Source organism: Panthera onca, chromosome C2, assembly GCF_046562875.1.
Source record: "Panthera onca isolate mPanOnc1 chromosome C2, mPanOnc1 haplotype 2, whole genome shotgun sequence".
NCBI lineage: Eukaryota > Metazoa > Chordata > Mammalia > Carnivora > Felidae > Panthera > Panthera onca.
Window position 1 is genome coordinate 137,673,806 of NC_138347.1, and position 144,179 is coordinate 137,817,984.

The 144,179-nt window shown below is 36.9% G+C and overlaps 1 long non-coding RNA gene across 5 annotated transcripts; it reads left to right on the top strand.

Annotated features, from left to right (window-relative positions):
- Positions 1–41,998: 41,998 nt before the first annotated feature.
- LOC132683037 (uncharacterized) lies at positions 41,999–104,732 on the top strand. 5 transcript variants are annotated; one of them, XR_009612015.3, is made up of 8 exons: positions 41,999–42,126; positions 51,317–51,381; positions 53,127–53,335; positions 55,480–55,584; positions 59,348–59,475; positions 61,751–61,852; positions 89,002–89,246; positions 89,501–89,629. It is a non-coding gene; the product is annotated as an uncharacterized LOC132683037 (long non-coding RNA). The 5 variants fall into 5 exon arrangements; XR_013557786.2 differs by lacking the exon at positions 53,127–53,335 and having other exon boundaries at positions 88,998–89,246; XR_013557785.2 differs by lacking the exon at positions 53,127–53,335.
- The last annotated feature ends 39,447 nt before the right edge of the window (positions 104,733–144,179 follow it).

A 144,179-nucleotide genomic window follows, 5' to 3' on the forward strand; every position in this document is an offset into this window, starting at 1 on the left:
CAATTTATGGTTATTAACTTTGAATTCAAAGAAGTACTCCGTAAAGGACAATTCTAAATCCAACAATATGAACATGTCCTTTTAAAAGTTTTCCTTATAGGGGCACCTGGGTGGCTCAGTCGGTTAAGCGGCCAACTTCGGCTCCGGTCATGATCTCGTGGTCAGTGAGTTCGAGCCCCGCGTCAGGCTCTGTGCTGACAGCTCAGAGCCTGGAGCCTGTTTCCGATTCTGTGTCTCCCTCTCTCTCTCTGACCCTCCCCCGTTCATGCTCTGTCTCTCTCTGTCTCAAAAATAAATAAACGTTAAAAAAAAAATTTTAAAGTTTTCCTTGTAGTTTTGCAACTAATTTCCCTAACACAGTCCATTCTGCATATTGATGTTAGAAATATGTGTAAAATCAACAGTATTGATTTATATTTTAAAAATTCTTCATTTCAAAATAAATTCCAGTACTTCTCTAGTCAGTTCACAAATAGATTCTTCCTTTCTTTGAAGCTTTAATTTAGTTTGTTCATGTGTAGTGAAAAAAAAATCCTACTTCATATTGCCATATTTGTTTGTCTTTGATTCTTGAATATTTAACAAGGACTTCTCTTGTTTCCAGAAAATTCTTAATTTGAGTTACAGTACAGTAAATCTTTTTAAAAGTCTTCCATGCCTTAACCAATGAATACTGGCAACAAACTAAAGATTATGAAATATATTGTCTTGTGTTTTTTTCCAAAGTTACAAAAGTTGGCTATGATTTATGTATTTATGAAACTTTTCAGAGTCTACTTCAAAAGCCAAAGCATAAATATTTGTAACATGTGTCATACAGTGGGATGAAACAAAGAATTATTCTCTTATTTTAAAATCTTAATAAATTCATATTTTTGACCTAATATAGAACGCTGTCCGTAGTGATAAAAAAAGTTTTCCCATACCTAGCTGAAATCCTTCTTTGAAAGATGTATTCAAAAATATATATGCCATGCGGTTGATAGTTTAGATTATAATTGACAACATTGCCTCATAAATTTGAAAGTTTATTGAGACAAAACATGCCCAAAGATTTAATTGTATATAACGTGTTTTGTTTTGGATGACTCATCTCATGCAAAAAAAAAAAAAAAAAAAAAAAACGTATTGCCAATTTATCAAATTTTGAATCTTTGATATTCTTGGAAAGGTATACTATGGGCATTTGTTCAGTCCTCATGACTCACTAACTAAATTTTCATGACTGCAATAATAATTTACTTTACCATCTCTTAATCTAAAAATGGCATTTTTTGTGTGACTGCAAGAATCCAAGTTGTTTTATAGCTTACCAATGTTATAATCTTAGATCCTGTTAAAAATAATGTATAATTTTTGCCATTTAACTTTATTTTAAAGCAACCAATTTCTTCAGTTCTTTTTAGCTACTGAGATAAAATTTCTTAGTACATTTATTATGCCCACTTAACATTGTTCTCTTTAGTGTCCCTAAGATTGTTTTTGTAAATCAAGCAACTTTTTCATTTTGCTCTGCTGCAGCTAATTTTGATTGCTATATGTATTATTTTAATTAAAAGTAATTTAATTGTTATAATTAAAAAAATAATAAGTATATCAATTTATTATTATAGATACCACTGCAACCCTTGCTGTCTGCATAAAATATTCAAATAAATAAACGTATTTTGTTATAATTGGTGCATTAAAATATTCAAATTGAATCAATTCATAGACACCAATTGAATTGATGATAAGCTTATGTGTATTACTGGAACTGATGAATGTTTCCAACATACACATTATAACATGAAATAATATCCTACATGATCCAGGAGTCAAAGTGAAATGTAGCTCTACCAAAATAATAAACTTGTGTAACACAAAAATATTTTACCCTACTTAAGTTTTTAAATATAAATAAATTAAAATTGAAAGTTACATTCCTTAGACTCACTACCCACATTCAAATGTTCAATGGTCACATGTGGCTAGCAGCTATTGTACTAATTAGGACAGTTATAGGTGCTACAGTGACATCTCTTAATGTTTAACTCAGTAATTTCTTACATTTCTTAATTGCGGTAACCTTTAAAAGAACACATTTCTCTAGTCGTATGCTTTGTCATAAATTGTGTCTTTTATGTATTCTTCCTACCTAGCACATTTCCTAGTCCTTGGTAAATATTGTATGAATAAATAAGCAAAACTGTACTTTCTTTTTACTGTTTTCTATTCCTTCCTGTGATAGACTTTTCCAATATATTTAGAACCACCTGTAAATCTGGTCAAATCTAGACTAGGTCAACCATTTGGCCTTTCTGCAACCATCAGTTTTGATTTCTGTTCTCTTCAGTCATCTAAGTCATTATTACTCATTTGAATGCTTTCCAGCCACCAAAATATTGTTGCTATCATTCTTCTATATTCTACCAGTTAATGCTTTTGTAATGTCATTTCAGGAGGGTATAGATATAAACGCTTGCATCCAATTACGACATTTCTCTTTTCTTTATTAACTCAATGTAGTCTACACTTTGGCTTTTCTTTATTATAGATATTCTCTCTGAAGTTGCCAATGACCTAAACATTAGCAAATCTCACTGACTATTTTCATTTCTACAATATTTCTTGAGTTCTATCTCTTCATATTCAGGAGACAACTATCTTCTAGTTCTTTTATTTTCATATTTCTCAATTCTTCTTCACACTCTCCCCTTCAGTTTGTCTCTTAAGAGGCCTCTATTTTCTTATCTAGTCTTTTTCTACTTTTCTATAGACCTTAATTTTTCACTCAACTTAAGACCATCCAAACCTAAACTCATTATTCTCTCATAGACTGAAACATCTTTCTTCTTTATGTAAACTCTATACAAGCAGGAAATATGTTTTCCTTGTGCATAATTTTATTTCCAATCCTAGCAGGTGCGAGGCATGTAGTAAGCATATAATAAATGTTGTAGAATAACTTAATGAATGAAAACTCATTTTAAATTTTGTTTTCTTACATCAGTAACTAGATATCTTCAATTTCCTCCTTTTGGATTTCCTTTTTCTGCCACCAATTAAATGTTCTCCAGGTTTATCCTGGGCCTTTTATGCATTTCGCTCCAAACTTTCTTTCTATATTTTCTCTTAGCCATGACTGTAGCTACTATGTTTATACTGGTGACTACTTATGTTTTGATTTTTAATTCCAAATTTTACATAAAGCTCCAGACTCCCATTTTCAATTGCCTGCTTTGTACCATCAGAGTCTCAATCTGGCCCCTAAAACTGAACACTTACCATATCCAACAATTTCTTCTCCACCGTCCATCACAATCTGCTCTCCATCTTTTGCCGCCTATGCTGGATTATGGAATCACTATCCACCAAGTTGCCCATGACACACTGTCCCTCCATCTCCCCATATCAGTGAATCAGTTGCCAAATCCTGCATTGTTGAATTCATGTAATTTCAAATCCAGTTCTTCTGTAGGTCAAATGCTATCATCCGATCAATAATTCCTTTTTTTTCCTCTTTCCTCGTTGCAACACTGGCCTACCTGATCTTCCTGTCACCATTCTTTCCCATTTTAGTTCATCTTCAGTATTCCCTTATTGTCCAGATGATTATCTTTCTAAAAGTCAAACTCAGTTATATATCTCTCTTGAACAAAACTTGATTTATCTTTGTCTCCTATTATCTACACATAGAAAGACCTCACAAGCTATTTTTCTAGACTTAGCTCACAACTCCTTCCTCTCCTCCACCCTTAGCTTCTATGGTGAGCAGTGGCAGGCTCCCTATTAATAAACCCAATGGAATTATTTTATCTATTTCTGAGACTGCTACCTCTTTAATGCCTTTTGTATATTTTTAGAGAAATATATGTATTTCCCTCTGCCTGAAATGACTTACTGCCTCATCTTTGCCTGAGGAATCATTCAGTACTCCTTGCAAATGGATATTCACAGCATATCTGTAGGTTCTAATATAGAAATCTATCATTATTTGAAAAACAATCCTTTGTTATTTGAGAAAGTTATTCTCTTGGAAAGCTTCTGCCTTCCAGAGGGGAGATGTATGAAAGGAAGGGGACAGTGCTAAACCATACATAATCAAACAAATCAATCCTGCTAATTAGTAGCATGGCAGGTGTAGAGTCTGGCCTGGCTCACACCTAGCTTAGAAGCAATTCACCTTCTATTTCTGCTGTGATGCTTTCTTGCAGGCAGTCAGCCACATCCTGTGTTTCCTTCGTATTTGGTGCACAGTTCCATTAAAGCATATATTAGATAGTTTTCTAGTCATTTGTTGACATGTCTACTGACATGTGAATTTCTTGTGGACAAGTCCAATTCATCTTTATATCCCTGGATATATAATTTACTCTAAACTCACTTATTTTGAATAAATTTGGAAGAATAAAAGAGAGAGAATGTTGAAGACGTATGAATCAAAAACCTGTTCTTGATAGCTCTCCAGTTTCTTGGATTATGTATTTCTAGAGGGTAGACTGTACCTGCCAAGGCGAGGATTTATAATAGTTTCTTTCAAAGAAAGTCTGCAATATCCGAGTTTCTTATGTTTGAAGGTTGAGATGTCGGTTTATCTGGATCAGAACTTCATGTTTAGGCGCCTTTAAATAACTTCATGTATGGAGATAAACTTTTGATGGACCCTTTTGTGGCATGAGCAAGGCCACAACTCTGTGATCCTGGTATGTAAAATTGCTAAATGGGAAAGAGAAGGGGGACTTTGCCCAAGAAGCTTAGGGTCTACTTGGAAGCAAATGAACAATACCTTCCCCTTCTCTCATTTAATATGAAAGTCTTTTTATTTAAAACTCTTGCCTTGGCAGGTATGTGAAAATGATATTTTAATCATCAGGTCACTTATTAAAAGGTATGATATTGGCCCAAGTGCCAATCTCTACCCTTTAAAAACATGAAATCTGAGAACTTGAGAGCTATTAAGAATACATTTTTTAATTTCAGTGTTGGGGAGATTTACTTCAGTGAAGTATAGAGCTCCAACCACAATTGGTGGCAGACACATTTAATAAGATTCCTGGAATAACATCTTAAGGAAGCAAGAAATCTAAACTTGAGTAGCCTGTGTTACTAAGGACAAATGTAGCTTTAACTGTTGCTACTTCGGGTACTTGCTTTAAATCTAAATATTTGGCAAGAAATTTGCTTTGAGGAGTATTAACTGTATATGTGAGTACAAACTATAACAGCTAGAATTGGGGGTCCACAAGTGCCACCACGTTAGAAGCTGTGGCAGGCATATGGACCTGGAATTATCCTGTGGACAAATTTCTGAAGGATGGTGTAGGATTCTGCTCCAAGTATAACAGCAATAGTACTTAAGCCAGTCTCCAGATCTTCTCTTGCTGTCAGGAGAAAATTGACTTACCTTTGGACTAGGTAAGCTTACCCTGGGATTCCTGGATAATTAAGGGGCAGGGAAAATAAGCCTTGATGGGAACTGGTGAGCTTCCTGCTAATAAGTCACGGGGAGTTTGAATGATTAATTAAAGAATAAAGATGGCATATTTGCTCTCTGCAGTTGTGGTGAGGCTCATACTAGTTAAATAGAGTGCTTTGTAGAACTACTTTTGATACTTTGTGGAGGTCCAGTGGCGTGACATCTTTTAGTAAAATCATGCAGTTATAAGTGTTCAATAAATGAAAAATATTATACACATGAAAGAAGTTTTATAATAGATTATTAGTATGAATTTACAATTTATATAAGAATATTTGTGGGGCGCCTGGGTGGCTCCGTTGGTTAAGTGTCCGACTTTGGCTCAAGTCATGATCTCGTGGTTTGTGAGTTGGAGCCCTGCTTCAGGCTCTGTGCTGACAGCTCAGTGCCTGGAGCCTGCTTCTGATTCTGGGTCTCCCCATCTCTAGGCCCCTTCCCTGCTCATGCTGTCTCTCTCTGTCTCTCAATAATAAATAAATGTTAAAAGAAAATTTTTAAAAAAGTATTTGTGAAAATATTATAGTAGCAATTACTCTGAGTGAAATTATCTTAAATAACATGAATGAAGTAACCTTACCAACAGTATTTCTCTGATCTTGTACAAGGGAACTGTCCTAGGTATACTTCCATTGTAAACCATCCATCCAAGGCTTTGAGGCAGATATGCTTAAGTCTGAAATGCAAATGACACATATTTAGAGACAAAGCATATTCTAACTAGGCGGAAAAAGGCAAGACTTTTGTTGTCTTTCATGACCCATTTAATCCTGCTGCTCTACATTCATTATGAATGTCTCCGAATGGTGCCAAAATAGACAGGTGAAATGTAGAAGATTAAATCATGTTCAATAAACCACTTGTTTGCCCACACTGTGCCAACAATAAACATTCCATTTACATTTTTTTCTTCACCTAGTTGGCTTTTTTCCACTCTCATCCTTATTATTTTCTTCCTTCTTTTCTTTGAATTTAGTTTGCTCTTCTTTTTCTAGTTTCTTAAGGTAGCTAGTTCTTTATTTAAAATCTTGTGTCTTAGGGTGCCTGGGTGGCTCAGTTGATTGTGTCTGACTTTGGTTCAGGTCATGATCTCACAGTTTATGAGTTTGACTCCTGTGTTGGGCTCTTTGCTGACAACTCAGAGCCTGGAACCTGCTTCAGAATCTGTCTCTCTCTCTCTCTTTCTTTCTCTGCCCCTCTTGTTCTCTCTCTCTCAAGAATAAGGAAATAAACATTTAAAATTTAAAAATAAATAAAATAAATAAGATCTCATTTCTTTTCTAATATAGGTATTTAAAGTTAGAGATTTCCCTCTAAGCACTGCTTTCACTGCATTCCATAATTTCAATAACATACAAAAACCTGCTCCTGTATTGTTTCATTTTCCTCCCTCAGTTATACTATTGTCACAAATTATATTTTTATAAATTATGTATACATCAACTTAGATTGATAAATATTGCATTATGCAGTTGGCTTTTAAATCAGATAGTAAAAAAAAGGAGTTACAAACCAAAAGAAAAAAGATTTATATTGTCTTTTATATTTACCTATGTAGGTATCTTTACTAATACTGTATCTCTTTGCGTAGATTCAGGGTTAGCCAGAATGATTTTATTATACTTTCTTGTAAGGCAAGGCTGCTAGCAACAAAGGATATTAGTTTTTTATTAGTCTGCAAATTAAAAAATTTCCTTTATTTTTGAAAAAGAGTTTTGCCAGAAATAAGATTATCAGTTGACAGTTCCTTTCAGAACTTTGAATATGTCACCCTAGAGTGTTAGTGCCTTCATGATTTTTTTATAAAGGTGTTTTTATGTTTATTTATATTTGAGAGAGACAGTGTGAGCAGGGGAAGGGGAGGGGAGAGGGAGCCACCCATGTGCCCCTTGACTTCATGATTTTTTTATGTAAAATCAGCTGTTATTTTACTGAGGAGCCCTTGTATGTGATGAGTCACTTCTTTCTTGTTGCTTTCAAGATTCTCTCTTTGACTTTAATAATTTGACTATAATGTGTTTCAGAGTGGATTTCTGAGTTTATCGTACTTAGAGTTCCTAAACTCCTTAGATGTGTAAATTCATATCTTTAATCAAATTTGGGAAATATGTAGCCATTATTATTTCTTCTAATTTTTGACCTTATGCATATGTTTCTTTGCTTTATGGTGTTGATTATGGTGTTGAACAGGTTTCTAAGGCTAGGTTGATTCTTGTTCTCTCCTCCCCCTCTCCCTCCTTCTCTGTCATCGTCACCAACATCCCCTCCTCCTCCTCCTCCTTCTCCTTCTCCTCTTAATTGACCTGTCTTCAGGTTCACCAGTTCTTTTTTCTGCCTGCTCAAATTGATGTTGATATTGAAATGCTCAAGTGAATTTTCATTTCCACTCCTTATTTCTGAATAATACTTTTCAGCCCCATAATCTCTAGTTGGCTGTTTTTGTGCTCTATATATCCTTATTAATATTCTCACATTGTCTTCGTTTTTGGTGTGATTTCCATTAGCTCTTTGGACATATTTAAAATAGCTAATCTAAACACTTTGTCTAGGTCCAATGTCTGTTTTCTCAGGGATTATTTACATTGATTTCCCCCTCTCTGGGAAAGGGTCATACATTTTTTATTTCTCTGTATATTGCTTAATTTTTTGTTGAAAATTGGACATTTCAAATAACATACTATGGCAACTCTGGGAAACAGATCCTCCCTCTTTCTCAGGGGTGCCACTGTTGTTGTTTGTTGTAGTTGTTCTTCTTGTTTAGTGACTTTTCTAAACAAATTCTGTAAAATCTATATCTTCATCATATATGGCTACTAAAGTCTTCACTTAGTCTGCTTAGTAGTCCCCACCAGAGAGACATGTTTATCACTGAGTTTGGGTGAGGGTAAATAAAGACAAACATTTTGAGTGGGTTCTTCCAAGTATCCATCAAACAAAGAAAATAGGGAAACTCATTGGGAATGAGATTCAATCTTTTTTCCTATAGAGCTGATAACCCAAGTTATTATTTTGAAATCTACCCCTGATCTGGGGAATGAATGAGGGGCTAGAGCAAGTTACAATATCACAAAGCTTGCTCTTCTTACTGATAGCAATTTTTCCTGATTAAATGCTCCCAGGTTGCTGTCAGCATTTGGTTAATTTCTGTATTTTTCAAAAGTTGGTTCTGACCAATTTTCCCCAGGTTTATTTTTGTTTATTTTCTAAAGACAGACTTTTAAAAGTTTCTAATCCATAATTTTCACTAAAGTCACCATTAATGATTTTTTTTTAAATTACAGTGATGTTAGAACACAATGTCCAATGTAATTATATTTTTAATGAACATTTATGTGATTGGCAAGGTGATAGGGGATTCAATATTTTCTTGGATGTAATCTTTTTAATACCTGAAACTGATTGGTACTCGTTCCTATTTTGCAGCTAATGAGAGTGAACGAGTGAGTGAGAAAATAGTAATTTGCCTAGGAGCCAAAGCTAGCAGACCTACTTAAGATCTATTGCTTATGTTAAGCGTAATGTTAGGTTATATTTCAAAAATTCAACTTTGGGATGACTGACGTTCTCACAATAGTTTCAGTAGCTGCCTATTAGGGTTGTTGAGAACATTTTTGCTCCATGTGAATAGTAGGTTCAGATGATCTTGAGTAGTTACTATGGAAAACATTTTATTATACTATCATATTAGATCTCACAACTTTCACATACTTGTATTCTTTTTTTTTCCACATTGGAAAGGTGATATTTCAAAATTTTAAATAACTTGCCTAAAATCAGTGCTATAGATAAAATTTAACCCAGAACTTTTTGGCTAAAAATTAGTGTTCTCTCTTTTTCAAATCATTGAACTTTGTGATCTATTCGGGAGCTAAAAAAAAAAATCAGATTTTTCTGTCACACCCATTACTTTTCTGAAAATAACTGAGGAAAATGAATGTATGGAAATTTTAATCATACATTAATATTAACTAACATTCATTGAGCAATAGCATGCTACATTCTTTCCATGCATTATCTCTAATGCTCATATCAATCAATCCAGTAATGTGGGTATCCTGATTCCTTTTTTACATGAAAATGGAAGGTCCGACAATGTAAGATATACCTAAAGTCACACAGGAAGTAAATGATTACGCTGAAAATCAATTGCAGACTCATCTGATCCCAGAGCTCAAGTTTTTTTTCATTGTGCACAGCTGTTTAGTACTTTGTAGACAAAATACTTGGGAGATATTGTGGGAGATAAATGGGAATCAATGGCACACAATGGCAAGGTACTGCACTCACACTAAGACTTAATTGAATGGTCATCCAATTTTTTTGAGAATAATTGCTCTCTCTTTTGGAAGCTCAACATAGAGAATTTCAAACTTAACACAAATGGAAATTTATATCCCACTAAGAATACCTCTCAGACACCAGAAAGTACTTGGATATGATCCAAAATGTACAATCAATTCATCTCTTTTAGAACCTAAAGAAAAGCAGAATGGAACAAAACAAATCACAGTTTCACCAATGCAATGCCAGGCCTCAGAAATGCCTATGGGTCTCAATAATGTGTTCTGTGTCTTCTTCCTAATATTCTGCTAGGTTCTTGGGATACAAAGGGCAAACCCAATTCCCAATTTCAAAGAGTTTATTTATCTATATACATATTTATCTGTTTATAAAATATCACATCATTTCTATAAAATAGAGTCACATTTCTGGATGTGGAGAAAAGGACAGGTTTGTAGTCTTCCTTTGCTTTTCTAAAATGATTCTCAGCCCGTGACTTTAAACCTCACTTAGATCTAGGCAACAGAATGGAGGGATGAGGAACTGTTCCATGAGTTCATAAGAATTCAATGCGTTATCAAAATGGTAGCTATAATTTGATAAGTAATCAGTGTTTATAAGACATTATTCTAGTTTTGCCTGTATTACCACCTATTATGAAGATACCAGCATTACTCTTGTTTCTAAAACTAGAAAATTAGAGCTAGAATGAATTAAACAGTGTATATAAGACTATACAGCAGATGGACATTGGGGATGGGACTTAAACTCACAAATTTTTTGTCATGTCAGTTTATATAATGCAGCGTTACAAATAAGACTCTGCAACATGGCATTATATAAACTGACATAACAAAACCAAAGGGGAGAAATATGTATGATTCAGTTAAATGATGGAGTGTTAAATATCAGCAACATGTTAACCCTAATAAAATTAAAGACATACTTAAAATAAATACAAAATAGGACATATTTGGAAAGTATTTTAAATGTATACTATGGAAAATAATTGAGATCTTTTACCTAAAAGTTGTTTGCAATCTATAATAAAATGATAGACACCTTACAAATTAAGTTGACTAAAATGAGAAGCAAGTTTTAAGAGGCCAGTTAGCTCAAGACCGTAGTTTTAGATCCTCTGATGGCTAAAAAAAAAAAAAAAACACCACTCAAAATATCATGAAATGCCAGTTTAGCTTACACAATTAGCAAAGGTTAATTTTTTAAGTGATTTGCAGTTTTGAAGAGTACATGGAAAAAATGAGACGTTCCCACATATGCAATAGTTTCATTCAGGTTTTGCAAAGAATGACACAGGAAACAAAAATATAAGGCAACATAAATGCAACTGTCTATGTTAGATGAACATATAAAAGATGCCAACATGACTAAGGACAAAATTAAAACATTATAAAAGTAGACCTATGTTTGAAACAAAGAATCTGAAGTAAGCCTTAAAGGTATATAGATTTAAAAAAATAGCAGACAACAAAAGATAAAACCCACTGTTCTTTCCCCAAAGAGCTGTGGAATATATTCTCTAAGACCTTAGATATGTTTTTAATGACTGCATGTTTTCCCTTCAAAATTTCATGTATATAAATTTTTTTCATGGTATATGGCAATGTGTTTTATAAATTTTGAAATACCAGGCCTAACTTACATGTAAGTGACTTGGCTCCTAAGACTTGCTCTATATTAGAGTGAGTGTGAAGGGACATAGGATACATTTGAGGCTAAAACATGTATGTTGGTACGTTTTAAAAATTTTTTAAGTGTATTTATTTTGAGAGAAAGAGCACATGTGCAGGTGGGGAAAGGCAGTGAGAGCAGGAGAGAGAGAATCCCAAGCAGGCTCCACACTGACAGCACAGAGCTCAATGTGTATGTAGCTCAAGCCCAGGAACCGTAAGATCATGACCTGTGCCAAAATCTAGAGTAGCACACTTAACCGACTGCCCCACCCAGGCATCCCAAATGTTGTTTTATAATAGAAGTAGTAATTGCATTATTAATATAAGATTAAAGTCTAATGGAATCCTGAGTATGATTTAGAATGAAAAGAAACTTCTTAAATGTCCATTAAGTGATTTATATATAATACCTATAGGCTCAAAGATTATTTAGAAAGAGCTATAATATTTTCTCTGTTTAGTTATTAAATCCCCTGATTTGCAGGTATTTTCTTTCTTATAAGTAGAGCCCTTATCAACTTTCCTAAAGTGTTTTAAAGCATGTTTTCACATTTGACTGTCATAATTATATAAGGAAAGCAAATATAATTCCTTCTGTTTTAAACACTAGGAAACTGAGGCACAGTGATTTCAACTGCTATATATAAGGGTCACAGAATGTTGGTGACAGAATATCAAACGTGTGTGTGTGTGTGTGTGTGTGTGTGTGTGTGTGTGTGTGTGGTTTGATAATGTTTAGTTTGCTTTTCTTCAAGGGTCATTGAAGCATATGTTGGGGAAGGTATTCTTTATTCATTTGTAAACTCATTTACAGATAACATGCTTAACAATGTACTGAACCAACTCAACCCCTTATTTTCTTTCACAATTTCTTGACACAGTTGCTTCTTTGCGTAAATGATTGTCATTACGTATCTTTCCCCAACACTAAATTTGCAGGAGCAAATGCAGCACACTGTATATCTCTTAGCACAGCATTGTTCAATAGGAATGTAATGTGAGCCTCCTACATCATTTAAATTTTCTATAGCCACATTTTAAAAAATGAAAAAAGGTTAAATTAATTTTATTATATTTTATTTAACCCAACATATCCAAAATACAACTTGAACTTATAATTAATATAAAAATTATTATTGAGATATTTTTCATTCTTTTGTGTACTGTCTTTAATATTTCATGTGTATTTTAGACTTCTAGCACATCTCAATTTGAACTATTCACATGTCAGGTGCTCATAGCTAAATGATTAGACAGCACAGCCTGAGAGCAATTAGAACCCCTGATTGTCTATTTTGACTTTTAGTTAAATAAAATTTGAAATATTTCCAGACTTTAAATGGACTCTGGGGAATATATCTGCTTTCAAAGTTACCATCAAACTTCTGCTAGTTAAACTTTGTTCTCATAATCTGTGCATAATTAATTAATTGAAATGGGAGCATCTTTTAATTGACTCTGTCCCTTCTTAGTTCCTCACTTTATTATGACCTTTTTCTTACTCTTTTCAGTAAGATCTTTCCCATCTCCTCATGGACCAGCCTTAGGATAGGAGCAGTAAATCACTTATGTTGAGACCAAGGAAAGTTCCTTCTTCCTAAAGAATCCCATTTCCCTTACTGATGCCTGATTTCCACAGAAGTCAGTCAGTTCTTTTTATGTACTATTTTATTAGTCAACCTGCCTTTATAGTAGACATACCCTAAAATTTCAGTTGCTAAACCCAAAATGTATTTAGCTAAATACAGGCTCCTTTTCAGCAATGGCCCTGGGGGAGCAGTGGAGGTATTTCTATTCCACAAAGTCATTGAGATGCCAAGCAGTCGGAGGCTCTACCTTTTTGAACATAATTTCTAAGATAGTTCTTTCAAGCATCAACATTCAACTGACAAAGAGCAAGGATAGAGAAGGTACGTGCGTTCCCTAAACTCCCTCAATCTGTAAGCAACATACATCATTGTTAATTATGTTCCACTGGCAATAGTCACACACTCACACTTAAATGCAAAAGAGGATGGGAAATGTATTGCCTCGGCCGCCCTGTGCCTTCTAGTACCAACTCTCCTAGATGGAAATAGGGCATAAATCTCTGGTCGACACCAAGCCTTGTATGCCACAAAGGCTAATTTCTTTTAACCGTAAATTCTCTTAGGGAGGATCCAAAACTGAGATATCAGCAGTGATATACTAGAGATGTAAGGACCTGGATTCAAATTCTGGTTCTGGCCCTTGAAGCAATTAGTCAACTTCCTTGAATCAGTTTTTCCTATTTCTGTCAATATGGCTGGGAATTGTGGCAGAGATGAAAACTGTATTTCCAATATCATTATATCCTTTTATTTATAAAATGAACTCCAGTTTTATGGGAGTGGGAGATTCATCCAGCTAAAAGCTACAATTATCAGTTAGCATTGAACATATGATTTATTTTTGGCTGATGTCAAAATTGGTGATTCATTTTTTGTTTTAGATATCAGTTGTTATTCATGCTTCCACACGAAAGTATAAAAAAATGCAGAGATTCAGGTCCTTCCTTAAAAGCAGTATATCATAGGTAGCAGATAAATGTATACAAAATTTCTGAGGAATTAATTAAGTTGTGTACAAGACAGGATAGTACTATAGTATCAAACAATCCCAGATTTCAATGGCTTAACTCAACAAAACATTCTGTATGATTCACACAAATTCTGCTCCTAATCTAGTTGGTTCTCTATGGCAACAGTTCTCCATTTGATGAATCAGTAGCAGGGGCTGAAGGTGTACTTTTTTCTCCTAAAATTCAGAGTTTCTCAGGCAAGCAGCACAGACACATGCAATAAGGTGTCCTGTGTCTAAAAGTATATAGACCTTAAAATCTTAACTGACAAGACAGTGAAAGAATGTTTACATGTGTGAATGTGTCTCTGGTTTCCTCCGGGTTAATTTACTGTTTTCTAATTTCTTAATATGGGATGAGGTCTAAAAAATTTCCTTTGAAAAACTTCAAATGATTATAAATAACTTTCATTTGAAAATATATAGAGTGCAACTTTTCATCCATTTTGCCATCAACTCTCCTTTAGTTAACTAAATACGGTTCTCTTGTAAAGGCCTCTCTTCACAAGCTGTCTCCAAATCACTATTTTCTAAAAGCCAACAATGAAAGGGTGACATTTTACCAAGGTAGACTAATGGAAGTCAAATCCCATTGTAAAAGCAGAACTGAAATTATGCTTCATGCACATCTGGCAACATGTTCATTTGTACATAAGAAAGGCATGAATAAGATTAAGTCTCAAATAAATTATCCACTGATTATGACAATTAACTAGCTGTCGTAGGTATTCAATTATCTAATTATGGGCCAAAATTGTGTGCCAGGTGTTCCCTATGTCCAAATTTCCAGTATGTTACATTTTTTAAAACAAATCTGCTTCATTTGGAGGAACGTTCTAACTTAAAATACTTGGACTCAATCAAACTATTTTCTTTTCTTTGATATATAAAGACCCTAATTTACAAATGAAGCCATCTGAATAATGCATGAAGAATGTGTGTGGATTCAAACTCATTTGTCCACATCACAGCAACTGTTTGTACTGGCCCAACTGCTTACTATGCATGCAGATGTTAAATTGTGCACCCTCGATCATCTGTTTATAATGCAAAATGACAGGTTGACTTGATTTTATCTAGCAGAAATAATTCAGGCATCCACACTGGCAAATTTGACCCAGAAGGTTTTATGAAATGTTCTGCAGTGAAACCTGTGGGTGAATTAAAATGCGTCTCCTCATTTCTGTGTATGAGAGTGTGTGTGTGTGTGTGTGTGTGTGTGTGTGTGTGTTCGTTCATTGCACGGGGTTTTTTAAGAACCAGAGATTTTCCTTCTTAAGCTTCAAAAAGAAACAATTTTCTCCATGAATCAAAAAAGTGTAAATAACACTGTTTTCCCTTTTGGTTTTACCTCCCACCATAAAATAGCTGTGAGCAATATGCTCAAGACTACAGGTACCTGCTTTAACAAATTCAAAGAAATAAGTTCTTGGAAACTGCATTTTTATTTATACAGAAATTCATGTAGGATTTTTACAAGGACTTGTTGATCTCTGCCCTTTTTGTGGTAGTGAATGTAACTCCCGCTGAAACCAGGAATAAATCTTGTTCTATAAAACAACTGATTTTAAAGGCCTTTGATTGCATTGTCCAGTGTATCAAAAACATCCATGCACTGACACCCATTAATGTAACGAAAAGTATCTAAATATAAATGCAAAGAGCATAGGGAAAGAAAGCATTAGAAATAAACTGTTTTATAAATACACGGTTCTGATGTTTGTAGAGTTATAGTTAACCTCAATTCTTTTTCCCACTGTCCCTTTCTGCTGCAAATTCTAAATAAATTACTTGGACATTTCCAAAACCTAGCTGGTCTTCCTTTCACCAGTGCTATGTTTTCAGCCTTCAACCCTTTAGTTCTTTTTTGTAAAATCTGAATACAGCTTCAAGAGAGCATCTTTAAAGTCCTGATGTTACCATCTTATTATGCTGTTTCCCTGTGGAGCTTGTGTGGGTTTGGGGTTAGAAGTAATCTCTGTAAGGCTCAGGCGAAGCACCAAATCCACATCATTTGCTTAGCAGTTGGGGATTCTCTCTTACAGAGCTATGAACTGTTTTAATAGCCTTACCTTTGCCATATTCCATTCTTTTTCCTCTCCATCTCCAACATCACACTACCACTCATTTGAACACAATTCTCCCAAATAACATATATTGCTCTACTTGAGGGCCCTTGTTCAAAAAACAAGAAGATCTATGTTACTCTACAATGTCTGCAATATCCGCTTACTGAAACACTGAGATATATTTATACATCTACCAATTCCACAAACGGCCATTCTTGCCTCCCTAAGCTGGGGTATTTTTTTTTTTTTTTTACCAGAGCCACATCAAGAGCACTTATTTAGTTTGTATTGCCTCATTTATGTATCTGTGTTCCATCTGACTATCAGAGGTATGTAGACCTAACTGCACTATTACATTATAATCCTTTACATCCCATAACGGAAACGGTATATTTTCCTGTGTGCTGCCTTCATAACTCTCAGGATGTTGAACACACGACAGGTAGATGTTTATCAGAACTGAATTTAGATCACTTCTTCAACAAGCATATATTAGCTACTTAGTATATGCCTGGTGTGAGGCAAAGAGTTTAGAATGAAAATAGGAATGAAGCACAGAAATACAAAATAAGTAATTCAGGGAGTTATATATAAAAGGTGATGAGATAAGAAATAGCAGTCCTCATCCTTCCACAGAAACACTTATTTAATAATCACACGCAGATTATAATCCTAGAGAACTCCAAAACTCTACTCAAGAAGTTTCAGCACCCCCAGAAAGTCACAGGGCCAAGAACAGTTGCATTGAAATGGGTTAGAACAGTTTTACTTTATCCACATATCTCCTTCCCCCAAACCACCCCTTCCATGAAGGGAAGAGAGGGTAAAAGCATCATCCCATGTCCTCAGCCCTTCAGGGTACTGCCTGGGAGACCTACTCCTACTTCACCTCATCCAGAGTGCTGAGGGATCCAGCAGAGGTGAAAGTCTTGGAGCAGCTAAAGCAATAGGAGTGGCTGGTGACACTCAACATATAGGAAGGATCTCAGCCGCCAGCTTGGATGCAGGATTGAGAGATGGCATATAATCCTGAGATTATATACCTAATATCCCTTACACCTAACATCCCAGAATCCCTAGGGAAAATGGGAGAGCACCTCTCCGTACCTAACACAGCTCACGGGGATGGGAAAAGGTGACAATACTGAGTTTTCTTCTTCAGGAGGGAAGGAGCTTGCACCCAGTGTCCCAGCATTTTGGTGCGCTTTTCTAGGGGAAGGGTCAGGTGAATCAGCACCTGCCGTGGCTCTGTGGGATTGAGAAAATCCTGGGACTCCACCCCAGGAGGAGAATGTGCACATGCACACAAAAGGTCTGAAGCACTCTCAGAATCTTAAGCGGGACTGATTGGCGAAGGTCTTGCCTTGCCAATTACACTCCATAAAGACTGGAAGAGGTGGCCACTTCTTCAAATGGACAGGCACTAATGCAAAGCTATAAGGGACACAACAAATTAGGGAAGTGTGACGCTATCAAAGGAACAAAAAGTAACCAACCCTAAAGAAATCTATGAATTGCCTGACATCGAATTCAAAATAATTGTTTTTTTAAATTATTTTTAACATTTATTTATTTTTGAGACAGAGAGAGACAGAGCATGAACGGGGGAGGGGCAGAGAGAGAGGGAGACACAGAATCGGAAGCAGGCTCCAGGCTCTGAGCCATCAGCCCAGAGCCCACCAGGGGGCTTGAACTCACGGACCGCGAGATCATGACCTGAGCTGAAGTCGGACGCTTAACCGACTGAGCCACCCAGGCGCCCCTCAAAATAATTGTTTTAAAGAAGCTCAGTGAGCTACAGCAGAATGCAATAGAATATTAAATGAAATTAGGAAAATGATACATGTACAAAATGAGAATATCAGCATGGAGAACCCATAAAAAGATTCCAAGAGAAATTCTGGTGCTGAAGAATATAATAACTGAACTAATTGAATAGAGAGCTCTGATCAGAAGAAAGAAGCACAGAAGCCAGAGAAAAGTCATTTGAAATTATCTAGTCAGAGGAACAAAAAGAAAAATGAATAAAAAAAGAGTGTAGAAAGCTGAAGGGATTTATGAAGTATCATCAAGATAGTCAATACATACATGGTAGGAATCCCAGAAGGAGGAGGAAAAGGCGCAGACAGCTTATTTAGAGAGAGATAATGGCTCAACACTTCATGACTCTGTGCAGGAAAAACACATCTAGGCTTATGAAGTACAAAGGACTCCAAACAGGAAGGTTCAAGAATTTGCACTAAGACACATTATAATAAAAAAAGTTTTAAGTCAAAGACAAACTTTTAAAAGCAGCAAGAGAAGTGACTCATCATGTCCAAAGGAGCCCCCATAAGACCCTCAGTGGGTTCCTCAGTAGAGATCTTGCAGGCCAGAAGGGAGTAAGATGATTCATTCAACAAACTATCAGAGTTGCCAATCAAAAAGTTAATAATTGGGAAAAAAAAGTTAATAATTGGAAAAACTGTCTTTTGAAATGAAGAAGTGGTAAAGATGTTTCCAGACAAGCAAAACGGGGGGAGGTTTGTTAGCATCAGAACTGTTTTGCAACCAGTATTCAAGCTCTTCAAGTTAAATGAAAGAATCCTAAGCAACATAAAATATGTGAAAGTAGAAAACTCATTTTATGAAGGTGAATATAAGACAAGTAGAGAATACTGTGTCACTGTAATGGTAGTGTGTAAAGCATTCTTAATTTTAGTACAAATGCTAGAAGAAAAGAGTATTAACTGCAAATTTGTTACGGATACCTAACCTAAATCTGTAAATTTTGACATCAATAATATAAGGTATGTGGGAGAAGAAGTAAAAGTGTAGATGTGATTGAATTAAGATATCATCAGCTTAAAGTCAGCTGTTACAAGGTGTTTTATGTTAGTCTTCTGGTAACCACACACCCACACAGAGACACAAAAGAAAAAGACAAAGGAATAAAAATATACACTAAAAAACAGTGAAACACGAAGGAGGACAAGAGAGTAACAGAGGAACAAAAGAGTTGCAAGAGAGACAGAATGCGTTTAATAAAATGGAAATAGTGAGTCCTTCTCTATCAACAATCACTTGAAACTAAATGGAACAAAAGAAAAAAAAGGCTGAACTATACATGGTCTAAGAACAACTCAGTTTAGATTTAAGGGCACACATAGGCTGAAAGTAAAGAGATGGAAGAAAATGTTTCATAAAAATAGCAAGTAGAAGAGAGTAGAAATGGCTGTATTTACACCAGACAAAATAGACTTTAGGTCGAAAACAGTCACAGGAGAGAAAGAAGGATGATATACAATGATAAAAGAATAAACTTTATATCATTATAAATATATAACAATTATAAATACCTGTGCATCCAGAATCAGAGCACCTAAATATATGTCAGGTATTAACAGAATTGAAGAAAGAATGGACAGTAATACAATAATAAGGCACTTGACTACTGTACTTTTCAACAATGCATAGAATATCCGGACAGAACGTTAATAAAGGAAAAGTGAACTTCAATAAATTTATAAACCACATGAACCTAACAGAATATTCCACCCAACAGCAGCAGAACACACATTCTTCTCAAGGTACACATGGAACATTCTGCATGATAGATCACGTTAGGCCATGAAACAACTCTTAACAAATTTAAGAGACATGAAATCCTATTAAGTATCTTTAATGACCACAGTGATATGAAACTAGATATTAATAATAGGAAAAACTGGAAAATTTGTGGAAATTAAAAACCACGTTCCTGAACAACAAATGGGGCAAAAAAAATCATGAAATATTTTGACACAAATGAAAATGAAAACACAGCCTACAAAAATTTATGGGATACAGTAAAAGCAGTGCCAAGAGGAAAGTTTGTAGCAATAAAGGCCTACATTAAAAAGGATCTCAAATAAACAACCTAACTTCACATTTCAAAGAAGTAGGAAAAGAACGAACTAAGCCCAAAGTTAGCAAAAAGAAGGAAATAAACAACATTAGAGTAGAAGAAAATGAATTGGGGACTCTAAAAACAAAAGACCAAAGAAACAAAGAGTTGGGGTTTTTGAAAAATTTTTAAATGGAAAAACTGCTGACCTAAGAAAATGAGAGAAAACTCAAATGTAATTAGAAATGAAAGAGGAGAGGGGCACATGGGTGGCTTAGTCAGTTGATTAGGCATCTGACTTTGACTTTGGCTCAGGTCATTATCTTACTGTTCCTGTACTCGAGCCCTGCGTCAGGCTCTGGGCTGACAGCTCAGAGCCTGGAATCTGCTTCAGATTCTGTGTCTCGCTCGCTCCCTGCCCCTCCCCTACTCACACTCTTGTCTCTCTCAAAAATTAATATAACAATTTTCTAAGAAATGAAAGAGGAGATAATACAACTGATGCCACAGAAATAAAAAGGATCATGCAAGACTACCATAAACATGTATATGCCAACAAATAAGATAATCTAGAAAAAGAGAAATTATACTCTAACAAAACTGAGCTAAGAACAAAGAGAAAAACTGAAACAAATAGATTGAATCAATAATCAGAAATCTGCCAACAAAGAAAGGCCCAAGACCAGATGGCTTCCCTGGGAAATTCTACCAAACATTTAAAAAGAATTAATGCCAATCTTTTTCAAATTCACCAAAAAAAAATTAGGAGGGAGCACTTCCAAACTCATTCTATAATGCCCGCATCACTATGACATCAAAGCCACACAAAGACAATAAAAGAAGATTATAGGCCAATATATCCGATGCAAAAATTCTCAACAAAATACTAGCAAGCTAAATTCAACAGTACATTAAAAGGATTATAGACCATGATCAAGTGGGATTTATCCCTGGGATGCAAGGATGGTTGAACGTTTGCGAAATCAGTTAATGTGGTATTCTAGATAAACAAAATGAGTGATAAAAATTACAGTCATCTCAATAGATACAGTAAAAGTATTTTACAAAATTCAACACTCTGCTATGATAAAAACGCTCAACAAAATATATATAGAAAAAATGTACCTCAACATAATAAAGGCAAAGTGATAGCTAACATTGTATTCAGTGGTAAAAAACTAAAAAAAAATTCTGTAAGAATAGGAACAATACAAGGATGTCAACTTCCACCACTTCTATTCAATATAGTACTGGAAGTTCTAGCCTGTGCATTTAGGCACTAAGGATAAATAAAAGACATCCCAGTCAGAAGGAAAAAGTAAAATTTTCTCTGTTTGCAGTGAAATGATCTTAAATACAGAAAATCTTAAAAACTACCAAAAAAAAAAAAACCTGTTAGAGCTAATACATTCTTTTAAAATTGCAGGATGCAAAATCAACATACAAACATCAGTTGTGTCTCTATATACTAAAAGTGAACAATATGAAAAATAAGAAAATCCCATTTATTATAGGATCATTTTTTGAACATTTGGAAATGAAGTTATTCAAGAGGTGAAAACCTTGAGCAGAGGAAACTATAATACACTGATGAAAGAAATTAAAGACATAAATAAATAGAAAGTCCTTCCATTCATATTCATGGATTGGTAGACTTAATATTTGTTAAAATGTCTATACTACTCAAAGTAATCTACAGATTCAATGCTATTCCCATCAAAAAACCAATGGCATTTTTTACATAAATAGGAAAACAACAATCGTAATATATATGTGGTATAACAAAAGACCCAAAATAGCCAAAGTAATCTTGAGAATGAGGAACAGAGCTAGAACCATCACACTTCTTGATTTTAAAATATATTGCAAAGTTACAGTAAAACAGCATGGTACTGGCATAAAGGTAGACATATAGACCACTAGAACAGAATAAAGTGCTAAGAAATAAATGCACACATATCTGGTCAACTGATCTTTAACAAGGGCACCAGGAATACACAATAGTTAAAGGATAGTCGCTTCAACAAATGGTACTGGGAAAATTGGATATCCACATGCAAAAGAATAAAATTGGACCCCTATCTTACACCATGCAAAAAACTCAAAATGGAGTAAACACTTAAACATAAGACCTAAAATTGTAAAACTAAATGTAAACATGGGAAATCTTCATTGACCCTGGCAATAATTTCATGGATATGACACCAAAAGCTTAGGCAACAAAAGCAAAAATAGACAAGTCAGACTATATCAAACTAAAATGCCTCTGTATAGTAAAAGAAGCAATCAACAGAGTGAAAGGGTAACCTATGGAACTGAAGAAAGTATTTGTGAAGAATATATCTGGAAAGGGGTTAAATTCTAAAATATATAAGGAACTCCTACAACTCCGTAGCAATCAGTCAATCAGTTAATAATCCAATTAAAAATGAGCAAAGGACCCAAATAGACATTTTTCCAAAGAGGACAGAAAAATGACTGAATGGTACATGTTAAGTGATGAATCACTAAATTATACTCCTGAAACCATTATTACCCAATATGTCAATTAACTTGGATTTAAATAAAAATTTTAAAAATGAATGTTCAGTGTCACTTATGCCAGTGGATAGGAGCAGGGAGAAATGGGAAGTTGTTTTTCAGTGGGTATAAAGTTACAGTTATACAAGATGAGTAAGTTTTAGAGATCTGCTTTAAAACATAGTGCTTATAGGAGTGCCTGGGTGGCTCAGTGGTTGAGCGTCAGACTTCGGCTCGGGTCTGTGGGTTTGAGCTCTGCATTGGGCTCGGAGCCTGGAGCCTGCTTCCAATTCTGTGCCTGCCTCTCTCTCTGCCCCTCCCCGTCATGCTCTGTCTCTGTCTCTCTCTCCTGTCAAAAATAAATAAACATTTAAAAAAAATTTTACACATAGTGCTTATAATTAATAATACTGTATTGTGTGCCTAAAATTTCTTAAAAGGGTAGATCTCATGTTAAGTGTTTGTTCTTACCACCACACCGACACAAAAGCAGAGGGACACAAGGAAATTTTTAGATGTGATGAATATGTTTATTATCTTGATTGTGGTGATGGTATCAAGGTGTCTGTATATGTCCAAACACATCAGAAATTGTATACATTAAATATGTGCAATTTTAACGTACCCGTTACACTTCAATAAAGCCATAAAAAGTAAATACCACACACCTGAGTCAAATTCTTTCCCCCAGTAATGTAATTCACAAGGAAGTAATTAATTCTCTTGGTGGTTGAGGTGTCCAAGGTTATTCTGTTTAATCTAAACCTTTATATATTTATTTTTTAATGTTTACTTATTTTGAAAGAGAGAGCATGAGCAGGGGAGGCGCAGAGGAGGAGACCCAGAATCTGAAGCAGGCTCTAGGATCTGAGCTGTCAGCACACAGCCAACCAACTGAGCCACCCAGGTGCCTCTGTTTAATCTAAATCTTAAAACCTAGGACCACCTGGGTGGCCCAGTCAGGTAAGCACATGACTTTGGCTCAGATCATGATCTCAACAGTACGTGTGTTCAAGCCCTGTATTGGGGTCTCAGCTGTCAGCACAGAGCCTGCTTTGGATCCTCGGTCCCCCTCTCTCTGCCCCTCCCTCACTTGCATTCTCTTTCCTAAAAAGAAATAAACATTTTAAAAAATCTAAAAGCCTGGATTTAAAGAAGTTGTGAAGAGGGAATTTAATAAAAGGAATATTGTGAAAAATGATGTAGATACTGGAAGATGTGGTGTAATGTCAGAAAAGGCCAGTAATAATACTAGAAAGAAAGGCCAGCTTTTGAGTGGTCTCAAATGCCAGGGATAACTCTGTTGCCCAACCAACAGCAATACCCCATGATTTTTTGTTTTTGCCATGCTTGCAAGCCCACTTTCAACTACTGAAGCTGAAAGTATCAAGATTCCCCTTTCCCAACCTTCCTTGGATCTACAACAGGGCATGTGATTCTAAGCTGGACAATGGGTCCTGAGAAGAAATATTCTATATGGCTTATGGGAAAGTTGTTTCCCCTAACACAAAAGGAAAAATTGGAAGAAACCCTTATTTCTAACTTTGGTTATTATTGTGTAATATTATACCAGGAGCAATGTATCCTACACCTATGACTTTTCCTTTTCATATCCTTAAAACTGAGTAAAGGAGAGTGTTGGAAACATGTGGATCTTTGATAATATTCTTGTTTTCCTAATTCAACCAACCTTAAATTCTCCACCATGGACCTTGTTATGTGATAAGATACTATGTTGCTTGAACTGCTACTAATTAGGATTCTGTTATTTGGAGGTAAGTTTTCCTAATCAATACAATCCTGTATATATTATTAGGCCATAGAATGGGGAAAAGCAGAAAAGTAACAGAATGATATTTATATTTACAAATACCACTTTCACTATGGTGAAAAAGATACATAGCAAAGGAGAAGAATGCAGATAAGATTAGTTAGAAGGTTGGTTTTATATTAGTTTTTATATTAAGATGGGTAAATAGTGATGGGAAAATAAAGTAAGCAGCAGAAGATATTTAGAGCACCCTTTCCTTAAGTGTATTCCATGGAATGTTAGCTTTAAATGGTTTTATTAGATAGTAAATAGAAAAGTTTGAGGCATCAAATCATAACCTGGGAAAACTCTCTAGGTTAAGTCAAACTCTTACTCGCTAAAATGCACTGTAAACTCTTAACTGGGGATTGAATAACAGATTTTTCTCTATGTAAAAGAATTTTCGCTGAACTAGTGTTTCATAGAACACATTGTAGGAAGTTCTAGACTTGGGTTACATTTATTTGATAGAATGCCCTTTGATAGAGGGTTAAACATGAGATAAAATGTTTCTTTTTTTAAAATATTTTTTAATGTTTATTTTTGAGAGAGAGTGAGAGAGCACAAGTGGGGGAGGGGCAGAGAGAGAGGGAGACACAGAATCTGAAGCGGGCTCCAGGCTCTGAGCTGTCAGTACAGAGTCCGATCTGGGGCTCAAACTCACAAACCGCGAGATCATAACCTGAGCCAAAGTCAGATGCTTAACCGACTGAGCCACCCAGGTGCCCCAAAATGTCTCAGTTTCTATCTTGAGTGGTATGATAGATAGTGGTACCATTAATTGTGACAGAAACTTTTATGGGGAAGTAATTCATTCTTGGACGTTCTGAATTTTGAGTTGCCTGTGGGATATCCAAACAGGAAAATTTTTGATAGTTATTCGAATATGCATCTGAAGTTCAACCATATTTTTTTCCAGGTACATAGGTAGTGATTAAAGTCTTATGAGTAGAAGAAATTGTCTATATTAAATTCTTTAGTATAGACTTTGATCGAACTTCCTTTCTGTCTAATTGAGGACATTTGAGGCTTGGAGAATATCCTTTGCAAATCTAATTGGACGGTAGTTTCTAGTGAAATGTCTAAGAGGGAGATGTAGGGCTGATGCAGGCTGCAAATTTATAACATTTATTCATCCTATACCCTCTTTGTCCATTGAAAAGGCAGTTTTGAAAAGTAAAGATTCACTCCTTAGAGTTAGAGGTAGATAATGAGTGTTTGCTTCCAGCAATACCTGTGATGTGTGAACTTTGGGCAATGTCAAAGAATCTCTCATGTTTCTCTCAGTCTTGAGTGCAAGGTTTCTGTTATTAACTGCAGCTCAGTGTGAAGCAGGAATCTGGAGACAAAAACTTGAGTGGTCATTGTGAGCTCTCTAAGCTACAGAACCCTATAAACCCAATTAAGTTTATATTTTTAAAGAGGCCAAAAGTTAAACTGTTGACACTTTCAGATGGGGCAGCATGAGCACAATTTTGTGGACTCTGGAGCGGAGTGACTCATAAAGACCACTCATCAAACACTCTCTCCTTCCTGAAGGCCGTTTGAGTGTTTATCCCTCGAGCATTCCATGTCAAAATGCGTATCTGAACTCTCATCTTTTTTCACCAGCCACTACGCTCTAGATGTGACAAAATATGGAGAAACTGCAGGCAAAATTGCCAAGTCTGCCATTATGTCAGTGCGCCTTGTTGATCCCAGCCATGGGTAACGTGATCACTGATGTTCTCACCTTTTCTTGCTATGTATTCAGGGAATGACCACTGCAGACATGTGAACCCTTGACACGGAAGCAAGACAAGTTGATGGTGATGAAACAGGGAAAATAGCAAAGTATATGTAGAAGATTGAAGAGCATACTTGCCCAGAGGAAACGTTCTATAATTTGCCTTCCCAAGATTTATTTGAGTTTATTTGCATTTGGGGCGGCTATAGTTAATATTGTCTGACATTATGTTACACACGGCAAGATTTAAAAAAAAAGAGCAGGGGCGCCTGGGTGGCTCAGTCGGTTGAGTGACCAACTTCAGCTCAGGTCATGATCTCAAGGTTTGTGAGTTCAAGCCCCGTGTCAGGCTCTGTGCTGACAGCTCAGAGCCTGGAGCCTGCTTCAGATTCTGTCTCCCTCTCTCTCTGCCCCGCCCCCACTCATGCTCTTTCTCTCTCTGTCTCAGAAATAATAAACATTAAAAAAAAAATTAAAAAGAAAACAACTCAGTACAAAGAGATTCTTACAGTACACCTCAGAATTTTGAAGTCAAACAAAGTTAAGGGGATTTAACATTTTACCATGACACCCCCAATAACTGGTGACTGGGCATGCAGTGCAGTAAAGATGACCATGCATTCTTTGTCACAGCCCCCACAGGGCATGTGAAATTGCCCTTCCCTTGTGTTTGTTTGTTTATGCTGTGTGACTACTTAAAACAATAGAATGTAGTAGAAATCATACTGTGTCAGTTGCAAAGTTAGGCTTTAAAATATCTGGCAGCTTCTATTTGCTCACTTTTGGAACAGTCACTGTTGGGATGCCCCTTCTCAAATCCAACTGCTGCTCAGAAGCCAAAGCCACATGGGGACGCCATGAGTGTGAGTTCTGTTCAACAGCCTCAGTTGAGTTCCCAGCCAGAGGACAGCATCATCTACCAGTCATGTGAGGAAGCCATTTTGGCTGTTCCCGCCTAAATAGAGTCCCCTGATTATGTAGTCCCAGCTGACATCACACAGAAGAGAACTACCCAGCTGACCTTGGTCAACCTCTAGAATCATGAGAAATAATAAAATTGTTGTTGTTAGCTACTAAGTTTGATTTGATTTGCTATGCGGTCAGTAATTGATGGTTGAAATAGATAACATGGGTTATTGTTGTGAACAAGTACATTCTTAACTTTTAGATGCCATTCAGTAACAAGAAATTCCTGTCAGCTGACACATGAGAAAATAGGGAATGGTTCAGTGTTCTACTTATGAAATAATAGAAGTTGATGAAATTCATGATTAGCTGCATTAGGGGATGGCGAGCATATGTAGGTCTGCTATTTGTAAAAAAAACAGGGAACAACTGTGTTCAGCCACAACAGTGTGGAGAAACCACTCATCAGAATGTAACATAACCATAGAATTATGCGATAAACAGCTTATAGTATTATGGCTAACTGAAGAAATATTGAGATATGTCACTGCATATGAAGTATAAATATAACCATGTAAAATAAAAAGGGCAAATTATGTCTAAGAAGAAAAGGCTGAGAACAGTGCTTCAAAGTACGCATTAACTTCCCTGGATGTAGCATTTGCATACTTAACTCTTGGGGTAAAAACAAAAGCAAGCAAAACCCTATGAAGCAACAAAGGAGGAAATAGTTGAATCTCTCCTGGTCAGAGAGGTGGCTTCATTGAGGAGTGTTCACTTGAGATGAGTTTTTCAAAATGAGGAGGAATTTGTAAGCTGGTGCATGAGAGGAAAAGTCTAAGCGAGGAAGTAACCTATGCAAAGTCACAGAAAGAGATAAAATATCAAAGAGTAATAACTCCTGGAAACTGTAATTGTTCTGGTGCATAATTTGTGGGGGTGGGGGTAGAGAGAAAAAAGGTTATAATATTATAGACCAATCTACTGAACTCAGTATTTCCATTTAGATTGATTTCTCCTTTTTCTTTGAATGCCCATGATTCTCTGTTTAGTTATGCTTTATATTATAGTTATTTGGTCACATATCTTGCATTCTATTTTATATCATAAAATCCTTGCACCAGAGACTTTGTTCAACAAATGTCAATGTGCTAACGTAGCTTTCCCAGGCCCCTTTTAGCTGTTTAAGACTTTTACAAAGACCTTGGGACTCTAACCTACCAAGAACAGAAAGTGAGCTGAGAATTCTGTAATCCCAAAATGGTCATACTCCACGAAACCCAATGGAGATTATAGCTGAGAAAGAAAATGGATGAGGAAGAAGGAAGAGCCAAGGGAAAATGGACAAATTAGAACTTCTCAGAGAGAAGAATCTGGGCCAATCGAGGGATTACCTTCCCAATGCCCAGAGGAGGGATTCCTTACAGTGTTTACTTAGCAGGGCTTGTTATGTTCCAGCAGCTACTGTGTCTGCCATTCTTCCCCCTCCAGAAAAGAAGAGTGTGTTTTGTGGTTATCTTATGTCAGCACGGGTGTGGAGGCTAAGATACCTGGCCTCATTACCCAGCAATTTCAAGAAGGTGGTGTGCTACACCCATTCTGATGGAGACCCTACTGCCTCACACACAGAGACTCTAGACTCTCAGGATGCGACGTCTGTGTGGGTTTTTTTTGCGTTTACTACTTATGGGAGAGTTTCAACGCATTCACTGTATTTGAAGAAGGAACAAAAGGATATACTAGTTGTAGAAATAAGACCTATGCTCAACCGAATATTTGTATGCTCTCTGCTCATTTCCCTGACACATTTGCAAAATAGGTTGGGGCTGTGTGGTTAGATATGGCCAGTAGACTGTGAGCAGAACCAACGTGTGTTACTTCTGTGATCACACAGTTAAGACCTAGGATAATGCTTCTATCCCTCTCTTCCACTGCCATGGCAGTTTGAAGTGCATTTAGTTTATATGATGTAGACAAAAAACAGAGGAAGATAGCCTGCATTAGACTGTATTAAATCACTGAAACCTGAAAGTTTGTTTATTGCGACGAGTGTTAATCTCCTTAACAAATGAATTCCTGGGAGGAAGTGCTTAGCAAAACCTTTCACGTTTCTTCTCCAATATTCCACACACCCTTGTGAGGGATATTTATATTTTTTTATATCTTCCAATCCTTTATTCAATCTCTGCTTCATCTCTACAATATGTATAACAGAAAAGTTTGCTAATTTGGCCTATCCTCTGTATGCTTTCTGAAGTGAAGTAACGTATCTCTGGCTATGGCCTGTTTTCCAAACATGAGTGGATTTATTGTTCTACCGTCCAGCCAGAAATTAGTTTTCCTTCTCTGTATTGCAATTCCCGTCTGCTGGGTTGTCAGCTACAATCTCATAACTTGAAATGTCTCTCCAACTTGTTGGAGCTACATCTCTAACTTAAATTTCCAGGGCTAATGTTTCCCATTGTTCATCTTTGTTTCTGCTAATTTAATATCAGAATACTTCCTTTCTTACTGTACGTTTCTTCACAAAGAAGGCAGCATTCCATTTTTAATGCAGAACTTAAGAGTTTAAGGGCTCATTCACATATGGTAATGTAGTTGATTCTCAAAATAACTCTGTAGAATCAGGCATGAATGGTATTATTCATACTTTATCCCCATATTCCAGATGAGGAAAATGAGACTCAGGAGACTTCCCCAAATCCCCTGGCTATGACTGCCCACCCAAGAATTCTTATTCCAAGTCTCATTTTTCCACTCCACCTTTATTACCTTTTACCAATTTTATCATTTGTTCCTGGTTGTATATTTTATGTATACATCAGTCACTAATATGAAATCTGACATGTTTTGAAATCTGTATTACTGTGCCTAAAATAATAGTAATACAACATGCTAGAATGCCGCAAGTTTTAAGGAAGAGAAAGTTGGAAATCCAAACAGGAAATAGCAAATCTAAAAATTAAGAAAAGAGAAAAACAGACATTTGAGTTGTTTCCAGTGGTTTTTTTTTTTGCTTGCTTTGTTTGTTTTTTGTTTTGAGTTTGTGTGCACACACATGTGTTTTGTTTTGGGTTTTTTTGTTTTTTTGTTTTTTTTTTGCGTGTGTGTGTGTGTGTGTGTGTGTGCTATTAAAGACAGTTCTCCCCTGAACATTCTTATTCAACTCTTGATGCTCATGAACAAGATTTTCTCCCAAGCTAAGTTATAAAACTAGGAGTAGAATTAGAAATGTTGGGAAAGTTTGAATGAAAAAGCCAGTTCACAAAAATCTGGTATACTTTTGTATACCTGGTGGAAGAGACCCTGGCCCAGCAATTCCAAGCAGACCTGAATGGGGAGATAGTAACACTGGCAACAGGTGGATACCACTGGTTGGAGCACCTCCACCACCTGTCCCCCCGACCCTGTGACCATTGCCTTTGTTATCTATACTGATCAGGCTGTGGGTGGTGGGTACCGTGTGTGCCCCAGGAGCCCCAGTCATTCCAGTGGAGGCTGCCACTGCTAGAGCCAGGGTAGTCCTTGGGATGAGCCTTTGTACCATGTCAGTGGGATTCCTGGATGCATCTTCATCCACACCGGCAGCTTCCTTGGTGGGCACTGCACCCAAGAGGTGCCACCTTGGCCCAGTGCCTGTGCCTCCCACAAATCCTGTGGGCCAATAAAGTTTCTTTCATCTCATAAATAAACATTTATTTATGTATTTATTTATTTATTTATTTATTTATTTATTTATTTATTATTTTGAGAAAGGGAGAGCAGGGGAGGGGCAGAGAGAGAGAGGAGAATCCTAAGCATGTTCCACGCTCAGTGCAGAGCTTGATGTGGGGCTCAATCTCAGGACCACAAGATTATGACCTGAACCACTATCAAGAGTTGGTTGCTTAACTGAGCCACCCGGGCGCCCCCCTAGACCCTGCCACTGAAAAACTTTTGTATATAATCACCATACATATGTATACATGTGTGTGTGTGTTTATATATACTGTAGATATATACTATATATAGCATATAGTGTCATATATATGATATAGAGAGAGTATGATACAATTTTCGTAAAGCTCCAAAACAACTTGCAATTTATTACTCAATAATAACCACTAAAATACTTTTTTTAAAGATTCATTTATTTTTGGGAGAGAGCAAGTGGGGGAAAGGCAGAGAGATGGGGACGGAGGATCTAAAGTGGGCTCTGTGCTGACAGGCTAATAGCAGTGAGCCCAATGTGGGGCTTGAACTCATGAACCATGAGATCATGACCTGAGCCATAGTTGGACACTCAACTGACTGAGCCACCCAGTCACCCCTAAAATACTTTTTTATTATAAAAATAGAACTATGCAATTTATTTCAATATGTAGACACAATTTTGCTTTTAGAGGTCATTGTGATATTGTTTCTGATATCACACTTATGATTTTTATAAAGTTATCATTTTCTTTTTGGCCATAGTTATTAACAGCTCACTTCTTGAGATACAAAAACTGATAATCATTATTTCTGCTGCCCTTTCAAATAGATATTATTTTAGTATCATGTGGGATTAAATACTAAATTTAAATATAGTTCTGGCATAGTACGTTTTTTAATTTTATTTTTTATTTTTAAAAATTTACATCCAAATTAGTTAGCCTATAGTGCAACGATGATTTCAGGAGTAGATTTCTTAGTGTCCCTTACCCATTTAGGCATAGTACTTTTTAGTTTAGTTTGTCATTTCAAGTCTTTTTCGCTTGCACTTTGGCTTTGTACTAAATGAACATTAAAAATTGAATTTTTTTCATAGTCTGACCATTCATTGATATAAAACTAAAGGTAATCATGAAAACACTGGAGATGTAACTACTCAATAATATGATAGTATCAAATAGGTAAAAAAAAAAAGGATAATTATTGTAGTAAGCCAATATAACTTGCTGAATACTATTTACAAAACTGTCCTGTCACCAAGTATAGAGGAAATTTTATAAATTGGGGGATGTCTGTTCCGCATCCAACCCTCCCTCTTATCTTAGGCATTAGGGATTGAATCCTGCCCAGCCTTATGAAGTGACTGGCAAAACCTCAAAGCACCATGGGTAATTAAAGATCTAAGAGAAGGATGGGGAAAAAGCAAACAATGTCGCCATGTTCTGGTGATATTGTTCAAGCATCTGGTTGCATTTTAGGTACTAAGTTACATGACCAGAGCTTAGCTCTAGAAAATTGCCAAATATCATAAGAAAAAAGGTTAAAAATCATTACCAGTTCACAATTGCAGCCTTAGAGGTGGGCCACTCACATCTTTTGAAAGAGAATCTGCTGCAGGGAGAACAGTTAGCTGAGTCCCAGCCCTTCAAGATCTGTCTCAGCTATCAATTCAAGACCATACACTTTCTGGGCAATCTCTATCCAATGACCAAACAAGATGGGGATCCAAGGGCTTACCACTTGTGGTCATTTTGACTCTCTTCTTATGGGCAATCTTTACACTGAAGTTTCTCGGTGGTGGGCTGGCTGAGACTTGTGCAGAACTGTCTGAAGGTCATCCTGCTCAATCCTCCTTCCTTCCCTTGCTTTTGCAAGGTGAGACCAGCATCATGCTGAGAAGTCTTTTCCTGACTATTTTTACCTTTTCTCTCTTTTTTCCCCTCACAGGAATTACCTCCAATAACTCTCTTGCATTTTTATTTTCCTTTTGACACCTGTTTCCCAGAGACCCAGAATTGTCATTTGGGAGTCATTATTGACCTTTGTGAGATATCAGACTTGTAATTTCTACCTTTTTTGGTGGAGAGGGCGAGAGAGCGTGCACGTATATGAGCTTCTTCATAACTCGTCTCAGAAGACCATCAGAAAGCCCAATAACCTTGGAATTGGTACAAAACACAATTAGTAAAACATAGGTTTCTTACTTACAAAAATCTACTTGCAGAAAGTTAGCTGGTGATCAAAAACTTTAATTTGATTAGGCAGAAGGAAAAGATCCTATGGCGATTTAGCTAAGGAAAAGAGGTGGGGAGGGGGGATTTGTAAAATTCCAATACATTGTGTGCTTTAACGAAACCTAAGCTGCCCACTTATTATTACTGTTATTAATTTAGATTGTTTTCTAAATTAATCTAATTTAGATTTTCTGGCTCAGGTAAAAAAATTCTCCGCTTTATGCTTTGGAAGTTAACCAAATTCTTATGGGTTGTTGACTTATTTAATAGAACCTCAGAAATTCACAGAGGCTAATTATTGATGAGAATATGCCTTGCCATAGGTTTCTTCAAATGTTAAGATCTGTGATACTATGAATCCATGATAAAATAGTACATGCAGTATTGAAGAAATAGATTACAACCTGCCTCTAGACTATGGGATACTTGAAGGCATGTCTTTATGTCCAACTTTTTGAGAGCACTTAAGACAAGTAGCCATTTGTGAAATGTTTCCTAAATTGGACTGAGATCCAATTTTCAGTTATTTGTTCCAGTGAATCCAGACACAACATAACTTTATTGCACCAAGTTTCACTGACGTTGATGGCCAGTATTCGCCACGAGAATTGGATGGAAGTATTTAGAGTTGGATTTCAGTGTATATCATTTGAAGGACCCTCCATTCTTTTTACTTTGTCAGGACCTTAAATGAGACTTTTGAGTTATATGTAACTAGCATGGGAGAAAGCAGTTATTGGTCTGGCTTGGCCTGCAGATGTTTGGGATTACACCTAATTGCTTTGCTGCTTCTATTTTCATCAGGCTGCTGACAGGATTTTTGTAAATGTGGGAAGAAAGCCTAACTTAAAGGGGTTAAGCTTCTAAACTGCTGTGATCTACAGTCAGTTAGAAGTGACAAATCTTAAGCAAAAGATAATCTCTTCCACTTACAGAAATGCCAGCCCAAATATCATCTGTAGAAAGACTTCAGCAACTTTAATATATTCATGTTAGAGAACAGAATTTAAAAATAGGCATTTGTGGATCTTTTAGGTCCCTGCTGCTTTATAGATTTTAACCATGCTGGTTAGCAAGTCTTTTCAGCTGTGCTCTGATGGTTTGCATAGAGACTCTGTCTTTTATGGAGATTTATGGAAAGCCTGTACCACAAAGGCAAAGCTAATACCCAGTCTCCCAACTTCATGTATCTTCCACATAATGGAAAGCTTATGAGGCAAGGGAACGTGAACCTATTAGAAAAGTTTTAAGCTGCAGGTAACAGAACACTCTATGAAAAGTGGCTTCAAAAAAGGAAACAAAATTATATACAAATTATAGAGATAGATCTTTTTTTGTTTGTTTTTTGTTGTTGTGTTTCTGTTTTTGTTTTTGTTTTGGAACAGCGTCTCAACTATATCAGGGATGTGAACATTTCTGTTCATCTGTAGTCCTTCTCTCATTGACACGAAATGGTAGTTGCAGTTCTAAGCAAGCAGAGCGTCACCAAATCACGTTCCAAACATGAAGGAGGAAAGCAGGTAGAAAAGGAGCTTTCCTTTTGTTAAGGAGTAAAATCCTTTTTAGATTCCCCTGCTGGTCTGTCTTTATGTCCAATTCGCTAAAATCAGATAATATGGCTATCTCTTAGTCCAAGGGCGGCTGGGAAAGTGAGGAGATGCCTGGATAAAACTGTTAAATTCCATGAGATTGGTTGCACTTTCCCTTTTGAAGACTTTCGGGAATTTGTTAGCAAGGAAAATAAAAAGTTATAGGATAGCCTTGCAGTAATTTTTGCAAACTCCAAGTCAATCCTAGGCATGTCCTAATTTGAAGGACCAACGAGTGAATTTCTCTACTTGTTTCCACATATCCCAGTGTTGCTACTTGTATGATATGAAAGGACCAACAAAAGTAAAATGAAAACTAGTAAAAGTTACAAATAGTAAAGACACTTAAAAATGTATCCATAAGATTATCACCAGAAAAAAATTGGAGTTCAGATTTTCATGTTGCTCTTAACATGTTCATGTTATTTTTACACAATTACTCTTAAGAAAGTTTGTGTTCTTTTACATTCTGCTGTTTTCATTTGTCATAAATATTTTCCTTTTTCTATATTACTTTAATAATTTTCATTTATAGCTTCATAGTTTTTCATCTATTATTGACTCCAGATATATGTAACAGTTTTCGTATGATTGATATTCAGTGTAGCACAAAGGGAAGCTACCTAGCAGATCAGGAATTATAGCATAATCCTACTTGGCCTGAAATTTCAGTTATATCACTTACAATATGAATGGCCTTTCAAGTTATTTAACTGCCCTGCACTACAGTTTTTATATCTGTAGAATAAATTTAATAGTAGTACTCTAAAGGTAATAATTATTAATTATTAAGTACATTTTATTAATTTAATTAGGTAAAGTTAATGAGATACTTACTGTAAATTGCTTAATATGGGTCTCACTGTGCAATCCAATATGGTAGTCACTAGCCACATAGGACTACATATATAGATATACCATCTATCTATCTCTCTCTCTATATATATATATATATTAAAGTTTATTTATTTTGAGAGAGAGCAGGGGAGTAAGCAGGTTCTGCACTGTCAGTGCAGAGCCCAATATGGGGCTTGATCTCATGAACTGTGAGGTCGTGACCTGAGCTGAAATCAAGATTCAGATGCTTAACCAACTGAGACACCCAGGTGCCCCCATGTATGATTACTTCAATTTGGGCTTAAATTAATTAAAATAAAATTTCAGTTCCTCTGTTGCACACTACATTTCAAGTGCTCAATAGCCACAAGTGATGAGTAGTTACCATATTTAACGGTGCAGGAAAAGGTATTTACATCATTATAGAAGATTTTATTGGACAGCACTGTCTAGAATATAGTAAGAGCTCAATAGGTAGTTGTGCATTTATCTTTTCCTTCTTCTGAATGTCCTTGGGGAAGTATTCCCCACTTCCTTATGGCTAAGCTCATAACAATTAAAATTATGACATTTTATTTATATTTAAGTAGAACTGAACACCTGTCAAAATGCTTTCACAAATATTTAGACCCTCTGCAAACCAAGTCTTTTTATACATTTAATTACTGAACCACTAGTTTAGAATAATCATGTCACATAATAAGAGCCAATAAATATAGTCACTGAGTGAAAGAAAGACTGACTGAATGATAGTATAACCCAATAAAGTATCTGAGCAAAGATCTGGTCCCTTTTATCGATGAAATGTTGAGTCACTTAGTGAGTTACCAATATATTACAAACCAGCACCCAGTTGTCCAGGCCTAGGTTTTATCTCATAATGTCACTAGCAAATATTTCAAATTTGAATTATAGATAAATCAGTATTATTTCTAAAGATCAATGTAGAAATTTCCATCTCTATTCTATGATAAGTGTATCTGAAATTAGTGCTTGAAGCAGTATGTGTATATATACCCCCATATGTATATATAAATACATATATACGTATATTTTATATATACATGTATTAAATATATAATATATATAAGCACTACATTTATATTTAATCCGAAGTCTCCAGTAATACTCAGTGTATTAATGATATTAATACTCTATTATGGTTAGGAGACTCAGGATGCCAAATTGTGCCCCAAACATATCCATGCCTGCTCTTGAAAATTCCAAGGGAAATTTGTAAACAAACAAAAAAACAATCACAAATAGGAATTAAAGGCAGATTTTATTTTGACTGGTCTTGTGCTCATAACTGCAATGCCCAGCATTCTGGAAAAGTGAGCTAGAATTAGTGATCTTCCCAAAGCCTGCAAGAGTATCTCCCGTCTCCTGTCTAAATTTTGCCATAAGCCAGCTTTCTGAGGCTGATTTATTACCAAGCCACGGTACAATGAGACACAGAAATGTTTCAAGATAGATAGGCTAGGCTGTCTTAACTGATCTTGCAGCATAAACAGAAGAGGCAAGATGGGGACTCCAGAGCGAGCCCTTACATCCCTGAGAGCAGGCCCTCGAATAGCTTCCTACTTTGGCATCTAGGGGATGAGACAAAAGTGAGAGAATACAGAAGAAAGGAGAACATTCAGGTCCTCATGCATGAGGCTTTCATGTACAGTTGTCTTTCCTACAGGTAAAACTATCTATTTAGAGTTCCAAGATGTAACTCCATAAAATGAGCTGCTTCTTGATTTGTGAAAAACTGAAGGTGGGAGGGGCAATAGAAGAGAGGATCTTCCTTGCTGCATCTGGGACCCTCAAGGAACCACCAGTCCCTTGATCTGCTACCTAGATTTTTATATTTAATTTTATTACAGGGTGTGTCTAATTTTGCTTAAAGAGTTTATATAGAAACATCTTTTTGAAGTGTTTTTCACTGATCAGAGGCAAAAACTTTTTAAATGTCAATTTGATATGAACTCTGCTACAGATGGAGTGTTTGTGTCTTGCCGAAAGTCCTATGTTGCGATGGAATCTCCAATGTGATGGTATTTGGAGTTGAAGTGATTGGGAGGTGACTAGTTCATGAAGGCACAGAACCCTTGTGAATGATGAGTGCCCTTATACAAGAAACCCAGAGAGTTCCCTCGCTCCTTCCACCACGTAAAGACACAGTCAGAAGAGGGCAGTTTACAGCCTGGAATGGGGCTCCCACTTGCATTTGACCATCTGGCACCCTGATTTCAGATTTAAGCCCCAAGAACTGGGAAAAATAAATTTCTGGTTTCTTTCTAAGCCATCCAGTCTTTGGTACTTTGGTCTAGCAGCCTGAACAAAGTAGAAATTAACAGAAACTACTGAGGCAGATACTTAAGTGCCATAAGTACTGATTGGCTGAAGCCTTGTGACATACAGAAGGCTCAGAAAAAGAAGAATCATGGCACATCATTCAGTAAAACTGTGTGGGTTATGAGTGATCTATGTATTTGTGTCAGATGTCATCCCAAGGGAAATCATTTTTTTTTTTTTTTTTGGTTCCTAAACTATTTCTGGATGCAACAAAACAAAGCAAACTGTTTCCTGAAGGAATCTTACAGAGTAAATATAATCATTTTATTCTATAGTTGGAAAATCTTATTTTCAATCTTATTTTTAATCTTATTTTCAACCCTTGCTCATTGCTGTATAGGCCAATTTAAACATAACCTGTGATCTAACTTTACTGCTGTATGTTAACATCTATATTTTTATATAAATAAAACGCAAATCAGGCAAAACAGGATCAATTTGTGATTTGGGTCACTTTCCTTTCAAAGTTGAAAAAATGGTGAGACTAGAGTTGATAAAAAATGATGAGAATTTACCAAAATTTTCTAAAAAACAAAGAATCTGTTGGGAACCATAATCACAAATAACCAGTGCAATAAATCCCAAATTCTCTATTGATATAATTTGGTACACCAGCCTGGATTAGGAAATATACCCAGACTTTTGATAAAAAATACAGAGTTTGACTCTCATTTTCTATATAGCTTATCATGGTGTAACTCTACACTTTTTACAATAGTGATATTGATGTATCATTATTTCAGTTTGTTAATTGATGATATCTCTCAAATGATGAGACCTATCACTTCTGTTTGTAAGTTACTATATTTAGTAATTCTGTTTGTAAGTTCTGTGAGTTATAGTCAAGGGTTATGAAAGCCACAAAAGGCAAGAAGATGTGGGTGTATACATTTGTATTTGTGTAACAGTATGATCCACGGTGGGAGTAGAACACTACTGTCGATTGGATATCTACTGTGTTCTAGGCACTGTTCATTCTTTTATTCTCTGGATGCTTCTCATTAATTACATTTGAAAGGTTAATCTATCCAAATACATCAATATTATGTCACACACACACACACACACACACACACACACACAAAACCACTCTGTTTTGGTCCACTTAGTGGTTTCAAAAGCAATTCACATTTCATCTTTTGACAATGCCTTTAGTTTTTGAAGTCAGTATAAGTAAGTATAAATGCTGCTTAACTAGAAACAAATCTTTTAAGTCCCAGAGGGAGACTGAAATTAGCGTATCCAGTAAACAGCCTTAGTAAAAACAAACAAACAAACAATTCTTTGTTTTAGGTTTCTAAATTAAAATGTGACTGTGTATACATGTATTATCACAGAATGTTAAAATTGGTACCTAGTAGGATTTCGAATGTAGTGTGCAGAGGTGTGCTAGTCTGCTGCCATAACAAAATATTACAGCCTGGGAGATTAAACAACAGAAATTTATTTTCTTACAGTTCTGGAAGTCTAGATAAAGGTACCAGCTGACTCTGTTTCTAGTGAGGGCTCTCTGTCTGGTTTGCAAAAGCTGCTTCTTGGCTCTGTCCTCATATGGCTTTGCCACTTTGTGCATGTGGAGAAAAAGATCTCTTGGGAATCTCTTCCTCTTCTTATAAGGACCAACACTACTAGATTAGGCCCCCACCCCTATGACCTCGTTTTACTTTGTTGAGCTCCTGAAGACGCTGTCTTTAAATACAATCACATGTTAGTGCTTTAAGAGCTGTAGAACTCTCAGCACATAACATCTCTTCCCAAACCTCTGCACTAAGACACTTGACCAAACTCTAGCATGGCTGCTAGTGACATAAGCCATGTCCCTAGCATAATCCCAGGGCCCCTCTTAAAAAAAGTCTGCCTGAGAAAACTCGGTGCTGCCTGGAGAATTCACTGTTTGTAGCAGCCAACACTGGAGGATAGGACCCAAACTTCTTAGAGCATTTACTAAACAGGGCTTACCAGTGTGAATAGGTATCTCTTACCACATGTGATTTCCTCAAAGACCTGAGAGCTACGCCTTTGAAATGAGTCATCTGGAAGGATAGGACCAATGTCTTCCAGTGTTTGTAAGGAGGATAGAATCCTGTCAGCTTGCAAACACAGCTGACGGAATCACATTCACACTGGCCAATGGTTTGTGATTTTTCACTTCTCTGACTCTACTAAGCCTCTGCTTTCCTTCCTGTTTCCTTCCTTTGAAGAACCCAATCACGAATCTGCGCAAATCAGAATGGAACTCTCAGTTCTTTCTTTCACCGTCAGTACCTACTGGGTAAAATCTGTTTTCACTGCTTTAACGATTGTTAATCATGTTTATCTTTGATGGCTTCAACATATGAATTTGGTGGGGAGGGGACACAGTTCAGTCCATTACAAGGGGGTAACATTAAAGTTACCAATAAGTGAGACCAGGTCTATCAAACGTGAATACAAGACACTTTGTGCTATAAGGAAAGAAAATTGTCAATTATTTCCTGCCCCCATATCCTTGCTTAGAGTGAATTTCTGCCAGTGTTTGCAACCCTTCAGCTCAACATTCCACTTACCTTCTTGAGGGATAACTTCCCTTCATTTAGTGTAGGCCAAATAGTCTAGGTAACTAGGTGTTACAGAAGCATCTAATTGCTTAGAAACCAAAAGAGCAAAACCCTTTTCTCACTATCCCAGGTCACCTGATCGTGGCCATGCCGCTTGGGTGCTGGAGGAAGCTGACTGTGAAGAGTATGATTGCCATGCAGGAGGTTGAGTAGGGAACATTCTTGGAAGGAAAGGAAAGCAAGCAGGTTTGGACAGAGGGAGAAATTGGGCTACAACATAGTCTCAGTGCAGAGGTCAGCTAATACCACAGCAAGTTCTGAGCAACAATGACCCTTTGGCGTTGTGCTGAGTTGGGACCAGGGGAAAGCCCCATGCCCATTGTTGTATCCAGACCACCCCAGTTAGGGAGAGTGCAGTTTTCTTTAATCAGCACCCTCCATGGGGGTGTTGGCTAGGGCTTTCAATCACAGTATTCTAAGCAACTGGGACGAGAAGTCCTTCATTTCTGAAGGGTCATGTCCGTGGCACATTACACATCCACCACCTTGCCAAGTAAAAGGTTTCTCTGTGGGAAATTAAATATTGAGCTAATAACACAAGAGAAGACAGAATGGTTAAAATTCATTCATCCTAGTGACAAATGGCTAGACCTAGCTCACAAACATTATTTTCAGCAAAAGAAGTCAGACACAACAGAGTACACATTTATAATTCCATCTTCCTGATATTCAAATGCAACTGGCAAAATTAATGTATGGGTGTTAGAAGTCAAAATGATGTTTACGTTGGATGTGTTTTTATTTTTTAATTTGGTAGAGATTTTATCATTAAGTTGTCAATTCTTGTTATTTATAATTACAAATAGCTTTAAGCACAACAACTATATGCATAATTTTATGTGGGTGCATTTAATGAACAAAATAAATGTAAAATTATAGTTTATATTTATATATAATCTTTAATATTTATATTTTTATAAAGTTAGCCAAAATTAGGGCTCTATAAGAATTTTTATTTAAGGAGAGTCCATCAGTTTTTCCAACTTTTAAAACGCTCTTTCATAGAATTCAGTTGGGTGGGAGCCAATGTTTGGGCAGACAGGTATAAGCAGCCAGGAAACTAGAAGCTAGATTACTTTGATTGAAGGCAAAATGTGGAATCAGACCCAAGACAAACACTGGCAAAGACAAAATTAAATACTAGACACTGGAACTTAAAGACACAGAGGTGTCACGTGAGATTTGGGGATGATTTTTCACAGGATAATAAAAAAATAACTACCATATACTGAGCACTTCCATGGTTCAGACATCCTGGCCCATGCATTTGAAAATGCATGTTAAAGTATTATATAAAATGTTCAGAATAAAGAATCTGATATTTTCATCTGAAGTTTTACTGAAGCAGGCACTGAGGCTCAAAGTGGTTAAAGTCACAGAAAAAAGTGTTCCAGCCAGGATTCAACCCAAGCCTGTTCCAAAGAAAGTTTTTCCTCTTTATATTATCTAATAATAAACTGAAACTATTTGAGATTCACACACACACACATGCATTATATGTATATGCGACAATAACAAAGGTTTTTAGCCACAACAGCTGGGACACAAGCCATAAGGAATAGACAGCCTCAAATCAGAGATAGTCTAAGAGAAGCCATTCAATTCTGAGGCATTCTGCTCAGGCATTGTACGTACTTTGGCTTCGTTTTTCCTCATTTCAATCAGCAGAGGAATTTACTTGGAAGCAAAAACCTTGGTTTCTTAACTCTTATTACCCACCTGAAGTCATCGTTTCTGTTTATTACATCATAATCATCTCTACTTGCCACCAATTATACATTCCCAAAGAGGAAATTAGGATTTCAAGAGAAGACAATGGAGTAGGAACAGATGTGCTACTAAAAGAGAGACATCCTATTATCCTGAAAATGTACTTCATAATGAAAAACAAGGGAAAAGAGATCAGAAGGTATTGTCATATTTCAAAATAGAGTCTGTTTTAGCAGCAGGATTACATTTAAATAGAAAGATCTGCTGAAGTTTCTATGTACCATTCATAGCACTTTAAGTTTGACACTTCATATACTAGAGAAGTGCAAAAATTTTTGAAAAAAATATCCCTCTGCTGCATTGTTGGTAAATCTTTTACTGTACGCTTTGCAACATTTTCCTCGATTCTGATTTTCTCTAGTCACAGCAAGTTGACCCTACTTTCAAGTGTGACACTTTCATGTGGCTCCCCTTCCACGATTCCCAAAACTTCTCTTAGATTACACCATCTGCTTTAGAGTGCTTCATAAAATATATGTCTTCTTGACCCTAGGGAAGCAGCTACGGACAGAATGGGAAACCATGTAATGATTCACAGTTTTTAAAAATGTATGTTTGGTCATACCAATTCATTCATAAAGCAGATCTTGTTCACTTAATACGTGTCAGACATTTGATAGGCTAAGGGTACAGAGGTTAAATATTTGTTACATAAGCTTAAAGCAGCTATAGCAGAGTGAAAGAGATCAGCTAATGGATAATCACAAAATTGTGATCAATGCTATGACAGAGGTATTCACTATATCCAATGAAAGTTCCTTGTAAATGCAGAGCCGCCAATGGAAGGAGACCAAAACTGAGCAAAAATAGTGTTTGCAAAGGTACAGCAGTTAAACCAAGCGTGGTACATTAGGGACAGGGACAGGGACAGGTACTAATACCTATGTGTTGAGAGGAGTGTTGGTATGGAGGAGACAGGTGATGATGGCAAGGTGGGCCAGGCAGAACCAAATGAACTCTTTAATTAGTATTCGTGTGTGCAGAATTTTGTCTTATCTGAGAATCATTTTGACAAAATTCCTAAACTAAACCTGCTGCTGATGATTCCAAAGCTCAGTGGGAGCCCAGTGAAGACCAATCTGTTTTCTTCTCCAAGAGCTGCCCTTTTATCATCCTGGGTTTGGAATACTTTTTGCTTGCTCTTTCTGTGGCAATAGAAACATTTTTTTTCCCTGTCATTTCCTTTCCATTTCTCTTTGTTCCTCTACTCCTTTCTCACAGGCCTAGTGAGTTTGTTTTTTTTTTTAATTAACTTTGATTAACTGGATGTCAACTGATTAGTAACATCATCATACCTACAAAAATCCCTGAACTGATACACCATCATATCAACATATTCTGCCCACGTTCGGGAAGAAGAATTACATGAGGCATGTACACAGGAAGCAGGAATTTCCAGGACCATCTTAGAATTCTGCCCACCCCATGGGCCATCCAACAGAACCCTATCACAGTTTTTTACATTGTAGATACTCAATATATAGTTGTTCATTGACTGAAGATTAAAAAATACCTTTGTAACAAAACTGTATAAATGATATCTAAAGATTTAATGATGGTGTCTCTCCTACCCTGACAAAAGCTTATTCGGTCCTTTAGTTCTCTGTGGGTCTGTCTCCCTTTAACCTTTATAAATTATAATGGCTAGGACTATTTAGCTTTTTCAACATTGTCTCCGGCTTCCGTCAAATGTGGAATTTTTAATAGTTTGAACAGTCTTGGGTCTTGGAGGTGATGCAGCACAAGCTTGCTTAGGTGTGTGATTTCTTTCATACTTCCTTCAGAACCTGCAGCTGACCTGTTAGGAATTTAGAATGTGACTGTTCTAACAAAATATTCTAAAAGATTCCAATTTCTTTAATCCTCATGGGGAAGAAATTAAGGACTTTAATGATTTCTAGTTGCAAACATTTCTTGTTTGAGTCTGGACACTAATAGACAAGTGTTTTCCTTTTTCTTCTTCTTCTTCTTCTTCTTCTTCTTCTTCTTCTTCTTCTTCTTCTTCTTCCTCCTCCTCCTCCTCCTCCTCCTCCTCCTCCTCCTCCTCTTCCTCTTCCTCCTCCCCTTCCTCCTCCCCTTCCTCCTCCCCTTCCTCCTCCCCTTCCTCCTCCCCTTCCTCCTCCTCTTCCTCTCGTTCTCATTCTCCTTCTTTTTGTAGAAACAGACATGTGGAAAAAGCAAGCTTATGTGAATTCTAAACAAAGTGTGTGCTGACTCTTCATGTTCAGTTTTCTTATTGGAAACATGCAACATACAAACCTGCAAAGCTTGTCTTTTTTACTTGCAACTGTGAAATAAACGGCATAAATTGTTTATTATCCACACTGCTTTATATAAGAAAAATATATTGATACTTCATAGTCTTGGAGAGTTTCAGATACTATGTGGGGATTTTTCCCTAATGGTCTCTCATAATAAACGTATATAATTAAAACAGAAACAGATTTAAAAAGCTTATATTTTATTAAAATCCATGCAAAGGGACATAGGAAAAGACTACAAAGTTTACTGTGCATCTGTTATGTATATCTGTAGAAATGTGAATATAAATGGAAAACCCTAGTTATTTTAACATTCGTTTCCCCTGATTTGGAATCCAGAGCAGTTCCATATGTCCACCTGGTTCAGAGAGGGATACTCATGTAAAAGGACAGAGACAAGGTGTAAATGCACAGTTCTAGCTAACTATTTGAATATCTCAAAATGAAATAAATGATGTTGACTGTTCCATGTCCAGTAATGTATATTTCTTGAAATTGACAAATCTAAGTTGCTTGGAATAAAAAATTCAAGGTTTGCTAACTTATTTTTAACTATTAAACATTAGAAAAAATTCTAACACTGAAAATACTAAAGAAATCCTCCATATACCTACCTCATAAAGAGTCATGAATGAAGAGATGCTAAAATTATTAAGAATAAAGAAACCAAACCTATTTAATTGCTTCTGTTGATGGAATTAACACATAATGGGGGGAAGGAATATGTTAAAAATTTTGAATTTGGTTCCTACAAAATTTATTAATACGGGATTGAAGACATTTTCACTTAAAAGAATTGACGCAAAATGGGCTAAAACTTTTTCTCATGGTTTCACTTGGGCAAACAGCTCAACACTAAGATTCCTTCATGAGACAAATGGGATTGTATTTAACAAGGGTGGCGTTCTATTGGCAATGATTGGCAATGACCTGGAAGGGAGAGTAAAGGAGATACCCACAGAATGATAATATATTGAAAACTGCTATATAGTAGAGATAAAAACAAACCAGAAGCACGACCAAGGACAAGGATATTGTATTCAGGTCAGAGAGGACATGTTATTAATGACAGTGGGAAATTAGTTAGAAGCAAGTATTCAAGTCTCTGAGAAGCAGTGCTCAAAAAATGATCACAAATACCACTCTTTCTCCTTTTGGTTGCCTAGTTTGACCTTGTCTCCCACAATTCCCTCTTTGCCTACAAGACTCTCACTTTGTTTTCCATTGATTTCTGCAGAGAACTATTAAACACTAAGTACACCCCAAATTAGGTTGTTCTTTTTAAATAAAAATACTGATACTTAAACATAGTATAACACTTCTTGCTAATATTATTTTCTTCCGATTAACTAGAGTTCTGGGATACTATATGATTCATCTACATTCACAAGCATGCACATACACACAATACACACACACACACACACACACACACACACACACACACAAACACAGAAACATACACATAATCCAAAACATGCTTTTACCCTGAAAATTGAAAAAGTCATGTATTTTTCTTTTCTTTTTTTCTTTTTTTTTTTCATGGCAGTATTTTTTTTCCATTCCTGTTAAAATTGTTGTAATTTTTCTGTCATGTAGGTAGACATCAGACACTATTTCTTGTACCAAACTCCAATAAGTTAGAAGAAACAGAGAAGGCAATATTTTGGTGATGTTCTTGGGCTTTTCCTGCTAACATAATACATCATGGGAGGGAGTCACAGAAGTCTGATATATAAAGAAATGCTTGTATTGCTGGATTTGCATAGTATAATATGATTTAACTATGAAGCTATAATATGATGAACTATTAAGCTACGTGTGGAAAGCATACAAAAAGAGGCAATAAACAAATCTTGAGAGGAAGGAACCTCTTTCTTAGCAACAAAGCAAGGAATTATACACTGGTGTTAAAAAATTTACTCTGAAAATAACAGAAATTGATCTGACCACAATGATAACTTGTCAAGGGAAGAAACTGCAAATTATTTCAATAGTTTTATCCCTAGTGGATTTTTAAACCAGAGTAGATAAGAGACAGCAAAGTATATTAATATGGGCAACAATAAGCTGGCAGAAAGATAGAGTGAGAGACCTCTTAGGTCATTTTCATTATTATTCATCAGTTTTTAAAAATGCATTTGATATCTTAAAAGGTCTTGGAGTTTATGAACACATTTTTCCCCAGTGTTATAAGCCAAAAAAAATAATAAAATGAAAAAGATTAAAAAAAAAACATGCTGTATCTTGAAAGCAATTTCAGCCATTTGCCCAGCAAGCTGAACATTTAGAAATGTCTTATGGTGCAAATTAATAGAGTATCCTAAGATTTATGTAGTAGTGAGAAATTACAGATTCCAAAAACATAGGTCTTAGACTTAACGCTTAAGGCCCTTAAAGACCTAATTTCCAAATTACATTCTGTGAGAGCATTTTAACCCCCACCGCTTCCTGTAGTCTACACATTTACCAAATAGCAACATCACCCCTATGCTCCCCCCTTGCTTATATACCACATGTTCGCTGGGCTCCATGCCTTTCTTGGCTCATGTAATTTTCAGCCTGTACGCATCTAGCCACACCCCACTCATATGCCAAACATTCTCCAGCACCCTATTGATTACTTTCCTAGGTAAATTCCCAAGACCTCTGTTCAAATCTCTTTTCTAGTGTGTTCAGTTTTGCGTTTTAATTATTTGCACACTTAATTTACTTCCATCATAATGGTGGTTCCCCAGACCTAAACCTTCAGCCCCTTGGAAGGAATGGAATTCTTAAAGGGGACCCATACATTTATACATGTTTGTATATTTTTTCAATCAATAGACTCGTGCAACTATAGCTGTTATTACATGAAGAAATGTAAAATATTGAGTCTAACAGGAGACAGCAAATTACAGCTTGTGGGCCAAATTCGGCCAAGTTCCTGTATTTATAATACAATTTTCTTAGAATAGAGCCACACCCGTTCGCTTACATGTTGTTTACATGTGTTTTCATGCAATAACATTGGAAATGAGTGGTTGCAATAGACAACAAATGGCTTTCAAAGCCTCACATATTTACTGTCTGATCATTTACAGGATAATTTTGCCTACCTCTGGTCCAGAATATAGTCATCTTGAGGACAGTGGTAGTATCATAGATATATTTGCATCATTCCCTGTAGACATCTTAGAGAAAGTGTTCAAATGTTGGAGATTTAAACCAGAAATTATTTCATTTTCTCAAAAACATGTTCTTCTTCCTTTTTTATTACCACTCCCGCTTACAGTTATCAACAAATACTTACTTGAGTTTACAAAATACTGGTCTTACTGACTCCTCTGTCTTCACTGTTCATATCTATTAATCATGTCGTATTCATTTTTATGTTAATTTGACCAAATCATCTGGGTAGCCTCTCCTCAATCTCAGTCCCCCTCCCTCTTCCAGTTGTAATGCTTGATTGAATGTGCATCCTTTCTGTACGTGATTTCATGTTATAACGTATATTTTTGCATATATATGCATCCTTAATATAGAGTACTGTTTTAAGAATTTACATATATGGTATCATATTGCACCTACATTTCAGAGAGCGAATCTTTTTTTCTCTTCACCAAACTGAAATCTTTTTCTGCTTCTGACCCTTCACTTCTGTCTCCCTCTTAAAAGGACCCTTGTGATTATGTTGGGCCCACCCAGATAATCCAGGATTAGCCCCCCACCTCAAGATCTTTAACTTAATCACATTGCAAAGTCCCTTTATTACACAAAATGACACGTTTCAGAGATTAGGAGGTGGATATCTTTGAGAGGACATTATTCAGCCTACCACAAGGATACAAATCATCAGTTATTAGATGCTATCAATTTCCTTTCCAAAGCCATTGTAGCAATTCAAATACCGCCTCCACCAGCTCATGGTGTTTCCATGTCTTTATGAACTACTGGCACTGGAAACTGTAAAATCTAAACCTACTGGTATTGCTTATACCTTTAAATTTTGTTGTAATTTCAAATATGCAGAAAAGTCACATGAACACTTAAAGGAACTTGTATACCATTTACTTGCCTTCACCTATTCTCTGTATTTGCTCCATTTGAGACTAAGCTAGACATGTATATCCCTTTATCTCTAAACATTTCAGTGTGAATTTCCTAAGAATAAGGATATTCTCTTATTTAGCCACAGTACAGTTATGGAAAGCAGGAAATTTAAAATTGATTTAGTACTTTCACATAATTCTCAATCACTATTTAAATTCCATCAGTTGCCCCAACAATATCCTTTATGCTATTTTCCCTTGTTTCAGGATCCAATTTAAGGTCATAAATTACATTTATTTGTCATTTTTTATTAGATTATTCTATCTGGAAAATTTCTTCAGTGTGATATTTTGACATAGCACAGGTCAGTTATTGTACAGAATGTGCTTTAGTTTAGGTTTGTCTAATATTTCTTCACAGTTTTATTCAAGTTATACACATTTGTGGCAGGAATATCCCAGAAATGTTATATTCTTCCTAGCATATCCTGGCAACATGGTGTTGATTTACCTCAAAACTAGTGATAACCTTGGCTGTCTGTTCAAATGGTTTCTTTCGTATTTCTCCACTGTGATGCTATTATTTTTTTCCCTTTGTAGTTAATAGTAATCTGTGGGGTAATACTTTGATACTATACATACCTTGTTCCTCCTCAAACTTTCATTCACTAATATTAGTATCCATGGATGACTGACTCTATCATCTATTCTGTACTTATTAGTTGATGTTTTTGTTTTTAAGAAAGAGATTTCCTTTCTCCTTCCACTTATTTATTTATATCTTTTTGAATTCATGTATTTTTATTTTCTTCAATGGATTATATAAACCATTAATATAATTTATTTTTATGTTCCAGTTGTCTCAGGTTTGACTACTTGGAGCCCTTTGAAATGGCTCAAGAGAATTTTTAACATATTTCCATCATCCACTGAGTGATCTCTTATTTTATGGCACAAAAATCTGTTTCAGGCTTACCTTGTGCCTATGTTTGTTTATTTTCTGTTTCCATATGTTATAGCTATGATGAAATAAGATTAGTGAGGTGCTTGATGTTTGGTCTAGGGGAAAGGAATATCAATACTAAAATGTGATTATGTAATGAGTTCTCTTTACAATGGAGCTAGAAGAGAATGACAGTAATGGTGAGAAGGAAACACTGCTAAGAAAATACTAATATCAAGAGGGTGTTGTGCCTTATCAGTGTTATTGTACTTAGAAAAGACTGTACTTCCTTTATTTCTGTTCTCAGCGATGTCACCTAGGCTCTCATGTAATTCTAAAAGCCGGAAGGGTTTTACATAGCAGTAATTGACAAAAACTTGTGATAATAGTTGATCAGAAGGTCTTTCAGCACCTTTTCCTTAACATATGTTACGTAAAATTTTGTGTTCCTAAACCAAAGCAAACTAAGATACGTTCTGTGGAATAGTACATATCATTCTATATGTGTGTAAAATAATGAATATAATTTTAATGAAATAATTTTACATTAAATCTCTTTGATACATATTTGGCCTTTATATGCTCATATCTATGTGTGTTTTACTTGTAGATTTCTGTGCCCTTAACTTGTGGTGTCATTGGGGCATCTGGGTGGCTCAGTTGGTTAAGCATCTGACTGTTGATCTCACCTCAGGTCATGATCTCATTAATTGTGAGACTGAGGCCCACATTGGGCTCTGTGCTGATAGCGCAGAGCCTGCTTGGGGTGTTCTCTGTCCCTCTCTCTCTCTGCCCTTCCCTTGCTCATGGTCTTTCTGTCTCTCTCTCTCAAAATAAATAAACTTTAACTAACTAAATAAATAAATAAATAAATAAATAAATAAATAGTGGTGTCATTATATTCCAGTTGATTGTATATCACTTCACTAATTTATAAAATACACATGCACACACATACACACATATTTATTTGTTGCTGTGCTACAGTCACTATGCTAGACAGTAAGTGACAGAGTAGTAGGAAAAAAAAATCCTGAGCAGCAATATTAGTTTCTTATGGCTGGTATAACAAATTGTCATAAACTTAGTGGCTTAGAGTAACACAAAAATATCATACATCTCTGGAAGTCAAAAGTCCAAGATAGGTCCTGCTGGGCTAAAATCAAGTGTCAGCTGTCTGTGTTACTGCTTGGGGCTCTAGGGGAGGACCTTCTTTCTTACTATTTCCAGCTTCTAAAAGCCACCTACATTCCTTGGTTTGTGGACTCATACTTTGATTTTCAAAGCCAGCAATGCTGAGTGGTCTTTATACTTCCATTAGCTCTGTTGTTCTATCTGAAATCCTGGATAATCAATAATTTCCCTATCTTAATGTCAGCCGATGAGCAAGCTTAATTCAATCAGCTACCTTAATTCCCCTTCACCATGTCATATAATATGAACTTGGACATCACTGAAGGAACATTATTCTGTCTACCACAGTAGCCAAGACTGGTTAAGATCTCTGCCCTGGTGGACATTGTATGTTAATGAGGGGAGAGATTAACAAATATAGAAACATGTCATACATTTTTAAGAATAGATAAATACTTGAATAGAGCAGGGTTAGTGGAAAGAGATTAATGGGGATTGAGAGTTATAAAAAGTAAACTATCTTATCTCCATTTTATAAACGATAAGCTAAGACCAAGAAGTGAGGCACTTTTCCCAGTGTTCATGTGGCATTCACATCCCAGTCCCCAAATCTCATTGCTCTTTCCATGATTAAGCTCTTTCTCCACATTTACCCACCTATCAGATTAGGATGGAGGGGAATCTACCCGTGTTACTCCCAATTCCGCCTGCAGTACCTGACATAGTGTCTGGGATATAACAAAACCTCACTACTTACATGTTATTGGTATTGATATTCTTCTTAGGCATTCTCATCGCCTGTTTTTCATTGCTTCACTGAACCAATAAGACAATTATTCTGCAGGGAATACTCAGAAGTTTCCTTTGAAAAAAATTTCTGTGAGAGATAAAGCACTACAAAGATCCATAACCTATAATATTCCCCTCATTTATCTATGGATTTTTTAATGCTTTCTACAGGTGGGTCAGAATCATGGATGAAATATCAGCAAGCAAAGGATGTGCCCTCAAAGAAAACAAACAAGGCAAGTTACTCAAAAGTTGTGACCAAAAAGGGGAGCCTGTGTGGCTCAGTTGGTTATGCATCCAACTTCGACTTGGGTCATGATCTTGGGGTGAGTGTGAGCCCCACGTCAGGCAATCAGCACAGAGCTTGCTTGGGATCTTCTGCCTCTCCCCTGCTTTCTCTCTCTCTCCCTCAAAAATAAATAAACATTAAATTTTTTAAAAAATTTAAAAAGTTGTGACCAAATGGCCGATAGAATCATTAGGTCATTTTTAATAGCAGGGCATTTCTTTGAAGGAGACGATAGTGCTCAAGAACCGGATTGCCTAATTGAGGGAGTCATAATTTTCTTCACTTTCTTAATATTGTTTCTAAGTCATACCACTGCTTTGAAGAAACATCCACTGATTCCTTGTTACCTAAAACAATCCAAAACCCCTGTCATCACATTAAAATCCCTTCACAATCTGGATCCAATCTGTCATTCCAGTTTCATTTTCTGCCACCCTGTATTCTATTGTAGACTACCATTTTGCGTCACAAGTGTTTCCAATTTTTAGGGAGTTCCTTGCATTCCATACTTCCCTAGAGTGTATGTTTCATAAAAGCAAGGACAATGACATGTATTTTTATAGTGTTGGTGCTTACACAGATTTAGGCATATAATAGGAATCAATAAATGAACTATAACTAATAAGCTAAATAAATAAATATTTATTTATAGTAAATAAAATAGTACATAAATGAATTAATATAATTTTGACTGTTCAGTAATTCTGTTCTTCTTAGATCTATAATTGCATTTATGTCTAGTAAAAATACGGAGCACTTCCTTTATTTTTAGTGCTGAATTAGCTCAGGCATTTCCTAGTTTTTAGATTCCAGGCATTAGCTTGACTGGGTCTCATGGTGGATGACTCTAAGGAAACTTTGGGGTTGTATGTGCCCATCTCCTGATCAGCCATTTGCTTTGGTACATTAGGACTTTAATAGAAACTGCCTAATGTGCAGGTAAAGTCAGCAAGAAATGAAATATAGGTCATTACTCAGTGGTGTCAATTGAGCAGAGCAGCAAAATGTAAATCACCGAGAAATGGGGATGGTTCGTGCCATTTTGCACTTTGGAGTATGTCTGAGGACTTCCTGTGGCTGAGAGGTCCCAGGGTCCACTTTAGAAAGCTAAGGAGCAAATCTCTTCCCTGTAAGGGTCAACCTAATACCAGCAACTCCATACTCTAAAAAAGGGAAATGTGAAGACATTGTATTTTTTTCCCCTATTCGCTGCAGTTGTCTAGCCCTATCCTTTATGTACATACATTACAGTATGTGACCTTAAGCTTGCCACTCACGTCTCCACATCTCAGCTATTTAATTTATACAATGAAAATGATATCTGTCCTCCCTACTTGGGCATGATTCTTTTAGAGCCTTAAATAAAATACACAAAAGGACTTGGGTAGCAGACCTTATCATTGCCTCACCCATAACTCTAGCATCTTTCAGTGTCTCTAGCCAATAACAAACTTCCCATATCTGAAACTCTGAAAACACTGGCTTCTTTTTTTTCCCCCTGAAACCATGGAAAACCTCACTATCTATGTGCTCATGTGTGTGCATACACAGAACAGGGAGACTACTGAGGAACTAACAGCTCCACGAGCAGCTCTCAACCGTTGGCTCTCTAGAATTAGTATATAAATACTCTAGTTGCCTTATACTTCAGATTGCCTAATTATGACGTCTGTGTTTTGTATCTGTTTCCAGAGTCCAAGTAGGATTTAGCTCAACTTGTATGCTACGTCAGCTGGCTTAATAGCACACCTTCCACTGGCTGCTTTCCATGCCTTTTATCATGTCTCCACCTGTGTTATCTGAACTGCTCAAGCAATACTACTGACAAATGAATCCTGGTCTCGGGATCGCTAATGAGGAGAACCCAAATGACAGCCTACCCATTGCAAAGAGCCACCTGAGTGGGGAATGATGATGTTATTATTTTGATAAATTAGAAACATAAAGCTGAAGAACTTTTAGTGTTTGGGGCTTTCCGGGGCGCAGAAGGAATGGATAAGTGAAGGGATCTGGGTGATAGCCTGAGGCAGGGTTAGAAATAGAGCAAGGCAGTGTCTGGCTGAGCCCAAGGATTAGCCTACGGGCAGACCATCAGACTTCAGTGCAGAAAAAACACTTTTGAAACCCAGTAATGGTCTCTAGGCTCATAAATATATTTCCAGCAAAGGAAGGCGTGGTAGCAAATTGCACCTCAGACACATTCCAATATGTGGGAACACCCAGAGCATAGAACTTTAGCCCTAAAAGGGATCTTACCAGCTCATACCAATTCACCTTTATAACCTGTTTTTCTGACACTTCCAACAGATTGATTTATAAAATGTCCCCGGAAAAAAATAAATAAATAATGATAGTACTAGATTATTACCCATACATTAAAATAAGAAGCCACGAGTTCATACTGATTAAAAAATTGAAAGAATGAATAAATGGTAGGTAATGTATGGTTCTGCTGAAAGCAGAATTCCGACTAATAAATTTAGAATATACAAAATACAATAGTCGCTTCAGTAAGGAATCATTTATGGATGCTAGGCAAAAGCGTGATGAGAAATAAAATATTTACATAATTCCAAAGCATCTCCCCACATGATACTAAATACAAAAAGAAAAATAATAATTTACCGTGTAGAAATCTGGCAGATATCACCTTAGCTTCACCAGTAATAAGACCTATGGGCATCATGAGTGTGAGATAAGCATGATGTCACAAGAAGGCACAGCAGAATTTTTGAGGCATTCTTAGCACAAATACATAGTCCTGAGAAAACATCAGACTAAAGCAAGAAGTACTTTACAAATTAACACTCCAGTACTCTGGAGAAATATCAAGGTTATGAAAGACAAAGGTCAATGAAAGAACCTTTCCAGATTAAAGGAAAATAGGAATCCATGACAACAAAATGAATCCTCATCTTACATTAGATCCTGGGTCAGTACAAGAACATTGGTGGGTCAGTTGGCAAAACCAGTCTGTAGATCTAAATATTAATATTATTATCAAGATTAATTTCCTGACTTTATTAATTCTAGTTATATTTTGAAGAATCTAGGTAAAGGGTATAAGGGATTCTTTGTACTAGTTTTACAATTTTTTTTAAATGTGTGTTTATTTTGAGAGAGAGAGAGCATGTGTGTATGCACGTGCAAGCTGGGGGAGGGGCAGAGAGAGAGAGAGAGAGAGAGAGAAGAGAGTGAATCCCAACCAGGCTCTGTCAGCACAGAGCCGGATTCAGGGCTTGAACTCACGAACTGTGAGATCATGACCTGAGCTGAAATCAGGAGTTGAATGCTTAACTGACTGAGCCACCCAGGTGCCCTCAATTCTCTTAAAGTCTAAAATTATTTCAAAATTACAAAAAAAAACCCCCAAAACTTCTAAAATACCACAGGCATATTCACTCAAGGTAATTCATACATTCATTAATCAGAAACATGTCAGCTCCAAATCTCAAAACTAAGGACCAAAGTTTAGAAATCATATATTATATAAATTAAACTTTGATATTAAATCAGAAACTGTTTCATAAAAATATTGTTGTCATTTGCTTTTTAAAAAATGCTTGTTTTATAGGAACACATTGGTGATGAGGACTCACAAAACCAATGTTTCTGTCTCTACCACTTGGGTATATATCATTGGATGTGTCTGTGTCCATTTCTTTCTCTGAAAAAAATAGAGATAATAATCATCTGCCCTCAGAGATCTTGCAAGCAATCATAACAAAGAAAATCAAAGCAATTATAATGAAAACACTCTAAAGCAGCCCTTGCTATCCTCTGTATACTCAGGTTCAATATTCCATTCTGAATTGAATATGTAAAAAAAAAAAGTATTTTCCTCTAAAACTGAATTATTTTGAAATATGATTACATTTTTCAACAGGTTTCTTTTTATTGAAATTGGATTTTTTTAAACCCCAAACCTTTTCAGTTCTCAAGAGGCTGCCTTTTAATTATATCATCCCCTGATCTGGAGTCTTTCTTATTATTTGTTTAAATGTTATTGTTTGGACTTGAATTGATCGCTTCTGTTCAATTTCAGGGTGAGCATTTGCTGCAACACAGGGTGAATTTTTACTTCTATTGCCTTGAGGACATTCATTGGAAACATCATGTTGCACTTGATGGAGACTCTCCTGATGAAAAGGTTCACAAAAAAGAACAAATTAATTTTTGGTAACAATCAGTGGTACCATCCAATGCATTTTCCCATTTCCTTTACTTTTCATTCTCTTTCTTATTGTGCTCTAGCTTCCTGATTCTCTTCATGGAGAAAATACACTGTAATTTATTTCAAAAGAACTCCTATGGCTGCCTCCTGGTCTTAATTAAAACAGGGACCATAGTTTATCTGGACTCCTAATCTAGCTATGAATGCTCAACAAAGAGTCTCAGAACCAGAGCTCAAACCACAGAAAAAAAATCAATCAAGAGGACTCTATCTGTCCTGTTGCTAAAGAGAAATGGGACCCTCTGACTCTGAGGAGACAATCCGCTATTCCAGTCAACTGCCTTTTCCTTTTTCTTTTTCTTCTCCAATTTTCTTTTCTTGGCTTTTAAATTATATATTTACATGTAATATATAATTTTAATTTTATATACACACACACTAATTTGAGATTTGTTTTCTTTGTTGTGTTGTGTCATTACGACACAAAAGGTGTATTATAAATCCACTTGGAGGGGCGCCTGGGTGGCGCAGTCGGTTAAGCGTCCGACTTCAGCCAGGTCACGATCTCGCGGTCCGTGAGTTCGAGCCCCGCGTCAGGCTCTGGGCTGATGGCTCGGAGCCTGGAGCCTGTTTCCGATTCTGTGTCTCCCTCTCTCTCTGCCCCTCCCCCGTTCATGCTCTGTCTCTCTCTGTCCCAAAAATAAATAAAAAACGTTGAAAAAAAATTAAAAAAAAAAAAAAAAAAGAATGTTATAAATCCACTTGGAATGGCTAAATTATTTGTGAGTTTATTGTACAACAACTTTTCACTGCTCTTAGTCTTATTTAGCACCTAGGGGACTTCCTTTAGAGTGCATGGAGATTGTAGAAATAAAATGCAGTGTTGTTATGACATTGTTCAGCATTGAATACATCAAGAACAGCCAAGCTGACCTGAAATGGCCAATTTGCCCGGCTCAGTTTGTCAGAGTGTTTTTGCAGGTTGCAAATTATCCGTTCAACTCAGAAAGAGTGTTTTCTCTCACAAATACGTGTTTGGTATCCCTATGCATTATTAACTATATGCCAAGTATTATTCTCCCTAAATTTTAGCTGCAAGACAATCAAATGACCTATGTTTTTGAAGAGTTTTCGATAAAAGGAAGCGACTATGAATTAAGAATATAAAGTCTAGCCTCTTTTTTTAATGAGTATAATTTATTGTCAGATTGGATTACATACAACATCCAGTGCTCATCCCAACAAGGGCCCTCCTCAATGCCCATTACCCATTTTCCCTCTCCCCCAGGCCCCATCCACCCTCAGTTTGTCCTCTGTATTTCATAGTCTCTTGTGGTTTTCCTCCCTCCATCTCTGTTTGTATCTATTTTTCCCCTTCCCTTCCCGCATGGTTTTCTGTTCAGTTTCTCAGGATCCACATATGAGTGGAAACATAGAATGTCTGTCCTTCTCTGACTGACTTCTTTCATTCAGCATAATACCTTCCAGTTCTCTACATGTTGCTTAAAATGGCAGGATTTCATTCTTCCTCTCTGCCAAATAGTATTCCATTGAATATATAAACCACATCTTTATCCATTCATCAGTTGATGGACATTTAGACTCTTTCCATAATTTGGCTATTGTTGAAAGCACTGCTATAAACATTGGGGTACATGTGCCCCTGTGCATCAGCACTCCTGTATCCCTTGGGTAAATTCCTAGTATTGCTATTGCTGGGTCACAGGGTAGGTCTATTTTTAATTTTTTGAGGAACCTCCACACTGTTTTCCAGAATGGCTGCAACAGTCTGCATTCCCACCAGCAGTGCAAGAGGGTTTCCGTTTCTCCACATCCTTGCCAGCATCTGTAGTTTCCTAATTTGTTCCTTTTAGCCACTCTGACTGGTGTGATAGCCTCTTACTATAACAAAGGGAGCACGTTATCATCTCCAGTGCACCCAAGCAGCTCTTAAATTATAATCCTCAAGAGAAACGATCACTATTCCACATACACTACCCAGTGTCTACATAAAAGAATGTCTATGACTAAATGACACAGTAGAAATAGCGCTGGTTGCCTGGAAATTCAGCTTATAATTAAAGACTTGTCTTTATTTTGTTTTCCCTGAAGAGCTAAAACCATCTTCAAAATACAGTAAGGGCCATTCTAAAATGCATATTGCGGGGCGCCTGGGTGGCGCAGTCGGTTAAGCGTCCGACTTCAGCCAGGTCACGATCTCGCGGTCCGTGAGTTCGAGCCCCGCATCAGGCTCTGGGCTGATGGCTCGGAGCCTGTTTCCGATTCTGTGTCTCCCTCTCTCTCTGCCCCTCCCCCGTTCATGCTCTGTCTCTCTCTGTCCCAAAAATAAAAAAAAATTTAAAAAAACGTTGAAAAAAAAATTTAAAGTAAATAAATAAAATGCATATTGCTGGGGAACGTTTATGTATCTGAATGAACACTGTCGTGAAAACACCCCAGGTGAGGTAGGAGAAATGGTGAAGAAGAATCACAAGAAAAGGAGGAGATGAACATGGAGATTCCAAAAATATGTCCACGTAAAGCTATCAGTGGCTTCTCAAGCTTCCCTCAGGCCAAAGTTCCTTCATTTCTCAAATGGAGAAATGGAATAGTTTCTCTTTGACTTATAAATATTCTGAGGATGCAGGTTATCTGTGTAATGGCTCCCATTAAGATTCTTTCAATATTTCTTTCTGCTTGATTTTCATATCAGTGTGCCAACAGTACTACAGAAAGCTTCACAAAATTAAAATATTGTTACAGCTAGATGTTACAGGTATTACATTATAATTCATGATAAAAGGTTATTCATTAGTTCAAGTTTCTGTTAGCATAATCTTTCTGCCTTCATGACTAAGAAGTAACAATGTTTTTTGCTTTTCTAATAGTGAGTTAATTGTTCGTTTTCCTAATAGTAGCCCTTAAAAAAATGTAAAGAGTAGAGTGACAATATTGCTGCCTCCCTAGTTAAATAGAATAAGGACAGGGGCGCCTGGGTGGCTCAGTCGGTTGAGCGTCCGACTTTGGCTCAGGTCATGATCTCGCCATTTGTGGGTTTGAGCCCCCTATCAGGCTCTGTGCTGACAGCTCGGAGCCTGGAGCCTGCTTTGAATTCTGTGTCTCCCTCTCTCTCTGCACCTGCCCCCCTCACACTCTGTCTCTGTCTCCTTCCAAAATAAATACACGTTAAAAAATTTTTTAGTAGAATAAGGACAGAATGGTGTGCCTGAAAGGGCTACAAAGTTAGGGAAACTGGCTTCCAGATCCATCTTCTGTGTGCATATATGTTATTAATAAAGCAATTTCTTCTTACTGAACTTGTTTCTTGGCTGTAAGGTGGCGAAAATAATAATTAAACCTATCTCTAAGGATGTTGTGAAACTCAAATAGGAGAGTATATGTGATCATACGTGTATACATTATTTAAGTGCACGTTTTATCACCATAATCATCTTCAAATTTTTAAGACTTTGCCTATGAGGATATATGACCAGTACCCACCCATCCACTCCAAAAATACCAAAGGCTCTGAGGTTTTCTATTATTCTTCAGATATTTGCTTGCAATCCATGATACCAGTATAGATCTTTAAATATCCACGTATTATATTAACATTAAAAGCCATTAAAAAGAAGGAAAATACTATAACGTAGAGATGTCATTGGATATTGAAAGTTTAGGAAACCAAAGGTAACACTTTAATGGAACCTGATGATTTCTGTCTCCTCCTTCTCCTCAGGCATCTTTATGGTAAAATAATCTGGCATATAAGTAAATCCCACCGGCTCACAACTTTGTAAGGTGCTGAAGAGGATGAAGCTCCTTATCCCTGGAAGACCAGTGTGTTTTTTTACGGAATGTCTAAAGGTGTGGACCTGGGGAAAATTTAAAAGGGCTGTGGGAGAAGATGGGACTGAGTGGGCCCTGGGGTCTAGAGAGAGAAAGTTATATAGGACACTCGTTTCAACAGCTAAGTCTGGAAGAGCTTCTGCATAATCTAAGGGAGCAAGTAATTTAGATTGAACTTCCACATAATCTCCACACTGTACTTTTCTGAGATTTCCCTAACCATCCAATGGAGGTTCTTCTGTAACTGGTCTGAGAAGGACAGAGGTCCAGGGAGGCCTGGAGAAGAGACAGACCTTACCTGTCTCTAATTTTCTCCAGAAAAGCAGTAACCACAAATGTGTCCACCCACACTCCTTGTGAGTTTCACTAGACAGAAGCACCACCAACCACGTGTGATCTGCCCCCCTCATATTTTAAACTTGATCTTGAACCGTTCTCCTCTTGACCTACTGCGTTCTAGACATACCAATCTCCTGTTCCTTCTTGAAAAAACGAGATCCTTCCCATCTCGGAACTTCTATGTTTTCTGTTTTCTCAGTCCCAAACACTCTCTTTCACTATTCTTTACATAGTCTGTTTCTCCTCATTCATGAATTCTAAACAGATACATAGGCAGACTAGAGTGAGATCAGTAGTAGCCCCATGATTAACACCACGTGGTATAAAATAAAGTTGGCATTAACACTGACAGGAAAGGATGGACCTGTAAATAAGTGGTAGTAGGATATTTAGCCATAGAATTTGGAGAAAAATATTAGTTTCTAAAAATAAGTTCAGATGAATTAATACCAATATCCGAAATACACGCATTAGAGAACGGAAAAATATATTTTTAAACTTAGAATCTTCTGAAACCAATACAAATCCTAAAATCCTTAATTACTCTATAAAAATTAAAATCCTTTTACAAAAAAAGCATATAAGTTAAAATGTCAGTGGCAGACCTGGAGAAAATATTTGTAATATAGAATTCAACAACCTTTCTTAATGTTCCCCTCAGCTTCTTCCTGATTCTAGGCCCTGACCTACTTGTTTTAGAGCATTTTCTTTAGAAAGCTTGTAAGTGCTTTCTGTGCCCCTTTGAGATATATGTAAATCTTTTTTTTCCAGTATTTTTTTATGGTGGTAAAATACACATAACATCAAATTTGCCATCTTTACTCTTTTAAGTGTACGATGAAGTGCTATTAAATATATTCATGATGTTGTGCAACCATCATCACCATCATATCCAACCCTTTTAATCTTGTGAAGATGAAACTCTGCACCCCAGACACTGACAACCACCATTCTACTTTCTTCTCTAGGATTTTGACTACGCTGAGTACCTCACATAAGTGGGAACGTCCAGAATTTGTCTTTTTGTGACTCACTTGTACTTAGCATAATGTCATCAGGTTTTATCCATGTTACAACATATGTCAGAGTGTCCTTACTTTTTAAAGCTGAATAAAATTCCATTGTATGTATGTACACATTTTGCTTATCCTTTCAACTCTTGATGGACATTTGGGCTGCTTCCACACTTTCGCCATTGTGAATAATGCTGCTGTGAACATGAGTGTGCAAATATCTCTTCGAGAACCTGATTTCACTTCTTTTGGGTATATACCCAGAAGTGGAATTTTGAACCAGATGTAATTCTATTTTTAACTTTTTGAGGCACCACCATAGTGCCTCTCCCTGAGAATACATGGTCACTTTCTAACTTTCCCCATAAATGCAACGGGTTTTGAATGTTCTAGTCTTTAATGGCTGGCTCCCCAAATGGGGGACAGGTAAAGATGATGAGGAAGAAGGGCACTGACCCTTTAAATCTCCCAGAAGTTCAGTTGGGGTGGGGCGGGGGTGGAGGAGCGGGTCATAATGATGGCTGAAATGCAACAATGGCCGCAGCTTTTTTTTTGTCTGTACCTTTGTAACTGGAAGCCGCAGCCCGCAATTAAAGGATAGATCCAACTATTTGGAGAATAGGGTGCATTTTGTACATTCTGGTTCCCACAAGCTGTGTGTATGGAGTGGGTGCATAGCTGTGTGCCATGAGTAGGGCTAGGGCTAGGTAGCTGCTGCAGTGATAAGAGATGGGATTAAGCAAAATAAACCTTGATTTACCAATCATATCTTCCCGTAGAAGTGTCAAGCAATCAGTAGGCTCTAAATTTCCGAAGCAGTTACACAGATAGATTGTGCCAGTGCAGTTATTGTCTAGCTGGTGAGATAGATGCCTGGTGCTTCCTACTCTGCCATCTTCCTATAATCTTCTCTGTAAAAATTTTAAAACATCTCTTGACAGCTTTATGACCCAAGAAAACCTTTCTCAAGGACCCAGGAGCTACTTCTTGGAAATCTTCAAGCGAGACAGAACCCCACGTGTATCTCCAGTTTCTTTGGGAAGGTATGAGTCTCCCTCCCGTCAGAGCTCTATGAGAAAGTTTACTTTCTCCTGGGTAAAGCTAGTTTGTAAACACAGATGACCTGCGTTCTCTGTCTCACCCCCATACTTAGAACTTCCCTGCCCTTCAATTCCACAGAGTTGAGTTCATTCGGAGTTCTGGCCTCTACCCTATTGAAATGGCCTTGAATAAAGTCTTCCTTGTGTGTTTATTTTTGTCTGGTGCAATTTTTGCTTTGACACCAGAAAATGTAAAGAGCTAGCACAGGTCAGGGGAAAAAGAAAAAAAGATAGCCAAGTTTTCAGTGGTGAAATAAATAATATATTCACATAAGAAAAATCTAAAATGGTCAATAAACATATGAAATAATTCTTTAACCAATTTTTATATATAAAAAACAAATATAACAATAATAAAATGTCAAATTTTAGCCAGTATGCAGGCTTGGCAAGGGCATAAACAGAGGGAAATTCTCATAAATTACTTGTAGGAGTAGATTCTTAGTGTATATGTGTGTGTTTTAGCATCCAACAGCATGATAAATGGTTCTCCACCCCTTCACTTTCAATCTTCAGGTATCCTCAGGTCTAAAATGAGTCTCTTGTAGATAGCATGTAGATAGATCTTGTTTTTTGTTTTTGTTTTTAATCTATTCTGATACCCTGTCTTTTGATTGGGCCATTTAGTTCATTTACATTCAGAGTGATTATTGAAAGATACAAACTTAGTTTCACTGTGTTATCTGTAGGTTTTGTGTTTGTGGCAATGTCTCTGGTCCTTTGTAGTCTTTGCTGCTTTCCACTCACAGAGAAGAAGGAAGCAGAGGATCTCCTGCAGGGCTGGTTTAGTGGTCATGAACTCCTTTAGCTTCAGTTTGTCTGGGAAAGACTTTATCTCTCCTTCTATTCTGAATGACACCCTTGTGGGGTAAAGGACTCTTGGCTGCATATTTTTCCTATTCAGCACATTGAATATTTCCTGCCAGTCTCTTCTGGCCTGTAAAGTTTCAGTGGACAGGTCTGCTACTACCCTTATGTGTCCACCCTTGTAAGTCAAGACCTGTTTGTCCCTAGCTGCTCTCAGAATTCTCTCTTGATCTTTGTATTTTGCCAGTTTCACTATGATATGTCATGGTGTTTACCTGTTTTTGTTGATTTTGAAAGGAGTTCTGTATGCCTCTTGGACTTGGATGTCTCTTTCCTTCCCCAGATTAGGAAAGCTCTCAGCTATAATTTGTTCAAATAAACCTTCTGGCTCATTCTCTCTTCTTTTTCTGGAATGCCTATGATATGGATATTATTTCATTTCATTGAATCACTTAGGTCTCTAATTCTCCCCTCGAGATCTAGTAATTTCCTTTCCCTCTTTTTTTCTTTTTCAGCTTCATCATTTTCCATAATTTTATCTTCTATTTCACCTATTCTCTCCTCTGCTTCTTCCATCCTTGCTGTCGCTGCACCTAGTTTATTTTACACCTATTTACAACATTTCTTAATTCATCATGACTATTTCTTAGGTCTTTGATCTCCACAGCAATAGAGTCTCTGCTGTCTTCTATACTTTTTCCAAATCCAGCTATTAGTCTTAAGATTGTTATTCTAAATTGTTCAGATATATTGTTTATATCTGTTTTGAGCAATTCTCTGGCTGTCATTTCTTCCTGGAATTTCTTTTGAAGAGAATTCTTGCATTTTGTCATTTTGGCCTGGTTTGTGTCTTTTATGTGTTTTAATAGCTTGCTATGTATCCTGCACCTGTGAGAACTACTATATTAAAAAGGGGTCATACACTGTCCAGGACCTGGCACTTCAGGAAGTGTTTTTGGAGTGTGTTGCATGCACTCTGTTTTTGCGTATTTGGCTGCTCTCTCCCACTGGTCAGTCCTCTGCAAAGCTCCTCCTTACTCGTAGTGGTGGATTGTTTGTACCTTCCACCAGGTGTGATTTGATTTGTTCATTGAAAAAACCACAGAAAAAAAGAAAGGGGGGAGGGAACATTATCCCATACAAAGAGAAAGATGAAAGGGGTGAAAAAAAAAGACCAGACAGAGAATCAAAGAAACTATAAGGCTTTAAGCCAGAGAGAGAGAGAGAGAGAGAGAGAGAGAGAGAGAGAGAGAGAGAAATAAAGAAGAAAGATACAGAAAAGGTGTTAAAAGAATAAAAATCCCTGATTAAACAAACAACCAGAACAGAGAAAGAAAAAAAATATATATGACATATATATATATAAATTTATATATAGATAAATAGATATAGCCTTATATGTAGATATCTATATAAACTTATATATTGATATATAGATATAGATATAGATATATTTTTATATATATGTATATATATATACAGTGTGTGTGTATATAGATATAGATATATAGATACAGATATAGAAATACAATAAGAATTGATCAAAAATCAAATCAGAAACTATGAGCCTGATTCCAAAGGTTGCGGGGGAAGAGGAGGGTAGAAAGAAACAGAAGGGAAAAGAGAACAGAAGGGAAGAAAATAAAAAGCAAAACCAAATAATATAAACATACAAAACCTCAGACAGTTGTCTGTTGGTGCCTGGGACCAGTGGCTGTGCTGGTCTGGAGGAGGCGAGGCCATCTGGCTTGCTCAGTGTAAATTACCAGGAACAGACGGGCAGGGTTTGGTGTAAGTGGGTCCCACCTCCACTGGGGGCCGCTGTTCTGTTCTCTGAAACCCCACTGTGTTGGTGTTGGGGAGAAAAATGGTGACACTCCAATTTCTCTTCCCCAGACTTGGTGTTTCAAACCAGCTGTTCAGGCAGTCCTCACAGAGTAGTGCAGGTGGTCAGCTTGCCCTGCTCCACTGTCTCCCTCACCACCTAGGCCCTTGGCTGGGATGCAGAATGCACCATATAAAGGATCCCACACCAGACAAACCCAGTTCTGGGGTAGCACCACTCCACCCAGTTGTCAAGGGGCCTTTGGCTGGCACCTGCAGGGTCTTTTGTCCTTGGGGGCAATATACCCTCTTCACACAGTACTCAAGGGAGGGGGTCTATTCTCTCCCTATGCACCTCCAAGATAACTACCCAGCCCTGGAGCTGGTGCACATACTTGGCCAGCTTTGGTCTGGACAAAGTCTCGCAACCCTGAAAACAATCCTTAGCTATTGAGGCTGTTTGCAAAGTAGCGACTGGCTCCCTCTGTATTTCTCATCCCCAGTCTGTGGTCCGGAGAGGTTTTTCTCTTGTCCAAATACATCTGAAGGTATCCTCATGTCTAAAATGAGTCTCTTGTACATCGCAAATAGATGGAAAACCCAATAGACTCCACCAAAAGTCTGCTAGAACTGATACATAAATTCAGCAAAGTCACAGGATACAAAATTAGTGTACAGAAATCAGTTGCATTCTTATATACTAATAATGAAGCAACAGAAAGACAAATAAACAAACTGATCCCATTGATAATTGCACCAAGAATCATAAAATACCTAGGAATAAACCTAACCAAAGATGTACAAATCTGTATGCTGAAAACTATAGAAAGCTTATGAAGGAAATTGAAGAAGATACAAAGAATTGGAAAAACATTCCGTGCCCATGGATTGGAAGAATAAATATTGTTGAAATGTCAATACTACCCAAAGCAATCTACACATTCCATACCATCCCAATCAAAATTGCACCAGCATTATTCTCAAAGCTAGAACAAGCAATCCTAAAATCTGTATGGAACCACGAAAGGCCCCGAATGTCCAAAGTAACTTTGAAGAAGAAGACCAAAGCAGGAGGCATCACAGTCCCAGACTTTAGCCTCTACTACAAAGCTGTAATTATCAAGACAGCATGGTTTTGGCACAAAAACAGACACATAGACCAATGGAATAGAATAGAGACTCCAGAATTGGACCCTCAAATGTATGGCCAACTAATCTTTGACAAAGCAGGAAAGAATATCCAATGGAAAAAAAGACGGTTTCTTTAACAAATGGTGCTGGGAGAACTGGACAGCAACATGCAGAAGAATGAAACTAAACCACTTTCTTACACCATTCACAAAGATAAACTCAAAATGGATAAAGGACCTGAATTTGAGACAGGAAACAATCAAAACGCTAGAGGAGAAAGTAGGAAAAAACCCCTCTGACCTCAGCGGCAGCAATTTCTTACTTGACACATCTCCAAAGGCAAGGGAATTAAAAGCAAAAAATGAACTATTGGGAACTAATGAAGATAAAAAGCTTCTGCACTGCAAATGAAACAATCAACAAAACTAAAAGGCAACCGATGGAGTGGGAAAAGATATTTGCAAATGGCATATTGGACAAAGGGCTAGTATAAAATCTATAAATCTATAAAGAACTCACCAAACTCCACACCCAAAAAACAAATAATCCAGTGAAGAAATGGGCAGAAGACATGAATAGACACTTCTCTAAAGAAGACATCCAGATGGCCAACAGGCACGTGAGAAGATGCTCAACGTCACTCCTCATCAGGGAAATACAAATCAAAACCACATTCAGATATCACCTCACGCCAGTCAGAGTGGCTAAAATGAACAACTCAGGGGACTATAGATGCTGGAGAGGATGTGGAGAAACCAGAACCCTCTTGCACTGTTGGTGAGAATGCAAACTGGTGCAGCCACTCTGGAAAACAGTGTGGAGGTTCCTCAAAAAATTAAAAATAGATCTACCTTATGACCCAGCAATAGCACTGCTAGGAATTTACCCAAGGGATACAGGAGTGCTGATTCATAGGGGCACTTGTACCCCAATGTTTATAGCAGCACTTTCAACAATAGCCAAATTATGGAAAGAGCCTAAATGTCCATCAACTGACGAATGGATAAAGAAGATGTGGATTATATATATAATGGAATACTACTTGGCAATGAGAAAGAATGAAATCTGGCCATTTGTAGCGACATGGATGGAACTGGAGAGTGTTATGCTAGGTGAAATAAGTCAGACAGAGAAAGACAGATACTATATGTTTTCACTTATATGTGGGTGCTGAGAAAGTCAACAGAAGACCAGAGGGGAGGATAAGGGGGAAAAAGTTACAGAGAGGGAAGCAGGCAAACCATAAGAGACTCTTAAATCCTGAGAATAAACTGAGGGTTGATGGGGGATGGGAGGGGGGAGGGGGGGTGATGGGCACTGAGGAGGCCACCTGTTGGGATGAGCACTGGGTGTTGTATGGAAACTAATTTGACAATAAGTTACATTTTAAAAAAAGCAACAAATACAGTACCACACTTCCACAGCTTCTCTTTCTCCTCCTTTTGTCTCTGTACCACAGGGCTTCCTCCCCGTTGCCACCCCTCCCCATGTCTATACCGCCCATTTTCTCTCCCAATTCGCATATATGCACCCAGCTGTCCCACCAAGCTGTCTCTTTCCACCTGCGGAGATTTTTCTGGCACTCTGCAGCCTGTATTCTTGGTATTCCAAGTGTTCTGACCTCAATATAGCTGTGTTTGAGGGACAAGGGAAATTCTAGTCCCCCTAATTCTCTTCCATCTTTACTTCTTTTGCTATATGCGTGTTTTTAAAGACTGGTTAGTATCCATTGAAATTTAAAATGGGCATGGCTTTTTGTCCCAGGAAATAGAATTTCTAGTTATTTATCATAAAGCATTTCTTGCTAATTAACTATTTAAAAGAATAATAAAAATAATTAAATTTTTAATGAGAGGTTACTTAGATTTTAATGATGAAAATTAAGTTTCAGAAGGAAAGTCTTTCCTAAATGGAGAAATGCCTAAACAGAAATGCAGTACACAAAATGTTAAACGTGGTAGATTTAAGGAATTAATTTTTATTATATTCTTTGTATATATTTTTATTTTTTCCTTAATTTCTCCTACAGTCAAAAACATTAATAAATCGAGCAAAAGTATACCATTAAAAATTGCTGATAGTATTGTCTTATATCAAAATGTAAACCCTCACTTTGGTACAGACCGTTTACCATTACTCTACAGTAACCTCCCAGAAATGAATGGTTTCTCTGAGTGATTTAACATCTTAAATGTGACACTTGAAACACAAGATGTCCCATCCACTTTCTTTACCTCACGTCTGGGGCAACAAAGAGACAAAGAGGAAGAACGTACCTTCAAAATAGTGTTCAACCTTATTTTTGCATCAGGATCATTGCTTAAAAAGATTCCCCAATCTCACCTTTGCTTCTTCTCCTTTTGAAGGCCTGTTGTTGCTGTCTGGGAAGCTGCCCACCAGCACGTACAAGCTCAGCATTCAGAAATAAGTAGCATCTTTCTAAATATTGCAGGTACATCTGATGAAGGGTGGGTGTTTGTTTCATCTTTGACTTTAATCTGCTTCTCTCTCCTGAGGCGTAGGGATGCCTGCAGCCTGGAAAGCACAAGGCACATGGTGGACACCCTGATAAATATTAAATGATGATGATGGTAATGACAGAGCAGCGCCCTGTCTTTGCAGCTGTGTAATTCCTCCCTTACATTGTGTGCCTCCTCAGACAGCTGTCACATCCTTGCTTTCAGAGGCAGAGATTCCTTGCCAAATTAAAGCTTGAGAGGAACACATTACATCCTCATGTCATTGTGGAAGTGTGAGATGTGAATGCCTATAGCCATCCACGTCACTCAGAGACACATCTATTTGATAAATACTGTCTCAAGAGCCAATTCAGATCGACTAGCTGGCCAATTCAATCAATCGTACAGATACCTGATCCAGAGAGTTTATATGATGCCCAAACTGCTGGCCAATCCCAGGGGGGGGGAAAAAGCCCAGCCCATATGAAACTTTTCAGGACATTTTAGTTACTAGTATTAATTTAAATAATCATGCATTTTTAGCTAAACTTTTTTAGACATGCTACTTAATGAATTTATTTAGCAAGGGCCTGAGTATATATTATTGTCAATACCAGCATTGATTTTTAAGGAATTAAGGAATACTGCTGAGACCTACAATTTGCTTGATATCATATTAAGTACTTTTCGTGTATTTTCTTGTTTAATAAGCAAAACACCCCAGAGATAGATACCAATACTGTACTTTTGTACACTTGGAAAAACTGGGGCCAAGAAAATGTTAAGTGGTTTGCCTTGGGTCACATGTAAGTAGGAGCAGTCCAGTTCAGTTCCCCATGATTCCGTAGTCTTCATAAGTTTTGGGGGAATACTTTTAGATAGAGAGAACACCTTCACGATAATATCCATTCGCTTATATGTTTTTAAATTGTATACGAAGTACCTTTTGTTCAAAGTCTAATAAGAAATAAGCATAGCCAAAGAAAAATTTCAAGTTCATGTGCTTCAAGCTAGCAATTCTACCTCTTCCAACCATTTTTAAAGTGGCAATTCTATTCAAATTACAGTAAAACTACAGATAAGAAAATGCCCATGTGCAATAATAAAGGGATGGTTTAAAATTACAGAATGGGATATTCTTCAACTATTAAAATTGAGTATTATAAAGACTAATAGACTCAAAATGCTGACTATACAACAGAAAATAAGAAAAAGAACATTGCTGTATAAGCTGGCTGACAGCATAATAAAAAAAAATGAATAGGGAGTAAAACTAAAAATCTATAACGAAATGTGTATTAAGATTATGGGTGTGTTAAGATTATGGGTATATTTCCTTTTTGTTTCAGTAGTTTCTAAAAATGTGTTATGTTAATTTTGTAATGGAAAACATTTAAAAAAGAGATCCACTATCAAATCAGATTCTTTATTCTAAATGGTGGTCATTTTAAATTATGATAATGAGTGTTTCAGTTAATCATGTATATATTTTTTCTTTCTCAAATAGTTAATTCAGCAAAAAGAACAGTTCTGATGTATCAAAAGATTTTTTAAAAAAACATACTTTGCTAAATCACTGACCAGATTCGTTTGTATAACATATTTTATTTGATCACACATTTCCAAATATGCTTACTACAAAATTATTTTTTTAAAGGAATAAAATTTTAGGAATTTTTATTATGATTTATGCAATTTCTGATTTACGTGGTTTACCGGTGCTTTATGTGTTAATTAACTCACCATCACTAGCACATTGAAATTATATTTTAGACCACTAATTGAAAAAAGTTGTCAATTTCTGCACTTAGTCATGCAGCTATAAATTTCATTGTCTCCTTCATGAGATTAAGGAGTGTCCAATTATGACAATGATTTTAATCCATGAATTCATGAGGCATTTCCTAAGCTTTCCTTAGTTTCTACTAAATTGCATAATAAACTGGATTGTAAAGGCAAGCCACATCATGAAGAAAAATAATTATCGCCTTGTCTTGAGAATGGAAACATTTTCGTATAAAAGCTCCTTATGATGGGAAGTGGGGAGGGCCTGCTGTGAATCCTTGGCCTGCAAAGTCAGGCCCCCAGATAAGTGCCCTGAAAGTTAATAGGGCAGGCAACAGAGAACAGACAGGTCTTTGTGAAGAAAAGGGGCTGTCAAAATTCCATCTTTGTCGTAAATAATTTTTTTAAGAATGTTTAATTCTATCTTTAAATGCTTGCAACTTCTGATATTAATTCCTGTCTAAAACAACACCTACACGAAAGCCTTTAAGCTAGAGTTACTTATTTAAATTAAGCACTTAGACTATGCAAGAAACTATTTTATTATTCAAACTGGAAAAATAAATTCTATTCTTGACTTCCCAGGGTTAGATGAGCTCTTTCTATTTGTCCATCTATCTATCTATCTATCTATATCTATCTATCTAGTTGCTGTTTTACTTCTGAGTGTTCTCTTACTTTCCCCATTTATATATTGGGGGAAAAAAGCATATTCCTTCTTTAAATACCAAAAAGGCATAATATTTTGTGTAATGGGAATTATTTATCATCAACCCTCAAGCTATTAATTTCTTTAAAAAAAGAACTGAAAAAAATGTTTACATTAAGTCATTTGCTCAGCTGCAAATGCCAAAACAAGGATTCAAATGTATTTCAATTGTTTCATCTCATAGTCCTTACAATACTCATAGAAAGAGGTGCTGTCTTTTGAGAATGGTTTTGTGGGAAAAACAATCTTGCTTTGCCATTCTGAGGTTTGACTATTAGCATAAATATTGCTATGAAAAAAATTAATAGAAGCTGAATGCTTTATAAACATAGTGGATGGATTTATCATTCTATTCAGCGATGATCGTTTATACTACCCCACTGCTGATTTAAAATGCAATGGTTGAGATGTAGGCAAAGACAAAATTGAGTTATATCAAGGTGCTGTGTGTCACTGTGCTGGCCAGGGTATCTAATGTAATTTGTCTGTTACAGTGTTTGTGAAATGTTCCATCTGGCACAATATGCCTCTAAGACAGAAGGTGTTGGCATATTAAGGATGCAAGCATTTCACATATGACTATTTACCCATTTATTATTTCAGCAGAAAGGAAGACAACCTTTAGAAAACAGTGAAGACATTAGCAAACACAGACATTTGATTCAGATATCAATTTGAGGACTGCTGCATTCACAATACATCAAGATATTTCAAAGGGGATTTTGTTTTGAAGCTAAAAACAAATAAATCCCAGAGATTTTTGTTCTTTTTGTGCATGGAAATTATACTTTTTACTTTGCTTGGCTGGTTTTCATTTTAAGAGAAAGGGATTTTTAATTTTTTTTAAATCTTTATTTTTGAGAGAGAGAGAGAGACAGAGTGTGAGCAGGGGAGGAACAGAGAGAGGGAGGCACAGATCAGGCTCCAGGCTCTGGGTTGTCAGCACAAGAGCCCGACACGGAGCTCCAACTCATGAACCGCAAGTTCATGACCTGAGCCAAAGTCAGAAGCTTAACCAACGGAGCCACCCAGGTGCCCCAGAGAGAAAGGGATTTTTTCAAAGAAAACTTGTAATGTCACAACAAGGCATGATATGTTAACAGGGCAAATTTTCAGGCAAAGGCGAAGAAAGAAAAACACTCCATTACACATCTAGCTCTTTCATTAAAAACGAAAGAATCACTTGATGGCCGTTGATTACATTTCATGGATCTTTTAACAAATTGCAGTGAATGCTATCTTACCATGCATCACTGCTGCCAATTAACTTGGCACTTTTTAAAAATAATAAGTTTCAGAATGGGAATATATACAACTGAAAGGAGGGGACGCCGACATTCGATTGAAGGAGAGAAGAATGGGGTGTGCTATTTTACATACTGGGAATAACAGACGTGTTGAAACTAAAAGGACATTCACATCCTCTATCATATTGACTTGTAACGATCAATATTTGAGAGAAAATTATGTAGGAGATACCCAACCTGGCACTTCACACCCATCACCTCATTTAATCCTCAACACAAGTCTTATGAAGATGCTGTTATTATCCCATTTTGTCTATGAGGAAATCGAAGTTAAAATAAGTTAAGCAATTACTCAAGCTTGGCTTTACCCCAAGGACGATCTGACTCCAAATCCTGTGTCCTTTCCATGGAGATTCCCTGACCTGGAATATTCCAGAGAGAAGTCCCCCTATGGGAGTATTGTGATAATGCACAATTAAAATTACGCTAAATCCCATTAGAAGCTCTATGGTTGCCTTTCACGGTTTATTCCATTTTCCTTCCCTTAGGTGAGATTTGGAGAATTCATCAAACACAAATCTGGCTGAAATGCAGCCCAGCAGACCTACACTTCCTGCACTTCTTTTCTGTCTGAACCTCAATGCCTCTGCACCTGGAGGTTGCACTTCTGTGTCTTTTTATAACATAAAACAAAACATTTTCCATATTGACTTCCTTTTCCTCTCTGCCAAAGTGCTATTCCTTTTAAACATTTCCATTGTTGACAAAACCCCCTTCTGACAAGAAAGTTGGCCTTCTCCCTCCTTTTGGATGTTTCATGTCTTTTTTACTATCAACTCCTGCCATTTCTGACCCAGTGCATTTCACAGAAAAGTAGCTGCTTTTTCAGACCTACACTAAAAGGGAGACACTTTTAATTTCAGATATTTTTGTTAAGTGCCTTCTTTTCCTTGTAGGTCCTTCCTTGACATCAATCATCCTCCTGTCTGTAACACACCAGGTCTCACTCTATAAGAACAGTAAGAAAAATACCTTACACAATCAGAACCATACTCCTTACCTTACCATACTATTGGTAAGAACCATACTATTGCCTTAATCTACTTCTCTGAAATAATAGTTTCAACTGCCTCTCAAATCAAATGAAAATTCCATGACATGGCCTTTCAATTTCTTCACAAATTGATAAATTAACCCCACCATTCTATATTGGCTATATTAATATCTCCACGTATAAATTGTTTGATCTTCTGCAAGATAAACCCTACCTGCCTCTTCCTGAACAATATGTATATATTGATGTATACATACACATATACCTATGTACCATGGTATATAGATGCGTGTATATGTTTTACATTATTATGTAATAATCTTTCTAATGTAGGTATTCATGGTGTGGAAATCCTTATTACTGTCAACCTCAGTGTTAATATTAGCTAAAAATTATTAGTTTTACCTTCTACTGAATTTTATGTAGGTTGAGTCAGAATGTACATTGTTTTATATCTGACTTCTTTCTCTTAATGCTTTTGAGATACACTCATTACATACATCATTTGTTCATTTCATTTATGGCTGAGGAGTGGTCCATTGTGTGAATATAGCACAATTTCTTTATTCATTCATCTGTTGATGGATATTTGGATTTTTCCAGTTATTTTAGATTATTAAAAACCTTTGTGGACATAGGTTTTTCTCACTGAATTAAAAAAAATGACTGGAAAAGTTACTTTGCTCTTTGACTTTCTTCCCACCAGGAACTCAGGTTTAACCTCTCCTTATTAAGCTATCTTCTTCTGCTACATTTCAATTACCATGAGGAAAGGATTATATCCTTTTATCCAGCACATGACACATGTAATATCTTCCAGTAAGTGTTAGATGAATTAAACATTGTCAGACTGCTGTTTAAGATAGTTTCTCCAAGAATCCTGTTTTGATACACAAAACCAACCTCTTAGCACTCATGAACATCCTTCTATATTCTGTCCTTTCTGTGACTTTTGTCTGAGGTTCTCTGGGTTTGTATGTTTCTCTTGACCTTCTTAGATATCCTGGTTTGTATTTCTTTTGTGACTCTCAGGGACAGCCACACGGCCATTGCCCTCTAAATATGGGTGGCTGGTTCATCAGCCTAATCCCGAAATGTAACACACACACACACACACATGCACACCAGAAACTCTAGGCTGAAGACTCACCTCAGGGAAGAAATCTGGAATAACTGTTCATCCAGATTCATCTCTTTGTGAAATTACCTCCCTAAAGGAAAAGGATAAAATATGAGGGAGCAGGGAAAAGTTCAAGCAGGATCTGCATTGCCAGTGCAAAGTCAACGTAGGGCCCGAACTCACAAACCATGAGGTCGTGACCTGAGACAAAATCAAGAATTGGACACTTAACTGACTGAGCCACCAGGCACCCCAGAACACACAAATAGTTCTTAAAATTTTAGTGTGCAAAAGTACCTGGAGATGTGTGGGAAATTCATATTCCCAAGGCTTACATTCAAGTATTCTAAGTAGGGACAGTAATCACATTTTAAATAAATGTACCAGGTGACTCAGAGACAGATGTGTAAACTTTTGCTGCCCAAAGTGCGGTCCTTGGACCAGCAGCATCAGCATCATCTGCAAGCCTTATTAGAAATGTAGTATCTTGGGATCCTCCCTAAACCTTCATCATCAGAATGGACATTGTAAGAAAATTCCCAGATGATTCCAGTGCTTCAGGTACACAGCACACTGTGAGAAATGCTGGCTATACAAACCAAGTAGGGATGGTGATCCCTCTGACTGTTGGTTATTTTTCCCTAGAAGATTCTAATTATATGGTAGCAAAATATAAAAACAGAAACAGACAACATTTAGCGTTTGTTAAGCACTCACCGTGTGCCAACCCCACTCTGTATGGTTCCCATGATGCTTTTATTTCAGTTCTGATAACTGGGAAGTTTTGCAGGCTATAAGAGAGAGCACACCCTTGGGGGACTAGACAGTCCTGGGTTTGAATCTCGATGTTTTTTTTCACCTGCTAAGAACATAACCTTGGCATGCTTTGTAATGTTTCTAATTATCAGCATGGCTCCTTTAGAAATAATGCTCCACTGCAGGTTTTGGTGAGAAGTAAAAGACCCCCGAGTGACGTAGAGCATGTTAAGTAGTTGGTTCTCTCATTTCTGGACCTAAATAAAATGTACGTACACTCCCCATTTCCCTGACCTCCATGCAGTGCCGATCTGTCATAATTCTATTTGTTCTTTTAATAATTCACTTCAAATTTAAATATGTTTATTTTCATCACAGTGCATTTTTTCACATGTTCGGGGTGCATTTTTTCTCTCATTCAGTCAAAGAACATTCGACCATTCTGTCCTGCCTTTAGAGTATTAACAAGAATGAGAGATAACTTGACAAAATAATTCTGAGATCACCATTCCACAGTGACTGACCTGTAATAATATTATATAGCACTAACTCAGCCATTGTTCCAAATATATATTGTGTACCTTCCAAACTAGATGGAGGCAGATACAGAGTCTCTTTTCATTGGTCAACTTGCTGCAACAAGTCATAAGTGTGAAAGGTAGCAACAGGACTGTACTCATATCTTTAGGATATGAAAGTTATTAAGAACTTGAATCTGAATCAATGCATAAAGAACCATGTAAATAATTAAATTATTTGCTAATATGACTCTGAAATTTCCATGACCACCTGCCCTCCTTCTTGCAGGAAACCAAGTTATATTTCTTACAATCTGGGGCTCTGTTCCTACATCTGTTGTTGAAACTATTTATCTCACTTAAGACAGAGACCGTAACTTACGTGTTTTTCTGCAGCAAGTAACACTCTACCTGGTCTAGAAAAAGTCCTCAAGAGGTATTTGTTGAACTGAACTAACCACAGAAAGACAAGATATAGGAATTGAGATTTCCTGACTCAAAAAAGAAAAATGCAGTATTGAAATATATGATTCCTCTCTATCACAGCTTTATGACATATAGAAATAGTTTAACTATTAATATTGAAGGATTATTCTTCATTTCTACTAAGGATAAAATGGTTTTACCGTTACCCATAGAAGAATTTTCATGAATTAAATAAACACCTTCTGACCAAAACATGTGAGACAATAGAACACATCCACTAGAGAGATCAGAGAACCTTGTTTCAGAGTTAAAACAAAAATAAAAACACATATATACATATGTGTGTACACACACATATATAAAGGTAGTTTAGGCAGAGTGTAATATTTTCTGGAGAACGATGAAATGAGTGATTTCTCTTAAAATGATACTAAAATACATATTGAAATAATTTGGAAAATTAAATATATAAAATTATTTGTGCCCCCCTATGCCCCAATCATAGGCCACCAGAGACAGCCACTGGACCAAGTTCTGTCTTCATAGTGTTTAATTACACACTGTGAAATCTCAAATTCTATTCTTGGCCCAATTCCTTCTTCTCTTCATTACTATCTTGTCTTACTCATGATATGATCCCTGCCATTATCTGTGACATATGGTATTGGTTTGTTGTAAATTTGAAACTCCAAAATGTCATTTACAATGGCATAAGAAAAATGAAAGCTTGTAAGAGTGAACATAACAAAATATATGTGAGACCATTAGCTAAAATTTGCATAATTTTCCTGAGATATTTAAAAATAATGTTTTACAGTAGACAAACCCAATATAGTAAAATTGTCAATTTTTTTTTCAAATTGATCTATAGGTTTGATAAAATTGCAAAGCAAACTCTCACTAGTATATTTCAAAGAATTTGACAAACTTATTCTAGATTTATGGGATAGAAAAGAGCTAAGAAAAGTCAAGACACTGATGAAGAAGAATCATCAGGTAAGATTTTTAATAGTAATTAAAACAGTGTGGTATTGGCACAGAATTGATCAAAGGGACAGAGAGAAACCAGAAACAGACTCAAACATGGAAACCTATTTTATGATGTGGCTAGTAATGAAAATCGTGAGAAAATGTTAAAATATTCAAAGCATAGTGCTGGAACAATTTTTTTTTTTAGTTGAAGTGTAGTTGACATAGAATATTGTATTAGTTTCAGGCATACAACAAAGTGATTCAACGTTTATACACACAACAAAGTGGTCACCACAATAAATCTAGCTACAATCGAACACCATACAAAACGGTTTGACTATTATTAATCGTAGTCTCTATGCTGTACATTGCATCCATGTCTTACTTATTTTATAACTGGAATTTTACACCTTTTAACCCCCTTACCCTATTTCGTCTCCCTCTCCTGGCAACTACCAGATTGCTGTCTATTATCTATGCATCTGTTTCTGTTTTGTTTTATTTCTTTTGCCTTTTAAATTCTACATATAAGTGAAATTGTATGGTATTATTAATAACAAATTTGTTACAAAATTGTTATAAATTAAAAGCACTGTATTACTTGTATGGAAGAAAAATTAAAATATATTCCTAATACTATATGCAAAAAATAATTTCAGCTTAATCAAAGACAAACTTAAAAAGGCAAATTTTTTAAACCTTTAGAATAAAATATAGGATAATTGTTGTTCAACTCTGAATGTTATAGGACTTACTAAACAATATATGAAAAGGCATAGAGGACACAAAGAGAAATATTGAGAAAATTGATGATAATAAAATTATGAATGTCTGCTCATTAGAGTACAGTATTTAAAGAATATAAAGAAAACCCATTTAATGGGAAAAGACATTTGCAACATATTAACTGACAAAATTTACAATCACTACAAATCAGTAGGAACGTGTAGAAATAATTTCTTTCAATGTGCATAAGACTTGAACAAGCTCTTTAGAAAAGAACAAATACAAGTTACCATTAAATATCTGGAAAGATGTGTGACCTCATTGGTAATTAGAACAATACAGGAAAATCCACAATAAATGACCATGTCACAGACGCAAAATTAGCAAAAGCTAAAAATTCTGGAATAATTAGTGTCGGCGAGCCTGTAGAGCAATGGGAAGTCCTATATCTTATCGATTGAAAATTTGCTCAATTTCTAGTCCAGCATCTGTCAAAAAGAAGCTATTCCACAGAGACACCAGGAGATATGTATAAGAATCTGTAACATTGCTGCTCATAACAAGAGGAAGAAAAAACACCTAGAAATCGTTCCACAGTAAAATGGATATAGAAAGCATGGGATAGTCACAAAGAGAATACCATAATGAAACTCAATCATAGGCAGCTACTTTATCAGCAAAAAAATAAAAAACAGTTGTTATAGAGGATAATGCCATTATTCTATTTATGTAAAGTTTAAAAAAATGGAACTAGGGAATTTATTCAAAGATGCATATATGTGCAGAAAACTATTAAGAGTGAATCATTAGCACAACACTCAGAAAACGGAACCCTGTTGATGGGAGAGGTAGAGGGCAAGACTGGGAAATGACTCAGATTTTCACTGGCGTTGGTAATGGTCTAATGCATGGAGGATACTTTGATGTCTATTCTTGGTAGTATATCCATTGTATACACTCTCGTGAGACATATTGCACATTTCTAAAATTCCTTTTTAAAAATGCACAGAAGTCAGATGCTATTTGGATGCAAAAATCCCCTGGCAACTATTGGAGTCGTTTAGGGAAGAGATGGTGTCCTGTCTCAGTAGAGACAGAAAAGAATCATTGACTAGAGAGATTTGTAAAGTGCATTCCTTTCAATTAACAGTATTTGTTGGGTCCACAATTTAACATTGTGATCGAATGAAACAAGTTTTCAAACTTGATTCCTAGTTTGGGGCGCCTGGGTGGCTCAGTTGTTTGAGTGACCCACGTCAGTTCAGACCATGATATCATGGTTCATGGGTTCGAGCTCCATGATTCAGATCCTCTGACCCCTTCTCTCTCTTCCCCTATCCCGCTCATACGTGCTGTCTCTCAAAAATAAATAGACATTAAAAAAAAAAAAAAGAATTATTGCTAGTTTATTCCTTGTCCAACTTAGTGGATGTCGGAACCATTTGTAGAAAAAGGAAACAGTAAAGTTGGTTTAGGAAAGGGTTTTTTACTCTTATAGCTCAGATAACTTGGACTAAATATATATTTCGCTCAGTGAAAGTTTGCTAAAGAAATGAGATTAAAGTTTTGGAGGCAATGTGATCTCATCTAGCTGGAACTTCTTCCAATCTTAATAATTTTATTATCTTGAAATACTTTTGTATGCAGTCCACAGGGTGTGCTTGTTTGCCTGTGCGCCCAGACATATGCTTGATGGTTGTGCCACTTACTGCTGTATTTCCTCTCAGTAACAAATCCACTCTTTGTTGCCCTGCTTTGTGATACTATAGCTGGACCCTGGAAACATTTCTTCTTTGCACCTGGAACAAGATTAAGCTTTGTAACTTGATGGCACTGGAGGAACACTACAGGAGGAAGTGACTTCTTTTCTTCTAGTGTACTTTCCCCTGCTCTTGCAGCCCTTGGCGGACATGCAAAACACTCGTTTACACTCCCCTGCAAATGAATTTCAGTGGTTGCCCAGAGGGTAGTTTCCCAGAGTATTGTAGTGGTGCCCCTAGAAGCAGCTTTTCAGTGGTTCTCACCAGCACGGTACTTGGTACTTTCCTGCCTTCCAGCCCTACCTGGCAGCATCCCAGCAAATTTCTCTGCCATTAGGGCCGCTAAAGCTACCTTTTTACAACGAAGTCTGAATCGCAACCTTTGTAGGGGATAGGGAACATCTTCTAATGTGTTCCTTCTTTAGGTACTCTGTCTTATCCCTAGAGGTAGTGGCTGCTTCTAAAATGCCCTTTTCTGGAATTCTTTAGCATCCTCTTTATTCCTTTGCCGTTAATCTGTTGTTATTTAATAATTCTTTCTATTAAACTAACCCTATTCAATTTATTGTATGATCTCTATTTCCTGGCTGAAGCCTGACTGATAGAAAGATCAAGCCTCTTCTGCTGATGAGTGCCCTACAAAATTTTTCAGGAACTACCTGACCTATCTCCACTTCTGTATTCTAACCCCCCCCCAGTCAAAGGCTACCCTAGAATTCTGTTTGAACAGTATCTGTTTTCTTTTACCTTTACGTGAACAGGTTTTGCACCTGTTACACAAAGACTGTAACTCTTTGTTCTGACCTTTGGTGGCAGGGAAATTACCTTTGAAGAGTCACTCAGAAGGCAGAATAATCCACAGTTTTCACTGAATATGCTTTTAGATCAGAAAGCTACATGTTCTCTTTGAACAGTGAAAATAAATAGAAAAAGATAAATTTTAAAAAGCCAATATGTTTCGACAAATGATATATTCGTGTGCCATGGAGAATAAATGACTTCAATAATCATAAAAGAATGCTGCTGGAATCACAATATTTTTTTTCCAAATCAGACTTTATTCTATGAGATAAGTAAACTACGCATCATCCATTGACTTTTGCCTTCATTAGCCTCTGAGTTTCTGCTCACTGAAAATGAAAGCCCCCCCCACCCCCACTCTCTTTTACCTACATGATTAATGACACTTGCTAATCACCTGTCTCTTTCTGCATAGTTCACTGCAAGTGTGAGAAATATTGTCAGAAACTAAATGAACCTTTTGGAGTTGACTGATTTCTCCCAATTTTTATGATTTTACCCAGCATCTGAATGGCAATTTATTTTAAAGTAAAAGAAGAAAACTCTCTCCAAGATTCTGATTTCAGATCCCTACTAAAGCAGAAAATGCACAACCTAAATAAAGTTGTTTCCAGAATTTACCTGATAAAACTTTTGCCTTTGTAAGGCCTTGTCAAAATACATTTAAAAGGCAATTTAATTGTTTCTTTTATTCTTATTGTTCCATGTGCTGATTGAGCCGAATGTGAATAAGCTGTATTTTATCCAACTGACTCCCCTTCCAGACTTATTGTACCGTTCAAACCACAGATGGAATTTGTGGACAGATATACAATTTTATTTATTTTTTTAAATGTTTGTTTATTTTGGAGAGGGAGAGGGAGAGACAAAGAGCACGCAAGTAGGGAAGGAGCAGAGAGAGACGGAGAATCCAAAGCAGGCTCTAGGCTCTGAGTTGTCAGCACAGAGCCCGACGTAGGGCTCAAACTCGCAAACCATGAGATCATGACCTGAGCCGAAGTTGGACACTTAACTGACTTAGCCACCCAGGCGCCTCAACAAATATAAAATTTTAAATCTGACACATGTTATTTGTAAACAGAATGAGATTCAGGGTATCATTCAACTTTGTGAGTATGTCTAATCTGGAAGGTTAAACATAGTTTAAAAACATGAAAAGAACATGAACCTCCTTTCCACTTGCTGGATGGGATGCTGTCTGATTCATGAACACTTTAATAAAGCCAATTAGATATGTAAAAAATTTAGCAGAACGCATGCTTATTAACTGATAATTATGGGTATTTCATTTATATTTTACACTTATGTGCATAAATAGTACTTGTAAAAAGAGAAGCACATATGAAGTATATTTTTATTAAGGATTCTTAACACAGTAAAAAAAAAAAAAGGCAAATCATTGGAATTCACATATGTCGAACATTGGAGTTGAAAGTAAATTGAAATCTCAGACCCGTGGTGGTTTTGGAGTCTAATTTCTGATGAATTGTGGGTTTTTTCTTTGTTTTGATTTGTTTTCTTTTGTTCTGTTTTATCCAAGACAGAGAGTTCCTTTTCATTAGAGGAGAACTGGTTTCATGGCAGCATGGTATTTAGAAAAGTCTGGGTGTTCAAGACTAGAGAATCTGAGTTCAAATCTTGTGCTTGCCCTACAACTTTGGACCAGTTAGGTTAGCCCGTTGGGCCTCAGTGTCTCTCTCCATCTATAAAAGAGAGAATAATATTTAACGTAGAATTATTGGAAGGACTGAATTAGGTGATGCAACTAAACTACAGAGTACAACTCCAAACACAAAATATGTAACTTGCCTTCTCTACTATGGCCCCAGCATTCACAGAACTACAATCTGAAAACTCCAAAACATCATAGAAAGGTCCGGAGGCCTAGGCCAAGTCCATCTAGGGAAGGTTCACCACTGTGAGATTTTAACCATACCCAACTGTCTATCAGTAGTTAGTAGTGAATTCTTGATCTCCATGTATCTATGAGCTCTGACATACTCAGAAGGTGTTGATGAAATGGATGAAAACATAGATCACTTTTAAATCTCACATATTTCCCTAGTACTATTGAAATACAGTAAACACGGGAAGAACCACAGGTTGATGAATTTTCAAACACTGAGCACACTCGTATAACCATCACAAGGATCAGGAACAAATAATTGTGAAAATTCCAGAAGGCCCCATTTGTGTCCCTTCCAGTCACCACCTCTTACCCTCATTCCACGGACAACCCTTATCCTGGATTTTAATGTCAAACATTAGTGTGGAGAATATGTTGAGTTTAAGTCACTTTTCTACTGTTTAATCATTGATAATCTTTTTTTATTATTTTTTAATGTGTATTTATTTTTAAGAGACAGAGCACAAGTGGTGGGGGAGGGGCAGAAAGAGAGGGAGACACAAAATCTAAAGCAGGCTCCAGGCTCTGAGCTGTCAGCACAGAGCCCAATGTGGGACTCGAACTCCCAAACCATGAGATCATGACCTGAGCCAAAGTCGGATGCTTAACCGACTGGGCACCCCAGGTGCCCCTCATTGATAATCTTTATTCAACAAATGTCTGTTCAGTAGCTCTTAATGGCCCATGAATTATACTGCCAATATATGATAGTGAATGAAATAAAACTTACTTCCTGCCCTCATGGAGCTTATTATCTAGTAAGAACTAGGAAAAAAAAACTCTAATAATACACACTTGATGAGCCAAAATCCAAATTTATTCCCTAGGAGAAACATACCTGCAAATTACTAGTGATTTACAATTCCAGCAGTTAATCAGTTTTCGCACAAATGACTTGGCATTAAGGAATCATCTCTCTAAATTCTATTCAGGATTCTATACTGAACTTAAAGGCTTCATGAACAATCAATAAGGGATTTTATTTTTTATTTATTTTTAATTTTAAAAATGCTTATTTATTTTGAGAGAGAGAGAGAGAGAGAGCGCGCACCCATGTGCTTGAGTGGGGGAAGCAGAGAAAGAGCAAGAGAGAATCCCAAGCAAGCTCCATGCTGTCAGAGCAGAGTCTGATGTAGGGCTGGGTCTTATGAGGTGTGAAATCATGACCTGAGCTGAAATCAGGAGTCACATGCTTAACCAACTGAGCTACCCAAGTGCCCCAAGAAGGGATTTTATTAAAATTATAAATGTGTCAAGAGAAGGGAGGGAAATGTAGGATTAACTCGTGTTTCTCTAGCTCATGATATCCAGTTACAGTCTGTAGAGTATTAGCTCCATCAGAAATTGATCAGCTTTGAAAATGGCCGGTTACACAAAGGTGTTTTATTTTAGATAAATATGATATTTCTTTAGCCTTTAATATGTTAATGTTATTTCTGATCATCCAAGATTTTATAATACGTAACATTTTCCAAACATACTGAATCACAGAACAACTTTTCTTAATAAACCATCTTCTTGAACAAGTTGCTAGGAGGAAGATGTTGTAGCATAATGGTTAGTAAAGGGTATTCGTGTCTGACAGTTCTTCATTCAAATATCTCGTATGGGGCCAAGGACTTGACATATCTGAGCTATTGTGATCTCATCTGTAAGATATAATTAATTGTATATACTACATAGAATGGTTAACAAAATCAAATTAGGGATCATATATAATGTATTTTGTATGTTCCTCATTGCAAAGGACACACATTTGTGTGTGTGTGTGTGTGTGCGTGTGTGTGTGTGTGTGTGTGTGTGTGTTTGTGTGTGTATAAAAATAAACAGCCAACACATAGCTATGAAGATAGAACCTCCATTATATATAAAGGAACTGTATTAACCCAGAAATCAGCAAAACTGCTTGAATGGCATAATTTGAGAAACACAGGACCAGGCCGTACATTTCCCTACTCTATTTTATTTATTTTATTTCACACCTCTTCTCTCCCTTGGTTTTCATATCCTTGCCCCAAGATGTGTCGTCTGTGACTCTATTCCTCTCTCTAGACAGCTACCAAAAAGGCCCTGTTCTTTCATTCTTAACTAGAAATTAAGGTGCTCATTTATCAATAAAATATTTACTGAGACTTTCTTAAAGAATGACTCTAACTCAAGGATATATTTAATTGAAAAGACAATACTTGAAGATAAAAAGAATCTTAAAGATCCAACATAATGAATCTCTAATGAGGAGAAGATAGGAAGTCATTTGGGGGACTGAGCGGTCTTTTTATCTTCCGCATAGACCTATTGGCTGAGATTATAAACATAGGCTTCCGCAAATGTGCAATTCTTATATACCTTTTTAAGCGAAATCCCTGGCACAGTTCAAGAATGTGGTTTTGAGCAAAATCCCACTTTGTCCCCGACACGTATTTTCACTAGTAGGCACATCAATTTTTACCATCCTTGCTCTTACCCCCTCATACACGATTCAAATCCCAGTACTCTCAAGAGAGTGACTATATCCACTTTTAGCACAGCATCTCTGACAGGTGGGTACCACCTAATCTAAACATTAACTTTCTATTCTCTTTTGAGCAGGGTATTTGTTTAAAATGTCACACCCTCATAAAAATGTCTAATTTTTATGAGAAACAATGTTTATTCCAAAATGACAGCATATACTTGAATAGGCTCAAATTATACCAGTCTTGTAGACTTTATGAATTTTAAATTACATGATATGATACAATACAATGTATAGACGTTTCCCTGTGTTTGGTTTTCTTTTTTTTTCTAGTTTAATATTCTTTTATTATGATTGCATGATAACATCAAATGTTGAAGTGTTACTTATTGGAAATGGCAGATAATCATAAGGGAAGCTGTGGGAGTTGTTAAAATTCCTGAATATGAATAATAATGCTTCCTATTTATAAAGGACCTTTCTTCTCAGAAACCTAAATTGCTTTAATGGTGTTATTCTACGATATATATGTCTCTCTCTGCAGTAAGTAGGGGGCAATACTACCTATTCATTTGTTGAATTAGGCTATAGAAGGGAGACCGATTCAGTGCCCTGAAATTCAAGAGCGAGTAACACACATGATATTAGAATTCAGGCGTCTGAATTGACTCTCACCCTTTTGCTGAGTTGAGTGTACCTTATTTCATTCATTGATGGTTAAACTTTAACTCTATTATTGCATCTAGAGATGGCATGTTCACCAAAAAAGGTGTTCTTATTTTTAATGCCACATATAATATTGTAATAACAGAATACAATTTTGCTTTTCTTTTTTTAATGCTGATTTATTGATTTTGAGAGAGAGAGAGAGAGAGAGAGAGAGAGAGAGGGAGACTGAGCATGAGGAGGGGAGAGGCAGAGAGAGAGAGAGGGAGAGAGAGAGAATCCTAAGCAGACTCCATGCTCAGTACAGAACTGGATGCGGGCTCAGTCTCACAACTGTGAGATCATGACCTGAGCTGAAATTGAGAGTAAGAGCTTAACTGACTGAGCTACCCGGGCCCCAATTTTGCTTTTCAATGTAATTTTTTTCTTGAGTCTTCAGACTACAGAGACAATAAAACACTGATATAAAAATACCATGTGTTTCTTTTTTGAAAGAGCACTTGTATGACATTCTTGTGTGACAGATAAAGGAACGAAGTCTCTTTGGGTAGTAAAAATAAGTGAGTGACATTATTTCAGAGGAAACAATATGGAATCATTCTAAAGAAGTGCAATCTCAGTAAGGTTGAAAATGGAAGAATATTCAGAGGGTTTTATTCTATTACATTGTGACACATTTAGTAGAGATGTTTTTCGTGGGGGCACTGGTACATGTTTAACAACAGTCTCTGGAGTGGAGAAAAAGTTGTGATTTGCAGCGTTTGTCAGTGTCTGTGTTGCAAAGATTCCCATCATGGCCAATTTCATGTTGCCAAGGAGTCACTGAACAAGAATTGAAGGAGATACACAGGCCAGCATGGCCTGACACTTGCACATTATTGGCTGTTGTATGCCATGCCATATATCTATTTCTATTTGTGGCGGCCACCACTATGCACTTAGAAGACCTTTGACTACAAGGATGGCGGTTAATCAGCAGCCATGCTCCAGAACCATCATATTTGAGCAGAGGACATACCTCTTAGGATGACACCCAGCCAGTGGCAAGATGGCAGGGATGCTAAGGCAAGCCTATTCCTGGAAGACTTGAAATGCCTCTAAGGACAGACTTTGACTCACATACTTCACCATGGCTTTGCCAAACCTTTTCTTAAGGTCCTTGGCCATATGAGTCACTTCTGCCTTATCCCTGAGTCCTGTCTCCCTCATTTAAGGACAGACCTGCATTGAGTTCTCATGGCTTTCCCAGTCTTTCCCATTTTCTTTCATAGGTATTTCCCCTAATAAAATCCCTGCATGCTTAATTCCATCTTCTTGTCTGCCTCTTGAGGGATCTGGACTAACATTCCATTTCAGGAGTACCACTATGTAACAAGAACTATTGTTATCTCATCCATATTACTTGGACCAATTTGAGGCTGTCTGCAACTGTAGTGAAAACTTCTCATGAGCACTTACAACTCCCTAATACAAGCACTCCTCCTATGCTCAAGCAACCCGGTAGAAGCTGGACATATAGGAGAGTTACTATCTCCCAAGTATGACTGTCAACCAATGAAAGCATTAATGTAGTGGATAAATGCTCATTTTCTTGCCTCCCTGAGACATTCTAAATTATGTTTCAGAAGGTCACATATATTTCATGCAGAAAGTTGCCAATTTACCCTCTCTTTCTTGGCAATCTTCCCTTCCCTGCTCCCTCTCCAATATAGCTTCTTGGGCTCACCTTCCAAATAAACTACCTGTATCCAAATCCATGTCTCTGGTTTTGCATTTGTGGAAACTGAAGATAGGGCACATCATTAAAATCAAGTGAGATACATTTTAAATTGCTTTATTTATATATGGATTCATAAATTCTAAGTCTACTGCATTGAAAAAACAAATTGAGTGAATCTGGCCAGGTATAAGGAAACAGAGTAGAATGGAGACATGGTAAACTGAAGAGCACAGGCTTTATCTACAGGAGATGGTAGTTCCTCACTGTTCATTTGTTATGCAAAAATTTGGGTCTAGACAGCCAGGTATTGTGATTTTTACAGGGAAGCAATTAATTCAAATAATACATATAAGTAAATTTCAAGATTTTTATTTTTTTTTTTTATTTTTTTTCAATATATGTTTATTGTCAAATTGGTTTCCATACAACACCCAGTGCTCATCCCAAAAGGTGCCCTCCTCAATACCCATCACCCACCCTCCCCTCCCTCCCACCCCCCATCAACCCTCAGTTTGTTCTCAGTTTTTAACAGTCTCTTATGCTTTGGCTCTCTCCCACTCTAACCTCTTTTTTTTTCCTTCCCCTCCCCCATGGGTTTCTGTTAAGTTTCTCAGGATCCACACAAGAGTGAAACCATATGGTATCTGTCTTTCTCTGTATGGCTTATTTCACTTAGCATAACACTCTCCAGTTTCATCCACGTTGCTACAAAGGGCCATATTTCATTCTTTCTCATTGCCACGTAGTACTCCATTGTGTATATAAACCACAATTTCTTTATCCATTCATCAGTTGATGAACATTTAGACTCTTTCCATAATTTGTCTATTGTTGAGAGTGCTGCTATAAACATTGGGGTACAAGTGCCCCTCTGCATCAGTACTCCTGTATCCCTTGGGTAAATTCCTAGCAGTGCTATTGCTGGGTCATAGGGTAGGTCTATTTTTAATTTTTTGAGGAACCTCCACACTGTTTTCCATAGTGGCTGCACCAATTTGCATTCCCACCAACAGTGCAAGAGGGTTCCCATTTCTCCACATCCTCCCCAGCATCTATAGTCTCCTGATTTGTTCATTTTGGCCACTCTGACTGGCGTGAGGTGATATCTGAGTGTGGTTTTGATTTGTATTTCCCTGATGAGGAGCGACATTGAGCATCTTTTCATGTGCCTGTTGGTCATCCGGATGTCTTCTTTAGAGAAGTGTCTATTCATGAATTTCAAGATTTTTAAAAAGCTATGTGGACAAAATAAATACACCTTGTGTATACAGAAGTGGCCCTTGAATTTGTGATCAGTGATTAGAGATTTTGGACAAAGATCCTAGTGGATTTAAACATGTAAAATGCAAAAATAAATGCCACTTCTTCGATGCCATCTACTTTCAACAATAGCTTCTTGATCTTTCCATGTCCTCTTTTTTATACCCTTAAGAGAATTCCAGAGCTTGTGGCCTATCAAATTCAATAAGGGAATAGGTGAGTGAGTCACCAGGGCATCACATGCCTCATATGGCTTATATATGTGAAGGAATTAAGAGAAAAAGAGGGTTTTATTCTCCTTTCTCAGACACGAAGCTTCTGATGTTTAAAGACAGAGGCAAGTTGGGGGAATTCTTGTTCCAAAATAAAATGTTGCTAACTTACAAAGAAACTGCTGAAGACCAAATTTTCTTATGCTAACCTGAAATGCATTCAACTTTACCTTGCTTTCAAATTGCATTTGCTGTATCTGTTTTTTTGTTTGTTTGTTTGTTTTTTTTTTTTTTTTTTTTTTTTGGTACTATATTATTTTTTAAATGATTTCCTTGCTGGTAAATTGTAGCCCTTCTATGGTCACTTCAAATTGTTGCTGCAGCAAACTTTTCTCCAGTGTTCACTTATCCCTCTTTTCTTAACTCCTTATCCTTTATAAGACTTAGCTCGAATATGATCATCTCAGTGAAAATTTGCTTCCGTGAACATATAGGCAGAGTTAAGAATGCTAGGTATTTAAAGACACTTGCATAAATCATTATCCTTGACAATATTGACATTGTATGATTATTATTGGTTTCATTGTCTATCCCTCTATATGGGAATCCAGTGGAGGACTGGGCCACATGTACTTTTAATTCCACTGTCTAGCTTAGTGCCTGGGGTATCCTGAGGGACTAACACATATTTCATGAGTAGATGCAAGTTCCTGACCTAACCTCTCTTTCTTCTTTCCATTACATCTTCCCATCTTCTTCTGCTCCTCATGCTAGCAAGGCTTATGATGAAAAAATACAATTGGCATCACAAGACCTATTTCATTATACCTCATGGATCCTGGAATTTCCTTCTCCACTTCCTTCTTAAATCCTGAATGGAACTGTAAGAAGAATATAAGAAAGCAAAAAAAACACAGAGGAGGCATTGACTATGCAAATTTGCCAATAACTAGGGATTCGTACTCACTTATCATTGGAGGAGTGATATTATACCTCATTTTAGCCTCGCAGAAACCCTTAGAGGTAAGGAGGGTAAACACTATGATTGCAAATTAGAGAATGCTAATGAATGAGGATACTGAAGTATAGAATGAGTGTGACCTAGTATGTTCTATTCATTCCTTTCCCACCTTTAGGAAAATAAATAGGGGACTATTTTTTCCCCTCAAGTCCCCTTTGAATGACAGACTCTACACCGCCTTCTTGTTTGTTTTTGGGGGTTTTGTTGTTGTTGCTTGGGTTTTGGTTTTTACTTTTTTTACTATTGTCTCTATTAGCTGGCTTCACTGAAAGTCAAATCCAGTGACAACTCAGCCAGAATAAATGAGTAACGTGCTAAGTAATGTTACGCAGATTCTTCTGTGAAAGGAATTCAAGACAGCCTTGACATCCATCTATCAAGCATGGTTAGTACTAATAAAATCAGGCCTCCCACAGTGCAGGTGGATGGGCTGGCTGACCTTGTATCTCAAATGATTCATGGTAATTTGTGGTTCCTCATGATAATTAGAAGTCCTGCAGGAGGAAAAAACTAAATAACTCCCTCCAACTGATGCACGTTGTCAAGAAACAGACCTTATATACCTGTATTTCTCTGTGCCCCTCTAATCAAGTGTCTTGAGCATCTCATTTTAGAAGGTGGCAAAGTGCATAAGATAGAAGCTAGGAAGAAACTGGAGATGGCTTAAATTTCATATCTGCCCCTGAATCTTCATGTGGAAGCACCCACACTTGACCATCAGCAGAGTTGAGGCCAAGACATATAACCTCAAGGTACTTCTCTCCTTGCTGGGCTGCATGGGGAAGAGTAACAAAACTTGAAAAGATGCAATAAATATACTTTTCTCTATTCCTCCCACTAGGTACAACTAAAGATCTTGGATATTATATATATGAGAAACTAAGGTAGAAGAAAGTGGATTGGTTAGGGGTCTTGAGGCACAAAGATGGATAAGATATTGTGTTTTCTGAGTTTTCTTTTTGCTTAATATATTCCAGACTTGGAACTAAAGAAGATGACAACCCAGAAAAGCCAATGAATAAAATATCCCCAATAAAAGTTGGATTTTACTATCCAAAGAACCAGAAAAAGGACAATGTGGAAAGACAGAAACTTTAGACAATACCTCTCTACCTAATCCAAATACCACAGAAAAAGATTGTGACCCTCACCCCCAGCCACTTAAGATAAGACTGAGTGGGTAGTCTACACTTCCACCTTTGCCAGAATGATTTCAGAGAGGCAAAACTAAAAAGCCAAGAATTTCATCACCACTAGGTGATAATCTCCCCTTGTGGAGTTAAAGACCATGTAGAAAAACTTGGATTTCCAAATATATCTGGCAATAGTAAAGCACAACTTACAGCCCCAGCTTGGGTGGTGTCTGTAGAGGTCTAATGGAGAATCAGGATATTCACCACCAGTGATAACCAATTTTCTTCCATGATGTCAGAAGAGGCCTCATAGGGAAGAATAACAAGACGCTCCTACTTTTCCCAACCAGAAAGGTGTTAATGGAGACTTAGTAGGAGACATGAACACCCATTCAGTAATGACTAAACCTCTTGTCTACCTGAGTGTGGATGGAAGTTGAGTTGGGAAACTTAACATGAATTCTCATCTGGCAATGACAAGGTGGCACATTCCTTCCAACCCCTTCTATACTGTGTCAGAAGAAACAGGCTAAAATTGAAGCTTAACATTCAAAATGTCCAGCTTTTAATAAACAAAAAATACCTCATCATACCAAGAACTAAGAATATCTCAAACTGATTGAGAAAATGACAGGTAATAGATGCCAGTTTCAAGATAACAGAAATGTTAAAATTAGTGCCAAAATTTTAATGTAGTCATTGTAAAAATTCTTAGTTGATAATTTTCAAACACTTGCAACAAATAAATAGAAAGCTTCAGCAAAGAAAGGGAAAATATAAAGAAGAACCAAATGGAAATTTTAAAACTGAAAAATACAAGAACCAAGATAAAAATATCAATGTGATGACTAAATGGAGGAACAGAAAGAAAGAAGATTTGTAACAACAGAAAAAAACCAACCTGAACAACAAAGACAAAATAAGGTAAAAACCAAAAATGAACAATCAGGGCACTGTGAGGCTATAACAAAAGTCTAACATTCATGTCATTAAAGTTTAGCAAGTAGAAGAGAAAGAGGAAAAAGTACTTGGAGAAATAAATGATGACTTCCTAAGTTTGGTAAAAGATATGAAACTACAGATTCAGGAATCTTAGTAAACTCCAAACAGTATCAACCCAAAGAATTCCACACACAAATAAATCATAGTCAAACTTAGGAGAACTAAAAACAAAAAATTCTTGAAAGCAGCAAGATAAAAAACACCTTACCTAGATGCAAAAAATTATTTGAATAAGAGTAGCTTTTTGTCAGAAATCATGAAGGCCAGAAGGAAGCAGCACAAGATTTTTCAAGTACTTGAATAAGGAAACTATTCATACAATCCCATATCCAGAGAAATTACTCTTCAATAATGAAAAGGAAATCATAACATTTCAGACAAAGGAAAACGAAGAGAATTTATTGTTGTCAGGACTACCTTAAAAGAATGGCTAGAAGATTGCTTCTTGGCCTTTTGGCTAAGAACAAGTGAAGAATGGCTAGAAGAATTTCCTAAACAGAGTTAAAAAAAAATAAGGAAACTTGCTTGGAACATAAAAAAGAATAAAGTATACACTAAGCAAAAATGTTGGTAATGCAACAGTTTTTCTTTCTCCTATTTTCTAATGATGTTCTCCTTTAAAGTAAAAAATAATAAAAGTATCCTTGCACGTAGTGATTCTAAATGTATATGGAAGAAATATTTAAGGAAAGTATATTGTAAATAGGGAAGGTAAGAGAACATAATGGGTGGTAAAGTTTCTATACTTCATACAGATGGTGGAATGACAATACCCATAGACTGTAATAAATTACGTATCTATAATGTGATGCCCAGAACAACCACTAAAAAGCTTTACTTGAAAGAGATACTTTCAAAAAGTATATAGACACTTCTCGGAAGATGGCGGCGTAGGAAGACGCTGGGCTCACCTCATCCTGCTGATCACTTAGATGCCACCCACACCTGCCTAAATAACCCAGAATACTTCCAGAAGACTAGCAGAACAGACTGTCCAGAGCCAAGCCTAGAGGAGAGGTCCATGGAAGAGGGTAGGAAGGGCGGAGAGGGGGTGTGCGCTACATGGACTGGCGGGAGGGAGCCAGGGCAGTGGAGGGGCAGCCAGCCCACCCAGCAAGGCAGAGCCCCTGAGTCTGGCTTGCAAAAGCAGAGGGGCCAGTCGCGGTGAGTTCTGACAGCCAAAGGGACTTAACACCTGGAGTGTTAAAAGTGAACAGCTCTGCTCTCAGAGAGCTGGGAGGGCGAGAGGACACAGGGAGGGAGAGTTGTTCAGCCCTGGAAGACAGAAGTCAGCTCGGCGGGGAACAAAGGCACTCACCAGCGCCATCTCCCTCACCGTCCCCCAGCTGAAATCCCAAAGGGAACCAGTTCCCATCAGGGAACTTGCTTGCACCGGGCAAATGCCCAACGCTGTGCTCCTGTAGATCCATCCCTCCGACTGGTGGGCCTCCCTCCCGGTGCTGCAGGGCCCCTCCCGCAGGAGACCACTGATGGCAAAACCAGCTGAGCCTGCCCCTCCCACCTCTGTGCACCTTGGGGATCCACCCCGGCTAATACACCAGATCCCATCCAAGCAGCACCACAAGCATGGCAGTGTGCAAATAGTCCAGACAGGGGCCATACCACTACAGTGAGTCCTGCCCCTGAGAGAGGGGAAGATAAGGTACAAACCAGTCTGACTGTGGCCCCAGCAGTGGGCTGGGGGCAGACATCGGGTCTGGCTGTGGCCCCGCCCACCAACACAAGTTACTCGGATAGTACAGGGGAAGTGCCCTGCAGTTGGGAGCCACCCCAGGGACTATCCAAAATGACGAAACGGAAGAATTCTCCTCAAAAGAAACTCCAGGAAGTAGCGACAGGTAACGAATTCATTAAAAATGATTTAAGCAACATAATGGAATAAAAATATAGAATAATAGTCATAAAATTAATTACTGGGCTTGAAAAAAAGTATAGAGGACAGGAGGGAATCTATTGCTACAGAGATCAAGGGACTAAGAAACAGGAGGAGCCAACAAACTGGACAACCTGGAAGAAATGGACAAATTCCTAAGCACCCACACACTTCCAAAACTCAAACAGGAAGAAATAGAAAAGTTGAACAGACCCATAACCAGCAAAGAAATTGAATCAGTTATCAAAAATCTCCCAACAAATAAGAGTCCAGGACCAGATAGCTTCCCTGGGGAATTCTACCAGACTCCCCAGAATTTAAAGCAGAGATAATATACCTATCCTTCTCAAGCTGTTCCAAAAAATAGAAAGGGAAGGAAAACTTCCAGACTCATTCTATGTAACCAGCATTACTTTGACTCCCAAACCAGACAGAGACCCAGCAAAAAAAGAAAAGAACTACAGGCCAATATCCCTGATGAATATGGATGCAAAAATTCTCAACAAGGTACTAGCAAATCGAATTCAACAGCATATAAAAAGAATCATACACCATAATCAAGTGGGATTCATTCCTGGGCTGCAGGGCTGGTTCAATATTCACAAATCAATCAATGTGATACATCACATTAGTAAAATAAAAGGAAAGAACCATATGATCCTGTCAATCAATGCAGAAAAAGCATTTGACAAAATTCAACATCTTTTCTTCATAAAAACCCTCAAGAAAGTTGGGATAGAAGGAACATACTTAAACATCATAAAAGCCATTTATGTAAAGCCCACAGCTGATATCATCCTCAAAAATGCTTGACCATCAAGCTCAAAAACTGAGCTTTCCCCCTGAGATCACGATCAAAACAGGGATGTCCACTCTCACTGCTGTTGTTTAACATAGTGTTGGAAGTGCTGGCATCAGCAATCAGACAACAAAAGGAAATCAAAGGCATCAAAATTGGCAAAGATGAAGTCCAGCTTTCACTTTTTGCAGATGACATGATACTATACATGGAAAACTCAACAGATTCCACCAAAAGTCTGCTAGACTGATACATGAATTCAGCAAAGTCGCAGGATACAAAATCAACGTACAGAAATCAGTTGCATTCTTATACACTGATAATGAAGCAACAGAAAGACAAATAAACAAACTGATCCCATTCATAATTGCACCAAGAATCATAAAATACCTAGGAATAAACCTAACCAAAGATGTACAAGATCTGTATGCTGAAAACTACAGAAAGCTTATGAAGGAAATTGAAGAAGATATAAAGAAATGGAAAAACATTCCATGCCCATGGATTGGAAGAACATTGTTAAAATGTCAATACTACCCAAAGCTATCTACACATTCAATGCAATCCCAATCAAATTTGCACCAGCATTCTTCTCGAGGCTAGAACAAGCAATCCTAAAATTTGTATGGAACCACAAAAGACCCTAAATAGCCAAAGTAATATTGAAGAAGAAGACCAAAGCAGGAGGCATCACAATCCCAGACTTTAGCCTCTACTACAAAACTGTAATCATCAAGACAGCATGGTATTGGCACAAAAACAGACACATAGACCAATGGAATAGAATAGAGACTCCAGAAGTGGACCCTCAAATGTATGGCCAACTAATTATTGACAAAGCTGGAAAGAATATCCAATGGAAAAAAGTCTCTTTAACAAATGGTGCTGGGAGAACTGGACAGCAACATGCAGAAGAATGAAATTAGATCACTTTCTTACAGCATTCACAAAGATAAACTCAAAATGGATAAAGGACCTGAATGTGAGACAGGAAACCATCAAAACCCTAGAGGAGAAAGCAGGAAAAAACCCCTCTGACCTCAGTGGCAGCAATTTCTTACTTGGACACATCTCCAAAGGCAAGGGAATTAAAAGCAAAATGAAGTATTGGGACCTCATGAAGATAAAAAGCTTCTGCACTGCAAAGGACACAATCAACAAAACTAAAAGTCAACCAACGGAATGGGAAAAGATATTTGCAAATGACATATCGGACAAAGGGCTCATGTCCAAAATCTATAAAGAACTCACCAAACTCTACACCCGAAAAATAAATAATCCAGTGAAGAAATGGGAAGAAAACATGAATAGACACTTCTCTAAAGAAGACATTCAGATGGCCAACAGGCACATGAAAAGATGCTCAATGTCACTCCTCATCAGGGAAATACAAATCAAAACCATACTCAGATATCACCTCATGCCAGTAAGAGTGGCTAAAATGAACAACTCAGGGGACTATAGATGCTGGAGAGGATGTGGAGAAACCGGAACTCTCTTGCATTGTTGGTGGGAATGCAAACTGGTGCAGCCACTCTGGAAAACAGTGTGGAGGTTCCTCAAAAAATTAAAAATAGATCTACCCTATGACCCAGCAATAGCACTGCTAGGAATATACTCAAGGGATACAGGAGTGCTGCTGCATAGGGGCACTTGTACCCCAATGTTTATAGCAGCACTCTCAACAATAGCCAAATTATGGAAAGAGCCTAAATGTCCATCAACTGATGAATGGATAAAGAAATTGTGGTTTATATACACAATGGAATACTACGTGACGAGAAAGAATGAAATCTGGACATTTGTAGCAACATGGATGGAACTGGAGAGTGTTATGCTAGGTGAAATAAGTCAGACAGAGAAAGACAGATACCATATGTTTTCACTTATATGTGGATCCTGAGAAATCAACAGAAGACCATGGGAGAGGATAAGGGGGGGGGGGGGGGAGTTACAGAGAGGGAAGGAGGCCAACCATAGAGACTCTTAAATCCTGATAATAACTGAGGGTTGATGGGGGGTGGGAAGGAGGGGAGGGTGGGTGATGGGTATTGAGGAGGGCACCTGTTGGGATGAGCACTGGGTGTTGTATGGAAACTAATTTGACAATAAATTATGTTTAAAAAACAACAACAACAACAACAACAACAACAACAACAAAAAGTACATAGACAAATCAAAATGTTATTCAAGGGCCTCCTGGTTAGTTCGGTTAAGCATCCAACTTCAGCTCTCAGGTCATGATCTCACAATTCATGGGTTTGAGCCCCACGACAGCCTCTGTGTTGGCAGCTTGGAACCTGAAGCCTGCTTCAGATTCTGTGTCTCCCTCTCTCTCTGCACCTCCCCTGCTTGCAATCTGTCTTTGTCTCTGTCTCTCTCTCTCTCAAAAATAAACATTTTAAAAAATTAAGAAAATTTTATTCTAAACACGATTACAAATAATCTGTAGAAAACAGGAAAATGGAAAAACAAAAGAACAAACAGAAAACAAAAAACACATTGATAGAATGAAGACCTAACGTGTGAATACTTACATTAAATATAAAAGATCTAAATATACAAATTATAACAGTGGTAGAGTGGGTTAAAAATGTGGTACAAGAAACTTACATTGATGTAGGCAGGTAAAATGTAAAAGGATAAAGAAAGGTATGTAATGCAAAAATTAATAGAAAGCAGCAGTAACTATAGTAATATTAGATAAGGTGGATTTCAGAGCAAAGAACAGTACCAGAGACAGAGAATGAATTATCCATGGCAAAGGGTTAATCTACCAAGACTGTACATGTACAAAAGAGCTACCAAGTATGTGAAATAAGAACTGAGAGTTAAAAGGAGAATAATTAACAATTATAGAGACTTCAGTGCCCTATCTAAACAATCGATAGAACAACAAGAGAAAAAAAATCAGAAAGTATATATGATTCAACAATATCATCGATCAACAGAATCGAATGGACAGTTAAAGAAAACTCTACCTAAAAAGAGCAGAATATGCATTCTTTTAAAGTTCCCATGGAAAATGTATACTAAGACCATATCCTTGTCCATAAAACAATCCTTAAAATTTTTTAATTGAAATAATTTACAATATGTTTTTAGAGAAAAATAGAATTAAGATAGAAACAATAACAGAAATATAACAGAATTTCTCAACACTAGGAAACTAAGAAACACACTTCTTTTAAAAAATATTTATTGAGAGAGAGGTAGAGAGAGAATCCCAAGCAGGGATGTGGGGCTCGATCCCACAGACCTTGAGATCATGACTTGAGCCAGAATCAAGAGTTGGATGCTTAACCCACTTAGCCACCCAGATGCCCAAGAAACTTCCAAATGACACATGGCCAAAGAGCAAGACCCAAGAAAAAAAATGTTAAGTTACATTGAACTTGATACAAATGAAAACAAAACCTATCAAAATCTGTGGGATGTAGCAAAGCAGTGCTAAGAGGAAAATTTATAGTACTAAATATATACATTATATAAGGGGAAAGTCTCAAACCCAAAATCTAAGCTCCCACTTCAAAAACCTAGCAAAAAAAAAAAAATCAAAATGAACTCAAAACAAGCAGAAATAAGGAAATAATAAAGTAGAAATAAGTGGATTTTTTTCCTAGCAAAACACTAGAGAAAATGATACAACTAGTTGGTTCTTTCAAAACAGAAATAAAATTCCAAACTTCTAGTAATAATGACCAAAAAAAAAAAAGAAATGCATTATCAATACTAAAAATAAGATATAACTGGAGACACTATGGACATCAAATGATGATGATGTTGATGATGGTGATGATGATGGAATACTACAGACAACTCTACATTGGCGGAGTTAATAACTGAGACAAAGTGGATCACTTCCTTGAAAAATACCCCTAGCAAACACACCCAGTATGAAATAGATAACCTGAATAGGCCTATAACTATTAACGAAATTGAATTCATCATTTAAAAACTCCAAAAGAAAAATCTCCAAGCCCAGATGGTCTCACTGGAGAATTCTACCAACCTTTTAAAGAATTAGCATCAATTCTAGGGGCGCCTGGGTGGCTCAGTCAGTTAAGTGTACAACTCTTGATCTTGGCTCAGGTCATGACTCACAATTTGTGGGATCAAGTCCCAAGCAGGCTCCATGAGTCCCATGTCAGGCTCCATACTGACAGCATGGAGCCTGCTTGGGATTTTCTTTCTCTCTCTTTCTTTCTTTCCCCTTTCCCCACTTGTTCTCTCTCTCTCTCTTGAAATAAGTAAATAAACTATATATTTAAAAAAGAATTAGTATCAACTCTAAACAAAATTTTTTTGGAAAATAGAAATGGAGGGAACATTTCTCTATGCATAGTATTAAATTAGTATTACCATTATTCCAAAACCAGACAAAGACAACACAAAATGGAAAACTAAAACACCTCAAAAACAAAGAGTCAGGGGTGCCTGGGTGGCTCAGTCAATTAAGCTCTGAGTCTTCATCTTAGGGACATGGGTTCAAACCCCTTGTTAGTCTCCACACTGGACTTGGAGCCTATTAAAAAACAAACAAGCAAAAACAAAGAGGCAAAATCCTTTTCAAAAGTTAGGATATAGAATTCAGAAATATATTAAAATAATTATACACTATGACCAAGTGGGGCTTAATCCACTGATGCAAGATCTAAATCTCACACTTTGTACACAGTTAAATTAACCAAGATGAATCATGTACATAAAGTGTAAAATAGAAATCTACCTATAGAACAATGGAAAGTATAATAAATATTTTTAATTGCATTTTTAGTCTTAGATTATAGGGGTATAATAAGTATTTTTAATTGCATCTTTAGTCTTGGATTATAGGGGTTTGCAATGCTTATCCAAAGGTAAGAACTACATAAAGAATGTTTAAGGGGTGCCTGGGTGGCTCAGTGGGTTAAGTGTCCGACTTTGGCTCAGGTCACAATCTCATATTTAGTGAGTTTGAGCCCTGTGTCTGTCTCTGCATTGACAGCTCAGAGGCTGGAGCCTGCTTCAGATTCTATGTCTCTCTCTCTCTCTCTCTCTCTCTCTGTCTGTCTCTCAAAAATAAATAAATAAACAATGTTTTCTAAAAAGAATATTTAATTCAGGTAGTAAATATCATACAACAAATAAAAAATTACAATAATATAGGTAAGCTACACAATGGTATACAATACTGATTTAAGGTTTATTTAGAATTTGGGAATTAATGATTTGGACAATTGAGAATTTTCTTTTGGATTCAGCATGGCAGTAAATATTTTGACAGTGTGGTCTCTGCCCAGGTACAGAAACTAGGAGTGAACAATATTTTGGAGGGAAGTTTTTTTTTTTTTTTTAATGTCAGTGACCAATAAGTTAAACTACAACAAAATTAATTTTTTTCTAAGTCTGAAGCTGAAGGCTATAGTTATTAAGTGCTCATATGAACACATTATCTCTGACATGTGGAAATTTGTTTCATTATTGTTAGGAATCACCTGCTTTAAAAAGGGGAGTTAGGAATATACATCCTTAAAAATATATCCTACATTTTCTCATTGCATTCGACTCTCAACCAACTGAGCCACCCAGGCGCCCCTTAAGCAAGCTTTTAAAAGGGACATAGGATAAAAGAAAATATTTAAAATATTATCCTTATTTTATTACCTTAGAGAAGAAATGTCCAGTAGAAATATAATGTGACCCATAAATATAACCAATGTGTGTAATTTTAAATTTTCCAGTAGCTATATTAAAAAAAACGAAAATAGATTAAATATTAATAATACATTTTATTTAGCCTAATACATTTAATGATTTATTGTTTTAACATAGAATATTAGATATTTTACATTTTTTTCCTGTACTAAGTCTTTGAAATGTGGTATATATTTTACATTTGCAATGCATTCACTTCAGACTAGCCACATTTCAACTGCTCACTAGCCATTGCCTAGTGGCTCTCCTATTGGACTGTGCAGCTTACAGAATAAATAGCAAATGTTTTCTTTATTCAAAAAGATTTCATGTAGTGATTACAGACACCCTATTTCCTTGGTATGCCTAAAATCTTCATATATTTATGCTGCTAGATTAATCTGTAGATTAGAATGGACTTTTTAATAGTAATATACAATTGCATATTCAAGGTTGGTTTATTTATTCATCAGGTCTTTATTCCTTTTTGTGAACTAAAATTTGTCTGTAATTGTGTGGAAAATCAAGAACAAACTGCAACATTTTGCAATAGTTCTGTAGTAGTGATATAATAATAGATCACATTAATCAAGAAGAAAAGGGTATGCTCTTGAATATTTTTTGCACTTGCTTTTTTTCTCCAATTGAAATATAGTTGACACAATGTTATATTAGTTTCAGGTGTATAATATAGTGATTTGACAAGTTTATATGTTATGCTATGCTTAACCACAATGTAGCAACCATCTGTTACCATACAACACTATTACAATATCATTGACTGTATTCCTTATGGAGTACTTTCCATTCCCATGACTTATTCATTCCATAACTGGAAGATTGTACCTCCCACTCCCCTAACCCATTTTGCCCATCATTCTAACACTTTCCTCTCTAGTAACCACCAGTTTGTTTTCTGTATGATGGGTCTGTTTCTGCTCTTTGTTTATTCATTTGTTTTATTTTTTAGATTCCATATATAAATGAAATAACAGGGTATCTGTCTTTCTCTGTTTGACTTACTTCACTTAGTATAATACCCTCTAGGTCCATCCATGTTGTTGCAGATGGCAAGATCTCATTCTTTTACATGGATGAGCAGTATTCCGTTTTATATATATGTACATACATACACACCAATTCTTTATCCATTCTCTGTTTATGAACACCTTGGTTGCTTCCATATCTTGGCTATTGCGAATAATGCCTTAATAATAAATATGAGGTTGCATATATCTTTTCAAATTAGTGTTTTTGTTTTTTGGGGTACATACCCAGTCGTGGAATTACTGGATCATATGGTATTTCTATTTATAATTTTTTTTAGAAACCTCTATACTGTGTTCCACACTGGCAACATCAGTTTATATTACGTTTCCACCAACAGTGTATACGGGTTCTTTTTTTCTCCTTATCCTTGCCAGCACTTGTTATTTCTTGTCTTTTTGATACTAATCATTCTGATAGATGTAAGGTGATATGTCATTGCTGTTTTGATTGGCATTTCCCTGATGATTAGTGATGTTAAGCATCCTTGAGTGTGTCTGCGGCTGTCTGTAGGTCTTCTTTGGAAAAATATATTCAGGCCATTTTCCCAATTTTAAATCAGATTTATTTGGTGTTAAATTGGATACGTTCTTTGTATATTTTGAATGTTGACCACTTGTCAGATATATCATTTGCAAATATCTTCTCCCATTCAACAGATTGCCTTTTAATTTTGTTTATAGTTTCCTTTGTTATGCAAGAGATTTTTGGTTTGATGTAGTCCCAGTAGCTTTTTTTTTTTTTTTTTTTTTTTTTTTTTTTGTTAGTGTCTTTGTCTGATTTTTGTATCAGGGTAATGCTGGCCTTGTAAAATATAATTGGAAACTTTTCTTCCTTCTGTCTTTTTTGGAATACTTTGAGAATAGGTATTAACTCTTGTTTAAATATTGGGTAGAATTCATTTGTGAATCCATCTGGTCCTAAAATGTTATTTGTTTATAGCTTATTTGATTACCAATTCAATTTCATTACTAGTAATAAGTTTGTTCATATTTTTTAATTCTTCCTAATTCAGTTTTGGAAGATTATTTATTACTAGGGATTTATCCTTTTCTTCTAGGTTGATAAATTTGTTGGCACATAATTTTTTGTAGTATTCTATTATAATCCTTTGTATTTCTGTGTTGTCATATATTACTTCTCTTTCATTTCTCATTTTGTTTGGATTCTTCCTCTTTTTTACTGGTGAGTCTGGCTAAAGGTTTATCACATTTGCTTATATTTTTGAAGAACCAGCTTTTGGGTTATTTGATCTATTGTTTTTTATTTATTTTTTTCTTTTTTCTTTTTTTTAAAAAAATTTTAATGTTTATTGAGAGAGAGAGAGAGACAGAGAGAGAGACAGAGACAGAGACAGAGCACAAGTGGGGAAGAGGCAGAGAGGGAGACACAGAATCTGAAGCAGGATCCAGGCTCTGAGCTGTCAGCACAGAGACCAAGGTGGGACTCAAACTCAGAAACCATGAGATCATGACATGAACCAAAGTTGGATGCTAAACCAACTGAGCCACCCAGGCGTCCCAATCTATTGTTTTTTAAAGTCTCTATTTAAAAAAATGAAAATAAAAATAAATAAAAAAAAATAAAGTCTCTATTTTACTTATTTCTACTTTAGCTTATTAATTCTTACCTTCTACTAACCTTGGGCTTTGTTTTTTCTCTTTCTATTTCTTTTAGGTAAGGTTAAGATTGTTTATGTGAGATTTTTCTTGTTTCTTGAAGTAGGCCTATATTGCTATAAATTTCCATCTTTGAACTGCTTTTGCTGCATCCCCCAAATTTTGGACTGTTGTTTTTTTCAGTTTTACTTTTCTCCATGCATTTTTTTTTAAATTTCATCTTTGTTTTCTTCATTGACTCTTTGGTTTTTTAGTAGCATATTGTTTAGACTCCATATGTATCTGGAGTTTTCTCCTGTCTTTTTCTTGTAATTAATTCTAGCTGAATACCAGTATAGTTGGAAAAGATGCATGATATTTGTTTCAATCATCTTTTTTAATTATTATTTTTTTTTTGTTTTTGAAAGAGAGAGAGAGAGAGAGTCAGAGCCAGGGCATGAGCAGGGGAGGGACAGAGAGAGGGGGAGACACAGAATCTGAAGCAGGCTCCAGGCTCTGATCTGTCAGCACAGAGCCCTATGTGGGGCTCTAACTCACAAATCGCCAGATCATCACCTGAGCCAAAGTCAGACACTCAACTGACTGAACCACCCAGGGGCCCCAGTTTCAATCTTCTTAAATTTATTGAAACTTGTTCTGTGGCCTAACATCTCATCTATCCTAGGGAATGTTTTATATACACTTGAAAAAATGTGCATTCTTTTGTTTTGGATGGAACATTCTGTGTATGTGTTATGTCCATCTGGTCTAACGTGTCATTTAGAGACATTGTTTTCTTATTGATTTTCTGTTTGAAGGATCTATTCATTAATGTAAATGTGGTGTTAAAATTCCCTAGTATTATTATATTACTGTCAGTTTCTATCTTTATGTCTGTTAATATTTCCCTTATGTATTTAGGCTCTCCTCTGTTGAGTGCAGAGATTACAATGTTGAGATTGTCTTTGGATTGATGCCTTTATCAAGATGTAATACTCTTCTTTGTCTCTTGTTACAGTCTTTGTTTTAAAGTCTATTTTGTCTGATATAAGCATTGCTACCTGGCTTTTTCTTCTTCTTCCATTTGTCTGGAGTATCTTTTTCCATCCCTTCACTTTCAATCTGTACGTGCCCTTAGGTCTAAACTGAGTCTCATATAGGCAGCATATAGATGGGTCTTGTTTTGTTTTCTTTTGTTTGTTTTGCTTTGTTTCATCTCATCCATTCTGTCATCCTGTGCCTTTAGTTGGAACATTTGGACCATTAATGTTTAAAGTTTATTTATAAGTATGTACTTATTGCCATTTTGTTCATTGTTTTCTCATTGTTTTTGTAGTTCTTGGTTCCTTTCTTCTCTAGCTCTCTTTCCTTGTGATGGATGACTTTAGTGTTGTGCTTGGCTTCCATTCTCTTTATTCTTTGGGTATCTATTATAGTTTTTTGTTTTGTGGTTACCATGTGAAACTATAAGGCTCATATATACCATTTGAGCTCATATATACCATCAGTTGATGGTCACTTAAGTTTGAACACATTCTAAAAGAACTTCATTTTTACTTACCCCCCTAAAGGTTTTATGTATATGTTGTCATATTTTACATATTTTTATTTTGTGAATTCCCCTTAACTACTTTTTAGATATAACTGATTTTACTACTTTTGTCTTTTAACCTTCATACTACCTTTATAAATGATTGCTCTACTGTCTTTATTATCTGTCTGCTTTTAGTCATGATTTTTTTCTTTTTTTCTTTTATAATTTTCTTTTAATTATAGCTTTTAATTTTCTATTTTCAAAAGTTCCTTTAAGGGGCACCTGGGTGGCTCAGTCAGTTAGGTGTCTGACTTTGGCTCAGGCCATGATCTCACGGCTCATGAGTTCGAGCCCCATGTCGGGCTCTGTGCTGACAGCTCAGAGCCTGGAGCCTGCTTCAGATTCTGTGCCTCCCTGTCTCTCTGCCCCTCCCCTGCTCACACTTTGTGTCTCTGCCTCTCAAAAGTAAATAAACACTATTTTTTAAACATCTCTTTAAGATTTCTTATAAGTTTAGTGGTGACAAACTCCTTTAACATTAGTCTGGGAAACTCTTTAGCTCTCTTTCAATTTCTCAGCCATAATCTGGTCAGGTAAAGTATTCTTGGTTGTAATTTTTTTCCTTCTGCTGTTTGAATATATCATGCCACTCCCTCTGACGTGCAAAGTTTTTAATTTTTTTATGTTTATTATTTATTTTTCAGATAAAAAGAGTTGGGGAGGGGCAGAGGGATAGAGGGAGACACAGAATCTGAAACAGGCTCCAGGCTCTGAGCTGTCAGCACAGAGCCCAACACAGGGCTCTAACCCATGGATGGTAAGATCATGACCTGAGTCAAACTCAGACGCTTAACTGACTGAGCCACCAAGGTTCCCCTGGCCTACAAAGTTTTTGCTGAAAAATTAGCTGATAGCCTGATGGGCTTTTCTTTTTGTATAACTAGTTGCTTTTCTCTTACTGCTTTCAAAATTCTCTGTATCTTTAATCTTTGACATTTTAATTATTATGTGTTTTAGTTGGGCTTCCTTGGGTTCATCTTATTTGGGACTTACTGTTTTACCTGAACCTGGATATGTGTTCCCTTCCCTAGGTTAGGGAAGTTTTACACTATTATTTCTTCAGATTAATTTTCTGTTCTTTTCTCTTGCTCTTTCACTTCTTGGACCCTAATGATACTAATGTTTGTTCACTTGATGTTGTCCAAGAGATTCCTTAACTTACCCTATTTTTTTTAAATTGTTTTTCCTTTTGCTATTTATCATGGATGTTTTCCATTAGCCTGGCTCCCAGATCACTGATCCATTCTTTTGCAGCCTCTAATCTTTTTTTTTATTTTATTTTTTAATGTTTATTTATTTTTGAGAGACAGAGAGAGAGAGAGACAGAGAGAAAGAGTGAGCAGGGAGGGACAGAGAGAGAGGGAGACATGAATCCAAAACAGGCTCAGGCTCTGAGCTGCCAGAGCAGAGCAGAGCCCAACATGGGGCTGGAACTCACAGACCCCGAGATCATGACCTGAACTGAAGTGGAACACTTAACCAACTGAGCCACCCAGGCGCTCCCTGCAGACTGTAATCTACTGTTGATTGCCTCTAGTATATTCTTCACTTTAGTTACTCAAGTCTTCATCTCTGATTTTTTAAAATATATTCTCTTTGTTGAAGTTCTTACTGAATTCATCACTCTTGTCTCCAGTCTGGTGAGCATCTTTATGATCCTTACTTTAAACTCTTTACCATGTAGATTGCTTATTTTTGTTTCCTTTAGTTCTTTTTCTAGGGTTTTGTCTTGTTCTTTCCTTTAGAAACTATTCCTCTGTTCTTCACTTTGCTTGATTTTCTGTATTTGTATTGTGAATTAGGTGGAATAGCTATTTCACCTACACTTGAAGTGATGATGTTGTGTTTGGTCATCACCTGTGTGGTCTGTATGTACCTGGTAACTTTGGCTAACTGGCTGGCTGGTGCTGTGGCTGTCACAAATTGGGGGTCCCAAGGTACGCTGTGTTGGGGACATCCTGGTAGGATGGCTAGAGATGAAGTGGGTTCAGGCCAGGGCAGTCCTAGATGTCTCTGCACAGAGGGCACCCTGGCTATATAGCTAAAGCTGAATTGGTACAAGTGAGAAAGACATCAGGCTCTCCACATAGAAGTCATCCTGGGAGGACAGTTAAACCTGAAGTGGGTACAAGCCAAAGTGTCCTGGGGTACCCTTCACAGGAAGCACCCTGGGGTGTGGCTAAAACCAATGCAGGGATGAGACAGTAGTTCCCAGGGTGCTCTGTGCAGAGGGCATCCTGTAAGTGTGGCTAGAGCCAAAGCAGTGTGGGCTTACACTGCCCTGTGATTTGCACCTGTTACCTTGGTGAGATGGCCGGACCCGCAGTGAGTGCTAACCAGGGTTGTCCCAGTGTGTGCCACACTGAGGCTGCCTTGATGGGATGGTTGGGGCTGCTATGATCAAGGGACCCCAGGTTCACTGAGGTGGTAGGCTGGAACCTGTTCCTGTCTATGCCATCAAGGTGGGGGGGCGGTGTAAACCATGGCTTTGTCAGCTCCTCTGACCCAGAGAGAGTTTTAGCAGTTCTCCTGACATTTGGTGAAATTCTACATTTGGATACTTTATATTCTAGTTGCTCTTTTAAATTAAGGCTTTTTTTTCTGTGCTCTAGGACATCTGGGGCCCAGGACTCACTGAGGTGGCAGGCTAGCTATGGCACCTGAACACTTCCCAACTGCAAGGTAGAGACATAACAGAAACTATGGCTCTTGCCAAGCCCTCCAACTCGGAGATAGTTCCAGCAGCTCCCCCGTCCCCTACTTAGCAGGGTTCTAATGTTGGTTCCTTTATATTCTAGTTGTCCTTTGAAACCACAGCTTTTCTCTGTCCCTCCAAGGCAGACAAATCTGCTCATAGTTCTTCAGTACTATCCCTCCCTTCTTCACTTTGAGTCTGGTGGGGAATTGCCTTCATTACTATGTCTCTATCCCTCTTGCCATTCTCTATGTTGTCTTTCTATCTTTTATTGTATAGAATCTGTTCAGTTAACCACATTTCTTCTTCAGAAGGAATTGCTTTATAAATAGGTACAGATTTGGTGTGTCTGTGGAGAAGGTGAGTTCAGGGTCTTCCTACATCACCACCTTGGAATGGAACTTTGCATTTTTTTTTTTTTATAATTTCATTTCTCTTAAGACAATGATGAAAGGGGGCAAAGTCTGTAACTGAAATAAGAAATCATGATTTATCATTCAATTAGGACATAAACTGTTTAACTACTTTTGGGTGGGGATTCCAGGGCAATGGAATTATGTGTTGGAGTTCCTCAAGTGTCCAGATAATGCAAATAATGAATAGAACAAATGGCTAAATAAAACACCATATGGAACTTGCCCTTTGGACTTTCTTTTCTTCATTTTACCCGAATCTTAGTCATCTCTGGACTTACTGCATTGACAGACACAGAACACAACCATTACTTCCCATCTCCATGACTGCTATCTTCTTCTGAGCACCATCTCTTTGTCTGTGGGTTACTTTAACAGCCCCAGAATCCTCTGCTTCCTTCTGCCTGTGCTGCTCTACGTTCTATCCTGAACAGAGCAACCAGAGGAAATGTGTCAGATTATGTAATTTCTCTAAGTAAACTTGGCAATTCATTCCTTTTTCCTTAGAGCAAACACAACAGTGTCCCCTGAGCCATGCACACCTTGGCCTCCATTGTCTCTCAGACTTCAGCTCCTACTGTTCTTCCCAATTCTTACTCCATCCCAAACACTCTGACCTCATTGATGTTCTTTGAGCAAACTGGCACAATCCATTTATGTGTTCTTTACATGGGCTATTTCCTCTGTCTAAAATGTTCTTTCTAAATGTCTACATAATTTCTTCCTCACCTCCATCAACTCTTTGCTTACTTTCACTTTTTCAGTGAAGTCTACCCTGACTACCATATTTAATTTGCAACCCAACTCTATATTTACCCCCGGCATTCCTAAAACCCCTATCCTTCCGTTTCTATCTTTGAACATTCCTCATCTCATAACATACTGCACAGTATATAATGCTAACTCCACCAGGGTAGGCATCTTTTTTTTTCCTCTGAATATTGCATCTGAGTTAATGAGCTTTGATGTTTATGTTTATACTAGTAGAAATATTAAATTTTAGCCTTTATCCCTCATATTTCTTTTTATTTTACCCTGCTTTATTATTATCATGTATTATTTATACATCATTTATAACACTCTAGCAGGCTGTATGTGTTAGTTAGCTATTTTGGTTAAAGTCCCTCACCCCCAGTTAGTGTGTGTATATATATAGTATTAATATATATAATATTTTATTTATTTATTTATTTATTTATTTAATTTATTTAATTACTGACCTAGGGAATTTACCTGTTTGTTTACTGTTGCATCCTCTTATGAAACAGAATGCATAAGTACCATGGTAGATAGTCAATATATACTCATTGAATATATGAATGCATTGGAAGTCAGCAGTTTGGCATTTCAGTGAGCTATGTAGTGCGATCAGACTGTGCATGAATATCAAGAGACTTTCCACTTCTATAAGAAGTCCAGAAGATTTGCGCTTCTCTACGGTTTATCCTATTCCATTCATTATATTCTTGTCAACGAATAGTATTTGACCTTTTATCATGACTCTGCATATGCAGACTTGGCAATGAACAATAATAAAAAATAACCCAATGTGACATCTTTGATTAATGAACTGAAGATATTTTCATTCAGGCACAATTCACCAGGCAACATGAAACCAGAGTCCCTTCATTAAATTGCTAAAATAGTCTATAAATTAGAAGATCTACAAATAGAGTAAGGTAAGGAATAACAAAGGAGAAAGTAATAACATATGTACAGAAAGAATCTTTTTCTTAAAACCTCCTTGGATTGTGAGTTACCAACACTATCCATTTTATTCAGTTATTTAGGTAACTGGCTATAATTCACATGTATTTGAAGCCAAAGCTTTTCAGCAAGGTGGGAGGTTTCAATATGGCTGGCTAGTGCAACTCCAGCATGTACATGCTTAAAAGACACTATTTATTTCTTATCACTCTTTGAACTATTTTAGAGTAATAGTAGCAGATCTGAATAAGTAAACCCGAAACCAGTGTGTGGAGTCCCTTTTGGGACTTCTGCTTCAAGCTAGTTGTTTTTGCTTTTTCTATTTCTATGTAAATCTAGAAAACTCCTTTCTATACATTACAAACTGTCTGGGAGCATACGACTGTATATGTTTAACTGCTTTATTTTAGAAGCAACAACCACCCACTGCATGTTGAATAATTAGCCAGAAGATTAAGAGGATACAGGTTTGTTGAAAATTTCAGGCTGCCTTCAAAATTAAATAAACACAATGTTTAACTTGTTACTAAATATGTCACATGTAAAACATTCTCCACCCCAGAATCCTTATATCAACTACATATGACCCAACAAATCTATTTTCCCCACGATGAAATCCTGCGTGCAAAATTTGGATTTAGACCCAAAGAATAGAGTAAAACAATTTATTTGACGGATGTAAGTAGAATGAAAAAGAATATTTCTTCTAAGATTAAAAAAAAATGGTTATAAAATAATCAGTGTTTTGGTTAGAATGTTTAGATCTCTACTTTTTGCCCCGGTAACATTCTGTGTGGACTCAAAGTAGTCCAGAGTAATAGATGGGGAATTTGGATATTATGGCTCAAGGAATTCAATATGGTAAATCAGAGTAATCATAGTGACTTCCTAGAAACAAAGAGAGGGCAATGCCAGTATTTATTGATCGATTTATTTCTACCACATGATGTTACACATTGTGTGCTTGAAATACATGATTTCCAAATGGGTTCAGTAAGTGCAGTTGCATACAATACAAAGATGAGAAGCAATATCAAGTTGTTTATATCTGTCACCATGACCTGGTTGTGGTAGATGGTTTAAACACTATATAACATACATACAAAAGTAAGACACGCAAAATAAGTATCCAAAAAAGCATAAACAACAACCCTACAAAAAGTTTAGATACTACTGAAAGGGAAAAATGATTACTAATATATGCATTAATAGAACTGATGAACAGAATCCACTTCGGTTGTGATTTTTCATTTGTTTGCCTAAGTTAGTCATTAAGTAATTAGAGTTTGTCACTGAAAGAAAATGTAATCAAATTTTTTAAAAAGTTTAAATTTCACACATCCTGAATTGCACAGCAGAGGCCTACACTCAGTACATAAAACCCTAATGTTAGAGTATACACTAATCATTTGTTAAAACTTTTGTTGTATATCAATCCCTGTTGTAGCTGTTTGTTTTGTTTTGTAGAGAATTGTACTCAGAAATCTGTAAGCTAAAGATATTTCTGGGGCACCTGGGTGGCCCAGTTAGTTAAGCATCCGACTCTTGATTTCGGCTCAGGTCATGATCTCACAGTTTATGAGATAGAGCCCCGTGTCAGGCTCTGTGCTGACAGAGTGGAGCCTGCTTGGAATCTTCTCTCCTGCCCATTCCCCACTTGTGCTCTCTCTCCTCTCTTTCTTTCTCTCTAAATAAATCAATAAACATTAAAAATAAAGATAGTTCCAAAACATTTTTCTTTTTTTTTTTTTTTTTTGACTTAACAGCATCACAGGGAACTAATACGTACCAAAAGCCTGTATATGTATGCCAGTGCATTCTCATTTTTATTAAAAAAAAACAGTTGAAAGAGCTTCTCTACATAAATTTTACATTGATTTTTCTTAGTTCCCTAGTTATCAGAACTCTTAAAACGCTATTTTATGATAAATATGATCATCGTGATGATGCTAATCATCAGTAGAAGTAGTATTTTATATTCTACAAATTACATGGACATTATAGTGTGCCCCAGGTGTCTTTCCCAAAGACTTCCAAGCAGAAATTAGAGGAAGAGCTTATTGCTATACAGATTTAAGTATCCTGGAATATACTATATCTTTGTTTTAGATAAGAAGCTCTAACTACAGTTAAATTGCAGTTAATTATCCAGTGGCTGCTTATCCATTTTATGGATTATCCAACTCTTTTGCTTCTCCTGTCATTAATTCAAGGCTCATTAGTTCCTCTTTCTTTCGGAAGTCTGACATGGGTCTCATTGAGCTAAAATCAAAGTCTAAGCAGGTCTGCATTCTTTACTGGAACTTGTAGGGGAGAATCTATTTTCTTTTTTTTTTTCCAGTTGCTAGATACTAGCTGCATCCTTTGGCTCTTGACCTCCTTCCTCCATCTTTAAATCAGCAGGTACCGTCTCTCTGACCTTCCTTCCATCGTTATATCTTGCTCTGATCATAGCTGAGAGAGGCTCTCCACTCATGTGTTAAATTGGCCCACCAAAATAATCTAGAGTAATTTCTTCATCTCAAGGTCTCTACCCTAAGTCATATCTGCAACATCCCTTCTGCCAAGCGAAGTAACATACTCACAGATTGGGGGTTATCAGGGCATGGATATCTTTGAGGAGTCTGGTTATCACACTCAATGAATCCCAAATTCTCACATTGCTCTATTTAATTTTTTTTTGGTAAAACAATAAGTAATACTAAAAAAATACCTAAGTAACTCGAGAATAATAGCTCCCATTTGCTGAGTGCTTACTATTTTTCAGAAACAAATAGTATCACATAATTCTTACAACAACCCCTTGAAGGAGGCAGTCTTCTTATTACCATTTTATAGATGAGGAAAGGGAAAGTGATGGCTCGGGCCAAGTCAGACAGCGTGGCAAAGCCAATATTCCATTCCCAGTCTCCTGGCTCCAAGTTTTACTTGTGACTCTCTGTTACTTTGTAAGTAAGTTCTTCTCATGTATTTACACCTTGACTCCAAGAGCTTTACTAAACAGACCATGATGGAGATTGTGGTGCATGGTTTATAGCAGTGGTTCTCAACTTTAGCTTGTATCAGAGCCACCTTCAAGAGTTTGATAAGTGCTGGGCCTATCCCCAGAGTTTCTGATCCACAGCTTTAGGGTGAGGCCTGAGAATCTGTGTTTCTACAAGTTACCAGGTGACCTGATGCTGCTAGACTATACTTTGAGAACCACTGGCCAAGAAAAGGAAAAGCCTGAGTTGGGATGAGCATCTGCCCCAGATATTTTAGCAGAAGGTGAACTAGAAGGATGGAATTGAAGGAAAGGCAAAAAAAAAAAAATCATTGAATATTATACAGAGATTGGGGAGAAATACAATTAAGCTGGCCTAACCCCTATGAAGTAGGACAACTTGACCAGGGCCATTTATTTAGGTATTAACAGAGCTAGAACTAAAACCTAAGCCTTCTCAGGTACAGAAAAACTGTTGAGAAGAGATGTCACTTATTTTTAGCCTTTCCTGTGTCTGACCCTGTAAGTGGATTTAATTATCTACACTGTCTCCATTCTCATGTCAATAAATAAGTGGAAGGCTGACATCTGAGCTCTGTTTGTCCAATTGCTTTGAAAAACATCCTGGAACACTTGGGTATAAATAAAGAGTGAAATCTGTGTTCATTGCCATCATTTTATTAATTTAGGCTGTGCATAAAATCCACGCTATTTGAGCATCAAGAGGATTTTGCTAATTTTTTCCCCCCAAAGGACATCATTTTGGAGCAAGGTCTTGATGTGCTGTTTCTCATGTTTCTCTCTAACATTCCCTGGCAAGGCACGTGCTAACAGCCTGGCTCTGGAAGCATCTGGCTGGCACTAGAGCAGCCCCGAGAGAGACAGAAGGACCTGTTCTTCATCATCTTTTCAGAAAGGATTTCAACTCTCTGGAGCTTGGCGGGAAGTCACGTCTTTTCTTCATCATTTCCTAACATTGGTATTCCTTTTGAAAGCCTATTTATTGAGGTTTCTGAAATGCCTTCTCTGACACCAAGTTTGGTCATCATCTGACCATAAGATAATCAAAAGAACCTGGGAAACGTTTGGAGTGAAATGTATGGCATGCCTTAGAATTGAGGCACAGGGGGAAAGTGAGACGAGGCAGATGTAGGAGCTACAGCTTATGCACTGCATTTCTAGATGTCAGCAGTGTTGAAATATGTAGCTTAAAGCAAGTGTAGATCAGCAAAGGCTGGGATAGAAATAACACTCTATTTCCTGGGATGATTCATTTAAGGAGGCTATTTATTGCATACATAGTTTAAAGATTACATGCCCGTTTTCTTCTATGGTTGTTCATACGTAAATATATTTTACTGGCCCCGAAATAGCCTAACATTCCCTCAAAAAGTAAAATAAAAAGATAGGGGGAGAGGAGTTCATTTCCTGAGCATTGGAATGTCAAGTTTCAAACACGGAAGATTATTGTAGTAATGATTGATGCTTTTAACATGATGTCACCAAGAATGATATTTTTTTCTTGATTGTTGATTTGAGTCAGAGATTATGTGGAACACAACTCCCAGGCCAAAGATTCATTGGAAAGGATGGATATGTTAAGAATGTCTTTCAACTTCATGGAGAGTTAAGTGCAGCATCTTTCTCTCCACCACTGGAAGTCTTCCATTTTGGTTATCTGGCAAATACCTGCCCAGGAATCCTCTGGGCTCAGCCTGTGGTGGTACATGGGGATATACCCATGGTTCAGTTTTATTTCTGTGGCCTTAGGTAAGAATTTGAGCCAATTTAGAGCTCCTTGATTTGAAGGCAAAGCCAACTCAGAAAGAGTAGCCAGAAATCATTCCATGCGATGCAGGTGTTTCCTGGGCTGCTATTTAAAAGACTATACATCTCCGGCCTGTTTACCAAGCCCTCACTAAGGAAGGAATCAAGTCACCTCTGGGTAACATTCAAAGGCACTCTTTATTTGTTTGGCTAGTTCTGTCTTTTTCCTTTTTTTGCCAGTCATGTTGTCTCCTTCCATCCAGGAATAGTTCCAGCAGTCTACTTAGGATATTTTTATTGGAAGGCTATGCAGCAAATGTATCCTATCCTCTGGCCCTCCCCTACTTTAAGGTAATTTCTCTCCCTCTTCATGTTCCTACACTTTATCATTGCAAACAACAGCACATTTAAATGGCTCCCTGCTGTCCTTTAGCTTCATAAACAAGCAATGGGTATAACCAACATGTATTTTGCATTCACCTGCAAACCCCTCTCAGAGGATCTGTAGTACTTTAGAACTCCATTCTGAATACGGGAAACATGTATGATGGGGAAGAAATACGAGAATAAGAATAAGAAATAAGAATAACCTAGGTAAAAACAAATTTGAAATAAAATTCAGTTTTATTAGGAATTGTCTCCCAAGAGAAACTCATAGACTACTAAAACAAATAACTCCCTCACTGCTGTTGCACCATCATAGTCCATAAAAGATTTTCAAAGGCCTTCTCCTGGGGTTGACAGAGTAGTTTATTATTACTGTTATGATTACTATTACTATTGTTATGTTTCTTAAGTGTTTGTAATTCAAATAATTGAATGCAATCTGAGTAATCATTTAAGTTTCAGGTGCATAGTTAATATTTATATAAAACTTCGGAGTTTCCAAACATTTTTTGATGCACTATCAAATAACTCTTCAAAATAACTCTGTAAGTTAGCATTATTACATTACATTTTAAAATGAGGAACCTGAGAGACGCCCGGGTGGCTCAGTAGGTTAAATGTCCGACTTTGGCTCAGGTCATTACCTTGCGGTTCGTGAGTTCGAGCCCCGCATTGGGCTCTGTACTGACAGATCAGAGGCTGGAGCCTGCTTCAGATTCTGTGTCTCCCTCTCTCTCTGCCCCTCCCATGCTCATGCTCTGTCTCTCTCTGTCTCAAAAATAAATAAAACATTAAAAAATAAATAGATAAATTAAAATGAGGAACCTGAGCTACACAGAGTGCGATGGCTTGCCTAGGATCAGGCAGTTAGTGACAGAGTGGCCCTGAATCCAGTGGTTCCAATTCGTGCCTTCAGAACTTTCTATTACAAGAACCTGTGGATTTGGGGGTGGAGGGGGTGGAGGGGGTGGGGAGGGGAAGAAATCAGTGCCCAGGCCCCAACCCAGAAAAATTAAATCAGAATATCTGAGGATAGGGTCCAAGAATCAATATTTTCTAGAAATTCCCTAGGAGATTCTCATGTGCAGGCAATAGTGGGATCCATAGTACTAATCTGAATCACGTTCTTTATCATAGTTAATATTGGAGCATAGATTATTTAATCAACTTGTAGCAGAGGCAGGCAAACTAAAAGCAAAATAGCTAGCATGCCATTTCTTATCTCCCATTCTTCTTCAGCAGGTGTTTTGGGTATGTCTTTATCCAAACCCCATGAAAACATGGGGGATATTTAATACTAATAACTAAAAAGAACACTTGGAATAGCAGGGACAGCATACAAAGCAAGCAAAGAGAAGGTCCTGGCTAGTGGACTCTATTGAGTATTCCAGTTTCATTATTCCCATAACCATGAACACCACTGCCTTTTCTCATTGAACCAATCATTGTCATTAGTCTTTGGCATATATACTCAGGAGGGAGGTGAAATGACCAGTGGATATGCAGTCCCTGACCAAATGTACATCAAATGCTTTTTTTTCCCTCGGTTAGTTACCAATGACTTGTGAACTTCCATTCAAAATGACTCTGACCTTTATTGCATTAGTGATTGTAAATGCTCCTATAATTCCTAGTAAAACACTAGCGAATATTTTGCTACTATGAACTATATACATTTATTCTGCCTCACACCTCTTTTTATTCAGCCTTCTTTCTTTGTGACTGAGTCTAGAGGCCTGCCTCCTAAATTAGAAGGTGGAATGGGCTGATATTAGCCTGTTTAGCCTAACACTGGATTAGAAAACAAGGAGTGGGGGAAGAGGGAATTCACTGAGTTCCATGATCACTTCTTTTGCTGATCAAGAGCTATCCTGGTAGGTGAAATAGCAAAAAGTTTTCTGTAAAGGTGATCCAGTCAGGAAGAGAAAGTTGGAAGAAGACCCCTTCTGGTTGCTAATAATGAAGAGAATGTGGATAAAAATGGTAACAGAAGGAAGGCTTCAGATTATGTTCTAGTATCCTTGCTTTAAATCTTCAGTAGATTGTAATTAGTGAAGAGAATACCAAGTGCTCCTGCCCTAGTTTGGGCTTTTGAAGGAGAACCATGTGTATTTATTCATCTACTCATTCAGAAATATTTATTGAGTGCCTGTTCTGTGCTGATTACTATTCTGAGTGACAGAGGTAGAGCAGCCTCGCTCAGTTCCTATGTAGCACTGGTGATAGAAGAAAGGAGTTTTGTTGGAGTGTTGACTTAAATCTGAAAGAAAGATGTATCTACTGAACTGCCCAGAGACTGAGTTATTTAGAGAATCTAAGCTATTAAATTGGTCTAAGTTACTGAACTGAACTGATAGAAAAATTTCAGTTCCCTTCTCTCAGCAGTAGAGAGTGTTCCAGAGCACCATATCAATTAGTTCCAAGAAAACTAAAAGCAAAGCTGTGTTTCTCAACATACTACTAATTTTGAATCTCTGTTAGAGAACAATAGAATTGTTCCTATTCCTGGGAATGAGAAGTGCCTAAGGTAGAGTATTGTCATTGCTCATTGTCAACACTGGTAAGCCTAGGAGAATTCAGAGGGTCAAGATCAAGAAATGGATAGTTTGGAGAAATAATAGACCTCTGTTATGTATTTGTACTGATGCATTTTTAAAAAAATCCTTTAGGCTGAGAACTAGAACTGTGTCTCTAATTATAAAGATCAACTGTCAGGGAAAAGAACAGGATAGGTAAACTGTTTTGGTCATTGAAATTAGATAATGCCATGCTTTAAGGACTTTATGTGTATTTACCTATATTCTAAGTCATTGAAACAGCAGTTGTAAGCAGCTATAGTTTTCAAAAAACTCTCACAATTATGTGGAACCCTCTTATAAAATATGGAAACCAAACACTTAGGTCTTCTTCCTAAGTATCGTGAATAGCATCTCAGTTTTCATACTTCATTTGACATCCATTTACTGTTTGATACTGCTTTCTTAGTTTTTACTCTCACTAGACTCTCCATTTATTTGTCTGCAGTGTCTCTAAATACAACAATAAAAATCCTTTGATCACGGGGCTATGTAGGGACTCATCTAAAGATCTAAGAGCTTCGGCAGACTGTAACTGCTTCCTTAAGAAGCGTGGCATCGCAGGAAGACTGGTTTAGACTTTCCTTTTGCCCATTTAGTGTCAGTTACATATCTACAGTATCTGGCATGTTTCCTAAGTATAGATATATGCAATCAGATACTCGGTGGCATCCAACCACGGCTACTTAATTTTCTACTTATATATTCAGGAAAGAGCCTGAAGTATGAGGCAATGGGTACAATGAGTGCAATTCAGTGGTAATGATGATGAAAGTAAGCAATTCTCCTCTAAGGAAAGATCATCTTTTCTTGGTTCATTAATTGGTTAAAGAACTTAGATCAGCATAAAATGCCTTTAGCTGGTAATTAGCATGCAAATAAGCACTGGCCCGCAGGCCCAGGATTTAAAAGGAACTTGGCTGGGCTTGAAAGGAATGCTGGAGGCAAGCATATTTTAATAAAAATAAAAAATAATTCCCAAAGCATTGGTAATATTTGCTTTATGATGTTTTCCTTTTTAATCCTGTGAACCCTGCCTTGAGAGTTGACTCTATTATTAAGATTCACCATTGAGGGCACTTGAATGAAGTCTTTAAGAAATAAAAAAGAGAACATGTTGCTTTTGAAGAAGACCTGTGGGCTTTCCATTAGGAAGTTTATGAAACATTTATATCTGGTCCACAACACCTGGGCTTTATACAAGAGTATATTTTACAGAGGCTATAAAGTTGCTGCAGGGGTTAATAAATTTGGAACCCCAATACCAACTTCACATTTGAGAACCAACAATCACCTCTGTAGTTTTCAAGATAGTCCAAAGTATGACCTTGTAACAGATTAACCCTAAAACTTCTGTGACTTAACACAAGCAGAGTTGATTTCTCACTCAGACTACTTTTCTCATGCAGATGGGCAGAAGCCACTCCTCCACATTTTTCCATGTGGACCCAGGCCTTTGGAGGCTCTGGTAATTTACAGCTGCACCTTCTGGAACACAGGCCTCTGGCTCTCAAATGCTTCACCCTAGAAATGAGACTTGTTACTTTTGCTTTGAGCCCATAGGCCAGCACTAGTTGTCTGGCCCCACCAAACCGGAAAGGGACTGAGAAATATGGGGGGACACACAGTACACAATCCTGTTTCATTTTAAAGTCATACAGTAAAAGATTTTACCAAAGCCTTCATATCCTACTTTGCTACAACAAATGTGACCAAGCTTAGGGTCACCAAGATGCTCTTTCAGAACAAGAATAAGAAAATGTGGACACTTTTTTTCTAGAGTGATGTAACAAAAATGACCATGGTGGAAGAGAGGTGGTGCACTGACAACTTTTATGTGGTGTTTAAAGCGTAGTCTCCGATGAGTTCTAGCGAAGTGCTCCTAGTTTAAAATTTTTTGAGTTCTTTATGTAGATTACTATTTCTCAATATCTTTTTCCGATATCTCCACGAAGGAACCTGTTTAGACGTTTGTTTACATAAATGACCTCTCATGAAATATCGTATTCCAGGTACACGCCATCTCTGTTAATGTACCAAATGTGTATCTGAGCTTTACACATTAGAACTCTCAGGGCTTTTTTGTCCCTTAAGAACCGGTTTTCACACCCTTGAAGTTGATACCACCCCTCATAAGAATGCATGATCTAAATTTAGCAGAATAAAAATGAAACATGACCTATATTCTAGCATTTATAGGCTTAGAGTTCAAAGCTCTGAGTTCAAATCATAGAAGTATTACTGACTTGCCAGAGATGCTTGGACCAATCATTTAATCCCACTGAGCCTTGGTTTCCTCATCCGTAAAATGTATAGTGTCTGTCTCTTTGAAGGATTTTGTTGGGCTCAAATGAATTAGCATTGATGTATTGATGAGAATAGTAGATACTAAGGCTCTATGTAAATGTTAAAGATTATTATCTCCACCTACTTTCACCCATACTTTGGTCTAATTTTTCTAATTACTATGGGAAAGCAGGGATGATTTTCTGATTACAAATCTTTTATCTATCCCATATCATAACCCTATCTAATTAGAAAAGATAGTGCTAGGGGCGCCTGGGTGGCTTGGTCGGTTGAGTGTCCGACTTCGGCTCAGGTCATGATCTCACACTCCGTGAGTTCAAGCCCCGCGTCGGGCTCTGTGCTGACAGCTCAGAGCCTGGAGCCTGTTTCAGATTCTGTGTCTCCCTCTCTCTGTGACCCTTCCCCGTTCATGCTCTGTCTCTCTCTGTCTCAAAAATAAATAAAAACGTTTAAAAAAAAAAAAAAAAAAAAAAAAGAAAAGATAGTGCTATTGAATTGTAATATGAATACTCACTCAAATTCCTGATATTAATTTTAAAATGGTGGAGATTGCCCCAGAAGCACTAAATCTACCATTTTCCCCTAATATCTGCCAAATACATTTCAGACTAGATGGATTTGAATGGCCAGAAATCCACATCTGCATTCTCTTTTCCTTTTCTTCTTAGCTAATGGAATGAAAATCTGTTAAGAAGAACTTAACTCCATACCTTAGCCTATTCCTAGTTGCCTCTGTAAATAATGCTAGAGGAAGGGATATAAATTGGAGACTTAGGATGTTTGGCATGAAGCATTAACATGGCTTCTTTGGACAGATGTTAGAGATCATAAAATGTCAGAAGTTCACACACACACAAGATAGAATCAGAAATCTCACAGGATATAGGGCAAAAGTGTGCAGATCAGTTCACCTGGAAAGTTTCCTTTTGCTCTCCTTGTAACACCTCCCTTCACTCACATGCATGTGAACTAGAAGAGATTGATCACAGAGGCTTAAGAAGTTATTTGGTATCTTATGAAAATCTCTCAGAATTGGATAGACAAAAAATATAGGTCATTCCCATGACATATGGTGTCCCACAAGAAAAATAATAAGCCCTTGAACTTGTGCCAGCTGCTCTCTTTATGATCCAGGTGATGAAGGAGTAAAGAGCTGGGATGGAACTCTGTTTAGCTGATGAACGTAATAGTAGATTTCCATTCTTTGCTACATAATATATTCCTCCCTGTATTAGTAGGAAAATTTGAGCTGCTTTGTATGAATATTAAAAAAAAAATGAATGCAGGGCGCCTGGGTGGCTCCATCGGTTGAGCGTCTGACTTTGGCTCAGGTCATGATCTCGCGGTCCGTGAGTTCAAGCCCGGCATCGGGCTCTGGGCTGACAGCTCAGAGCCTGGAGCCTGCTTCAGATTCTGTGTCTCCCTCGCTCTCTGCCCCTCCCCCACTCATGCTCTGTCTGTCTCTGCCTCTCAAAAATAAAGATACGTAATAAAAAAAATTTAATGAATGCAACTCAGAATAACATTAGTATTTTTAAAAATCTGCAGTGTCAAGTTTTACAAATAATATACATCTTTTTTTATACATGACCTGTTAAGTTGACCTTGGTACTTTGCTCTTGCCCTGGCATCCCTTCATTCCTGCCAGTCTCTTTCTATCTTTTCCATTTCACTCTTTTTATCAGGGAAGATGCCTAGGGCATGGGGATTGTAACTCCACAAAGTGTTTATTTCACTTAACGAGAAATCTGTGTAGGAATCAGAGCAGCACTGGTTCAGAGTGGCAGAAAATTGGGGCATTGGGCATTAAGCACAGATGCATTTAATAATTTATACAGAATTAATAAGGTACTGGGTTGTATTTAAAAGCTCTGATCAAGTGACTGTTACAGATACTATTTACAAAATTGATACTTCGCTAGGAGACAAACCAAGTTTAGTAACATAATTAAATAGAAATTAAATTAAGGAAAATGCATAATCATATTCTTATTAATATGATAACTTTGTAAAAATTATTTGCGTATTGTGGGCATTGAGCAAGATAGCTAAAGCACGTTAATTAGATTTCAAGTGAATTTCCACCATGTTAATTCATATTTTATAAGAATAGTAATTAAAATGCAACATGTTATAGCTATAGTATAGTATTTTATTATATCCCATATTAACATTTCCTTATAAGTAATTTTAAAACATCAGCTTAATGGATTAGTAAAAGTGCAATAGTGTAACTGGGCATTTATTGTTAATAGAGTCCAGATTATGAAGTGAATTTTTACTATTCTTAAAGTCATTCACAGGACAATTTTAATGATACAATACTTACATTCCATTTGGAGTTCTTTTGTAGCTACTTTGTGCTGCAAATGACTTCTATTGCATATTTAAATAAATATTGGTTGTACATCTCTTTTTCTAAACTTCTTTTTGTTTATATAACAAAAAATAATTATCCTGGTCTTTGGATTTGAATATCAAGTTCAGTAGGTATGTAATATGTCACACGTTTTGTGGACTGGAATTTTATTGGTTAGATCACCATATAAGTTTGCCAAACATTTCCCATATTTGAACAAGGGTACAGATGTAAGGGGTGATTCTGATTCTTTTATGAAAAAGTAATCATAAGAAGGGTGATTAGATAGATATTAAAATGTGTGAAATCAGGTTAGGTCTTCTTTTTGGCAACCAAACCACCCTTTTGGTCATATGCCATTTAGAAAATAGAAATTTCATTGCTCTGTTAACTCAGGGTCTTAGCACAGCCCCAGGAGTTGATAATACCAGTATGTGCCAACTGAAAAATGTTGCATAGAAACAAGTGAGAAATCATTATCAATGAGTTGTTAATCACAGCAATTTGAGATGGAGACTACCTTGCTGACAGTTGTCTGCAGAGTTCCCATGCTGTTGTTTTGAGAGAACTCCCTCTTCTTTTCCCTCAGTACTTGAGATCAATGAGGATATATGGCTTATTGGCCCAAGGGAAGGGTCTTAAACATGTTTCCAATAGTGTTGTGGAGAATGCATTAATATTTCAAGTTTTTAGATGAGGAAGCAGAAGTGAAGCGATGTAGTAGGCCCCAAATTTCCAAATGTTCCCAGTGGGGGCTGTTGGTTGCATTTCCCTTGTGATTGCTTGCTATCATCCATTCTCCACTACTTCTTAACACAGATTTCAACCACTTATTCCTGTCTTACCTTCTGCAGTGTATAGGCTCTCTGTGCTATTTTACCCAAGTGTAGCTGCAACCTTGTGGTAGACGCTGTGACTCTTGCCCAAATTATCTACAGGAATGAAGGATTTAAACTTCCAGTTGCTGGTGTCTCAGATTTCAGCCCCCTCCAGATACTGCCTTGGGTAGAGATCTGCCTCACTCAAATTCATCTCTACTTCCTGGGATAGTCTGCAACCAATAACTAACCAAAAGTCAAAGGGCCTGGCTTCTAACCCCAAAGTGGGGAAGGTTGAAGAAATATCCCTTCTTTACAATTCCCTGCTGGGTCATCTGTGACTTACACTGAGGCCATATTGCAGTTCAACTTCTCATTTTGCCTAATGGCTTTTTCTTCCATAGGTTAGATCCCCAGAGCACTCCCTGATAAATTTCCTGCATGTTGAACTTCATCTCAGAGACTGTTGCCCAGGTAAATCAATTGCAGCAACACCGCACTGCTTCTAGATCTGGAATTTGTCATTATTTTGTGGAAATCATAGAGTTAATTCTACCTTAATGCTATTTTGGTTTTTTTATTCTGGATACACACTTCTTGAATGGCTTAAATAAATGAAAACAACAGTTGCATCTAGATGATAGGGTTAATAAGAGAGGTTGAGTTTATAAGATTTAAGAGGACCTTCATCTCAAAAGGAATAAGATAAAATGAGGGAATCTTACCATGAGAGATAATTGGATTCAGATCTTGAATACATTAACTAGAAATCAGGAATATGAATTTAAGTGATTGTATGAAAAAAAAAAGAGCATTTTCCTTTGCAGTCTTCAGTGTTCAATGATTAGATAAAAGTCCCAAAGGAAAGTATGTTTTGCCTTTGTGGCTTTGATCATTGGTTGACTATTGGAGCAAATACTTCAAGTTTGCTACAGGGAAATGAGTTTGAGCAAGTGAGGAAATTTCTCTTGCAGGTTTTACCAGTGTAGAACACTCAAGCTCGTTACCCTTTATACATAATGAAGTCATTCGCTGAACTTCTTAAGTGCCCCTTAGCTGAACACATCCCAGGACAACCAGCATGGAGCCAAGAAGAAAACAAAATTCTTTCATATTAATTATACTTTGGAGATATTTCATGGAATCTTTCCAGATATTGGGATAAAAACCTCTAAATAAATTGTTATAAAGAGTTTTATTTTAGCAATCAGGTACTTTCTAGAAGTTCTGTAACTATGAGCTTTCTGTGAGCTCTTAGCTCTCCCCAGTGAATTTCCATAGCCTCATTCAATACAATATTTATGTTTTCCAAACTATAGCTGTAAAAGTTTCTCATTTTGTCTATTTTCAGACTAAGAGTCAGAACATTTCTGTGTTTCAACTCTTCTTTGTCATATCTGTCTGGTGCCATTAAATCATAACACTCTCTGATTCTCACCACCACCACCACCACCACCACCCCCACACCCCAGATAATATTTACTGAGACTTAGAAATTGAAGATTTAGCTAGGATTGTATGTAAATGAGAAGTCTCTTTAATAACCTACATTAGAGAAAGTCATCGCCCTGTCTATCCATGGAGAAATCTGTGTATGATGTGAACTTATTTGTTGAATCACATATTTTATTTAAATAATAGTATACAGCATATACTTCCAACTCCAAATTATTGAAGATGACCTTTGAAATAAAGGATGCTATGCTAAAGAACCTAGCAAGTTTCCCTTCTCTCCATCCTCTCGTTTACTTTCTACTTTTTACTTTCTTCTTTGCTGTATATTCCTTAAGTCAACTGTCAACACTAATAGATACTAATAATGCAAAGGTTTGCACATTCGCTTATTCAACAAATATTTATTGAGACTCTATTAGGTGCCTAGACATGTGTTAGAAATTTGGGACACATTTTTTACCCAAGCAGGCATTTCCCTTCCCCAAAGAAACTAATGTAGAGGTAGAAGAACTTCCTTTTATTTTTCTAGGATCTATGACTTAGCTTAACTGACATAAGCAGATTAACAGAAGAAAAGTGTACACACTTTCTTTAATATTTTGTATAATGTACATGAGAGTCTTCCAAAAGAAAATGAAGACCCAAAGAAGCTGTAAGGTCCCAAAGCTTATGCAGTTGACAATGCAGGGGCAAGGAGTGCTGGCTCCCTGCACAGTCGCAAATCTCTGTGTAGCTTTTGATTCCCCAAAAATTCAACTACTAATCGCCTATTGTTGCCTAGAAACCTTACTAGTAACATATAAGTCAATTAACATATATTTTGTATATTATATGTATTATATACCATACTCTTACAATAAAGCAAGGTAGAGAAAAGAAAATGTTATTAAAATCATAAGGAAAATAGGGGCAACTGGGGGCTCAGTCAGTTAAGCATCTGACTTCGGCTCAGATCATGATCTCATGGCTTGTGGGCTTGAGCCCTGCTTTGGGCTCTGTGCTGACAGCTCAGAGCCTGGAGCCTGCTTTGTATTCTGTGTCTCCCTCTGTCTCTCCCCCTCCCCCCCCCTCTCTCTTTCAAAAATAAATAAACATAACATTTTTTAAGTCATAAGGAAAATAAAATATATTTACAGCACTGTATTGTATTTATTTAATTAAAAATTTGTGTTTTAGTGGATCCAGAGCACTTCAAACCTTCAAAGGTCAACTGTACTTAGGCTAGGAGTAGTAAATTATGGGCAAGTGACTAGGAAATACATGGGAGAAACTAACGGAAGAAAAGGGCTATTTTACTGGGTTTGTTTGAACAGATCCATTTTATCATTGGCTCCCAGTCAGGTGATAAAATGTTCTTCTCAGTATGAGGAAGTCACTTTTTTAAAAAGTTTATTTATTTTTAGAGAGAGAGAGAGGGAGAGAGAGAAAGAATCCCAAGCAGGCTCTACACTGCCAGTATAGAGCCCGAGGTGGGGTTGGAACTCATAAACTGTGAGATTATAATCTCAGGTGAAATCAAGATTCAGTTACTTAACCAACCCAGGTGCCCCACAAGGAAGCCACTTTTGTCATGGGAATGTTATGCTTGCTTTTAGGTAGAAAGGGGAAGGTCAGAGAGACCTTCATGTATCTACTCTTTCTTAAATGCCTTTAGCTCAAAACAATCAATGTTCCAAAGCAGGATATTCTGGGGTGGCACATTCTGAATCCCTTCAATAACAAAGTGACTCCTGATTTCCAAAAGTTCACTATGGAGTAGGAGACTCAGGCATGTAACAGTCATACATCAAATGTATTCTATGTATAAATTGCTCCATAAAAATGAGCTTGAGAACGTCCTAATTCTACTTTTTGGGATTCAAGAAACTATCAACAAGAGAAGGAGAAATCCAGGCAAGAAAGTAACTTGAGCAGAGATCTGGGGCTTAACAGTGAAACCCTGTCAGCACAGTTAGAGGGCATTGAGCTGACTGACTGCCCAGGCAAAGCACAGGAAAAGAGGCTGACACATTAGCAAAGGGCTAGATTATCATCTCTGCATTTCTTACTGAGAAGGCTGGTGATGGAAATGATGTTGGAGAATGGAAACTGACCACCAAAGATCTGGGGGCTCATTTTGTAATACAGAATTACTGTTAAATATGGCTTCTTGGCCAGGGACGACATGTTCCAGTCTCTGACAAATCTAGATGGTGAGTAGTGTTCACTAATTAAACATAAGCCACAGGGTTATGTGTCTCTCCCAGGTCAAAGTGGTGCAAAAAAACCAACCTGGGCTTTTTAATGACTTGATGAATCATATCCCCACCCTGCTAACCAAGAACACCTGCATTAGACACGTGCACAATTGAGAGATTAACTTTTACTCTGTTATCCCATTGGCATTGTCAATTTTTTTTGTCACTGCAGCTAGCTTCACCCTAATTAGTGCACAGGGCCATTAGAGAATTTTTCATACAGGTATGATATGGTCAGATATATATTTTTGAAAAAGGAAGATGTATTCGTTTGGGCAGGAAGATCATGGTATCAGGAAAGTGTAATAGGCTACTAGAAGGTTGGGATTTGTATCAGGAATTTTACAGCAAAAAGAGAGAGGATAGTTCTGGTCAACATTTGGGTGGTCCATCCTATAGGAATTGCTCCTAGCTTCATCAGGGATAAGTCTAGATGGCTGTCAGAGTTTGAAATATATGAATGGCAAATTAAAAGAAATACAAAAATTTCCAGTTAGTAATTGAATTAATGGTACAGTAAACATGCATATTAGATTTGGAGAACCCAAAATATAATGACTATGGTGATTGGTTATGTTCTGAACCACTACATCAAAATATTTAAAATGAAAGATTCTATTTTTAATGGAAAAATCAACATCTCATTGCAAAAAGGAATATCTTTGGTTTAACCCTTATTTATAGAAAGTGGTTGTTTTTTCATATGGATACTAGCCACCTCATAAAGACAGGACTGCCACAATATATTTCCGGCAAGAGGGGCTTATAAATGCTTATAAGGGTGACTTATAAATGCTCAGAGAGTGGAGCTTGAAGAGAGAATTCCCCTCTGCCAGGGTGTAGAATGCCAGATAATGAATCGTCAAGGAGGCAACATTACAAATTGGAGTCTGGAAGGAGAGAAGTCAAGGAAATAAGAGCTGTTAAAGAATGGATGATTGTGGTAATTAAGGTTATGGGTAAAGAAGGGTTTAGTTATTGCAATGCAAATAAATTAGGAGCGTGTTTTAAGCAATGAAACAGTGTGCCTTTTGGAATTTGTCAAATTCTTGCTTTTTTTGTTTCCAAAAAACCTAATGCTTTAGTCAGGAAGTGTCTTACTCTTGTAAGACATACAGAAAAAAGGTAATTGCTAAAATATAAAATGAGGCTTATACACACACCTAGCTGCCTTGAACCAGTTTTGGATTAAAACAACAAAAAAGACATCAATCATATTTCTCAATCAGTGTTTAGCATATCATTACCAACCTTGGCAGGAATAAATGACACGTTTGTAGGTGATGCTAATGAAGATGACATTTTAAATTCAGATTGACAAAACTCAAAGCTTCTATTTGTAAAATAATCCCCAGATGTGATACTGAATCTCTGAGGGGATATTTGAATCATGAAACTAGAATATTGTTCTGTTGAAGGTTTCATGTATAAATTGATCATAATCTATTTTTTCAAGCCACTCTTTAATGAGGTACTTTTGATTATTTTTTGGATTTTGTGTTAGCTCTTTGTTCTTGCTTTTGGAGGGGAAGGGGAATTTTGTGTTTTGTTATTCCAGTGTTAGGAAGCTGGTGACAGAAAACATAATGTATCATCCAGGGAATTCTTTCAGAGTTTAGGTTTTCAAATTCTTTTATATGATTATAGACAAATTTGCATTTATCCTAAAAAATTGTTTTTCTGATTATAAGATTATATGCCCAGTCTATAAAACTTAAATTATAAAAAAGTATAAGAGCATTAAAATATATTAATATAGTTTTGTGTTTCTCTTTATTTCTCTGTGCGTGGATAAATTTGGTGAGCTTTTTCTTGTAATGTTTTATTATATCATTCTATGTCAAAAACACTTTTGACGACATAATTTGAATAACTGCACAAGATTTTTCACATAGATATATCATATATTTTTCAATAATTCTTTCTTTTTTTCTGAGCATATGGAATGTTTCCAAAGTTTTGCCCTTCTACAACACACACACACACACACACACACACACGGAAAATCCCCACCCCTGGATAAGTCTCCTTATAATATAGTTATATCTGTACGTGTTATTTTCTTACCAAAGATTGATAGAAATGAAATTTCTACATCAAGGTGCATAAGACCTGTTCAAGGCTCTGTATACATATGGTTACGTTGCCCTTCAGGTCACCCGTGGCAATTTGTGCTGCCACCAGTGTCATTGTTACATTGATCTAGCCAGCTCTGATTATCATTACTATTTCTAATCTGTGTCAATTTGCTAGATGAAAAGTGCAATCTTTTTTGGTTTATCATATTATTTTCATTTTTCTATCTATAAGAGGGAATAACCTTTCTCATTTGTTAATTAGCCATTTATATTCTTCCTTCTTTGAATTGACTTTCTAAATCTCTAGATAGCATTGTTTTCAAAATAATGATTTATAGTAGTATATTTTTAGAGATACAAATTCTAAGATCTTTTCAGTTTTATTGTTTACTTTTGTCCACATATATTTCATTATTCTGTAGACAAGTATAAATTTTTGAACTTAGTATATTCTTAAAAAATAGTTACCCATGATGCAGTCACTTAAAATATTACCTTCATTTTCTCTTCAAGTCTTTTCATTTATTTTCATAAATGCTTTAATTCCTGAGTTTATTGCTTATTTTGATGTATTTATTTTTTCAGCATCTAAGTTGTGTATGTGTGTGTGTGTGTGTGGGTGTGTGTGTGAGTGTGCTGTATTTTCTAAAATTGATGGGGAGAGAGCATATAAAATAACTTTTTGGTCTATAAAGTAATAGCTATATTATGCCTGCTTTAATAAATTAACATTTTCCTTTTCTGACTTCTCAGTAAGACATCTACAATACCTTAAGCATAAATCCCTCTTTTAAGTTATAAGTTATATATAAGCATACAAATGTAACTGTACAAGTTATAAACATTTATAAATATTTATCTGCTAATCAGAATTCATAGACACACAAGGATTCTGGCCTTTATTGGAATATCTCTAACTCTTTACTGTGTGGACTTGGAATGCTTATTGTTTCACTTACATATCATATATCATATCACATATTGCATTCTTAGATATTCTCTGGTCTATTTTAGAACTACTTATGTTAGCTCATAATAATAGATAGTATATAATAGATAGGCCTATCTATTATTATTATATGAGATATATATATATATATATATATATATATATATATATTCCATGTTACACGAATGAATCATTTAACTGTGGTACTTTTATAATAAATATACATGTCTAATGATGGAAGTTCCTTAGTCCCATTTTCAAAATAATTTCTCAAAATATTTCCAAACAACTTTAAATTATTTCATCAAATTGCAAATAATTTTCAGTTGAGATTTCACTCAATGTGAGAAATATTTTGGACAGAAATAACACCTTTTTCAGTATTCAATATTTCTATCCAAGGAAATACTGTTTCCTCATTTATTTAAATATCATAGCTCTTAGAAAGTGTTGTGGCTTTGCATATATGAATTCTAACCATTTTCCATGAGAATTGATCATTTCTGTATATTTTATTTATTTACATCGCATTATTGAAGGAACTTCAATGCATTAAACATTTTAACTGGCTTTACTGATACATAGGAAGTTTACTGCTTTTTTATTTAGCGGTTTTACTGGATTTTTTTATTATTTAAAATATAATAACATAATGGAGTTAATCCTCTACATTTTTTAAAAACAAAATGGATGTGATGACATCATTGCAATCATCTTTTTCCATTATTTCCAGTAAGTTTAAGTCTTGTTACTTGCTCTTTCTTCTTCTTCCTTTTTTTCCCTTTGACTTTGAATAGACCCTCCAGAAAAATATTAAATAGTAATGTCACTAACAAACTTTATTGTATTATTTAAAAGCTGGATGGAATTCTACTACAGCTGTGTTTTCCAAAGTGTTATCCTTTGAACATTAATCTCTCCAGATGCTCTGGGAGCAAAGAATTCCATGTTAAAAATTAAAAAAAAAAAAAAAAAGTCTGAAACTTGCCTTTGAAGGCTTATCATATATTTTTGCATGTTAAAGACCTGAGAAATCTTATAGTAAAAAGAACTGTTTAATTGTGGGTTTTTTTTTTTTTTCATTCTCTAACAGATCACAGAATTTTTCATAGAATTTTAATTAAAAACCATTAGAATTAATGTTTCATTGAACAAAACCAGCCATCAATTAAAGCAAAACTCTTTGTCCTATTTACCCAACTGAACAAGTACCGAGGGTGGGAAGAGTGTTCTGTCCTGGGTGCAGGCTGTAATAAGGGGATATAGTCTCTGAAAAGAATGTGAAAGCAATATTAAAGCCAACTAAAGATCAGTGTCATTACCACTCTTCCCTTGCTTGTAGTTCTCCCCTTGCACCAAAATCTTTGGTTAGTCTGAATACTAAATTTAGAAAACTGTTTTCAGTCTCTATTGAGTCCTAGTAATTTATATTTAAGCTTCAAATTACACATTTTTATTCTTTTTTGGTAAGTGTTATATTCTACATGGAAATTAGTTTGACATTCTCCCATTTATATCATGGCTGTCAACATATGCAGATTAAGCTACATGTGTTCATTTTGAATTTTTTTAATGTTTATTTTTGAGAGAGAGAGAGAGAGAGAGAGAGTGACAGAACATGAGCAGGGGAGGGGCAGAGAGAAAGGGAGACACAGAATCCAAAGCAGGCTCCAGGCTCTGAACCATCAGCACAGAGCCCGATGTGGGGCTCAGACCCATGAACCATGAGATCTTGACCTGAGCCGAAGTCATAGGCTTAACCGACTCAACTATCCAGGTGTCCCAGAACACGTGTTCATTATGAGAGCTAATTGGCAAGGATAGAATTCTTTGCTTTCTGATTGAATTGTGTCCTTGTGGGGATATGTAGTCTTGCATTTATTTAAATAGTACATTGGAAATAAACAATAATAGCCCAGTGGTAGTAAAGATAAAGAAGTACAACTTCAGTTATTTCAATTTTATAATTCATTGTGACCACTTGGAGTTTTATTTGTATTTAAATTTTCAATCAGTGAAAAAAGGTGGGCTGCAATATTTTCATTTTAGGTGCAGAGTTTGGTTCCTACACAAAACATTTTGCTAAGTTAGAGTAATATGTTTAACAGTTTTTAATTCTTATTGGGGCAGTAGAGTTGACATTTTGAACCCCTGAATCAGTCAGTCATTGGCTGCAGGCTGGGACTAAGGCATCTTCCATCAGCAGACAATTCTCCAGGGAAGGCAGCTGTGAGCAATTATTACCCAACCCTCATAGCAGTTGGGATGGTTCATGGGCCTGGCTAAGGGCTCTGAGTCGAGAACCAATAGAATGTACTGCAGGTTCAAAACTTTTCTTCCCATTTAATCTGTTGAAGATTTTTCAATTTGTCAAGAAAATAATTGAGGTAGGCTAAAAAAAAATGCACCCCCACCACGACCACTTCCCCCAAAACGATATCCATGTCCTAATCCCTGGAATCTGGAAATGTACCGTTTATGGCAAACAAACCAAAAAGGGATCTTTGCACCTATGATTAAGACTCTTGAGGAGAAGAGCTTAGTTATCCAGGTGGGCCCTTAAGGCAATCACATGTAACCTTATAAGAGGGAGGCAGAAGCAGACCAGAGACACTGACCGGAAGGTGTGTTCCCTGAGGCAGATTGAAATGTTGAAGCCACCAGAAGCTAGAAGGGGCAAGGAATGGATTCTCTTTCAGAATCTCCAGACAGAGCATGGCCTTGCCAACACCCTAATTCTGACCTCAGAATTTATGAATGAATGAATTTTTGTTGTTGTAAGCCTCCCAACTTGCTGTATCTTGGTGCAATGGCCATAGGAAACAAATGCAGCACTGCAATCAGATTGACAGGTAAGCAGTTCTAGGCTGATTTTTTTAGCTAAGTAAACCTACATTTGTGCCAGATCTGGGATTACCAAACCTTTTTCTTATATTCATGGCTTTTTTTCCCCCTTAGCAATTTTTTGTATGCATATTGTGGTACTACACAGGTGAATCTTACTATGTTACTTTTTCATTAATTGTTTTTATGTGTATTTATTCTCTTATTCATTTAGCCTATAAACTCCTGTTGGGCAGAGCTTATTTTGATAAAGGTGGAAAGAAAGTAAAATTTGAAGTCAACTAGTCCTGGTTCTGAACTCCAGAACTTAGGCAAGTTACTTGAAGTACTGAAGCCTTAGATTCCTTATGATATTCTTTAGGTACCTATGGTGTAAGGGAGAACTACATAGATTAAATGAAATAACAAATATAGAGTGTCTGGTTCAGAGTAGGAATCAGATAGAATTAAGTTCCCTCTTTCTTACCTGAAGTAACAGTATATACTTTGGCATCATAGTGACCATTGAATAAATAAGCATATTTGCTTAATGAATTGGATATACTTAAAATTTAAAGTGCAGACTGATTGCAAATTTATTAAACAATTGATATTTACAAAAGGGCACATAACATATATACAAGCATTATACATCGGAGTAAAAGGTAATCTTGGAACATATTTCTAACTATGAAGTTTCACTATTCCTTTTTTAACCATATTACAAATAATTTCTTCACTATATAGTTGTCAAAATCAGCTGTTAATAACATTTTTGAATTTAGTACTTTGCAACCTGAACACAAAAAAGCAATCAATGGTAACTTGGCTTTAGATATACCTACATGTGTTGCATTTATTTGATGTAGTTTAGATGTTGCCATCTGTTTTCATATACATTAACAGGCTAAACGTTCAAGTATTAATAGGCACTAACATTATTAGTGGCATTTCCAGGAAAGAAGACTATTTCTGAGCCTTGGAGTGGGCCACTTTGACAGGAAAGAGACCAAGAAAAAAAAAATGAAATTTAATCAGCTCAAAAGAAAGGTGGTTTTAAAAGGCATTGAACTGACTGGGGGAGATAGAGTAATATCTCGTAGACATTTTGGTAGACCCAGTGAGTTGAGGACATGCTGGATAATTAGAAAAGCCAAAGGATCTCAAAAGATAATACTAATACAGTTTTTTCCTCTGTAAACTAATAGCAAATGGCTTAGGATGTATCCTGTGCTACTAGATTAAACTGACTTTGGGGGTTCATTAATCTAACTTGGTATTAGACAAACTATGAGTGTGTTCCTCACCTTACCAGTGAGGCTCTTGTGTTGTGCTGTTTGCTTTTGTGAAATAATAGGTAAAGATAGATCTATCTGCCCCCAGTTCCTGGCACAGAGCTTCTAAAACCCTTGCAGTTTCCTAAGTGATACAGTACTAAGAGCATCTTCTGTTTTAATATTTGGTCTTTGACCCTGGTTTCTGACAGAGTTCCTAAATCCCTTGGAATTCGCTGGGTTATAGTAATGTCTTTTGCTCTAATGAGATGACTCTAGGTGAGCTCCCGGTTGGAGGCCAGTCATCAGAAAGACCAAGCCATGACTGGGAGCTTGGAAACTTTAGTCCCAGGCCTCATTTTCCAGAAAGGGGAGAAGTGCTGTAAGATGAGATAATGATCAACCATGCATACATGATGAAGGGTCCACAGAAATCCTAAAAGTATGGGGTTCAGACAACTTCTGGGTTGGTGTATACCTCTACATACACTGAAAGTGTGGTATACCCCAACTCCCTGGGGACAAAAGATCCTATACTAGGGACTCCTTCTGGACCTTATCCTATGTGTCTCTTCATATGGCTTTTACCTGTACCTTTTATCATATCCTCTATTGTGTAATAAACTGGTAAATATGTCTCCCTGAGTTCTGTGAGCTCAGGATCAAAGCCAAGCAGGAGATAGTAGGAACCCCAATTTATCACTGGCCAACCAGAGTACAAGTGATAGCCTGGAACTTGTGATTGGTATCTGATGTGGATCGTCAATCTTGTGGAACTGAGCCCGTAAGGGGTCTGATGCTAACTCTAGGTAGTGTCAGAATTAAGTTACATAGTAGGACACCCAGCTGTTGCCAGAAAATTACTTGGGGAGTGGAAAACCTGCACCTCTACTGTCAGAAGTACTGTATGTGAATAGTAGAAGGAAAAAACACAGGCAGAGTGCGTGGGTGTCTTTTTGTCTGTTTTCTTTTTGATGGCCTACAAGTTCTGACCAGCAGCAAATGTGTCTGTGTATGTACAATGTTTATAGTATATTCATATATGCACACATGTTGTGGCTTCTATACCAGAGACCTATACCAGAAAATGTCAAGTATTTATTGAGAGGTTGATAAGGGAATGTGGTAATTTTTATCTGTTTACAGATTTAGAAATTCTCTTCTATATTATCATGTTCCTTCCAACAATGCAGAAAAGCAAATGTATACCTGGCTTGTTCCAAATCTTAGAAATGTTAGTCCTTCTCCTAATTTTGCAAAACTAGTAAATGTAAGTATTGTGGCTCAGATCCAGAGAATCCCAGTACTCTTGACAATTTCTCATTATTCTCCAAAGAAACCCCAGGAACTTAAATGACAGAGGAATCAGGAAGCCATGTGCCCTTCAGGAACTTCTTTAGAGCACACTTAAATGTAACGCAGATAAGAGTGGAGGGGACAGCACTTACCAGACTTGGTACAGCATTGGGGAAAACCCTCTTGGGGCTTCTCATGTTCCTAAAACTCACTTTCTATGCTCAGAAGATTCCTGAAAGACTCAACAGATACAGCACAGAGGAAACCCTATGAGGAGTATTAGCTGCTGAGCAGAGCTTTTACCTGCAAGGACAGTCAAGGCCCCAGAAGTTCAAAAGTCTTCCTGTCCTCATCCAAAATCCCTGTATAACTCTCTGATTATAAAATCTCTGCTTTCTATCTTTCTTAACTATTCCATTGTTCCCTGGTATCCAATTCCTCTTCAACTCCACTGTGGGGTTCTACAGCTTTGAAAGAGAAGGAAGCTCCCTTCTATCATTCTCTTTCTTTACAGATGAATCCTTCCACCTTGATCCATCCACTCTTCTCTGAGTTCTATTGAATTTCACTCATTTCTCATTGCTTGGCATTTAGGTAAAATTTTATATTGGCAAATTTGCTTTTCCACTTGTATTTAGGTCCAAAGTGGCTACTTTGATGCAGTCTAGAACTTGATCTTGAAAAGGTTGAGAAGTTCAGGAAAAAGTAGGGAACAAATACATTCCCAATTTTCACAAATTGGCCCAGAATTACTTCTACTTGCCAACTTGCCATTTGATTCCTTTTTTGTGATTGAACTGACACTTGTAGTAAAAACTGATTCCAAAAGGGAATTGTTTGATACTATGGATAAAAGGATTGGTAGGACCTTGGAATAGTCATGGTACAGATAGGAAACTCTGTCACTGCTGGGTGAACATTACATCTACTCTTCAGATGGTAAAACTTCTTCAGATGGTCCATGTCTCAAGCTATGGCTACAGAGACCATCATGATATGATGGGCGTAATTAGCTTAGAGAAAAGAATTCCTTTCTCGACAAATTGAGAAGGGAATAGCAATAGCCACATTTGCCTCAATTTTTATCATTTCTAGAACACTTTTTATCACATTGAATTTTCCACATGATCCTGTGGATTGAGTATTAATTTTATATCCATTTTAGATCCTAGATTAATAAGAGTATTAGTCAGAACCTGTATTTAGAAAATGGTATGTGGGGGGTGCATGGGTGGCTCAATCAGTTAAGCATCTGACTTTTGATTTCAGCTCAGGTCATGATCTCACAGTTCATGAGTAGGGCTCTGTGTTGACAGTGCAGAGCTGCCTGGGATTCTCTCACTCACTCTCTCTGCCCCCCCCACCTCAAAAATAAATAGACATTTAAAAAAAAGAAAGCACAGCAAGCTATTATTAAAAAAGAAAGAAAGAAATTGGTGTATATATATAGTGCTAAAATATGGGTCCTCCAGCTTTAAATTTTTTTAATGTTTATTTATTTTGGAGACCGAGAGAGACAGATCATGATCAGGGGAGGGGCAGAGAAAGAGGGAGACACAGAATCCGAAGCAGGCTCCAGGCTTGGAGCTGTCAGCACAGAGCCCAATGCAGAGCTCCAGTTCACAAAGAACCGTGAGATCATGACCTGAGCTGGAGTCTGGCACTTAACCAAATGAACCACCTAGGCACCCAATGGATTCTCTGGCTTTAAATCTTATTCTTTCCAATTGTAGAAAATTATATATTTAACTTAGGAACAAATCCTGTTTACTGAATGGAGAAGAAATAAGAGCTTAAATATTACAGCAAATAGGGAATGTAAAAGAAATATACCTATTATAATGAATAAAATCCTACAACTCCTGTTCTGTTTGGAATCCATTCCCGTTTTGCCACAGTATCTACTCCCTGGATTTGAGAATCAACTCTGAAATACTGGACATAACTTGAAAAAAATAAGAATGAAACCCATAGTAGTCTAATTAACTACCAATGAATTGGAAAATAGGCAGAAAACAGTTCTATGAATTGAAGGAGAGGGAAAGGAACTTTGCCAAAGGCCATAAGGCTTAGGCCATAACCCTTCACCACTTGAAGTCTCACGTTGTCATTGACCTCCAAAAGGGGTAAATTCTTCTAATGAGAAGTTGGGTGCCATTTTCTACATTTTCATTCATCACTACCTTGCTGAATTATTGATTTGAGCTATTTGATATCATAAACAAAACTATAACTTAATTTATGAATACCTAATATTAAGAAGGCTCATGTTTATGTATATTCATTCAATTTTTAAAGAACAAATGCATTGCTGCAATGGGTCAGTCATTAGATTGGCTGTTTGGGATACTGAAGTGAAAGAAACATAGCTTTGGGATACTGAGGTGAAAGAAACATGTTTCAGGGAGCATGTTTTCATGGAACATGAAAAGCATATATGGGATATGTAACAATTGGGCACATGCAAAGTCTTTTGGTAGCACCAAGAGGGAATTAATTGTCTCTAACTGTAATTGTTGAAGGAGACTTCACATAACAAAATTGGTCTTCAAGTTGAAGTTGAAGCGTGTCAGTTGGAAAAAAAAGGGGGGGGGATGGTATAAAGCATCCCTGACTTGAGGGAAGAAATAGGCTGTGATTGAGAATGAGACATTTGGGGAACTGTAAATTAGCTGATATTGGCAAGGTGGTGCCAAATGTGACCTCCCCAAAATAGAAGCCAAACAGCCAGCCAATGAGACAAAATTCTTACCGCAGTAAGAGAGCTCCCTCTGCAGTAGTATTGACTGAGGGTGAAGGGCAAAGTTGCAATATTTATTGAGGTTTTAAAATCAAGTGTACGGCTGGTTTTTAAAAGTGAGGGTTGAAAAATTATTTAAGTTAGGATTGTTACAGACCAACAAGGCAAGGATTTTGAAACGGGGGTTCAGAGTCTTAGGGTATAAACTATCATTTGACACTTTCAAGTGAAGTGTTGATGTATCTGTGAGGTAGTTCCTAGAATGAATGATATTTGCAACTTTCATTTTGCCTGGCAAAAGTGGCCTGAAATTATAAGGTTATATTAATGATAAGTGGAATAATAAAGTCATGTTAATGTAGAATGTAAGATGTTTTGGTGTAGATGGTTCTGATTCTCAGCTTGGATAGAACAGAAGATAGTTGATAAAAGTACGTTCTAGCAGATGTTAAAAGTTCTTGTATGTCTTGAGTACTGAAGAGATAACAAATTTTTCTTGAGAGAGTGGCTTGATCATATACATGTGAATTGGTGACAGAATACAATAGAGAATGGATTAAATATGTCAAAGAGGAGGAGTGGAGATAGAAGGTTGAGATGTTCTGTAGATACTGGATACAGGTTAAATGAGTTAGAAGGTAAGAGGTTATAAGGGCTTGAATAAACACAAAGAAAATAATGAGCCAAGAAATTTTTATAAGAGGAAATAAAATGATCAGGTTATAAATGAAATGTAAGACATAAAAGGAGAGGAATCAAAGGTATAGATTTATTGAATTTTAAATACTGTATATTTATCTACATTTAATCTACACTAGAATCCTGGAAGATAGGTACCATTTTATTTTCTCCTCACATGTGAGGGAACTGAGTCACTGAGAGGCAAAATTACCTAACTCATGCAAAGGTAAAGTCAAATGCAGGCTGTCTGGCCTTTGCTACATTATACAATGTCCCAGTTTGCTAGTTTGGGTTATTGGGTAATTGAGGGTAGATTAACAAAGTTGGAGACTATTAGAAGATAATTGTTGGCAGGAAGGATTCATTAGTGATAATTTGAGCTTGGGACACCCCATGTTCTCTATGTCCAGAACTGATCCAAGGGTGGTGTTGATGGTGTTAGTTAGAAATGAGTCTAAAGATCAAAAGAGGTGTGCACCAAACAAACCTCCCACAAATGTTTATTGTGTATCTGTTCAAGGTACAGTTGGAGCTAAAGAAATAAAAATAAGGGTGATGATATAGTTCCTGCTTATGTTGGTTGTCTGCAGGGATATTGTATGGAAAACATGCATTACTCCTATGCTTCTCCTTTATGCTTACACAACTTCACGTTCACAACACTAGAACAGATGTATGGGGATTTTTTCCATACCAAGCAATTCTGCTACACCAACTGGGTGTCCTGCAATTTAACTCATTTCTGACACTATTTACCTGGAGATAGCCTCAGATCCCACAGGTTAACGGCTCAGTTCCGGCAAGACTGCTCTCCCCCTACTTTAGATGCCAATTATAAATCAAGTTGTCACCTGTTCTTTTGACCAATTAGCTATAAACTGCAGTTTGCCACAAATCCCTCCTTAGGTTTTATTAATTTGCTACAGCACCTCACAAAACCAGGAAAATGGCTTACTTTTTACCAGTTGATTGTAAAAGGATATGATACCATCATTAGATGAATAGAAAAAGATGCATAGGGCGAAGTATGTGGGAATGGGCACAGAGCTTTCGTGCCCTTTCCAGGAACATCCCTCTCCTGCACCTTCATGTATTCAGCAACTCAGAAGTTCCCTAAACCCTGTAACTTTTGGAATTTGTAGGAAGGCTTCGTCACGTAAGCACGATTGATCATTATCTCCATTTCCAGTCCTTTTCCTCTCTGAAGAATGGGGTTGGGGTGAACGTTCCAAGCTTCTAATCATGGCTTGGACTTTCTGGGGCAGGCTCTCTATCCAGGAGCTCTCTGAGTCCCCTCATGAGAACAAAAGACACTACTATTACCTAGAAAGGTGAAGGGATTTAGGAATTCTGTATAAGAAACCAGGGTCAAAGACGAAATATTAGAAGAAAAGATGTTAGGAAAGTACAAGGGTTTTAGGAGCTCGATGCCAGAGACAGAGACTGTGTGTGTGTGTGTGTGTGTGTGTGTGTGTGTGTGTGTGCACGCGCGCACGCGCTATACATTATATATGTAATTTTTATTTCACAGAGGTATAGAAAATATTAATAGAGAAACTTAGTCATAGAAAAATCTAACCGTATCATGTACCCAATAAAGAGTGATCATGGTACTTTGTGCCATGATGTTTATTCCTGGAAGCATGTGGTTCTTGACCAGATCTTTCCTCAGCCAGTTTCGTTGTAATTTGAGTTCCTTTTAATACACTCTCCTTAAATTTTATATAGAAAGGAAACATGGAACTTAGCTGTACATGACTAAGGCAGGACTTGAATTTCCTAAGTGATAGCCTAGTTTGAGTCTAGATATATTTTTAGACTAACTTAAGACTAAAAAGATTTATAGCCTGGGACCAAAGCAAACTACCATTCATCTTCACCTTGGACAACAATGTGAACAAGTTGCTACATTTCCTTGAGTCTCAATTATTTCTTACACAAAATGAGCTTTGTAATAACAACTTCACAAAGTTTTTGTGATTAATTCTTAAGTAGCAGGTATTTTACATAAAAATTCTTAATTTTTTAATGAAAATAAGCAAACTTTATGTCATCACACCAATGAAATTCTGTGTTCTGAATCAGTACATTTTAAAGCTCACGAACTTATCTCTGAATTATGTTTTTAGGCAAGTCACATTTCCTTACCGTTTTTCAATCTGATGGATCTGCCTTCATAAATCATATATAAAGTTGATAAAAGCAAAGAGCACAGCCTTAGGAAAATCCAACAGGTGGTGGGCAGCTATTTATAATTTGACAATTTATGAGAACAAATGTCTCCATTACATAAATAATTCCCTTGCATTTCATTTGCTTACGCACCATTATTTCTACAAGTTTGTCACAAAAGAATGGAGATCGATTTATCTTCTTAGCTGGCACAATGGGTAACTGTGAACACAATACGTTCCTTCAGTTCTTTTTGCTAGGAAGGTAATACTAATCTTTTATTTTATAAAGATATACCTGAATTTTAGCCAAAGGCTAATGGGACTTAAAAAAGAGACATAAAAAGCCCAATGAGTAACGTGGCCTTGAGCTTTTTCTGTACTCCAGTGATCATTTGGCTAGTGCCACCTGAGTCACTGTCTTTGAATAGAAATGTAAACTGACCTTAGATGTTATTTTGCCCTTTAGCTTCTCTCATCAGCATAAAAGTAGGAGCAATAGATGTGCTCCAGGGCTTGTTAGCCTGGGTGCAGGTAGAAAGAGTCCTCCCTGTTCTGAAGATCAGGCAACCTGTGTTCTAATAGTGACCTCCTATTAAACATTCTTGAGCCAGTCACAGAGCATTCTGAAAATCATTTACAAAATAAGGGTGAATCAGGTCAATTTAAATTTTTTTTAATTAAAAACATTTTTTTTTAATGTTGACTCATTTGTGAGAGACTCTGTGAGTGAGCAGAGAGAGGGGGAAACAGAATCCAAAGTAGGCCCCAGTCTCACAGCTGTCAGCACAGAGCCCACACAGGGCTTGAACCCACGAACTGTGAGATCATGACCTGAGCTAAAGTCAGACGCTCAATGGACTGAGCCATCCAGGTGCCCCTTTAAATGATTTTTAAATTGATATATCTGGGAGTGCCTGGGTGGCTCAGTCCATTGAGTGTCCAACTCTGGAATTTTGGCTCAGGTCATGATCTTATGGTTCTTGGGTTCAAGCCCCATGTCAGGCTCCACACTGACAGCATGGAAGCCTGCTTGAGATTCTCTCTCTCTCTCTCTCTCTCTCTCTGTCTCTCTCTCTCTCTGTCTCTCTCTCTCTTTATCTCTCTCTGCCCCTCTTCTGCTCATGTGCATGCACACATTCATGCTCTCTCTCAAAATAATCTTTAATAATTTTTTTAACATTTATAATTTATTATTTATAAATGAGAAAATCAAAATTATTTATAAAATAAGGAGACTAGACTGTGTGCTTGAATAAGTTCTATCAACTTGGCTAAGACTGGAAGCTGTATTTTCCAGAATGCTCTTCCTGGGGTGTTTCCAGAATAGAGCAGGTCAAGAAAGGAACTAGTACAACATCAGAAGGCAGAAATTATGCCAAAGCCACTACTCTGAGAAGAAACTCAGCCATTGCGTATCAGGACAATAAAGCAGAAGTAAACTCGAGTTTGTTTTTACTCTCCTCCCAGTCTGAGTTCATCTGTGTTTCGAATTGCTGGTCCCATCAACCAACAGTGAAACCAAGCCCACCACCAGGCACTTGTCTACAAGCCTAGGGAGACACCAGTTATACATCGGCACTAACTTCCTCAAAAGGGACAGATACTACAGGCCTTCCCACAGGTACTCCCTTTATGATACTATTTAGATGTCCAGAAGTACTTTGCTTATAGTATTTTCCTGCAACCTCTAACATGTTCAAATGCTTTGGTGTTTCAGGCGAACATGATTAATGATTATTTTTTGAATCTTCCCGTTTCCTCTTTCTACATCTTCCCTTCTTTGCTTCCTCTTGCATTTATGTAAGATCTAATTCTGGTCATGTATACTCTGTTCCCATAATACTTTTAAGGGGTCCCATTCTCCTGACCAAACTCAGACTGAAACAGACCAGTGTTCACCCAGTTAAAACATAAAATGTTTCCATAATTCTTTCAAAGACTCAAACATTAACCTAAGCATGATAATGAAGGTTTTTATTTAATCTTCACAAGTCTATGAAGTAGGTATCACTAGTAGGATCATTTGGCAAGTTAAAGACACATTTTATAAATATTATCTAATTTGAGTCATGCAACTTTTTGTGATTATAATGCAAACCTAAAATATCTCACTCCAGAATGTAAGTTCTCAGGGTTTCACACACCTCTCTGGATCCATAGATGTGATTCAGAGTATCTTGTGAACACTTGGAAAGTGTTTGCATTAAGCATTCTTCTAGATAAAAGGGGTCCGTAGTTTTCAGCACATTTATAAAAAATTCTATAAACTCAGGCATTAAAATGAATGCTTGGAACTATTGAATATGGTCTGCACTGGCTGCATGTGGCTACTTAAATTTAAATTAGTTGAAATTTAATTGAAAATTAAAGACCAAAAATTCAGTTTTTTAGTTAAAGTAGCCCTATTTCAAGTGCTCAGTAGCTGTATGTGGCTAGTGGCTACCGTATTGAACAGTACACATAGAACTTTCTGCAATAATCGAAAGACATTCTGTTACACAGTGTTACTTTAAAGGCTTTTCATCATTTTAAGAAAATGCAAAATGTCCATTGCTCTCTATTAAGAGAACCAACCCCTTTCTTTCCATTCCCCTACTCACCCCTCAAGTCCCCTCCAAACTGGACATCCCCATTCAAATAGAACGTCAAATTCATTGAACAACTTAAGAGAAGCTCTATATTTTCCTGTATAAAGGTCAGTGCGTTCTGTATGGTGTGATTGCGTACAGAGTTGAAAAACAGATCCAATTCACCTACAGAGCCACATAAATATTTTAAGACTGTGTTTTATAAACTGTAAACTTTATTATAGGCTTTGGTTTCCGAGCATGTGAAGTCTATAGATCATTGAGTCCCACCACTCATGGCTATTGTTTTAGTAGCCTGCTTCTTCACTTGTGCCATAAGCTACCCCAGCAGACTGGATTAACAGCTCTCCAGGGCCTCCTTCTACCTTCCAGAAGAAATACTGATTGAACCAGAAGCAAATTCCTCCTCCTCTGACTTATGTACATAAAAGAAAAACGTAGGATTTACCAACAGCACAATAGACTACCACCAGGAAACCAATCACCCTCTTCAGGGAAAGCACTAAAGAGTTTATCACCCTTTCAGGCCAGAAAGGTTTTGAATGGTGAACACAGACCCTTATAGCTGCAACAGACTTTTTTCCATGTTAAGGAGCAGCATAACTGCATCCCCAATTAGGACCTAATTAGAAAAATAAGTAGCAGTTCTAGAATTTTTGGCAGCTGTCCCTCATAACCTGAATGTAATCAAAACACTTCAAAATCACTTGCATAAAGCCTTCGAGTGGGTATCAACATCAGTTCTACCAAAAGGGGAAATGCAGTTCTGTTAGTTGCCTTAAAGTGCTCTCACCTTTCTTCCATGCAGCCTTTTTAGGAGTAGATTATCTGCTTCTCTAAGACAACCATTCAAAAAACAGTGTAGGTACAATTCTCTAACAAAATTTTGAGTAAACTTTTTCTTAAGCGCAATGTATGTAGAAGCAGGGCCTGGAAAGTACTTGAAAGTCTGTAAGATCTAAGAGAATGTTTAAGATTTTCATTAAAATATACATTGATTTTTTTTTTTTTACATTTATTTATTTATTTTTAGAGAGAGAGGGAGGGAGAGTCTCAAGCAGGCTCCGCACTGTCAGCACAGAGCCTGATGAGGGGTTCAAACTCAGGAAACTGTGAGATCGTGATCTGATCCAAAACCAAGAGTCGGACGATTAACCAACAGACTGAGCCACCCAGGCACCCCAAAATATACTTTGGTTTTAATACTGAGAGTATCCTATTCTTTAGAAATATCTTCCCAGTTAGAAAGGTATACTTTCTTTGCAGTCATGATTTGCAATTGAAAGATACTTTAAATAGAATTGGACATTCTCTGTTCAAGTCAGCGTTTCTTAAGCTGGGGGTAGTAGAAAGTTTAGGACATATTTTTAAAGGTCCTTGAGAACTTTCTCTTTAAAAGGGTTTCTTCTACTTTGGGGTTGTTGGCTACCTACCTCAATTTCTTTCCTTGCAAATAATAATAAACTTTTCCTATTAATCGGGGAACTTAGGAAGTCTCCTAAAATCATAAAATAAGGTAAATTAGGATTTACTACCTGTAGTGAGAGGGATATGAGACGCTATATGGAAGTCGTCTATAATTGTGCCTGTTACAGTAGAGTTTGAATAAATGATGGCTTCCTTTTCATCCTTCCCTGATTTGGAAGCATGTAACTATAGCTGACACATTGCCAGGAGAAGATTCCCTCTCCCATTCTGTGAAAGTGGGGATGACACTTACCCAGTGTCCGTGCCCATAGGTAGAACTAGATTTCTAGTTTAATGCTCTTGTGGTCAGAGCTGAAATCAAGACTTGGATGCTCAACTGACTGAGCCACCCAGGCACCCCTGGAAATAGTTTTCTTAGTATTTCTTTCTGCTACTTTGTAGAAAATGTGTATAGTGT